The sequence below is a fragment of the Cyprinus carpio genome, chromosome B5, assembly GCF_018340385.1.
Source record: "Cyprinus carpio isolate SPL01 chromosome B5, ASM1834038v1, whole genome shotgun sequence".
Classification (NCBI taxonomy): domain Eukaryota; kingdom Metazoa; phylum Chordata; class Actinopteri; order Cypriniformes; family Cyprinidae; genus Cyprinus; species Cyprinus carpio.
The window spans coordinates 13,319,053-13,440,948 of NC_056601.1; the positions used below are offsets into that span (position 1 = coordinate 13,319,053).

Sequence of the window (121,896 nt, forward strand, 5' to 3'; positions counted from 1 at the left end):
AAGGGCAACATGTCTGGTTGAGAATAAATTTATGGATGACTAATACATCATTTGGACATTTATTACATTGAGTATAAAAGCTTGATGTGACTAATATGTGTACAGTGAAATAGTGGTAATTTGTAAATTGATTCATAACAGTATGTACATGTTCATTGTGTATTTACATTCACTTTTACGTCACTTGAGCTAAAAAAATTTGACAGTGTATTTATGTAACGATTAAGGGTTTTGGAGAAAATAACTTACGGGCAGAAATGTATTAAAAGGTGGAGTTCAGCAATGTCAATAATTCAAGGCATGTAGGAGGAAATTTGTGTTTGAGTATTTGCTCATTCTTTTGCATGTGACTGTTCATTACATGCAATTTACATTACAAGCAGCAAATACAAATACCACTAAAACTAACTAAAAATATTTAGGGGAAAAAAATCCTCATGTCTCATTTATTTCTTCAGTGGAACAAAGAGGTTTTATAGAAGCTGTTCTTTTACATGCAATACAAATGTGGAAAGGGATGGAAAACTTCAAGCCCCAACATTATGCACAATTAAAGTAGCCTATCATAAAAGTAATTGAGTGCCACTCATGCACTATATTTTATTATTCAGATGTCATATGATAGCCTTTGTGAAGAACAGACCTAAATTTAAAGTGTTATTTGCTAAAAATTAGGTTAAACTCTTTATTTAATTTAAAGAAAATTGTAAATCTTAAAACAACTGAATTTGCACATCTAGACTGTGATGATGGCCAGTTATGTCCACCATCTTGACATGACCATCTTTTTTTTTTTTTTTTGTCAAATGCAATGTTGAACTGAACCGCATTCACTGTTCCATTTTGTACATTAGTAGCTGCCTCACGGTGGCGCTTGTCCACTGATCTTAATCTATATGCATAAAGAGACACGAGCTGTACATTATTCAACACAAAATGATGGTACTTTTTAAGCAACCATGTAATCCTACTATCTTAGAATATAGTAATGAACAAAGAGTCATAAGGTTCCTCAGTGTCACAGCAAACCTTTTAGCTTTAATACCAAAATGATTGTTATTTTTGCATGTCTGGAGTGTGTGTGCTGTACTTTTAGTATTACACGCAGTCTGCTGAATCAATATTTGTTCATCATAAACTAAGTAAATACTATGCACAAACATTGGCTCTCTGTAGAAAACTAGGACAGCACAGAACAAGCTTTTGTCTTTACACAACAGCAGGGCACAGTCAAGTCTATCCAGTTAAACTAAAAAAATATATACATGCTGCATGGCCACTGAAACAGGTGTCTCATCAGCAAACTGTTTGTGTCTGATGACTTTACCAGTGAAGACATGAACTAAAGCCACAAATCCTGGTGCAACAGAAGAGTTGTATTGAGCCCATCACCACAAAGATAAAATGTCAATGCCCCCTATACTGAGTTTATATCTAAACTGAGATGACTGATTATTGAAAGAAAAGCAGAAACCTGTAAATAAGGCTAGTTGGGTTCTGAGTTCTGTAGGGGTGTTAAAATAAAGCTGCATAATGATTAGTAGAAATTATCAGATCCCAAATGATTTACCTAAACATTTCAAAGGTGTTTTAAGTAACCACAAATATTTACAAAAATGATGCTCATCACTGTGTAAAGACGTAATATTAGCTAGATCTGCCTGGCATTGTTGTTTACTGCTGATGGAAATATTTAAAGGCTTCAAAATCTCAGTGATCAATAGGCAACACTACAGGGGAGGACTTGCCATCTGGACGTTCTGGAGAAGTCGGCCTGGCTGGTTCTTCATTAAAGAAAAAGTGTCAGATAAAGTGACGTTGACAGCCGACAAAAGGGGGCGCAAATGCAATCTATTTTTGCTTATAACTAACTGAAACTGGCGTACACGGTCCTCAGTGTCTTTTACTATGGCCCGCTGGATCATTTTAGCCACGAATGATCAATTTTAAAATATTTGAAAAGTCACATAAAGATTGCTTTCGGTTTAATACTATCTCCAACCAGGAGAGTTGGAGATAGTAGTTTTATAGTTTATAAAATCTTTAAAAACAAATTACATTAATTATACTTTAACTTCCTTCAATAAAAAGGAAATTGAGTAAGAAGATGTAAAAGGTGTGTGAACATGGATTAGTAATCTGGCCCCTTGGTATAAAGGAGAAAAAAATGCTGGCCCTCGTCACTATCAAAGTTGCCCATCCCTGCTATAAAGCATGTCTAAACGTCCTATTTATTACTTTGCATTTTCTGACATGAATGTTCCATTCATTCATAAAGAGACAGCAGCGATTCTACAATGGGTTACATTTGAGAGATAGGCATATTGAGTTAGAAAATAGAGTTAAAAAATAGGTTTATGCTTATTATTGTCATATTATACATTTTGCATTCTGCTCTTTTTCTATAGATTTCAAGTATTTTAGTTCATACAATAATGCATTTATTTAAATCCCCTACTGAAAAAAAAACCCAGAAACAATCCATAATTTGTAATGGTTTTTACTGGTTATAATGAAATTGTATTGGTTTTAATGGAAACTGTAATGGTGAGTGTTGGTCTCTACTGTTAATTGGTCACCTTCTGTTGGTGGCATTTGTTAAAACCATTAAATCCTAATGTAATATGTCCCAATAAACACACTACATGATACCATTATCTAATGGTTTTAATGATTAAAAGTTGATGGTTTGTAGTGGTATTTGTAGTGGAAATCATAAAACTTTCCGTGATGGTTTCTATTGGCTTTGTCAGCAGGTTCACCATGGGTTTTGTGATGTTATTTGCCATAAATGCAACAGAATTGCTGTAATATTGTGAGATAGTAGCGACTGTTTGTAGTTTTGGTGGGCCTATTTGGGAGAAAATCCAGGGTCGTTTTTCACTTCCAGTCCGTCCCTGGGCAACAGCCTTATCATTTGTCATACAAAAATGCATATTAGATAACACAGCAGTGTATGCTAGACGTCCAACTTAATGGTGAAGTGAAATCCTTTAATAACTATAGTAAAACTATAAATGTGATAAACTACACACACACATACAAAAAATAAAAAACAAAAAACAACCCTTCTATGGGGTGGGTAAGGTGCTATAGCAACACCGCCATACAAAGAACCTGTTAAGCCCCTGTATAGTTCTTTAAAGGTACTATAACTCTCTCTTAGTCTCTTAGTTTAGTTGGGGAAAAAATAAAAAAATACATTAAAATACAGTGTATTTACTGAAGATAGCATAGTTCTTCACCTTTTAGCCCCCAAGACCCCCCTATAAGGAAATATTCCAGGGACACCACATGAGACTTTTTGACCTCAGAAAAGCAAAAGTTTTTAGAGTGTATTCTCTTGGACCTACCAAAGTTTGAAACATCTTACCACAAAACCACATCCCCTAAAGCAGCCGACTAGCTTTAGTTAGTTTTCAGTATTAACAATAGTTGACACAACTAACTTGCTTTATGCTTTTATTTTCTTTGTCTCTTTATATAGATTTATAATCTTTTCTTTTCATTTTTACATTATTCCAATTGTAAATGATAACTATATGTAGCAAAGGTCTAGCAGTTTCAAAAATGTTATTTAACCTTAGCTAGTCAGTATAGAAGTGCCTCTAACATTAATTCAGAAATCTAGCTTACTTATAAGCCCTTGGGACACCAGAGGTTAGCAAGTAAGGACTTTACGTGCAAATAATAATAAAAAAACTTAGTACCTTTCACACACTGCAAGCTGCAGCTATTGCAGTTTGAGCTTAAACGGAAGTAAAATGATACCTCCCCGAAATATTGATTTCTTAGTTTACTTGTTTGTAAAGAGCATGGCACAAACACTGTTGCTGATCTTCGGAAAAATGGCATGCGTGAAAACTGACCTTATTTTCTGGATGATGAGGATGCTTATTCTTGATGTTACATGTACATATGGTAAGATGAATCATTTATTTCAGTATATGTTTTATCATCAGTTTTTCAGTAGATTTTGTTACCTTAATAATCATTCAAATGATAATAAAATAATTAAACACATTTCAAACAGTGTATTGTAACTTCTTGGTCATTCTTTTGTCATTTTTCAGTATTGATGGTACTGAGAAGTAATGTTTTTATTTTTTTTTTTTTTTTTTTTTTTTTTGACAGGTTTGAATGCATGTCGGAAAGATCAAATCAGCAATCTCAGTTTACCTACTGAGCTTCAGTCTGAAGTCATGCTGCCCTGTTTCTTTGAATCAGACTTCTTGAATTCAAACCAGACAAATGAATCTTGCGTGGTGTGGACTCACCTCAGTTCAACAAACAATGAAATTGTGGAGATCAGTCTGGATGGTGAGGCTAAATTCTGGAATAACCGACATGGACGGATTAAGACATTCCCAAAATTAGTAGAGTCTGAACTGCTGGACTTCTCCATCAAGATCCATAATGTGCAGCAGTCTGATTTAGGTGTCTACCACTGCTCACTGTTCAGAGAGACTGGCTGTCTCCTAGCCTATAAGAGGATTGAACTACAAAACGGTAAATGAGAATACTGTAATATGCATCTACTGCTTGAAATGCTGCCTTAAAAGTTTTATTTTCACTGTCAAGCAAGACAAATCACCATGAAAGCTGATGAGTCTGTCTAAATATATGTGCATGTGCACAGTGCTTGTACTTTATTTCTCAAGATCAAAAGATTAGGTTTGCAAAACCATGCTACAGTTGGTGGCAATAGGGTAAAATATGTACAGTTGCAATCAAAATTATTCAGAAACGGTAGGACTTTACAAATACAAGCTTTTCTGAAGATTCAGAATTTAAAAATTATAAAAATTGCATCCGTAACAGCTTACTGGTATATTGAAAGTGGACCTGTCAATATATAGCTAATGTAATATTTTATAGGATTTTTTGATAACACAGTTATGTCAAAATTATTCAACCCCTATTCAGCATTGCTGTTTTTAAGTCATTTATTTGTATGGTTGGGACCAAAAGAAAACAGAATTAACTTGAGCTGTTATAGATACATAAACTTAGCCCATGCATGTGCTGAAGTTAAGTAGCAAAAATGGCAAAGTCAACAGAGCTCTCATAAAGGCTGTAGAGAAGAAATATTACATTAGAAGTCTTAAGCCCAATTCGGACGGTAATTGTTTCTCATGTGGACGTCTGTAAAAATAAATTTACATATCACCTCAGTGATAAAACCCATGTATTCGGATGGCGATCTATTCACAGAGGAGGAGTGAGTTCTGTGATCCTAAAACCTGGGAACGCGCTGCTCATGTGACCAGTCACATAATTGTCTTCTGTAAATAAAATGAATTTTATTTAAAAAATGGATTCTTATTATTGTGTAAAATCCATTTAAAAATACTTATTATTATGTAAAATGTATTCTTATTATTCCAAGCATATTTTATAATATATAATCCTTTTTATTATTTGATTATTTAAATCTCCTGTTTAAAAAGACGCGCTATAGAGGTATATAATTGTACGTGATATAGTTATGTAGCTTATATATCCGTTTATAATACACATTTTAAAACTGTATTGCATAGCCTACCTGCTGCTGCCATAATAAAGACCCATTTCGAATGTTTGCGTGCTTTTCTTCTCTTTCTGCCCCAGTCGCTGTGAGCAGTTATGAAGTAGGCTATTGTTCTTTTAAATATTTTCCTGCATTTCAGAAATAAATATGTATGCAAATTACACCGAAGTACAACAGTTAATGTGCCTTACGGTGTTCGGGAGTGCCTCAAAAAGGGTTTAAGCACTGAATTTTGAATCGATTTGTTCTTGTAAACTGTTGATTCGGACGGCAATTAAATTACCACACGACCTCGGTTTTTGTCAAAAAACAGTGGGTAATTTGTCCGGGGATTTTTACCCCTTTTAAATGATTAAAAATCACTTACGTCCCCCTGAGAAACGAATAGGGCTTTAAGTGCTTTTAAGTACTTTCAGTGGAAAGTATTTAAAAGAACAATACTTCATATAACTGCTCACAGCGACTGGGAGCAGAAAGAGAAAAAAAGCACGCAAACATTCGAAATGTCTTTATTATGGCAGCAGCAGGTATGCAATACAGTTTTAAAATGTGTATTATAAACGGATATATAGGCCTAGGCTGCATAACTATATCGCGTATAATTATATAGCCGACAACTAAAGCACGTCTTTTTAAACAGGAAATTTAAATAATCAAATAATACATAGGATTATATATTATAAAATATGCTTGGAATAATAAGAATACATTTTACATAATAAGTATTTTTAAATGCATTTTACACAAAAATAAGAATACATTTTGTAAAAAAATTCATTTTATTTACAGCAGACAATTATGTGACTGTTCACATGAGCAGCGCGTTCCCAGGTTTTTAGTAATCAAATAATACATAGGATTATGTGTTTAGAGTTTTATCACTGAGGTGATATGTAGCCTACATTTATTTTTACAGATGTCCACATGAGAAACAATTACCGTCCGAATCGGGCTTTAGGCTACATGAAGATTTCCAAGACATGAAATGTTCCTACACGCCTGGCAGCCTCATTCCTAAGCATAAAATATGTATTAGCTACTATAAAAACCCTCAAGGGTCTTGAAGAAAAAAAGCACAATTTCATAAAATGTTTGATCAGAGCAACTGAGAAAAACCTGTAAGAAGAACATCATCTCCATGGTCAAACATGAAGGTGGACCAATACTGTTATAGGAATTTTTGCTGTTGCATGAAGTGGAAATGTTGACCGTATGAATGACATGGGTTCTTTGTAGTATCGGGCCATTTTGGCAAGAATTGTGATGCCTTTGGTGCATGCTTGATAATCAGTGGACAGCCATCCCATATATCCAAATCTACTCAAGCTTGGTTCGGGGATTGGTCATAGAATGTTCTGGAGTGGCCTATTAAGTCTCCAGATTTAAATCTCCAAAAAATATTTGGTTGAATTTGAATAGAGCTGTGGCAATGTGAAAACCAAAAATCATCAGTGATCTGTAAGCTTTTTCAGGCGAGGAATGGGCTAAGATTGCAGTAGAGAGGTGACAGAAGCTTCTAAGCACTTACAGGCCGTGTTTATTAGAGGTTATAAAGAATAAAATATTTTAACTTTACATTCTCAGAATCACTCAAATGTGTATTAATAAACTTTCTCTAATATAGTTTACCAATGGCTTTATTAAATTGTTTTCATAAAATTTTGTTCTCGGCAGGTCAAGGGGGTTGGATAAATTTGATTGCAACTGCATAATTACAGTATGTATAATCCAATTAACATTGTTTCAGTGGACTTCTGGTGGCCTTGGATGATCATAGCTGGAGCAGCAGTTGGAGGAGCAGTGCTACTTGCGCTCATCATTATCGCAATGAAAGTTTTTAAACGTAAGTATTAGCAGTCAGTAGCCTATGCTTTACTTCTGTTTCATGCGATCAGCTTCAAAGTTAATGAAGTTTCACATTAAGTTAAAACACAGTATATGGATTTTATTGTAAAGGCAGCTTATTTAGGAGCTTTAACGGAATTTAAAAGATTTATGACAGCAAAGGATCGATTATGTACAAATAATAACTTCACATATTCCTTTGTACTTGATGTGTATTTTTGTAAATAAACTAGGGCTGTCAAATGATTAATCACGATTAATCACATCCAAAATAAAAGTTTTGTTTACATAATATATGTATGTGTACAGGGTATATTTATTATGTATATATAAATACACACACATAAATTATATATTTAGAAAATATTTACATGTATATACATTTATATATTTATATTCTTATATTTTATATTATATATAAATATATTTAATATATAAACAACATATTCTTCTTAAATATATACATGCATGTGTGTGTATTTATATATACATAATAAATATACACAGTATACACACATATATTATGTAAACAAAACTTTTATTTTGGATGTGATTAATCGTGATTAATCATTTGACAGCCCTAAAATAAACTAATTATGAAATAAAGATATAGCACAACAAGAAAAAATACACATTTGTATAAAAACAATTTAATTCAAATTAACATCAGGACATATTCTGTGACATCAAGAAAACAGCTTTGTCACATCACTATTTTGATTTATTTCATTAAAAAATTATAATTTATCGCATTAATTTCATAAAAGCCTTGGAATTGTTGTTGAGACATCAACTGCAGCCTCACAAAAAACATGCTTTAGATTATATAAGCTTGAATTGCGATCATGGCTATGCAGCTTAAAGTGCATTATAGTTAATACTAAATTAATATATTGAAATTGAGTGTTTTAATGATTAAGTAAGTTATTCTTAATATGGCTGTTATAATTTAAAAATATTTTTCTTTTCTTTCAGGTCAAACAGTTGATGAAGTAACCTATGCATCAGTTATCCATAGGTCACACAACTCCAATGAGAGCAATGGTAATCTTTTAAAATTACTCCAATACCCTTTGTTTCTTTTGACATGCATCTCATGTACCTTCCGTCTCTTTCACTAGATCTTGTGCATAATAACCTCATTAACTGCTCTACTGAGGACTAGGGTCGTGTCAGCTCAGATACTGTCTTATATGCAACCGTCAAAGAGAGGACATGAAAAGAACAACACAACATCACAATTATTAAAATTTCAGATAAAAGTTGAACTGAATCAGCCTGTTTTGTTCTACAGATTTCTCTATGCATTACTGTTTAATATTGCAACACCTAGATCTAAAAGGGTGAATCAAACACTGGGGCTGCACAGGGAAAGGAGAATTAAAGTTATGCAACCTATTGGCCTCAAATTACACTTTTATATACAGATTGTGGAAACATATGGAAAAACCTGACTGTAATCAGAGAGTGATCAGAGAGACTGAGAGTGCATTCTCATCAATGCTAACAGACAGGTTGCATGCAGTATCAAGATGAAGGTACAGAATTTCTGTTTTAAAGTATTGTTGGCTCAGCTGCATTGAATAGAGACTGTCTAGTATGTAGTGTCTAAGATGCAACCGCATTACTTGAATTATCACCTACACCATAAATAGACATGACCACAGATGCAGTAGAAGCAAGAGTCATATCCTGTGCTTGTCTGTATGTATTATGTTGACTCTTCTGTTCCGGTCCTGTTTCTACTCATCATTCCTATTTTGTCTTTTTAGTTCATTACCCTCTTTTGTATATATAGCCCTCAAACTTTGGCAGGTCTTGGTTTGCGAGCAGTTATGTTAGGGTTTTCAGTTGCACTCACTGTTTATAGTGTTTTAGTTCTGTTCCTTGTTTTGTAGTGTTTTGTTTGTTGTGGTTATCCTTATTAAAAGTTCATTTACATTTGGATTCTGTCTCTCATCACCTCTGACTTCACCTACATCACCTTTTTTCATTGTATATCTAGACTGAAAAATTTGTAGAACTGTAGAACATGATAGCTTTGTGAAACTACTGCATTAAAGGGTTAGTTAAGCCAAAAATGAAAATTACACCATGTTTTACTCACCCTTGTGGCATCCTAGGTGTATATGACTTTCTTCTTTCAGACGAATCCAATCTGAGTTTTATTAAAAAATTGTCCTGGTTCTTCCAAGCATTAGAATGGGGATAGGCAGGTGTTTTTGTTCAACAGTCCAAAAGTAGTTAAATAAAGCACATCCATCCATATTAAAAAGTGCCTCACATGGCTCCGGGGGATGAATAAAGGCCTCCTGTTACCAATCTATGCATTTTTGTTAGAAAATTACCCATATTTATTTTCCATAATATAAATTATCCATGTTATCTATGCACTTTATTTAACTACTTTGGGACTTTTGAACAAAAACACCCATCTACTCCTATTCTAATGCTTGGAAGAGCCAGGACAATTTTTAATATAACTCCGATAAGATTCGTCTGAAAGAAGAAAGTCATATACACTTAGGATGCCTTTAGTGTGAGCAAAACATGGAATAATTTAAATTTTTTTGGGTGAACTAACCCGTTAAATGCAAAATCCTGTTCAAACTGTCTCGAAAATATGAAAAAAATGTTCCTTTAGCAGATTTGAAGTCACACTGTAAAATCCAATAGTTTACCTTACTTAGATATAATTGGTTATCTTTACTTAGTTGTTATAATTACTAGATTTTATTAAGTTACAGCTAATTTTAAGGCAAATAAAACAACTCAATGCAATAAGTAGCTCTTACATAAAGGGATCATATGATGTTGCTAAAAAGAACATTTTGTTGAGTATTTGGTGTAATGCAATTTGTTTATGTGGTTTAAGGTTCAAAAAACACTATTTTCCACATATTGTACATTGTACATTGTTTTCCCTCTATGTCCCGCCTTTCTGAAACGTGTTGATTTTTACAAAGCTCATCGGTTTGAAAAGTGATGTGTACGCTGATTGGCCAGCTATCCAGTGCGTTGTGATTGGCTGAATACCTCAAGTGTGTGATGGAAATGTTACGCCCCTTAACAAATTGTGATGGCGTCTCCTTGCACGATGAGACAAAACCAATAAAACCCATTACAAACCAGGCATTTGTTGCATCCAGTGGGAACATAATTACTGATTATAATGACTTATACTGTGTTTTTACGCATTGCATTGCATATTGTGCTGCGTAAACATAAAACCATGTCTGCATTTATGATCGGAGAAACGTCAAACAAGCGCTACTATACATTGCTTAAAACTTGCGTTTGAATCATCAGTGGCAAATTCTTTAAATATAAAACAGGTACTTACAGGCAATGAGTCAGTAGCGCCAGACTGTCCTTGCAAAGTGCGAATTTCCTCACTTTATAGAACAGCCTTTTAGCACAGACCCATTGTAGGCTAGTCTGCAGGTTCAGGAAACACTTCTACTTAAAATGTGTCACACAGCGCCACACACTGCGGGCTTGAGTGAGGAACGGCCGGTGGGTTAGAGAACGACGCAGCCGGTGGATTCGACAAAGGACACATGTGACGACCCCGGGCTGGACTCCACTTCGATGTATTTCCTCAGCGATCAGCACGGATCAGCTCTAGACATGATGAAGCCGATATCGTCCTCTTTTGGAAGGCCAAACAAAGTAGTTTAGCTTTCAAAACGAAACACAGCGTCTCCACAACATGGCAGAAACGGCAACAATACTATAGAGAGAATAATTGGACAATTGCATGAACAATTGGGCGGTGTTATGCAAATCTTCCCACAAAGTGACGTAGACGTTGGGGTGTGTTTAAACAAGGCATTTTAGGAGGGCGTGGTTGACTCTTAACTTTTATAAAGAACATCTCTTTGGATTTGAGATTTTAGTCTTTGCAACTTTACAGATCTTCTTTATGCACCAAGAGCTTGTAACACTCCAAAGAGAAAGAAGGAAAAATTTAAATCGCATCATATGACACCTTTAAAATATTCAAGTAGCCACAACAAACCGGTGACATTAATTCACCAGTAAGAGGCTGCAGTGTGCTAATGTGTTGCTAATGTGCAACAAAACAACAGAAGAAGAAATAAGGACTGTTAGAGAGCATGCTCAACAAGCAATGTTTTGAATTTGTGCACCGATTTTGCTGAAACTAGGAGAGACTGCTTGCATTTTACCACTGGACAAAGACTGATTACTTCTACACAATAATAATAAGGCAAGATTCAAAAAATAATTGTGTGCGAATGTATCTTTCTATGTGCTGATCATTTTAACTGACTAACATTAACTCCTTGTCAGCAGCACCAGTGTTAGCAAACAGGCACCAAATATCTTTGCTATACTGCTTTTAGAACAAAACCTATATAAATACAGAACTTGTGGCGTATTTTGGAGAATTTAAGACTTTTTAAGACTTTTTTATTTCCCAAATTGAAAAATGTGTTGCTAGTTTAAAATTAAAGCATGAAAATTCCTGGGTACAATTCAAGAAAATGACAAAAGTCGCCAAGATGAGCTCACAGTAGGTTTTAAAGTAAATCTTTACTTTACTGATAGTATTAATTGTTTACAGTAATCTTTTGCAATGTTCCCTCTATAATTTTTAGAACACTGTGAGGTTTTGGCCACTTCTTAGGTTAAAGTAGTTTTTCAATTGACAATTTTATTGTAAACATTTTGAAAACATCACAATCATAGTCATTACATTATCACACATTTAAGATGTGGGGTAAGTGATTTTTCAAAAACGCTTTAGAAAACTGATTCGGCCGTGTAGCAAAACAAACTTGTAGACAATCAGCAGTAAGGGGCATGTCTACTCGTGATGTGGAGGAGAGAGCATTCAGTGCACAGGATGGACATTGTCATTAGCCGAGTCGAGCAACAGAAAGATAGAGATGGTGGACAAAAAACAAAAGAAGGCTTAAGGCAAGAAGTAGGACCTACATAAATATCAGATCAGTTTTCCAGCGCTGGAGAGAACTCGAGGAACGGAAGGCCTGCGATCGAACGCCGAGGTTGCTCTGTTTCTCCTCGAGAGGTAAGTAATACTGTGATTGCACCGCAACAGCTAATGTCTGTCTAGTACACTGGACGTGACAAAGCGACCATTGAAAGTCATTAGAAATTTGTGTCAATACTTCATAAATAGAACGCAGCAGGTGTTTTCTGTCGGGCATTTGTCGTGTCGAGTGCATCCAGTGTAGACCATAGATATGTATATATATATCTATGATGTAGACAGCATCACTGATTATAATGAGTTCTATAGTATATTGTTGGGCTACGCCACTCGCGTCCGGTGTAGACACGGTGTAACATTGGTTTTGCTTTGTTTCACAGAACTAATCGTTTCCTGGGTTGCGTACGTATGTGTGGGGCGGAGCTATCAAAATAGGGGCGAGACCCTTTTGGGGTAGGGGCGTGTTTGTTTTGGTGATTTCAAATGTCAACATTGGCTAACAGAAATTGCTTACCCCACCTTTAAACTGAATGAGCTCCTTGTCTTGCAGTAATTATTTCTTTGCTGTGTTGGAACACTTAGTACAGTAACACAGAAGAAATGCTGCTTTTGAATTGGTTTTATGACTGAGGCCTCAAGTAGATATGTATTGAAATTTTCTTTCTTTTTCTTGTCAAGCATGCAAATATAAAGGAATGAATGTGTCTGTAATCTACAATTCACAACAATAGTGGAACTTGCCTTTAACTGGAGAATTATTTGTCATATTTAGGAAAAGTGCTTGTGACAGCTGTCTTCTCTGAACAGTGGTCTTGTGAACACCGGCCTTAGTACACTGAAGGTAATGTATTTCGTTTTTAAACTGTTATACAGCAGTAGAGCAATTTTTGACTCAGTCATGTGCTACACTTTATTTACAATTTCAAATAATTTCTTGCGGATCCAGTATACCTGTAACCGTATTTCCATATTTGTAACTGTATTTCTTTTCTTCCTTTCTTTTTAAAAATCTAAGAGGACACTTCACACCCTACATCCCCTAAATGTATGTTGCTACCTTAAATGTTTTCAGTATTTTTTATTATATTTAATAATAATATTTAAAATAAACAGCGTCAATGACTTCTTTATTGACACTTTGACAAACATATTTGTACTGTAATTTTTTGAATGCTTTTTTACTTCTAGAACCCAGATTTGACAGAACAGTTTCAGAGCAGAGCAGTTTCAGTTATATTTCCACTTGAACTTGGTTAGGCATGGTCTGATTAATTGTTCTTGATCCAGAATTCTTAGCCGAACACACTGAACCGTGATGTAGAATGCCTGGAGTGACGTCGCTGCTCAGGATTGGTCGTTTGTCTTTTGCCTAGCCACCAGTTTCTCTGTTGCTGGCCAAGCCTGTTATTTGAGTGAAGTTAACAAGTTAATAGTAAAATTAAAAGAAATTGTGTCTTCTGCCATCATTGTTCAGGGTAGTACTGCAAAGAACAGTCTCCAGGGTCTACCTCGACCATTTGCTTCTGGACTGCCATGTGCTACAATTGGATTACTGCTACATTTGGATTACCCTAATACTGTGAAGAACACTTACAGTATGATGTTTGACTTGGGACAGAAAAAAACCCATTGGCAACTTGTGTGGCCAACTCAGTGCCCTTAAACTCATCGTACTGCTACCTCCACTGTTTAGCATACCCTAAATCAGATTGTTTTTGCTTTGTTTCGAAATGTTTGTAATACAAAACATAAAAAAATCTATTACCTTTAACTTTGAACTGTCACTACCTTAAATTTATGTGTAATTGTATCTGTGTGAAGAATAGAACATTGTTGTCATGAATTTGTAAGGATGTTTGAAGCACTCAAGTTACTGGAGTAATGCTTACTTGTTTTTTTAAGGCAATCGGTTTGCATGCTTTAAGTAAACTAGATTGCTATTCAAGTAAATACAACTTAGAAATTCTGAGTTGCAGGAAATGTTACACGAGTTAGTTCAACTTTAATAAATGAGTTGTTTGAAATACGCACATAGTTTTGTACTTAATTATTTTGTTGTTGAAAACAGTGATTCTGAGTTACCAGAACGTGCCTGTAAGTTTACAACACTAAATAAACCTTTGTTGTTAGTACAAATTACTATTCTTATTTCACTTTACTTTTTTTTTCAAGGCAATCAGTTTGCATGCTTTTTTTAAAGTAAGGTTTACTAATTAGAATTTACATGAAATTCTTGCCAATGTTTTAATTGCTTGTAGAATTTATACTCAAAAATAAAATAAAATATTAAATAATTTATTTTCTGTAGAATGCTTAAATATAAATTTGACATCTTTCATTGCAGCTTTATGTTCATTGCGCTGTATTTGCTCAAAATCGTGGTGTCTTTGATCTCTGGTGGCTATCATGAGAACTTTTAAACCTCAAACACAACACCCATCAATAGCTTTATAATAGGTTTGCCATTTCCAGTGTCAATGCCATTGAAAAGTGGGCAGTAAGTAGAATAGATATCATTGCATGTTAGATGACAGAATATGGGAAAATTATATTACTATTATTAGTACAGCGAATTTGGCTCTTCCTTTTTACTATCGATAGAGATACAGTATCATCCATATTACATCTGTTTGTATAGCAATAACAGTCTTTAGGAAGTCTGGCTTTTAAAAGTCACACCTGACAGTGGATGTCTAGATGTGCACTACTATCCCCATATCTGGTGGTCTTGATATGGCAACTACAGTCAAATAGTCTACAAATGGTCATTATTCCTTCTTGTATAGATATAGATATTTTGAATAAATTCAATTTAGATTCAGTGATTTTTAGATTTTTCAGTGCACATCCAAGATTTTTGTCAAATCAGTTTCTTCCATTCTTAGCCTTTTCATATAGGCTACAGTATCTAACTGGACAGTAATATTCATCATTTATCCTAAAAGCCACATTCATGCTTTCATTGTTTAGGACCTGTTCGATATAATTCCAACATAACACATTTAATAAAGGAAAATACGTACAGGAGTAGTCTATTCTGAAAGTACTTTTATCATCCTCATGTCAGTAGATGGGCCTTTTTGTTTTGCCTCAGACCTATAAAGGCCACAATACACTACAAAAGTATACTACAAGTTGTAACAAGTTGTAATTTAACTTTGGCTTTCATTTTATTTTTGTTTTCAGATGTTCATTGTAACTTACATCACACAATAATTTCATGTAACCTTGGTTCCCTGAATAGGGAACAAGACGCTGCATCCCTTTCATAGAAGTGAACCTATAAAGGGAACAGAAGAATATAACCATCACGGATCGCTTGTCAATATAACACTCCCACCTTGTGGCTTGTTACCTTAGTGCCACTAATAAACCTGCATTGACACTGAAGGCACGATCTTCATGTCATTACTTGTAATCTTTATAAAAATGACTGGGTCTGACATATAAAGCATTAAACATTTCCGTCATGTTTATTTGCACTATTAAACTGATGTATAATTCAGGTTCCTTTGGGATACTCATTTCAACGTACTGTGATTTGGGACACATTAGTGATTGTGTGAATGGAGTCGATCCCAGTACAATACTGACATCCAGCGACCACACAGTGGAGCCCCATCCTCGTTCTGACGAGACACCTGTGGGTATTGGTGAGATACTTCTAAAACAAAGTATGGCATGCCACACTGCAGGACATTACATTATAAAATAGTTTTTAAAAATAACTATAATAATGTTTTAATAGACCACATTTGCTGAAAATATTCCATTGGCAAGAAGTTTGGGGAAGGAGAATGCAGCTCCATCTTTGAAGGGACCTGCAGTGAGGACCACCTTCAGGTGGCTGTAAAATTCACAGCAGAATTGGAAAACAAGCCGTACATGAGCCTTGTGAGAAGACTGCTCTCTCTGTCTCTAGACTGTCATCTCCTCTCAGTCACAGTTTGCAGTTTTTACCACTTTTAATGTAAATTAAAGAGTACAAATAGAGTACAAATATTTTAATAGACAAACAGACTGGGCTAAATCCTTTTTTGAGAAACCACTCCTATCTAACTTTTCTTCTATCCTGACCATCCACACCAGGCCCCAGCTGTCACCACTGGACAAGCAGGACAATCCCGACCAATACATCATGGTCTTAGAGCAGCCCTTGCCCTCCATTTTTGGCAGCATTATGACAGGCTCTTCAGTGAGGGGATGACGTGTCATTTCATGCGGCAGGTGACTGATACTGATGCCATGTGCTGTTCCAGGGGCATCTTCCATCAGGAGATCAATTGCAGAATCTCCTTGTCAACATAAACACACTGGAGGTCATATTGACTGATTTCGGATGTGGGGAAACGCTCGTCCTACAACTCCTATAGTAGTATGTATTGTCTTGTGAAAGTGTAGTTTCAGACTTAAACTGTACACCATGACCTAATTAGATTGGACACAGCGAGATATTAGAAATGCACAACATTTTTAGAAGAAAAGCCAATCATGATATTATTTTTGTTGACTAAAACTAATGGAAATTCAGTCAGACTAAAGTACGAAAACAGTGGTAAAACAAAGTTTCATATGTGACAAACTATTTCCTCCAGGGACAACAAGCTACTGCCCTGGTGAACACATCGAGAAGGGGAAGCAGGCAACAGTGTAGTCGCTGGTGGTGTTGCTTTTTCACATGATCACTGGCCTTTAAACAGACAGCAGCGACACCAATCTGATGCATGTCGATGTCTGGTTCAAGCCGGGCTTCTCAGATGGTGAGAATTTCATTACAACAAAGAAGGACAATTGCAATTCCTAATCATGCAAAACAGAGAAAACAGTGGCATTATAAAATATGTTCTTATGGATGAAGCAGTAATCTTTCTCAGTTTTTCAGCTTAGAGAGCAGATGTAAAGTTAAAGATTATATTCAGACATCTCTACATCTCTCTGCACAGAATGCTGCCATTTGATTTGGGGTTGCCTAAGAGGGACCCAGAGCAAAGGCTTCATGCTCATCCATGACTGGTTCAAGGTATTAAGTCTAAGACAAGCTAAAATTATTTTGAATACATATTGTTGGTTTGATTTGATTATCTGAATAAAGACATGAGCTTCAGGCCCCCTTGCAGTGTCTTGTGGGCTAACGTGGATTGCCCCTCCATCCCTCCAGTCTTAGCGTCTTGTGGGGCTGGCAGGTAGGGGTTGCATCTGGTGCCTTGGCTTGAGGCAGAAGTTTTAGAGTCTTGCAGAAGTACTTGCCTAGGGATGTGTATTGTAAATAGAGCTCCCTTTCTTAGCCGCCTTGGGTCCAGAGATCCTTTCAGTGCCGTTTCAGAAATCCCAGCCACCAAATGTTCCTGTCACTGTTGCCCATTTCACAGCTTTACTGCACAGCTTTACCCAGAGGTTCTTCACTTCAAAAGGTTCTCATCACAGACATCCACATCATAGAGATCATGTCAGTGCTGCTCCAGAAATCAGTGAATGCTGCCCTAAAGATTCCTGATGCTGCTGTTCCAGAACCTCCTGAACTCAGAGAGGTCAGAGTCCAGGGTGTCCGCGGGGTTTTAAAAAGTATTAAAAAGTGATAAATCAAAATTGTCAAATTTAAGGCCATTAAAAGTGTTAAATGTGGTCTCAGAGGTATTATTTTTTTCCAAATTAGGTATTATTTTTTCAGACTATCAGGTGTCCTATTCTGATTGAAATTCTATCTGCGTTCGCGTTAGTTCGTTTAAATATGGGCTTTAGCATATCTGGGCACATAATCAAAGATCTTTCGTCTCCGTCTCAACGTATGTTTGATGCTGACGTCATATTCAGTGGTCGTTCGGCATCATCTCAGAACACTGCGCGCTCAACAGAAGTGGCTGGCTTACGTTTTATTTTAGACTTGCTTCAAGGCATATCTTCAAGGCATATCTTCAACGACTGGACAACTATCGACGTCTTCATGGGCAAATGCAAGTTTTCTAATAGCTGGGTTAACGACCCAGCGTTTAAGGACTGGCTCAGGCCTGTAGTAGGGAATAACAGGCAGGCTTATTGTTCGGTGTATAAAAAAAAATTTATGTCAACTGGATGGGAGCTAACGCACTTCGGTCGCATATGCAATCCACTAAACATAAAAATGGAATGCGTGCTCGGAGAGAGCAGTTAATTCTACCAATCTCAGCTGTCTGTGCGACTGCACCTCCACCACCACCGCCGCAAATTAGTGCCACTGAAGGCCTACTGGCCAACGCTACGGCTCCAGCAACGTCTGACCTCCGGGTGGTCATGGGCGCCACACCAACACTGCGCGCGGAGGCTCTGTGGTGTCTGAACATTGCAGTTAATCACCACTCATTGAACTCCAATGAAGGAATTTCGGAGCTGTTTAAAGAAATGTTTTACATCGCGAAGTCATTCACGTGTGGTAAAGACAAAACCGGGTACATCATCAGATTTGGATTAGCATCGTTCTTCAAAAAACAGTTTGTGGGTGGCATCAACAAGGCTGGGCCATTCGTGTTGATGTTTGATGAGAGCCTCAATCAGGCCTCAAAGAAAAAACAACTTGACATCCATGTTCGATACTGGGAGGATGACCGTGTCCAATCCAGATACTTTGGATATCAGTTTTTGGGACATGGAAGGGCCGAATATTTGTTGCATCACATAAAGGTTAGTTCTTTTTTAATATAACCCTCATTTGAAGAGTTATTTATTCACAAAGATTTTGTATATTATAGGATGATGTTGGCTAATTTACTGTTGGTTACACAAAATAATAAAATTGGCCAAAGTCCTGCAGTTACTTGAATGAAACCTGTAGGCCCACCTGCATTTATTGACCTGTGGGGTATATCTCCAAGGTACAAGAAAATTGTTTTAGTATTTTGTTAAATTCAACAACTTATCACAGTTATAGAAATGTAATATTTGGCTCAGGTTTTGTTGTTGGAAAAAAACACTAAATAATTTAATTGCTGAATTACCAATTATTAATTGAAATCAAATGTGTATGCAGTAATGCTTCTCCTTAACCAACCTTTGTGAATGTTGAGATCTATTTTACTGTGTCTGAATGATAACTTATAACAGATTTCCTCCTGGTGTCGATTCACAGGAATGTCACACAATTGAATATGAGGCAACTGCTATCAGTTGGAATGGATGGCCCCAATGTGAATTTCAAGTTGGTGGATCTACTCCAGAAAGAACATGCAGAGCTCTATGGAGGTGCCCAGGTTGTCACTGTTGGAAGCTGTGGACTTATAGCACAAGTGCAAACAATAGTTCACCAGTTCATAGAAGATGCCAGTTTGTGAATCCGCAACAGTTCATAGAAGATGCCAGTTTGTGAATCCGCAACAGTTCATAGAAGATGCCCGTTTGTAATGCATCAACTTGCAATGAATGCCAGCCAGTGTGCTGGAACTATCCATTCTCTCCATTGCACATTTTATGTAGTTTGTTTTATTTTTATTTACTAAGTGAAATAAATGTGCAGTATGTTGTCAACATCAGTCTCTAAATCTATTATTTTTTGTATGTTATATATATGTCAAAATCTGTGTAAATAATAGAAAGGTCGCTGATTAACACTTGCAATTCAGTGTCGTGATGGTTTTAAAAAATATTCTGAAGGTAGTAAAAAAGGTATTAAAAAGTAGTAAATTTAACTTAAGGATTGCTGTATATACCCTGGAGTCATAGGCACCACAGAGTTTAAATGGTTTGAATGGTTTAGCTTCTCAGTACTTGAGTAACCTCTAATTGCATTATAGGCCTTGACATCCACTACGATCTCAAAAATCTATTGTAATAGATTTAATAATTTAATATTTAAATTTAATTTAATAATACCTAGATAGAATATCAAAATCAACTGTGGGCGGTAGTGCACAGTCCCTGTGGCAGCTTCAGCCCCAGACAATGGCATGATATATCCCAGTCATCAAGGTAAAGGAACTGGTTGAATATTCTGAATAATAAATCCACTATCTGACTTGTGTTGCAGCCTGAAATTAAACCACACCACGCTGGTGGTTCATCAGGCCAGAGGACAACTACTGGATGAGAACTGAACTGAGCTGGATGATGACATCACTGTTTTCTCCAGAGCTGCTTTATAGATTAATTGAACTCATTATAATATTGATAAACTTTACACAGTTTTTAAACTGAGCAGAATCAACAATGCACTGACTTCAACTGAAAAAAATTATATTTTCCTCTTTTTAGAGCTGCTTTGACGCAATCTGTGTTTATACTCCCCATGGTGCTTAGTTTTCACAGTGAAAAACAAAGTATAAAAAAAGAATATGGGTGATGTACTCTGATTTCGTGGCTGCCAAGCTTCAGCTATCCACCTTTTTCTTGCCGTAAAAATGGGTCTGGCCATTTGTAAATTCTATGGGTCTAGCTTCCAATCTCATCCACGTCCAGCTATTTTTAGTTGTACGAAACATTTTGTTTTGCTGTCTGATATTGAAAATTGGTGTGTCTTACTATATTATTTTAATGTATTATCTTAATTATGTACACAGTGGTTTGTAGTGCAAACAGTTTTACTGTTTACTGCACATTGTTATTCTTCTTGTTATATAGCGGCTAATGAACCGGAAGTCTCGCCCATAGGCTTACTTCCACGTTGAAGAAAAAGGTGGATAGAAGCACGCAACATCCGGTAGGTGACGCTTGCTCACTCTCATTGGCTTTCACAGGTATCACGTCAGAGGCAGCCCGATCAAGAGTCATAAATATCAAACATGCACCATCTTGATCAGGACCATCTTGATCAGGAGCAGTTAAATAATCATAATGACACCACAGAGGATTTATTGGACAAAAATAAAGTTGCAAAGACTAAAGTCTCAAATCCAAAAAGATATTCTTTATAAAAGTTAAGACTCGTCCACACCCCCTGAAACGGCTCGTTCACACAAAGAAAGACCTTTTATTCTCACTGTTGTCGCTTGCTCCATTTCATCGACAAGCTGTGTGTTTCATTGTGAAAGTGAAACTACTTACTTTGGCCTTCTAAAAGAGCATGATATCCGCTTCGTCATGCCTAGAGCTGATCTGTGCTGGTCGCTGGGAGGAAATACATCAACTTCACTCTGTGGATCGCCAAATCGGCTTTCACCGTGTACGAAGCGGAGCCAGCCCGGGGTCATCACATGTGGTTGCCGCAACCCCCGGCCATTCCTCGTTATAGCCGCTGGCTGCCGCTCACTCAAGCCACTGGCCGTTCCTCAATCTTTGCAAGAACAGTCTGGCACTTCTGACTCACAGTATGGAAGTAGGTTTACATATGTAAAGTAGGTGTGCATGATAAATATCGGCCGATAATTAATGCGCATCTCGTCAGTAAAGCGGGTTCTCTAATCAGCGGTAAATTCCATCAGGTGCATGATTTTACATAGGCCCCATTTACACTGCATGGTTCAAGTGACCCAATTCCGATTTTTTCCTCTCATGTGGCACAGATCGGATATGACCGGTGAACGTGTAAGCAGGAAAAAAACGCATGGATTCTGATTTTCTCAGATCAGATTCAGGCCTCATTCATATGTGGTAATCGGATATGAATCGTATACGTACATTTGCGTGTGCCATGTAAGCAGACAAATAGGATATTCCCCAGTAAATGCGAGTCGTACGTCATTAGAAAAGTGACGTCAACTCAGGTGGACACCACCAACTGAGATCACATGACTTATTATAGGCGCGATGGAGGACGAAGGATACACACAGTGGTTCAATGCGGAGGTTTCATGTCTTTTAAGTCCTCTTTTTTTCTCCGCCGTACGAGACCAATGTTTTGCTGATTTTTTTGTTGACTTTTCAATATATTGTGGAAAGCAAAACACTGTATAATTTTATTTGCATCTGCATCCATAGTATTTAGTGCTGTTTTACTTCCTTTTCCGGGTTAGAACGTCTACGTTTGGTAGTTTCAGCAGTGTATAGTGTAAATGCAAAAATCGGATACGGGTCACTTTTAAAAGATGATGTAAGCGGGTCGTCAAAAAAATCGGATATAGTCAGAAAATCGGATTTGGGCATCAAGACCTGCAGTGTAAATGCAGCCATAGAGCAGCTGTTAATACACAGCCGTTGTTAACTGACAAGGTGCACAAATCCACGCTGATAATGAACTTGGATTTGCGCAGCTTGTCTGTTAACAACGGCTCTGTGTAGTAAATATTGATACATCGGCCAATATTCTTTGTATATATTATAGTACAGTACCAGTCAAAAGTTTGGACACTTTCCCATTCATGTATCCAAACGTACTATATATAGAATACAGTATATACATAAACAGAATATATATACATAAACACATTTTTTACAATGATCACTCAAATGTGGTGATCAAACACATAAAATGACGTGACAGAGATATGTAATGGAGGCAGGGCATTTAACAATTTAACAATAAACTTTATTATTCAAAATTAGTCTAATATCAGTGCACTGAACAGTAAAGCTGAAGTTTATTCAACTTTAATTCAATTCAATTCCATCAACTTTATTCTGTTGAAGTTTATTTCATTCATTCACGGATTTGCACTACTGTCTTCACACACAGATGAAACTTACTAAAGAAGTGCGAAGTGTGACATACCGCTGTTAATAAATACAATTTAAATTTACATCTCACGCACTTTAATGTTACGTGTACGTTCCCTTGGAACTGGAATCATGACAAAAATTTCATGTGAAGCCCACTTCGCAGGACACTTACGGTCAAATAAGACAACGCTTGAATGCTGCTGCCTGAACAAGAGACCTCCTTACTGAAGTGAAGGTGTTGACTGGTGTCACTATCTCGTGAACGCGTCGGCGGCTCTTCACCAAATCGGGGGATCCCTTCAGCTCGAGAAGCCCTCATGAACACTGCCTTCCGCACAACGGTAGACCCCCAGGATAGCTAGATCAAATGACGTTAGACCGCAAATTTAACCACCTTTAACTCCTGAACCCCGGGGGCTCATTTGAAAGAGGGCCTCTAGACGTACACTCGATTCACGTTTGAGAGGGTTCCTCTAGACTTAAGCTTTTAAGCATTTCATCCAGGTCGCCAGTAGCAAACAATGGTGCGTGCTCTGCTGAACAAACTAAGTAATTACACCATTTCAAGCATTTTATCTGCGTTATATGTTCTGTAAAAAAAAAAAAGTGCATATCGGTGGCATATTCACCGATACTGATATATATCGGCTACAGGCTCATATCGGCTGATAATATTGGCAAAACGATATATCAGTCGGGCTCTAAACATAATGTCTGGAAATGTCATTAAATTATAATCAAGGAATACCTTTTCTGTTGTCTTCTTTTTAAAAAAACTTTTGCATGAAAAATGACAAAAACATGCTTCCGCTTGTGAGCAGCTTGTTACAGTACCGAGTTCTGATTGGCCAATCACCGCTGTTTAGTTTGTGAATGATCATAAGTAGAGAATTTTAACATTTCATTTGCATAAGTTTTACATAATACACATTATTAATCTAAAGGGGATTTTAAGGGGGGATGGTGGTTTTACCAAGGGGATACTTTTTGTCATTTTTTTCAACCAGGGGGATGCCATCCCCCCACATCACCCCTCAATTTGAGCCAGACTATCGCCCTCTGAAGTGTACTTCGGAGTGAAAACCATGCATGGCCGGCATATTGAAGGGTCGTTCCAAACCAAAGTGCTCAAAAGTGGTTACTTCAAAGGGCTCTTCAGAATTAAGGATTTCAAAGGGTACAACTGATTGACACTTCGGGCCCCCATGATCCATTGCACGTCTGTGGCAGGCAGCAACAGCGTAGGCGTGGAAAGTGGCAGCTGAGCATAGCAAATAACTGTATAATGTTTTTGAAATGTAGCTTTTACAGTTCAAACATTAACCTGAGATATATATAGACAGATTTTCGTGGCTGGTGTTTATGAATAAAGCATTAGCCTATGTTAATAATGTTTATTGAGTTTGGTCTTTAAAAAGGTTTTAATGCATTAAGCCACAAAACATTTTCCTTGGGAGGAAAACGCTTAACGCGTAATTAAACATGCTGCTTTCTAATTATGGACTCGCCTGTTTGTCTGTACATGCACTGCATTTATTAATAATATGTTTACTGAATTTGGTCCTTTAAAAACACAGAGTTGCTGCATTAAGCCACGTTAACCATTTTAAAATGTCCCCCGGTGGTTGTGTGTGTGTGTGTATGATAGTTTCATATGGGAGGAAATCGCTTCACGTGAAACTTGCGCTTTATAATTCTGGGCTCTTCTCGTGTGTAAATAGTAGGCTATGCTTTATTAAAAAGGTGTATGCTTTACTTTTTTTTAATCACTGTCTTAATGCATTAAACCATATTAAGCATTTTCAAGTAATGGTTTTCAAAGGGAGGAAAACTCTTAACTTTGCGTGTCGCGTTCATATTCCAGTCACATCTGCTTCCCAGTAGGCAAGGCAAAGTTTGCAACATTAATAAGGTGTATACCGAATTTAGCTGAACTTTTACACCGTCTTCTAAGCCTATGGGAGGATAACAGTTTAGCATGTAGCGTTCATATTCATCTGCTTTCCTGTACCTATACTTTATAAATACATTGTATTAAGAAATATACAGAGTTTGGGCTTTTAATTTATACCATTGTCATGTCTTCGTTCATTGAGCCACGTATTTTCTTTAGGTTTTTAGTGGGGCACAAAACACTCACAATTTAGCACAATTTGCTTTCATGTTCTGGGCTATTCTGCTTTTCTGTAAATAGTAGTCTACATGTTTATTATTAATAAGGTGTGTCCTCCAGTGTCACTGTTTTAGTAGGATACATTAAGCCATGTTAAGCGTTTGTGAAACAGTCTGCGGCACACCCCTGCCCTAATGGTACAGCCCACAGCGCAAATTGTATGAAAAAAAAAAATGGAAAAATAGAAAATTGTTTAGATTTTATTTATTCAAATGATAATTTGAATAAAAAAGTCACAATTTCGCAAAAGTAAATTTGAAAAAAAAAAAGAAATAAAATGGAAATTGTTCATTTATGAAGCAGTTGAAAAAATGAATGTTTGGTTTAATTTTTTAATTTTTGCATTTGCTCCATGTGGTCTGAAAATTTAATTGTGAAGGGTTACATGGACCGTGTGTAAACATCCACCCAGTGGTTGGTTTTTTTTAATCCCCTTTCTCAAATCAGGCGTTTCTGAGATTCCTGTCAGAATGATGTAGTTCTGCACAGGCCCCTCCCACGACAGTTGATTGACAAGGCCGTCTTACCTTAGACCTGCCCTGAGTGAGCTGTCTTCAGACCGCCATTGTGTCGACTCCAGTGCAGGGAAGACAAGAATGTCTCCGATTAAACGATTGAGCTGTTTTGTTGTTGGATGTAATAATGAACATAGCAGTCGTCATTTACTCCCGACATCTGAGCCGCTGAAGATGCAGAGGATTAACGTTACTTTCGTTTTGAAGGGAATGCGCTGATCCCTGATCGGCCTAAATTCATCTATGTTCGCGCGAATCTTTCGTGATTGACCTTCATCTACACAAGAAGTGAGTAGGCTATAAGGTTTTTTATGAATCTTTGCAAATCGCCTTTCCTAATATGTGCTAGTGAGCAAGTTTCGCGACAAAAGTAAACTCTCTCCGAGCATGGCTGGTCATCCCACAGGAGAGAGGGGCGGCATTTAGCATTTAAAGAAACACGGACTAGAATTGCTTGCTAAAAACAGAGCTCATTTTGATGGTAAAAAAAAGTGTTTTTAACACTGCCATCAAGAAATTTTAACCAAAGTATGCTATAGACTTTACATTAAGACCCTAAATAATCATATCAACTTATATCAAATGGGCATCCGATGACCCCTTTAAGGCTGATGTCTCTATTAATTTTCACAGAAGCAAAGCAGCAGATGTTATTAAAAAAAATTCAATAAAAACCGTTAACAATGTTATTGAATAGAATATATTAAAACCGTTACTGCACGACAAAACAGTCGAAGATGTTGCTCCCGCGCCACTCCTCGCTCACTGATATCAGAAACACCGCTCTGGCTTCACTCCATGTCTAATTTATTTCAGTATGTTTGAAAAAGCACAGTTCTGTTCATAACGTATATTAAACAATAAAATAACAAGTGGCTTATTGGAACACTATAGTGTGCAAAATGTTTCCTACCACATGACAAGTTAATAACATGGTTGTCAGCATTAAAAGGTATAATTGCTGCTTTTGCGGTGCGAATTTGTTTGATATGAAAATAACAGTACGTTTTCGTCCAGAGGCGTCATGCCCATTCAAACCGAAGGCTGATTTATACTTCTGCGTCGGACCTATGCCTTAGCCTATAGACGCACGTTCAGATGAGTCATTGCTGAAGCGCCACTGTTTTGTTCACCGCGCGCGCTCGCTGACTGAATTTTCTCATCAGAAACAACAACGTGCAGATGTACGAATGTAAGTACTAAAGTAAGATATTAATTTTACACTGTAAACAGCTTAATTGATTACAATGGGAGTAATAGTGCTTGAACTCTGTGACTGAAGGCAATGAAATGTTCTTTGATAATGTAAATGTTCTTTGCTGTTGTTGTGTTGTTCGACTCAATATTCAGACTTTATTGATGCTTTTTTACATAAATCAACAGCTATCAGCTACATGCTCACTTACGTCTCTGCCGATCTCATCAGTGGCGTGCACAGACCTCCCGAGGGGCGGGGCGAAATGGAATTACGAGGGCACAATTGCGGGCGGGGGTTTGGAGTCTAGAAATATCATGATTTTGGGCATGGGTAAAGATAGAAATCTTTGTCATTATTTTATCTTTGTTATTAAAAAAAAATGAGAACAAAGATACACATTACAAATACAGATATTATACAAATGAAATAAAGTGTTTTATTTTCAGGTACAATAGGTGTATTTAGCAGGAGCATTAAAAAAAATTGACTGAACAATTATAAAAATAAAACACTATATACATTGATTCCTATTAACTGTATTAAAGTTTTTCAGTCAAGAGTAATGAGTGATTTTTCTCTGTGTGTTTGGTGTTTTATTAACATTAAAGGAATAATTAAAAGAGTTGCACGATAACATGCGTCATCACTACAACACACCCTTTACGTCATTGATTCTGGCTTTTGTTCACACAGCGCTCATTCTGGGACTGAACCTGGCAATGTTACTAGAGTCCCTTTCACACTGCGATTCCGGAAAATACACGGGTAATGTGTTCCGGCAATTGTTCCCAGGTCGCTAGATTTTGCACTTTCACACTGCCAGTGATTACCCGGAATATGTGCGTGTGTTCACACACAACCCGTAAAGGTCCCGGTAGACACGTGATATCAGGTAGTGACGTGTAATGTACAAGTCGAAAACGCGAGGCACGTTAACTTTCACTTAAGCTGGTGAACGATCTCAGCTTTAGCGCGGATTAGTGAGGAACTAACTGATCTCTGCTTCATTACAGTTTGCACATACTTGTTTCGTCGCGAACGTTGATCTGCCTTCAAAACACGCTAAAAGAGTCGCACGATAACGTGCGTCATCACTACGACATGGCATTAGTTCTGGCTTTTGTTCACACAGCGCTCGTTCCGGGACTGAACCCGGCAATGTTACTAGGTCCCCCCGACCCAGGATCAGTCCCGGAATAAATCCCGGGACATGTTTGCGTTCACACAGAAGGCGACCCGGCAATGTTCCGGCAATTTTCTGGGTCTAACGTGCAGTGTGAAAGGGGCTTAGGTCCCCAACTGGGATCGATCCCAGAATCAATCCCGGGATGTGTTTGCATTCACACAGAAGGCGACCCGGCAATTTTCCGGGACCAAAGTGCAGTGTGAAAGGAGCTTAGAAGGAACAAACAAATTCCTTGAGGACTATAATTTCCCGCTCATGTCCATTGCCGTCATCATACCTTCACATTCTTTCTGATTTGAGTGATCCTTCTCGATCATGCTAAATATGTTTAACGTGAATTCTTGCTAAATATGCACTTATATTATGGGCTGTTGGCGGTGGTGGAGCGCTCTTGGAGCGAGTGAAAACCACAACACTCTCCTTGCTCCAGTCAAAATCACACCGCTCCACTCCTTGCTAGGCTCCCACTCCACTCCGTTCACGTACTCTGTTGCGCGTACAACGTTTTTATTATTATTGCAGCTTAATGTTCAAATAGCTGCAGTACTTCGACTTTGCCACAAGGAAAAGTGTGTATGCCTGCTCAGACGTTGACACAGTAAGTAGCTACTTTTCCACGTCAAAGACCGTTTTTATAAATATGAACGTTGCCGTGGATTTTAGCATACATACACTCTAAGATCAAATCTGTGCATAAGCATATTTTATAAATGAGACCCCAGTATTCTGAATCGCTGACAGGTCCAGATAGGCTATTTAGCATGCCAAATATTTCACAGGCCTCGGCGAGGCATCAGTGATTCTCTCAGATCGCGTCTTTGATAATTGTGTGAACAAGCACCAATTTGCCTCTGATTTTGCGAACTTGTCCGCTGTTTCGCAAAACCTGTCCGCGAGTGAAAATCAGGGTTCAATCGTGCAGTGTGAACACGGCATAAACTGTAAACAATCAGTGAAATGTTCACTTTATGAATATGTACAAATAAATAATACATAATAATATGTAAAAAATAAAAAGTGTAAAAGAATAAACATACTTTCAACAGACCATGAATAACCCAGAAAACGATAAGATTATTTTCACAGCAATAATGGATAGGCTATGTGAAATATCACTGTAGGAATCTGTATTATACTACAGACGTTGCCTTTATCAAAAATTTTCAGTAAAGGGTTACTCCACCCCAAAATGAAAATTTTGTCATCATTCACTTACCCCCATGTCGTTCCAAACCTGTAACAGCTTTGTTCGTCTTTGGAACACAATTTAAGATATTTTGGATGAAAACTGGGCCTGTTAATATCCCATAGACTGCTAAGTAAGTTACACTATCAAGGTCCAGAAAAGTATTTTCGGACGCATCCTACTTCTTTTCTTACCCTTCTCACCCTTATAGAAACAAAATTCATCACCAAATTCATCATTATTAAATATATCCAAAATACATAATGTATTAGTCAAATCACAATCTTGAATTGGATTTTTGATTAGGCAAAACTTAAGAGATGTCTGGAAGTGGAATTCATCTTTGTCGAATCTCATTTAAAGATATCTGTAATTTAAATATGGATATATCAATCAGATTTTTGACTAGGAAGATCTTTCTTTGGAGATTTCTGCATTTAGCTTTGTGACTGGGAGGAATTTCAATCTAAAAATTAACATTCTTACTAGTCAAAATTACTTTATAGATATCTGAAACGTACATGCAAATACACCTTTGCAAAACCCACCTAAAAGGCACAGTTTATCCAAAAATGAAATCTGAATTAGGGAAATAAAATCCATTACAGGTTACCCTTTCTTTGATGATTCTTTGAACAGTTTGACACACTGTTTACACACAGAACCTTACAGATAAATGTACATCAGATGTTACCAAGAAACACATGAAATTATGAATAATGATGTTTACGTTTTTTTTTCTGTCACAGGAAGATGTTGGGGTAAAAGTGCATGAGCTGTAACCAGCAGTAGGCCTACACTGCTCTCTGTTCTGCAGTTTCATATGTTCCAATGCTACTTTCAACCATTTCATCAACTAAAAATTAAAACAGCACATTTGAGACTCAGTAATTTATTTTATTAGTGAGGTAAATGCTCAAACAGCACATTTGAGTAACTAATAGCGTTGAGCGATTTGAACCTCCCTGATCTTTTAAACTATTTTTTAAATCTTACCTCAAAACCACATCCTGTAAGCGCCTGACTGTTAAATACCTCAGGCAACTTCTACATTCAGTCTGATTAATAATCTCACATATAAAACTTTCAATACAATTGCAGTTTTGTTTGTTTTTCTAGACTGTCTAATAGTCTGATATAGAGGCATTTACTGTTGAGGTTGTGAACTGCAGCATCGGTTAACACACAGGGAGCTCTATGAAGTGACTCTTACAGTTACTATGCCCAAAAGCATATATATCATGCTTGTCACTAGTTATTAATACTTCTCCAATGTGAATCAGGATCACAGAAGTGATTTTTCAATTCAATTCAAGTTTATTTGTATAGCGCTTTTTACAATACAAATCATTGCAAAGCAACTTTACAGAAAATTAAGTTTCTACAAATATTTTCAAAATATTATGAACCAATAAACTGACATCAGTTGAAGCAGTTCTCCATAAAACTATATACTTTAGCTGTAGTACCATTCACAGCCTGTAAGCAGCAAAAAACACAAGAATGGTTTCAAGAAAGAGAGGGGGGAGGGGGGGACCATAGTGGTGGTATATGCAAAGTCGACAACACAAACTACACCTGCTCTTCTGAAACATGCCGTGTGTGAACAGTTACTTTATCTTCTGGATTTTAGGACTGCTTATTTTTGATGTTCAATTTATACATGGTAAGATACAAACATTATTTTGTTTTGTTTTTTTAAAGTATATGTGCTAAGGAAGCACATATAATTAATTGTAAGTTTAGTTAATCCATTAAAAATATCAAATTTAAAGTTTGATCTATGAACATAGAAATATATCCTATTTGTTACATGGTAAAATAACAGTTTTGTTGTTCGTTAATTCAAGTTTTTAGTAATCGGTCATCTGATCTGGATTCTAAGCAATGACTCAACAGCTTAAGCTTTGAATTGTTCAGTGAAATTATATAGATAGCTAGATAGATAGATAGACAAAGATACAATTGTAAATTCATTTATGAGAAACCTGATAACCCACACAGTAGGCACGAATGACATTAGACAAGATGTTGGTTGTATAAGATGTTGTGGTTTTTACAGGTTTGAATGCATGTCGGAAAGATCAAATCAGCAATGTCAGTTTAACTACTGCGCTTCAGTCTGAAGTCATGCTGCCCTGTTTCTTTGAATCAGACTTCTTGAATTCAAACCAGACAAATGAATCTTGCGTGGTGTGGACTCATCTCAGTTCAACAAACAATGAAATTGTGGAGATCAGTCTGGATGGTGAGGCTAAATTCTGGAATAACCGACATGGACGGATTAAGACATTCCCAAAATTAGTAGAGTCTGAACTTCTGGACTTCTCCATCAAGATCCGTAATGTGCAGCAGTCTGATTTAGGTGTTTACCACTGCTCACTGTTCAGAGAGACTAGCTGTCTCCTAGCCTATAAGAGGATTGAACTACAAAACGGTAAATGAAGCTTGCATTCTGCAAGTGAATGGTGAATTTGTCAACCCAAAGAGGCAAAAAATCACTTTCACTGACTTTTATTCCTTATCTGTTCCCTGCTGGTTGAATGATCTGCCCAACTGGATCTGAGCAGCTGAGTTTTTAGCCGTCTCTTCCATCTGCACTTGACACTCTAACACTTCCACTCTCTATTTGATTTCTATTCTATCTACCTGTTTTCTTTTATTTATTTGAAAAAACTTGACCCTCTAACACACTCTATTTGATTTCTATTCTATCTACTTTTTTATTTATCTGAACTAAAAACTTGACCCTCTAACTGCTTGTCAAATTTTACTTCATTACAAGTGAAAGTTGTAAAGACAGATTTTCAGGTAAAAATACAGAATTACTTACTTTTAAAAGTACTTAAGTACCAAAAGTAAATGTTCTTTTTAATGTCAATGCCCTGTTTTATTATTGTTGTATGTAGGGGTGGGCGATATGACCAAAATCTTATACCACGATATTAGAAATTTTATATCTCTATATCTTGATATAGTTATTTTTCTTTTAATAAGGTTTTTTTATGATATTAAGATTTGATACCATATCATTTTCATAATCCTTGTTACCAATGTCAATATCAAACTAATACAAAAAAAAAAATAATAAAAAAAAAAAATTAAAAAAACTCAAGTTTACTGGAGATACATAAACAGTCAGTGATGAAATAAGAACAAGAAACTAATTACAAGCAATAGGAAAAAAACTACAATAAATAAGAAATACATTGTGTAAATGAATTAGTCTTCACCGTGTAAGTTATATCCATCTATCTACACCAAGTTCGGTTGGTATTAAGTATTCATTAAATTTTTCACTGTTTGTTATATTGAAGCCATTTTGTGTAATGATTTTCAAAGGGTCTGAATACTTTTGACCATGTTATATTTCAGTTTTTCTTTTTTAATAAATGTGCAAAAATGTCAACAATTCTGTGTTTTTCTGTCAATATGGGGTGCTGTGTGTACACTAATGAGGAAAAAAAAATGAACTTAAATGATTTTAGCAAATGACTGCAGAGTGAAAAATTTAAGGGGGTCTGAATACTTTCCGTACCCACTGTGTATATATATATATACACACACACACACACACACAAATACATTACATACATTTTATCTATATATCCAAATAAAAAAAGACTATAGATATTCAGTATATGACCCAAAATAACTAGTAACTTACTACTTGAGTAGTTTTTTTATCTGATACTTTTTTACTCTTACTCAAGTAACTATTCAGAGTAGTACTTTTACTTTTACTTGAGTAGATATTTCTATAAGTATTTTTACTTTTACTTGAGTAGATATTTATATAAGTACTTTTACTTTTACTTTTACTTGAGTACAGTTTTTGGGTACTCTACCCACCTCTGGATGTCATACTCAGAACAGCCTTTGCAGTGCTGTTTCAAGTCAAACACCTACTGTGTTTTGTTAGGAGATGCACAACAGTTGTTCTGTGGCTTTAGATAATATTTTCATTTACACAATTTAGCAAAATCAGACAATATGGTGTCTAATATATATCACAATATTAACTTATTATTATTGAATTGTTGTAGATAAATATCACATTCGCAGCTGGTCAGTGTTAAAGAAATGCTGGGAAATCACTTCATGTAACCCTACAAGAGTGATTACTTATAGGCTGTCTAAAAAAAGTCACCCATGGACTTTTCAAATCTGCTACATAGTAACGACTTTCTGCTTCGAGGACTTTAACAGACATATAGTGGAGTGAAAAGTACAATATTTGTCTTTTGTAGCGAAGTTAAAGTCATAAGTTTCCCCAAAAAATTCTACTCAGTACAGATAGGCCTACTCAAAAAGTGTACTTAAGTAATCAAGTAAATGTACATTACTGTCCTCCTCTGTCTATATATCCTTTTTATTATTTTTCTTTATTATAATAAATAAATAAATAAACCTTGTGTACTGCATTAGACTATCTGGGACTTGTCACAGCATTTACATATTATTGCTCTTTTGCTGGTTTCATTGCTTCTATTTTCCTCATAAAGTCGCTTTGGATAAGTGTCTGCTTAATGAGAATATTGCTGGTTAAAGTCTTAATGTGCATCTACTGCTTGAAATGTGTCTTAAAATCTGACATAAAATCATTCTTCAGAACCAGCTGTTGTTTCAGTGGATTCTCTGACTTGGCTGATCCCAACTGGAGTGGCAGGAGGAGCAGCACTGCTAGTAGTGCTACTTGTGCTTCTTGTTGTTGCATGTAAATTCTTCAAACGTAAGTACCATTTTAGAATTTCATGTAAACAGCTCTTCTTTGAAATCTTTAACACTATATATTGATGTTAATAATTTGTAAATATACATACATAATTATTGACACAGAAATTTAACCGATATAAAGATTTATGGCATGACGTATTATTAACTTGTTTTTTTATGCTGCTTTCAACTGCTTTCTGAATCATTTAACTATGGAGTTACAGGTCAAGAAAATAACATCACTGAGCCTGTCTATGGTAGGTTTTCAGCTCATTATAACTATAATTTAGTTTGAAAGCTCTACAATTTGACTTAATTGTACACTAAACTTTGTAGTCAAATATGTTTCTATTAAATTTGTGCAGAGAACACCTCTCAAGTAAAGTTCACTAACAGAGCAAAGTTCACTAATGAAAACGGTAAGTATGATCTTACATTTGTGACTATAGATGAAATCATATTAGGAGTGCGCATTGTCACATGTCCTTCTTGTGTAATTTCACTATGAAAAATATGTAGATTTTTGTTGATAACTTAGAAACTAACTTTGATGAAAACATATTAGTTTGTACTTATATAAAGGGGAAATTGTATCATCTATCAAACTGATTAATGTTATTTAGTGATTTTTTTACGCATTTAGGCTATTTGTTTAACAGTCAGAAGAAGGGGAAGTTAAAATATAAGATAAAAGAAGTTTTATTAAAGCTTTCTTTTTCTTTTTTTTCTATAGGAGTGTCACTCAGCAATCCAACCTATAGTTAAAATTCACAACTGCAATAATGTGGAACATCAATAAATATGTGGAATTCATTATACATTACATCAAGAGAACTGAGAATGATTGTGATGGATCAGACTTTTTGCCTGGGTTTTACATCTACAAATGTATAAATCAAAGCCAACCATATTCAGAACATACACAGTTCAGATGATTATTTCTGGTGGAGGGGTGAGGTTACTGCTCACAGAGAAATAAGAAATGTCTCCATTTGGGATCACTTTATAGTATCTTCATCTGTGATGCCACTAGAGGGCAGTGAGACTTTTTTTTAAATTCCACCAATCACAACTAAAGACAGAAACAAATATGTAGCTACCTCCATAGCTCAAGTACTCTTTAATCATCTCCATCAGAACTGTGGCCCTTTAACTTATATTAACTTACATGATTTAACATTGTCATTAATAACTTGTCATATAAAAAATCTAATCATTTATTGTTAATAAAGAGCAGATTTATTGAGTGCATTCCACCTCAGTTTTTTTTTTTTCTCATTGGCAATTGTTTTAATGGCACAGAAACTATTGGATGAGAACTGAACCAAGCTTGACACTGAACAACGATGAACTGACGTTAACTGAAAAATTGACTGTTTATTATTGTCCTCTTTTTTTTTTACAGCAGAATTTATTTTTTTGTTTGCATTACTGAAGCATTATTTTCCTGTATAACACTGTAAAGCTGTGTAGCGGTGGCGGGCGCTAAGAAATTTTCCTATCAGATTAAGGAGATAATATTAACTATATATATATAAAAAAAAAATGAAACAAATTAACAATCTGATCGGATTAGTTCGGGCACCAGACAAGCTCAGTCTTGTCAAATATAATAGCTCTTTAAGCCACCGGTTACAAAATTAATTTGAATGAAATGTCCACACAAAATAAGTTCAGGTTCATAGTTTCAAAGTTGTATTTAAGAAAAAAAAAAAAGAGAGAAAAACTTTCCAGTTCAAATGCAACCTCAGTTTCACAGAGATATTTTCAACAATCAATATGGAACCAAACAGAAAACTAAGTACTTTGGTTCACATTCATATTTTAACAATCCACCAAAGTTAAAAATTGGAAAAAAAAAACAAAAGAAAAAAACAAGCTTTGTGGTTAAGTTCCAATATAGTCTTTCCACCGATTTTGTAGTCCAACAATGACAAGGAAATAAAACTTGAAAGAAAAAAGGGAAGGTGCCTCTAAGGTAGCAGTTTCATTGATGCATGTAAACCTCAGCAGATTCAACCCTCCTTGAGATCCCGCTCACACTTGTCAGCATAAGAGACTTGCTTCGCTCTGCAGCAGGTGCCCGGAGGTGCAGCACGCACACTCAAATGATCGCCCGGCAACTCGTAGCCATCCACCCTGCCCAAACACAGCGAGGTCTCCACAATGCAGCAACAGCATCTGACTCGATTCAGGTGACCTGCATCTCTCTGCTAATTACTGCTGTGCCCTCCTGCAGCTCCACCTTAAATACACATTTCATCAATTCCGGACAATTGATTTCCCTCTACTTGGCCATAGCACATTAAAAATCCTCGTACGTTTTTTTTTTTTCATATTGCTACACTCTCCCCGTCTTGAGTAAACAACCCAAGGTTGTAAAATAGTTTTGACCTGAATAATTAAAATCCCAAGAATTCTTCATCCTCTTCAGGGGAATCTTGGAGTATTCCCCAGTGGACTCCAATGCCACCTGATAATTCAGTGGTCCCAACTGCTTTATTACACAGTAAGGACCTTTCCATCTTTGTGCAAGTTTTGCACTGAAGTGGTATTGTGCCCTGGATTGGGGAAAATTCTTTAGCCAGACACGGTCTTTTTCATTAAATGAAGCTTCACGTCGGTTTTTATTGTAGCTCCGAAGTTGTCTTTTCTGAGCTTTTTTACAGCACTCCTTTGCTTTTGATTGAAGTTGAGATAAATGATTTACAACATCATAAGGGGGTAAATCAGGAGTGAGATCCTTGCCTCGCAACAGTTTGTCCATTGGACCTTGCAATTTCCTCCCTAGATGGAGTTCTGCTGGTGTCATGCCAATGGTTTCCTGGACAGCTGAACTGACTGTAAATCGTAGCTCTGGTAAGTAGTGATCCCATTTTTTATGATTGTCTTCTACATAAGCAGCAATCATATACTTTAGGGTGCGATTCACTCTTTCTGTCATATTTGTTTGCGAATGGTAGGCGGTCATCAGTTTTTGTGTGACACACCATTTACCACATACCTCCTTAAATATGGCAGACAGAAACTGGGTGCCTCTGTCGGACAGGATAAAGTCAGGGACACCCCATCGTGTCAGAATCTCTCTCTGAAAAATCACTGCAATGGTTTGTGCATTGGCATTCCGCATGGGAAATAGCTCCACCCAGCGAGAAAAATAGTCCACAAAGACAAGCAGGTACTCGTTCTGGTGGGTACTTCGGGGCATTGGTCCCATGATGTCAACGCCTAGCATTTTGTTGTGACGTGATGTACTAACTTGTTGTATTTTTGTTATTATTTGTTATTATTGTTTCAGATTTTCTCCTTTGAGCGTTTGACATTTGATACACCTTTTAACGTGATTCTTCACATCTGCCCACATCCCAGGCCAAAATGCAACATCATGCAGCCTCTGGTAAGTCTTGTAAATACCCATGTGACCACTCAAAGAATTAGAATGATAGTGTTGGAGGAGGGGCGAAACCAGAGTGCTGGGAATGTACACCCAATAATGGCGGTGGCCAGTCTTCAGCTGAGCCGTGTGATACAATTTATCTTCAACTACCTCATACTGATTCCTTAGTTGATCTTCGTTTTCTGCCAATGTTTGGAATATCTTTATGATTGCAGGGTCCTTGTGTTGTTCCTCCCATATAGCAGCAGCAGTGATTGGAAGGTCTAATTCCTCCGTGCGACTGGCATATACACTGCAACTGGGCTGGGCATGGATCCGGGAGAGCTCACCAGTTGCGACATTCAACCTTCCTTTACGATATTCAATTAAAAAAATCAAACTTTTGCAACCAAAGAACCTATCTAATGAGTCGGCTGGTGGTTCTTGTAGAGCTTATTACCCACTGCAGAGCTGAGTGATCTGTCACAACCGTGAACAACTTGAGCTCTAGATAATGCTGCCACCTTTCCAGAGCCCATACGACGGCAAGGCATTCCTTCTCAGTCGCGGAGTAATCTGCTTCGGCCTTGTTTAAGGTTCGGCTAGCATAGGCAATCATCTGCTCTGAGCCCTGGTCCCTCTGCTGAGTCAACACAGCACCTAGTCCAGTGTTGCTTGCATCCGTATATACAATAAATGGGAGGTCAAGGTTGGGATGTCCAAGAATGGAAGGTAAGTTGAGGCATGCTTTTAGTTGTTCAAAAGATTGTTGACATTGAGAAGACCAATGAAATGCACAACCCTTTTTCTTCAAGGCATTAAGGGGCTATGCGATCCTTGAGAAGTTTGGTACAAACCGATGGTACCACCCATACCACACAAGGAAGTGCTGAACCTCTTTGAGGTTACGAGGTACAGGGTATTCCTGTACAGCTTCAACCTTGCTGGGGTCTGCTGAAATACCATGAATGTTCACTACATGTCCAAGGAATGTCAACTATTGAAGACAAAACTCGCTCTTTTTCAGGTTGATAGTCAAGCCTGCAGTTTGCTAACGATGGAGAATGGTTTGGAGATCGAGGAAGTGCTGGTCCATAGATGGTGAGTAAACTATAATGTCATCAATATAGACGAAGCATATGTTACCTCATAGTTCTCCTAGAACTGTCTCCATCAGTCTTTGGAAAGTCGCTGGGGCATTTTTTAACCCAAACGGCATGACTTTAAACTGATATAGTCCCCCTGATGGAGTGATAAAGGCAGTCATAGGTTTGCTAGCTGGATCCATTGTCACCTGCCAGTAGCCACTGTTAAGGTCAATGGTAGAAAAGATAGCCGCACCAGAGAGGAATTCAATAATTTCAAGGATTGTAGGAAGAGGGTATGCATCACTTTCTGTTATAGCATTGACTTTACGGCAATCAACACAGAATAACATTTTACCATCTTTTTTTGGTACTAGAATAACAGGGGATGACCAGGCCGAGTGAGATGGTTTCACGATACCTGCCTTTAACATCTGCTCTAGCTGTTCTCTCAAAAACAGCTTGTTTAGAAGGACTCATACGATAAGGTTGCTGTTTAATGGGAACTGGATGTGTGATATAAAGGCAGTGTTGGAGAACATCAGTCCGTCCAGGACGGAGGGCACACACTTGAGAGTGGGACTCCCAAGATTTGCCTTAGTTGCTGTTTTCCATCAACTGGTAAGTGAGCATCATCCACAGCAATATCAATCAACCCTTGTTCATCAAAGCTGTCAAGACGTTGTGATAGCCGGGGGAGTTGTGGTGGAGGAATGGAACTGAGTAGAGAGAGGCTCTTATTAGCACTCTTCAAATGTTGTTTCTTTTTTCTGGTGTGGTGACTTCACCACAGGTATACTCTAAACCCAGAATCACTGCATAGGCAAGGACTTTGGAAGTAAGAACAGCAACCCATACTGTGAAAGTCTTACTGTGGATTACAATCTGCAGATTTATCCATCTTAATGGTACTTCTGCTTCACTATTAGCTAAATAAAGAGGACCAAGGGTCCAAGGTTGAAGGTTGTCTTGCGGTTGGAGTTCTGTCCATAGGCTCTCATGGATGAGGGTGTAACTTGCGCCTGTATCAATAATAGCGATCCTAATGGGTAAAACCAATTGTTTCGGTACAGTAATTAGCTGATTTGGGGTATAAAAACCAGTGGTGGTGTTCTCTTTCAAGATCGAAGATGACTCTGTTGCAGACACAGTGTTGCTGGAAGGTGTGGTTGTCTGGTGTGGTGGACCACCAGACTTCAAAGGTTGGAAAGACCGCTTGTTACTAGGGGGTCGATGCTGTACAGAAGACTGGTTGGATGGAGCAGGATTAAAGTGAGGACAATTCCCAGGTGAACGATAACCTTTGCACCGACAGCATTGTACTTGAGGCATCTCTACAGATTGGCCAGAGTTAGGTCTTGGTGGCATTGCAGGTCTCATATTTACATCCCTCATATTGTAGTTGTTGTGCATAATCTTTCTCCAGCTGATGACCCAGCTTCACTAACTCCTCAACAGTACTTACTTGACCATGTAGCTGGCTGGCAGGGTTTGATGTTTTTAAGAATCATTTTTACCATCTCACTTTCTGTTAGGGCAGGCTTCCACCTCTTGCAGAGAGCTCGATACGAGAATGCAAAATCCCTAATGGATACTTTCTCTCCCTGAATTCTAGTTCTGACTCGATCAGCCAGCTCATCCTCATAATCCTCAGAAAGGAAGGCGGAGAGAAAAGCGGATTCAAACTCATCCCATGTGGTAATAGAAGATCTGGCAACCTCCCACCAGTCTCAAGCTGTTCCATAAAGTACAGTTCGGAAAGTGGCCTGCAGGTCAGTATTAATCAGGGGATGTAATGCTAAAAAATCTTGACAGCGGGTCAAATATAGCAAAGGGTCAGGGTCGTCTGATGGACGTCCAAAGGTGGGAAACGTTAGCTTCAGATGGTCGCTTTTTACTATTGCAGTAGCGTGAAGAGGGGCGGCAGGTGCTGTCACGGAGGTAGTGGGAGGTAATAAAGAGAGGGAAGTAGTGTCAGATGGTGTGTTTTTCTCAAGCAGATCCACTAATTTACATCAGTCTGGAACTTTTTAAAGACTGGCCATGTGGACGTAACATTGATGGTGTTCTTTTGTTAGCTGATCATGGCTTTTTTCAAAGTTCTGTTGTATGGTTTTGAGGTCTTGTTGAACTTCCAGCTCCAGCTGATCCACCATGAAGCGCACCTCAGCGACAAAGGTAGATTCCACTCTTTGAAGTTGATCAGTCTCAGCCTCATCCTGCTTTTTGTTTGTAGCCAAAAGTGTGAGAACTTGCTGCTGGTTGTCCTTCAGGTTGGTAGCAAGGTGGGAAACTTGGTGACAGTGCTGGGAAGAAGTTGCTTTCACCTCCTGGGTAAGTTCACACACTGCTTCCTCTTGTTTTTTAATGAAATCCATCAAAGTTTCCCAGTTACCCTGAACTTGTGACGTAAGTTGATGTATTTCTCTCCCAGGAGTTGGAAGTATACAGGGCAAATCCTGCTGTGTCGCAGAAGAGGGAGAGTTCAGGTGATGGGGCCTGGCCCCTGTTCCCAAGTAAGGGTTTGCACTGGAGTGCTGCTGCTAGCAAGTGCTTAAGCAAACTGCACCCAGCCTCCTGGATATATGGTGCTGGATGGCATATGAGTGTATGGCATATTGGAAACATGAGGTGGAGAAGGTCCAAGGGTAAATTGGGGACGTGATGCAATTGGCCAAGTTGGAGTTACTTTGTCTGGGGGGGAGGGTTCAATTTCCACAGACGTCGAAGGTGAAGGAAGGGTAGTGGCCATGTTTGTAGTGTGTTGCAAGTTCAATGTGTAAGGTGTGTAATTGTTATGTAAATGTAGTGTATAACAGTAGCTATGGGAAAACAAATAAAAACAACAAAGATACAATGTTGTACTAGTGTTCAATTTCACCAATTCACAATTTCTGTCCCCACAAGTATTCAAATACCAAGGCACACCTCAATTATCTTAATTGTTACCTGGCAGGTTCCCACACAGTACAAATGACAGGTTACCATATACACTTCAACACTTCCCCAACAAAACAAAAAAAACTGACATCACAGTTTGATCACAATTATTTTGTTTTACAAGCTTCAAAGTTCACCAGTTAACAATTTCAACCACACAAAAGTTACAAATGTACCTATTGGGAAAGAAATAACTTTTTTTTAACGGGTTGAAGACCCTGTTCAGGCGCCACTTATGTAGGGTGACGGATGCTAAGAAATTTTTTTATCAGATTAAGGAGATAATATTAACTATAAAAAAACAAATTAAACAAATTAACAATCTGATCGGATTAGTTCGGGCGCCAGACAAGCTCAGTCTTGTCAAATATAATAGCTCTTTAAGCCACCGGTTATGAAATAAATTTGAATGAAATGTCCACACAAAATAAGTTCAGGTTCATAGTTTCAAAGCTGTATTTAAAAAAATAAAAAATAAAAAACAGAGAAACACTTTCCAGTTCAAATGCAACCTCAGTTTCACAGAGATATTTTCAACAATCAATATGGAATCAAACAGAAAACGTAGTACTTTGGTTCACATTCATATTTTAACAATCCACCACAGTTCAAAAATTGGAAAAAACAAAAGAAACAAAACAAGCTTTGTGGTTAAGTTCCAATATAGTCTTTCCACTGATTTTGTAGTCCAACAATGACAAGAAAATAAAACTCGAAAGACAAATGGAAGGGGCCACTAAGGTAGCAGTTTCACTTATGCATGTAAACCTCAACAGATTCAACCCTCCTTGAGATCCCGCTCACACTTGTCAGCATAAGAGACCTGCTTCGCTCTGCAGCTGGTGTCCGGAGGTGCAGCACGCACACTCAAACGATCGCCCGGCAACTCGTAGCAGTCCACCCTGCCAAAACACAGCGAGGTCTCCACAATGCAGCGACAGTGTCTGACTTGATTCAGGTGACCTGCATCTCTCTGCTAATTACTGCTGCGCCCTCCTGCAGCTCCACCTTAAATACACATTTCATCAATTCCGGATAATTGATTTCCCTCCTCCACTTGGCCATAACAAATTAAAAATCCTTCTACATTTTTTTTTTCATATTGCCACAGCTGTTTTGACACAATCTGTATTGTATAAAGCGCTATATAAACAAAGGTGACTTGACTTAAAAATATTTATTCCTAAAGATAGTAAATGGTTAAAGCAAAATAGCGGAGTAAGAAGTAAATTATATTAACAATACCTTATTTCTTTCAGTCTAGTAAAAAAACGAAAATCTTTAAGTTTAATTCAAAAAGCCACCTTAATACAAATTAGATCGTAAAGTTCATACAAACACACACCTGAGCACAATAACTGTCTTCTGGACACTGGCCAAGTAGGTAGAGCTAGCAGGAAATGACAGCAGAAGACGCTTGTCCAACAGCCTCTTTAACCTGCCTAAACAAAGCAGAGTGAATTGTTTCAAAGCTTACAGCATATGCTCCTGATGTTTGTCTAAAAACAAATTATCCATTCTTTCTTTTTGTGTTAAACTGTGGGTATTTTTACTCTGCGTGTTTCATCTTTAAATGGTAAGGTTTATTTTTGGTTATTTATATGGTTTTAATCAGTCATTTTGAGTTAACTCTTAACTTTAATGCTGCAAGCAAGCAGAATGTAACAGTGTGTTGTGGTTTCCGTTAACAATCATTTTGAGAATTTACTAATTAAATATAAAATTCTATAAAAAGTCGTTATATTCCCAGCCTGAGCAGCATATAAAGTTTGCTTATAAAATTGTAAAACAGCAGGAAGCTCAGCATACATCACCACAGTGCAACATTTGACCAACCTGTGAAGTGCAGACGGAAACTTGTGAATATCGTGTGTTTACTGTTGTGGTTTCCCAGGTCTGAGCAAAGAGATGCTCTCTTGATTCTTTGAAATGGCTCTTTTCAGACCACAGGGCACAGCAGAGATGTCACACCAGTGCAGCTGTGTCTAATTTTAGAAAACAGACTAAAAGGTTAAGTTAAGGTTTAGGATAACAGAAGAAGACCTTCTCCAAATTATATGACTTTAAACTGCTCTATCCTTCTCTATAATGTGTAGCAGTGGCATATGGGCCTGTACCACTGTGAACTGTTGAAGACATTAACTACAGCATTAACCATTCAGGACACTGGAATTCACACGTGAGTAAAAAAAAATAAAAAATGCCCACATTTTCAAAGACATATACTGTAGTTTTGTATATTTTACACTTAATCTTTTTAAATACTTAAACACTATTTAATTACAAAATTACACCAGATCTCCCATTAAAATTAGACATACTGTCTGTTTTTCTTTTTACACGTTATAATGGTTCTGGCTGAAAGGCAGAAGAATTTGTACAAGGTGAATCAGAAAGCTCATAGGACACAGTGATGTATTTCTGGCCCTTCGTAGCAGGAGGAGCAACTATTATTATTTTTCTTATTGTGCTCACGGTGTGTTGCATTGTTCATAAACGAAATAGTAAGTATATCAAATCAATTATGAATAAATTATAAATATGCAAAATTTGCATACTCAGTAAAGTAACTTAATCTCTTTTATTTATTTTTTTCAGAAACATCTGATCAACCATATTATGCAAACAGCCAGCAGGGTAAGCACTTTATTTATATTCACAGCAATCGCACAGCTTTGATGCATATGACCATTTTCAAGAACACACGGTCTCACGAATAAAGTCTGTTTCAAGTTTGAAAAGATCCTGTTTCAAACATTTTCTTTCTTTCATTGTAATGACAGTTCGAGATGCCAACAAAGATCAAATCATCTATGGTAGGTTTAATGAGTGTTTCTTGTTTTACAGGTTATAATACTAATATATGATGTACAGACCAAATTAATGTATAAGAATCCTATTAGTAAAACATTAAGACATTGTAGTTATTCCCTTTCTGCTACAGAGAATGATCATGAGTTCAGAAAAAATGTCTCCAAAGGAAAAAGTGAGTAGGCTATATAATTAAAAAATAAACATATTTAAGTAATAAATTATTATTATTCTATAACTATTTATTAATTTTTTTCAGGACCGTTTTCTTCAGTTTACATCAATAGGCCTGAAAATAAGTTTGCAATTTATATGAACAGTGCAGCACAAGCAGACGAGACGTATTCAGACTGCACTGACAATGATTATGAAAATGTGGAGTAGTCTGCTAAGAAGACATGATTGAAGTTCTTTATTCCTCATTCTCTGTTTTTCATTCATTGTCTTTTTTTGCACAGTACTAACCTAAGTGGATTAATTAAATTAATACATTTAACCATTTCAGCCTTATTCGGGTAACACACATGAACTGAAAATAATCTGTTATAATGGAATGATCTGTGACCATTTAGAATGACAAAACCTTTAGGATGACAAGGTCTTTGTAGTCCTCCAGTATATCTGACTAACATTTTTGTCAAAAATTATGTCTTCTTCTCGACAGTGAATAAAATTTTTATACTTTTGAAATAGTCGTCTTTGCAAAGTCTGTTTAGTAGTGATGAGTGTCCACAGTTCTGAATAGTTATCACAATTTGGTAACTGTCACGTTTAATAATTAACGAATAATGTACCTCAATTTACTGTAGCTATTCTTGTTCTTACCCTGAAATGTTACGTTAAAACATCTGTGTGATCTTAAAACGTGCTTGTTTGGGCTCGGTATTTACCGTCGCAGGCAGCATGATGTTTGTTTACATGGTTTTCACTTTGTACAATGTAACCATAGAAAATTAAAGGACCGTATATCACGTGTTTGACATCGGTAGTGACGTGGACGTACATTTCCGGAGGTGTTCCACCCGCGCGAATGCTGGAAATAAAACAAAATTGGGACAGAATTTGAACCTTAAGCTATGTGGTGTGAGCGATTTATCACATATAAACGCAATTGAGGTAAGAGACCGTACTGAATGTTTTCCCAAAGTTTCAGCAAGATCTGGGCTGTGCTGCCGCTTTTCACTTTTACTAAAACCCACCAAAACATTGGTGACCATAGTGCACTTCTCATGGTTTGCTGTCAACTATATTTCGCTGTAAAGATGTGCATGATATGTAGATGTGGGCACCGTACCTGTTTATGTTTAATTAGTTAATATAAACTGTTAATTGTGGCTCAGTGAAGTTGACATTTAAAAGTGCTTTAGAAAATAGAACCAGGCAGTCTGAAAAGTGAGTTCTTTGTTTTGTCTTACAGGTGTATAATAGATGGATAGGTTTGTAACTCGGCACAGAAAAAGATCTGCTGTTGAGGCAGATGAATCAGAGGAACCGTTCAAGAGATACAAAGAGGAATGTGAGGTGGAAGAGGAGTTTTCTCAGCCCATCCCCTGGCAGAAGATTGAGGCAGAGGGACTGGACTGTGACTACAGTTTGCTGTTTGACAAAGAGGAGGCTGATCACCTTTTTAACCAGCTAGAAGAGGAGGTGGAGTATTTTACAGGTATTGAAGGCACCTTTGTATCATGTACACTGCTGTTTTGGAAAAGAAATGTCTTATGGTCACCAAAGTTGCTTTTATTTGATAAAAATACAATAAAACAGTAATATTGTGAATCATTTCAATTAAAAAAAAATATTGTAGTCTATTTTAATTTTAAAATGTTACTTATTCCTGTGTTTTGACAGGGCGACATTTCAGTGTCATGTGATCTTTCATAAATCATTCTAATTTGATTATTTGGTGATCTGGAAACATTTATTATCATCAAAGATGAAAACAGCTGCTAATAGTTTTGTGCAAATGATGCATTTTTTTTTAGGATTCTCTGATAAAGCATTTATTTGAAATAGAAATACTTTGTAACACTATAAGTCTGTGTTCACTTAATCAATTAATGTGTCCTTGCTGAGAAAAAGTATAAATGTATTTAGTTTTTTTTTTTTTTTAACTTACTGACAACGAACTTTAGAATATGAATACTGGTTTTACAGGTACAGGAAACATACATAATGTATTATCTCCTTAAACAATCCATCTTCATTATTATACTTGTATAATATGCTGTGAGCCATATTAATACAGCGCTGTATCCTGTTGTTGTTTGGATGGTGATTTAAATGTTTTGTGTTTCCATTCCATTTTCCCGGTTACAAAGGTGACAAAGCTAAACTACAAGTGTATGGAAAGTCATACAGTGTTCCAAGGAAGCAAGCAACATATGGCGATGAAGGACTGATGTACTCTTTCTCTGGAGTCCATCTCCTGGCTAAACCATGGACTCCCACTTTGGAACGCATTCGAGATGCTGTTACCAGGGCAACTGGCCATACGTTCAACTTTGTTTTGATAAACAGGTAATTAAATTGTCAGCTATTGACATGCAAACATCACTGTCCTGTTTCTTTTGAAAGAAATTATGTTCTTTCAAAGTGAGGAAAGTGTGTTTTTGGTTTGTGTTTTCACCATCAGATATAATGATGGTCATGATCACATTGGAGAGCATCGGGATGATGAACGGGAACTCGATCCTGCCTGCCCTATTGCCTCTGTATCTCTAGGGGCTGCCCGTGACTTCATTTTCCGTCATAAGGATGCACGGACTGGTTCTAGCAAACGTCAGATTGAGCCAGTGAAGCTGGAGCTGGCTCATGGGAGTCTACTGCTCATGAATTATCCCACAAACACATACTGGTATCACAGTCTTCCAGTCAGAAAAAAGGTCAAAATGCCACGCATCAACCTCACTTTCAGACGCATAGTGAAAAACAGACACAAACTGGCATTAAAATAGAGTGATGGTTCACTTAGCATCTTAGGTACTGATGTAGGTCATGTTAGTTTTTCTTCACGACATGTGAAAGCGGTGGAAAAAGCTAGTGAGCATATCTCACATTATCACATCTGCAGTGAATCCATGTTGGGTTTTAAAATACTCAGACATCTCTTGCACACTCAGTTTCATTTCTTTTCACATCTTTATGATTTAGTCTACATGTTTTATGATTCATTTGTCATTAATCTTGTGTCCAGTAAAATATTTACTGTGATCTCAGAAAATCAAGCTTCAAGCTAGGGCTGGGCGATATATCTAACGAAATGATCATGCGCATCTAGTCAGTAAATCTGGTTCCTTGATTACCGCTAAATCGCCATCACCTGCTTTCAAATGGAGCGGCATTTAATAGACCGCCGTAGATCACTGACAAGCTACGCAATATCGCGTTCATTATCCCAGATGAATCGCCTTCGATAATCAACGCGATATTGCGTAGCTTCTCCAATTGTCAGTGATCTACGGCTGTCTATTAAATGCCGCTCCATTTGAAAGCAGGTGATGGCGATTTAGCGGTAATCAAGGAACCAGATTTACTGACTAGATGCGCATGATCATATCGTTAGATATATCGCCCAGCCCTACTTCAAGCTCATCTTTGCTTTTTTAGAGCAAATTCAGGTTTGATATTTGGCAACAAATTGCACTTTCAAGGGCATTCAAAGGAAATATTTGCTTTTATTTGTTTTTTTAGAAAACCAATAAACTACATGTGGAATAAATAGGTTAGACACAACCATACTTCTGTACAAGACATTTCTATTATAGACTGGGAAAGAAAGAAAAAACAATATGTTCCCAATGAATACACTTTGCTAAAGTTTTCAAAGATTGAACTACAGAAGGCAATAGTTTGGTGAAATACTGTGGCAAAAACATAAGGGTAGCAAAAACTTAATCGTATAAATATATACATTTTATTTTTCAAGCATACGTAACAGAGTAATTTCGAGAAAGTCATACTTAGTGTTTACATTCCAGCACTGCTGGACTGAGTATGAGGTATTCGCACAGCTGTCTACCCATTACCTGCCTTTGTTACAATCTAATCAATGTCATGTTTTTCCTTGGACGACGACGCATGCGGTCAGTACAGTTGCTGCTGAAAGAAACAGTAATTTGTGAATTTCATGTATCAAAGTGATGCTATTATTGTATCCCTTGTGTACGTTGGAAGGTTGTAGTGCTGTTGAAATGGCAACCAGCATTTCAAAGCTTGGTTTGAACACCACAGTTTAACTTTAACATTAGTGAAAATGAACAGTTGTGGGTTACTTGACTTAAAAAAAAAAAAAAAAAAATAAAAAAAAAAAAAGCGAGACCACAATGTGGGCACTTGGAGAACTGTGTAGACAGGAAAGACAAAAAAAAATTCCTTTTCGCAGTTACACAAATGTACTCAACCAAGCAGGGCCTATGCTACAAGCTATGGTCTTCACAGGAGAAGCTGGATAACTTGTGACTAGTACCATTTGCATTTTTTTATATTTAGCTACTTATGGTGAAATCCCACTAAACTACAGCAGCAGAAATCAGTTACTTTCAGCGTGATTTAAAAAACAGTGTGTTGACCTTCCTGAGTGAACAAGAAAAGGTGAATGATACTAATTTTTTGAAATAGCAAATGGCAGTTGATATCAATGCCAATTTGGAAAAACTATGGCAGTTCCAGTGCCGTTTCAATAGACAATAATGATCTTAGCAAAAGAAATAGCACGTAGTGATTGTAGGGCAGCATGAACTGTTTTAGGATCAGTACAGTATCTCACAGCTTGATTCATTACCCTTACTCATACAATGATGATCCCGACATGCCCTCCACACTAAAAATGACCACAAGAGATGGGTTTTCTGGATTAAAGTGAATAGATGGTAGTAGGGAAGAGTGTAGAACTGAAGAAAACCTCCTATGTTGTGATGTCTGACAGCTGGCAGAAGATAGTTAACTTTCTTCAGAGGAAGAATCGATTTTCCCTTTTTTGCTTGGGGGAGCACCATCTTCCAAATCCCAAAAGAAACCACTGAATTAGTTATAAAGCAGAAAACACAGCTGGTGTATATATATATATATATATATATATATATATATATATATATATATATATATATATATATATATATATATATATATAAACTTTTTTTTTTTCTTTTTTACTTTGATGCAAGTGATGCTGTAAGCATGTACCTCGGCTGATTTGGAAGAGTCTAAAAAGTGTTCTGAATCCCCTTGTGACTTGCTCTCCCTTTTGGCTGTTATAGATTCTGATGAGCAGTGGTTTTGTTCTGAAAGTAAAGAAGTGCTATTAGAGATCCCGTAAAATCCAACAGCACAGATAGAGAAAAGAGGATAATGAGCTCCTCGAGGCCTCATTGCAGTCACTAACCACTCTTATTATCTTGAACAGATGAAGGCTGTTTGGAAGGATATTGGTCACTTTTCAAGTCATTGCTGTCATTCTGAGAAGCTGCCATGGGTTCAGGTGCAGGACTAGTGTTGTTGCTGGTCTCTTGCTTCAGTGGGGAGGAGTCTGCAATGGAGCTCTGGTTACTGTTATCATCTGTATGTAGAAAAGAGAAACATGATTCACAGGGAGTTAATATATAGTTATAAAATAGAAAAACATCAACATCAATTCATGTGTAGTAAAACTGTTTCAACAGCCCCCTCTACTGGTTAAGAAGGATAATGGCCCATTGAAAGCCATTAATAATAATAATTAGTGCTGTCAAACGATTAATTGCATTGAAGTTTGTTTACATAATATATGCATGTATACTGTGTATATTTATTCTGTACATATAAAGACACACATATACAGCATATATTTTGAAAATATTTACATGTGCATGTATATATTTATATACATATAAATTATATATAAATATATTTAATATATAAATGTAAAATTTTTCTTTAATATATACATGCGTGTGTGTATTTATATATACACATTATGTAAACAAAAACTTATTTTGGATGCGATTGATCGTTTTACAGCACTAATAATAATATTTCAAAGTGCATAATTGATGTGAATTTACAGCTAATTTCTGACATACTTAAATATTTCAGGAATCCCTAATAGAGCAACTGTTTAGGAATCACAAAGATCACAATTTGGTTTAAAAACCACTACAATTTACAATAATTGCCAAGTAACATAGCCTAAAATGGACTGAGGATTATTGTGTGATTGGCGCCTGATAAGTGTCAGGCCTGCAGCATTACCATGCATATCCATCATTCCAGGAGAAGAGCTGTTCTCAGGGGTCGTGACCTCAGAGCCATATTTGTCATCTTTGCCTTTCTTCTTTTTCTTGCTTTCTGTGTGACAAAAGTGCATAATCAAATGCAGATCACTTTTTTTTGCAACTAAACCATATGGAGACTGATGAACCAATTAACTTCTCAAAGATGCAGTGTAGAAAATATTGCCTTGTATGTGTAATGCTACAACTAAAACATTTAATGATCTGGGCCACCAGCAAATTAATAAATGGCACTAGTAACATCAATGACAGTATGAATTTACCTTTACTAATTGAAAATAAAGTGAAAAAAGATAAAACATTACATCATGATATTTAACATCACAATATTGTATCAGTATATTAAAGCCAATAATCGCTATTTTAGTATTGATGTATTCATTTTTGGGAAGAAGAGCTTGAAAAAGATTTATCTGTTATATTGGCCATAACATGAAAATAATTATTGGGTAACTTGTATCAACCAGAATTGCAATAACAGTGCGTTATGGCGATTAAAGATGACTTACATCATCTGACTTGGGCTCTGTCACTGGTACCCACTTGTAGATTCGTAGTGACGTGTCTCCAACAGTCACCCATTTCTTCTCCCTGGAGATGCATGTCATTGTTAGATATCAAAGACAAAGGAGACCGAGAACAGATGAGTTTAACAGAGGATAAATTATTTAAACATTTAAATTTATAAGCATCTCTATTTATTGTGTAAAAAAAAAAAATATTTCCAGAATATACACTGTCGCTGATATCAACAAGACATCTATACTCTATAAATATACACATTTTAAAGCGATGTCAAGTCTTTAGTGGAGACTAAATGGTTGTGTAGAACAATACTAGCAACCATAATTAAATTTAAACTGATACAATGTTAAAATCATTTTAGTATTTCAAAGTTTGGAAAGATACTATTGTTGTGGTTAAAGTTCCTCTAATGACATTTTTTGTAAAATGCATTGTGATTTAAGTTGCACTCAAGTTTAAGCAAAATGTTTCGGAGTGTGAAAGTGGAGGCGAAGCTTGAGCTCCGCGCCGAGTTTAAAGCCCCGCGCGTGGATAAAACTCTTCTCACGCGCCGTCGCTCAGGAGCGCGAGTCACTCGCTCTCAGATGAGATGAACGAGTCAAACATCCGTGCAGCGGCACTTTTTGTTCGGTACGGATGCATGACTCGAGTTCCTCATGTCAGCCCGTTCGGTTACTATTCAGCCGGCATTACAGGCTCAAACAGCAAAGCCTTCATGTGACTGCAACGAAATGGCTTCTAGGTTCAACCCACATAAAAATTTAATGGAAGAAAAAATGCGATCTACATTTTTCCTAACTAATTTTTAAAAAGCCGACAAAAAGAGCAGGCGCGCGAACAAACGCAGAAACAGCACATCTGAATGAAATCGGAGTGGAATAAACGCTCTCTTTCCTTTCATTTCATTGTTTCTCGTTGTCTCTCCTCCCCCACAAGCTGTCTGTGCTGTTCGTTAACGGCTAGACGCTCTCTCTTACCATCTCCGCACTTTTTCAATTGCAGCCATAACCCGCTTGATGTCATCTTTCGCCCTGCTCCGCGTCTCCGCTCGAACCGACCTGCCCGACATTACTGCTGTTGGTAAAATATCTTTTTGCTCGCTGCCTGTTTAGACACAATGCGAATGCACACAGCACAGGAGAGAGGCGGGGTTTGTGCGCCTGCGCTGAAGCCAAATGCCCTGGAAGCATGAGAGACACGGTCAATGCGGCTACGCGTTTCGCTCCTTTGTCTAGCGAACAGAGCACAGAAAACGATATTTAACAGTTTGTTTAGTGAGACGATCAAATCGAAACGATGACTACGACATCCACACACCTTTTACACACGTATATGGAAAAAATGGAGACCGACAATCGACAGTATGTCGTCAAACAACAACGTTTATTTCCGTTTGATTTTATCTCCATCTGCGTTCCAGAAAAGTAAAAACACGCTAATACGAAAATACACCAAAGCAACAGCCTAGTAACCACAAGAATACTGTTATGCATTCAAAGACATATTTGTTTCAGAAAGCCTCCGATGTTACAGATCATGCCCATGTTCTTGAGGAAGTTCCTGGGTGGCTGCAGAAAACCCCAAAATATCTGTGGCAAATGTCTCCATGCTGATTTCAGGAGGCAGCATGCTCTCAAATACAGATTCTGTACGGGACACACACAGCAGTCAAGATTGGTACATTTTGAAATTAACTGAATCTTTTTAGCCAAACAGTCCTTGACCTTAAGAAGGTGATGTTCAGTGCAGATGCCAGTATGACATCTACAAAGACAAGCTACACTATTATGCACATTTATTTGAACACTCAAAACACAAAACCAACCTGAAATCAGGTTGTTTCACTGTTTCTAGGTACAAGTCGCTACTCCTTTCCAAGTGAGAATACTAAGTCAACAGAGCACTTTTTATGGTACATCTTTAATCTAAGATTTAAAAATGGTGTACAATACAGCATTATGTCTAATGGCATCCTGGGCATCAAGATTCAGAATGAATCACTGTCTGGTCGACTGAGATTTCAGTATGGAGATAAAGGCTGGATCATGTTTTTCCAGTTGTTCTACAGTACACTGTGAGTGTATATTAGCACTGTTTGCTTTTGGGACCTTGAAACGCTGACATGTGATGTCAGACTTAACATTCAGGCAGTAAGCCATCAAATTTAGTCTTAAGTCGCACAGGTATATTTGTAGCAATAGCCAACAATACATTGGGTCAAAATTATCGATTTTTCTTTTATGCCAAAAATCATTAGGATATTAAGTAACGATCATGTTCCATTAAGATATTTTAAAATTTCCTACCATAAATATATGAAAACGTAATATGCATTGCTAAGAACTTCATTTGAACAACTTTAAAGGTGATTTTGTCAATATTTAGATTTTTTTTTTGAACCCTCAGGTTCCAGATTTTCAAATAGTTTTATCTCAGCCAAAAATTGTCCTATCCTAACAAAACATACATCAATGTGAAACATAAAAAAATGACCGTTATGACTGATTTTGTGGTCCAAGATCACATTTGTCCATGAGTATGGTGGTTCGCAGGAGTTCTGCATACCTGTGCAACTGGCTCCCACTCCACTAATACCCACAAGAGTTGTGAAGCATTCAGCCAAGTCATCCTCAGTCATATGTTCACCTGAAATGAATTACAAGTAATTACTATTCTAGTCTTTCCCTGTTGATTATAATTTCTCTGGTATCTCATATTGCAAGATACCAAATGAAAAGTACTGGTAAAGCTCATAAAAATGTATTACCTCTAGCCTGCAGTAACTCCAGCAGTTCGTCTCTGTCAATTGTATATATGCCCCTTTCGTCTGGCTTTCCAAGCACCTGGAAGGCATTGCACAGCTCCTGTCTGGCAATGCCAGAGGCAGGTCTGTGGTTGACATACAATTTAATGAACTCCTCCAAATCGATGTCCGTCACGTAATTTCTGGTCTCAGCATAGCGGCTGAACTTCACCTCATTTTGCATGTCTTCCAGTTCAACAAAACAAAACAACCATGTGTTGACAAAAGATTGAGTGGTAGTCGACCCATCAATGACAGATCTGTATGGTATAGTCAAATGTGATTGCAACAACCCTTGTACCTCTTGCTCTGTTGGATAGAAGCCAAGCGCTCTCATTAAGAAGGGCACATCAGCAAGAGGTATGCGTGTGGACACAAGCCGTGTTTCCATGGTGTCAAGGTCCTGATTTTGTAGTTGACAGTAGTAAAAATATTCCTCCATTTCCTAAAGGACAAATCATAAGATTTGCTGTCTATTGGTAGGCCTGGTAACATGTTAAGAGAGCATTATGAAGCTAATTATTAGGATGAAATGAGGTAAATGCTGAAAAACCGCAAAAAAAAAAAAAAAAAAAAAAAAAAAAAAACATAAAGGAAAATGAGAAAAAAGAAAGCATTAGAACAGAGATCTCAAACCCTGAAGAGTGGTCCATCTCTCCCTCCCTCCAGAAGATTGTAGAAGGGCAACATGTCTTTCCCTCCTAGAGCAGCTGATGCCTCCAATGATCTGCATATATGCAAATGTAACAATAGAATTGTGAGGTGGCAAACATTTTAAATTCATTATTATACTACTATTAAACTGTACTATAATTATACACATATATTTCATGACCTTATATTAATTAAGCGACAACTGCATTATATATTATGACTTAGTTGATTAGTTAGCTGCAAAAAACACTGGACTTCTGCATGGGAGGCATGTTCTCCAAACTTACGACAAATTGAGCTCCCATGAAAAGACGGTGCAGTCTTGTCCTCCAGCAGTAAAAGCATATCTACCATCATATGAGCAAGCCAGAGTTGACACGCCTGTTGAATGACAGATCATTGCAAAAGACTTGTGAGGGTTTCCATCCAGAGGCAGAATTTGAATGCCAACCTACATCAAAGAGAGAAAACAGGAATGAAAAGGAGATATAAAACATTAAATCTAAATAGTAAAGGCAATAAAACTGGCATGATGACTCATGCTGATACAAAGTATCAGTACAGAAGAGTAATTATTACCAAATGCATGGTTTATTTATAAGGCCTTAAAAACACTTAATACCTTATCTTGTGTTATATATGCCATGTAACGAGAATTAGGGTCGCCATCCTTAGATGCAGGTAGGATGGCCATCTTTTTCACTGGAGAACCATAAGAGGGCCCGAAGACTGTTTTTCTGTGCAAAGCACAATATCAAGAACAGATATGCAAAATCCGAAAAAAAAAAAAAAAATTTTTTAAATGAGTTAATTCATTTTGAATCAATGTTTTTTTTTTTCAAGAGATTAAAAAAGGAAACCCTTGTAGTAGACTGTGAAAATATTTCATTAAATTCAGTAGACTGAAAAAATATTTCATTAAAGTCAGTGCTGTTTATAATAGCACAAGATAACAACTGAAAAATAAACAACATTCCCTTAATTTCTCACTCAGTAGGCCAGTTGGTGGCGAGTGAGTCACTGAATCATTCGCTCTAATCGGTTTGTTCAAACATACTGTTCATTCAGGAACAAAATTGAATCTTTCACTGACTAAACGATTCATTGAAAACTCACATTCATTTAGGAACAAAACACTGCTGTGGCTTTATTTGAATATATTTGCATAGAAACAGCAAAAAGAGACGGTAACTAACAATATTATATCTAAAATTTTATTTACTCAATGTTAAAGGGGTCATATGACGCGATTTCAGTTTTTTCTTTCTCTTTGGAGTGTTACAAGCTCTTGGTGAATAAAGAAGATTTCTAAAGTTGCAAAGACTAAAGTCTCAAATCCAAAGAGATATTCTTTATAAAAGTTAAGACTCGTCCATGCCCCCCTGAAACGGCTCATTCTAACACGCCCCCACATATCTACGTCAGTATGTGGGAAGATTTGCATAACACCGCCCAGATGTCCACACAAAGAAAGAAGGCGTACCTTTTATTATCGTTGTAGTATTGTTTTTGCTGACGCCGCCATGTCGTACAGACGCTGTGTGTTTCATTGTGAAAGGAAACTACTTTGTTTGGCCTTCCAAAAGAGGACGATATAGGCTTCGTCATGCCTGGAGCTGATCCGTGCTGGTCACTGAGGAAATGCATCAACTTTGCACTGTGGATTGCCGAATCGGCTTTCACCGTGGACGAAGCGGAGTCCAGCCCGGGGTCGTCACATGTGATTGCCACAAGACCAAGGTACGCTCCTTCATAGAATCCGCCTGCTGCGAGGCTCACTCAAGGCCTCTGCTCACTCAAGGCCGCGGTGTGTGACGCTATTTCGTTGAGAAAGCAAAACTACTTTTGTTTTTGCCTTCCAAAAGAAGACATGACTAGAAATCATGTTTATATCACGTTTATAATGCCTTTTATGTTTATGTCTTGTCGCTCCGGCCGGACAAGGCATCACAATATGTTAAGAGGCGTAACATTTCCGTCACACATTTGAGGCATTCGGCCAATCACAATGCGCTGGATAGCTGACCAATCACAGCACACCTCGCTTTTCAGAGCGATGATCTTTGTTTTAATAGAAGGTTTTTTGATTTCGGGGCATAGAGGAGAAACAATAATATACAGTATGTGGAAAATAATGTGTTTTTTAACCTTAATCCACATAAACACATTTCTTTACACCAAATACACAAAATAATGTTCTTTTTAGCAGCATCATATGACCCCTTTAACTTTTTGTTTATTGAACTGTTGTATGAAAGAAATATTCATGCTACTTTTAGTGTTGTGATTATTTTTGGCACTCGGTCTGTGGCTTTGCTGATATATTTGGAAATATAACATTAGAGCATCATATAGCATATATAGATATAAATATAGCATTCCTGCTTCAATTTTTATAATCCCAACTAGAGCATAAACTAATTTACAGATTTTTTATCCTAACCCAATTCAATAAATAATAATACTTAATCTATTAAGGTTTAGAATGTTAAAGAGGGCCATTCTATTTCTTATTACCTTGTTTATATTGTTATATTTTTAGCTATGCATAAAAATTTGATAAATATTATTCAATGTTTTACTTCAAAAATCCAAGCGATAGAACCAGATTGTTTTTTCCTATTGGGTCCTCTTTAATTATTTTGGGCTTCAGGAAACCTGTACTGTACATCCATAGACCTTTACATTAGTATTATGTTACTTAACATGAAGTCATTTCCCTTCACTTATGATGACAAATGTACTTAGGATGAATCTTCTGTTCCTTTGTCCGTAGTTATAACAGAATTACTAACTTATTTCCCTTTCGGATCAGAAGAATGCCATATTAAAAAAAATATCCTTGAAACTCCTTTCTATTATCCAATTTGAGGTAGGTATAATATTTTTTTCCATTTTAATTTCTCTACAAATCATATTGAGACAGAATGGTTTGACTTTTGGTTCATTTGAAATTCTACAAACAAATCAACCAGATTGCCGTTTGTTGTTTCAGTGATATTTCTATTTGTTCTGCCTAAAGGGAAACTGCAAACCTGCACATTTTGGAGGTAGCATTGAAGAGCTTCATCTTATACAGGTTGGAAGCTGTAAGGAGGAAGTGTTCAGGTGTCAGAGGAGGATACCACACCATGCAGGTGGGCACAGCACTCTGCTCGATACGTTCAGAACTCAAAATCAACAATCCGTCTTCACCAGTATTCTGCAGATCATACTCCACCTGTTCAGAACAGACAGGATAGATGTAATATGTTTAACACAGTTCAACAAGTTAAACGCATACCAAGGGTGCAAGATCATACAGGAACACAGGGACTCACCAGCCAGCGATCCATGCCAAGAGAGAGGAGGCGAGGCTGACTGCTGTCTAAATCCACTCCAAACAGCAGGTCCTGAATGGGTTTATAATGCGAGTGGTGCCTGCCCTGGTATTTCCAAACCTCCTGGGTCCCCTCTTTACATTGACGGAGCAACGTCACAGCTTTTCCAGTGTCCTGAAATAAGAAAAATTCATGTAGGAAATATAGCTCTACTTAACAAAAATGCCCTCATAAAATCTGGAACATTGATGTTACAGTCGAAGTTTAATAGTAAAAAGTAAACAGTAATATTTTTTATCCTTGAGGTCCACTTAAACTCTTAGCAAAGTTTTTGTGCCAAAAACAGACAAAATAGTCTGTGCTGAAATGGGGAGTAAAAAAATTAACTAAAAGAAAAATGCAACTCCTACTAACTGCGGCGGCCAGGTAGCGTGAGTCCTGGGAAAAAGTTAGATGGGTAATGCTGTCCTGACTGTAGTGGAAACACTCTTTATCATCACTCTGAAGTGTACAGGCATCAACAATCTGCAAAGCCCCACTGGCAAATCCCACTGCCAGGTAAAAACCTAGAACATGACAAATTCATACACATGCAAACTCAGATAGTACATGTATAATATATTACCACATCATCCATACAAACATTTGCTATTGTAAAAAATGTTTTTAGTATGTGGTATAAATTGAATAAAAGCAGTCTTAAACTCTTAAATTAGACAATGTGCCATTATACAACATGAAATGTAAAATGTTTTTACATATATGAACTGTATTATAATATGAGTGAGGTCTTGTTTTCTAGTTCACCTTGTGGATCGTAGGTAATACACTGGATCTGTTTGTGGGGCAGGAAGACCCTGCTGCAGACTGCTTCTTTATGCTCATAATCCCAAACTTTAATGGTGCCACTGTGGCTGCCCATAGCTACTAGTGGCTGTTTAGGATGGCAGGCAACTGCTTCTAGAGGTTCTACATGTTCCTTTAGAAGGGTCTGTGGAACATTTCTCTGTGCATTTACATGTACTGCAGTTGCATGAGTTGTGGAGAGAACAAAATTTCTGTAAATGGAGGGAGAGAAATATTTGATTGCATTACAGAGTTTACAAGTGACCATACTTTAAAGAGACAGTTTACCCCCCAAAAAATGTAAAATCCTGACATCATGTACTGATCCTCAAGTTGTTCCAAACCTTTACAAATTATCTATATATGACGATATATTGAGAAGCCTCAATATTTTGTCCATATAAATGGAAGTCAGTGGTTACCAACATTTTTCAAAATATCTCTTTTTATGTTCAGCAGAAAAAAAAAGAAAGTCATACAGGTTTGGAAAGACATTAAGGCGAATAAATGATAAGCTGAACAGAATTTAAATTTTTCCCTCTTTAAGCATAAATTTACGATCTAAATGTACTTTGTTACATGGATTGGTGTCTTGTTACCACCCTTGTTAGCAGTTTTTGCTTTTAACTGAGGACTTGAAATCTTTGTAATAAATGCCAATTCAGTGAAGGCAAGATTCTTTCTAAAAAGTAAAAAAAATTCACATAAATTGTAAAATTTTTAAAGCATTATTTTGTATGGCACATTTATGATTATAAATTATGATTATATAAGTCCCCCACCTTATGACAAATGGCTTGGCATCCAGTGTGCAGTCTTTTGAATATCCCAGGTCGCTAATGGAGGGCTTTTCTTTGGAAAAGGAGATGGATTTGATAGGATCCAAGCTAAACTCATTGTACACGTTGATGAGCTTGAGATTTCCATCATAGAATTTGATGTGGCCATTCACATCACCTGTTACTATAAAATGACAGTATACACATATTTTCATAAAATAGTGTCAGACAGACAAAAAAAAAAAAAAAACATCAAATGCATAGCAAAGTGTAACATACAGCAAGTGAAAATGTAAAAGGCTTTAGGATTACTGGAATTTATTTGAAAAATCCTAATGCACTCTTTTGCCATATACTGTATCTATGTGTCATATATACCTGTCAATCAAAGTCAGTACAGTGATTGCTTCCTCCTGGAGAGGCACAAGTTTTACGGCTTTCCTCACTACTGGTTGACGAGAGACAGATTGAGTCTGCTTGTCCCAGAGAACTATATTCCCAGCTGAGGTGGCTGTAAAAGCCAGCACACCATCATAGTAGAAGATGGACTGGCTCAGGGAACCTAGGACCATATTGAAGGTCTGAATGGTGACAGATTTGCAAGAGGTCAATGCCAATGCCAGAGAAGAATAACATCACAACAGCACAAAAATTTAATCTGATGAAAGATTCTTCTGCCAACCTTGTCAGTAATTTCAGGAGCTGAGTATTCCAGATGTCCCCTTTCCTGAGCAGCAGAATGTATTATTATATACAAAGAAAAACTAAAACAGTAAATCAGTTATATAAATAACAAATTAATTCCTACCCAGTTGTAGAAGAGAACTTGAGTGCTGCTGTTGCTGACCAGCTGTGTGTTGTCAAAGGGATTGAAAAGTAGTTGATTCTGGGAAAACATGGAAAAGGTTCATTTGATATTTGATGTGTCAACCAGTATTCATAAAGAAACAATAAATGTGTTATTAAGACATTGTTGCTTTTCAACCCTCTATGTGTTACCTCTGTGTAATAACCACATCAGTGCACACTTCTGCACCTACCTGGCAACCATATTTTGGGCTGAGGTCAACTTGACATTCTGGGCTTTCACTTTCATCTGTCCAGTTCCAAATACACACTCGCTGATGCACAGAAAAAAAGTATATAGATCAGTGTATTTGTAGCCAGTGATAATATTCTGTGGTTTCATTTGATATTTTTACTGCAATCATCTTTATTAAACACATAATAGATGCTGGGAATACATCGCTCCTCACAGGTGCATCTAAGATGACATAAGATATCTACAGTGAGTCTATGTAAAAATATGATAGACAACATAAAACGTTAGGTTTCAGACCTGTACTGCTCCAGCTCCAACAGTCACTAGGTATTTTGAATCCTTTGATAGGGCCATGGCAGAAACTCCACCCTCTGGATGACAGTCAAACAATGTCCGCACAGGAATCCTGCAACATGTTATGGATCGGAAAGAAAAGAAAATTCACCCTGTCTATTTTGTAAATTCATGTTATAAATCTTATTGTGAATGATCCATAATTTTGACCTCATAATTCTTAATCAAAATGTCATAACTTGATTTTACAGTGTAACAACAGACTTCTCTCTGGTGATGTATGCCGGACTTATCCAATCGTTTAGTCTGCCTTAACCTCACCCCTTTCTTACAATCGACTGCAAGCTCACATTCAGCTGATTTGCCTCCACCCAATCAACAGCCCAACATTTATTTATTTTCGATAATCCATTGGATGTACGTCACAAAACAATGACTTTAACAGGACCATCAAACACATTTACACAAATAGTATTAATGGAATGTACAATATTTGGGTCAGTGTTACCCTGTATAAGCATCCCATATGATAACTAGACTCTCCTGGCCCATGTCAGCTGTCACAAGCCAGCGTCTGTTTTCACTAGCACACAAACATGTGATTGGACTGCAGTGGCCCTGTAGACACCAAACAGCACATAAGCAACATTTTTACAATAAGATTTTACGCTTTAGATCATATTTAACTTCATCATCATTTACTTTCTTAGTCTGTAGCAGTATGAGCCTCTTACTTGTAAAAGATGCTGAGCATTGGATGTGTGATCATACATGACAGCAACATGGGCACAAATGTACAAGATGACAAGTCTGTCTTCATCCTGCAGACTGAGAACAGGTAGAGTTGGGTTCATCCCATAAGCCCAATCAAGGACCTGCAAGTACAAAAAACAAAGATTTAGATACAGGTGTGGAAAAAAAACAAACAAACTGAGGAAAAGTGGGTATAGCATTAACAATTTTTTTGCTTTTTGACAATAAAATAATTGTAAATTTACAAGATCATTATTGTTTCTTGCTCAATATTGTTAGCTCCTAAAGCATTTTGTCATTGCATAAAATAGCCATGCATAATATATGAATTGTTGTCATTGTTTAATAAAATATTTTTAGTTTTAGAAGACACTGTGACATAACATTGTAGTTGCATTGTAGTTATTTGGACGAACTAATTAACGTTAAAGATAATTAGAAGTATTTTATCGAATCATTACCAGTGGGTGAGTTTTGGTTCTGGTCTCCTTGGGGATGACAGACAGTGATGTGGCTGTGTACACTTGTGAACCTGCCATATCCTCTTGCACACTGTATAGTTCACTTCTTCCTTCTTCATCATCATCGAGTACTTCTTTCTCTGTCTGGTCATCCTCTGTGTTTATCTGCTCACCTGCGTCTTCAGTTTCCGCATCTATCCTGTCAGATGCAGTAGATGTCGCGTTTGTCGTTGACATTGTTCTGTGTGACTTGCTAGAGGAAAAGCTGGAGAATTTGTCCGGGCCACAACCAGATTGACGATGTAACAGATGCAAACACCAGAACTTCTCCGCGTGGCGGTTAGCCAGGCTAATTTAGTCTCTGTGCAGTCGAAAAAATGTACTATGCCAAAGGTTCGTTTTAAAAAAAACTTTGAGTTGAATAATACGCGAACAAAGTGCAGTAGTGCTTGTAATCTTGCCAATGCGTATGTCTAGTTTTTCTTTACCTATTCACTCTAATTACCCACGCTTACCGTTGCTAAGATACGGTCACGTGAGAGAGCAACGCACAGCTTTGCTCAAGAAAATCCTTCATAAAAAGTAGTGACGTACTGAATTTTTATTAAATGAAAATACAGGTTTTTTGTTGAATAAAAAGTAAGAAAAAAAAAAAACAACAACAACAAACAAAAAAACGGCCCTTTTGTAAATTTTGCATTTTAATGCATCCTTTATGAATAAAGTAGCCTATTCATTTGAACGGTGTTTTGTGTTTTTTAATTTTTAGACTTTAATTTTTAGACAGTAAGAAAGTAAATGAGTAAGTGAGTAAATAAACAAACGAACAAACAAATAAATGGTAACAACACAGCTCATACTACAGCTCAACTATTCACTTAAAAGATCCTACCTGCACACTAACTAAAATTCACCTTTATGTATGCCAGTGTGGTTTTATTTCATTTTCATGCTTACCAAACAGGTATTCAAATTATTACAGTGTATGGCAGTTTTGAGCCACATACTAAAAACAACAACATATGAAACCATTGCTAGAGTTTCACTGCTAGTAAACAAGTACTTGTATAATTGCACTTTTTTAATTTGAAACATTTTTTGAGATGTATTATTTTATATTAATATTTTAAAAAGCTGATAAAGTAGCCCTGGTTTCCATACCTTGTAATATCCAGTTTATTATGAGTGTGCTTCTTCCCTATCAAATGTATTACAATTTGTTTATTTTTTTATTTGTGTGGTTCTTCACAAAATGTTCAAAAGTGAACTCAACTCAGTTTGCCCAACTGCTACCAACCAGTGAGGAATGTATAACCACATATTAAAATGAGTGAATAAATATATTTCTCAAGACTTTATTTTACTACAAGCTTAGAGAAAAGAAACAATTAAAAACTTTATCTGGAGAACCATACGGATTGGGTTCCATAAGGATAACAATGTATTTTAACCACTGCTTAGACCTCTAAAGACCAACAAAATGCAGATTTAAACAAACAATCAAAGAAATACAATGATCAGAGTAACTGCGCATAGTGCTTGAGGAATTTAACAAAATACATTACACCAGTCACTGGCCTAGTAGCGTCAGAGCACAAACGTTCAAAGTGACCCGTGCATTTGCTGAAAATAGTGCGCTCCACATAAGAGCACTGTTCACCAAAACCGACATTTATTAATTTACATTATCAACTAAATGACGTATCACGTTCGAGGCATATTTACAGTAAGTACTGATAATTATTTCTCCGTAGAACAAATAAAACCGTCAAAAGGAGTACACACATTCCTGGGATGTGTATATATATCCTTCCGCCACTTTTTGTGGCTTTTCAGACTGTTTAGGTCTATCGGTCAGTGCTGAAGCCCCGCGTGAACTGTGTATATCACTGAAAATATCGCACTTAAAATAACAAAAAAGCGAAATTACCGGCTTGGTTTTTTTGTTGACATCTAAACCATATGGATAGTCCGCGCTCTGGTTTTAAAACGGGCTAAATTGTATCTGTTTAGCAGGAATTAAATCAGCAGCAGAGCTAGCTGAAGTAACGTTAGCAGGCAGCGTTAGTGGAGACTTGAATAACTGGAGGAGTAGCTTTACACGTTGACTGTCACTAGATCAACTGTCCGCTAACGCGTCAAATACCATATTCTGCTCTCGTCCGCGGTGTAAAACGTTTTCTCAAACAGTCAGAAAACTCTGCTCAAGCTGTCGTTTATGGGATCACCATGTCCATGAAGCCGCAGGCCGGTGGTAATCGCAAACCCGGCGGAAGCAACAGCGGAGCCGCTGCGGCCTCCGGTACCGGGGGAGCAGGAGGAGGCGTCGGACGCCAGAACATAGGAAGGTGAGAGCCGAATCTGCAACACGACGGGGTTTTAATCTGGAGGACGGGCGAGCGTGAATCTAGCGGGGGATGCGGCATGCCTGCATTTATGTCGTAGTTTAAAAACGCAGGTTGTGAAGTTGCAGTGGTCGGGATTGAGCGCAAGTAGGCCGATATAGGCCAAGTTCACAAAACAGAGGTTCACACGTTAATGGGCACAAATCCATCGCGGTTATAAAATAACAGCTGATAGCGGACAATATGTTCGTGAATATTTGAGAGGGGCGGGTTGTCTGCTGTGATGAACACGTTCAGGGTGAATACCTTGTTAGTGTCTTTTTGCCGGTGAAATATGACTGATACCCCACAAGACATATGCATTTTTATCGTTTCAGACTGTATAATGGGATTGAATGGGTTTCACATTTGAGCAACTTTAAAAGAAATGATTTGCGAGCCATAAAATGAGAGTATCAGCTAGCATTGACACAATTCGTCGTAGTGTTATTAGCTAGCTAAATAGCCAGCGTTTATTTGCTTACACCGTTACTATCTGTCGCTCTTATCCGCATGACAGTCTAGTTTGTTGATAAATGCAATTTAGGAATAGCTGAAAATACAGTCAGGAGCTCCTTAGAAGATAATCACATTATGTCTGCATCGTTTCATCGTTTGCCTTTGACTTGTGTCAGGCCCAACAAAATGCACAGATCTTCTTTCTTTTTCATCTAACGTTTAAGAACTGTCAGCTGATGTTTAAACCGCTCTGAGGGCCTGTGAATCGGCATTATGGGAATTCATCATCCCACAGGAGAAGTCACGTGTTAGTTCTCTGTGTCACTTGTAAATGGTATTAACCCAGCTTCCGTTTTTGGTTTTCTTGATTTTGGTTAACTCGAGGACACAGGTCAGAATTGCGTCTTTCCCGTCCATTTGGGAAACGAACGCTTCACGGCTGGAACTATTTGTCAGTCGCGTGCGTTTCCGATGAGAGGCGTTGCGCGCTCACATGGGAAAGTCAGACCACTGTATCAACCTTGACGTTTCCAAGAGGTTGCGTGTATTAAGTCCGTCCTTGCTGGATGACATTTTTGTAAGTGTGTTCCTTTAGAGCACGTTGTGACACACGAATAATATTGATGGGATTTTTTATGTGCTTTAAACGTACGTGGAAATGTCTTTATTGGCCTGCATGGTGAAAAAAAATGTCATTCAATGTCATTGTTTACACGGAACACAAGAGTATTATGACTTGTAGAAACTGGGGGAATCATGAGTGGTGCAGTGAAGCCTTACACCGCCTGTAATGCAGCATTTGATTTGTACTTTGGCTGCTGAAAAGGGGCTGTCATTCACAGCTTTTATTCTCTAATTTATTTTAATGGACTTGAAGCACTTGATAGTTTGTACCCAGATCATGTGCACTGAACTCATTCTTGTTACACATTAGAGACCTAATTGATATTTCATCCAACATGTGTAGATGAACACTTTATAATTTAGGAGCTCTCATTCTCTCATGTTTGAGGTATAATGTCGTCATTGGCTATGAATCACGTCCTTTCAGCGAAATGCTGATTTTTCCTAAGCCTGTTGTTTGGGAACTTCACAAGCGCTTCTTTACACAATGAAATGCATGAAGCATATGATTATCTGTCACTCCCTTGTCATTGCAGCTCTGGGTGTATTCCAGTGCATGTGCAATTGACAGTTCCATCGGTAGCACATGAATTATTGTTCCTGGTAACAATCATTTTTAGCTCTGCAGCTTATCAAACATTTCCATGTATCCATTTGATTATAAATTATCTCTTATCAAGCTTATCAATTGTTCTGTTTCCTCTCTTCCCAGAGGACGCAACAATGCCAAAGGACCCTCCACTGCTGTGAGTATCATTTCTTTCAGTTTGTCTTATTTATTCATAATATCGATTTTCTAAATTGACTCGCTTTTAAAATTTCTCCATTTCAAGCCGACTGAGAAAACATGAAAAAGTCCCCTGTTGAACTGTATATCATTGTACACTGCTGAACCAATTAAATTGAATACAGTATAAATATTATTATATAATGCTTTACCGCAGATCAAAATAAAGTTCTTTCTTTTTTTCAATTATCTTTTAGTGGCCCTGAGTGGAGTTTATGCAAACATGAGGATGGTTCATGTTTTGACCTCAGTTGTGGTGAGTCCAAATGCACAAGACTGAAAATAAATGTTTGTTTGTTCATATTGCGGCTATTATATTTTTTGTTTTTATGTTATCATTCTCTTTACCAAAATAAAACCAATACAATTTGGTTTTGTGCCCCACTACTCAACAGGGTACCAAATGTGACCTTAAGGTTAAAAACGGTCTGATCTATGAAGGAGTTTTTAAGACCTATGGCCCAGAGGTGAGGAGAGGAATTTCTTTAATCTCAAACATTTAAATCACTAGGCAGCAAAAAAAATTGTGTTAAACACTTTTATTCTACATCTATGCACATATGACATTTTTTCCCTGTATGGTTTTGTTCTGTGCATCTGCAGTGTGATATTGTCCTGGATGCTGCACACAGGAAGAGTGTAGAACCTAATGTGGGCCCTCGCCGTGAGGATATTGTGGAGAGCATCATCTTCAAGTCCTCAGATGTTGTGGTAGTTCATTTCAAAGATGTAGACCTCAACTATGCCAAGAAAGGTGAGACATTTGTTAAAGAAATGTTTGTCATTGCTTCTTTATTGGTTCCTTTACAGCTACAGTATAGGCTCTGATAAGATGTAGTATAGATGCTGTGTAGGTATGAAATGCCAAAGCAATTAATCTATGAACACAAATAGCAGGAAAACTGATCCATTTACTGACATCACAACAAATATCTGTAAGGTCTTGTACATAATTCTACACATTTCAAAGTAATGATGCTTTGAGTTGGCATCAACCATCAGAACAGATTTTTCAAGATGTAAAGTCAACATGTTTTTTTTGTTGCTGTAACTACAGAAACTAGGTTATATTTTGTGGCAGATGGGGTGATGTATATTTAGAGGACTGCAGTATATGTATTTTATAGAAGACCAATATGATTAGACTGTGGTCGGCAATTAAAAAGCAAACATTTTACTTGCACCGTGTATTGTATTAGCCAGTAGATAAGTACAAAGAACAGAACAAATATGCAATTATTTCTCTATGAGCTCCTGACTATTATATGGTAATTTGGATGAAATAATCCTGTATTGAACCTGTTTCTCATGGTTGACAACAGTTCAGTACCAGTTCAGTGGCATTGTTCAATTCTACATATTTGTTTTAGTTTAACGCCTCTTATTTGTTTTAATCTGTGATGGGCTTTATGATATAATTCATGCACATTGTCTTATCTTGTTTTGTTTTTAACGCGCACTTCAGGTTAAGTTAGTTGTTAGAGTTGAGTTAAAGACTGTCACTAATAAGAGGGTGTGGTGTTTTGCTTTTTGTTTGTAAGCATGAGCCAAATGGCTCTTATATCCAATGCAACCCTTTTACAGTAAATAGGAAGCAACCATGTCTGTATTTACACTGTTTTTTTTTCTGTGGTGTCAGCTGCAGATCAGATTTTGTTAAATGTGTGTAAACATTAGATTTTTTTTTTTAATGACTTAGGCCGTTTTTGGTTCTTAATCTGATACATATTGAGTATCTGGACATTTTATCCAATTCTTCTTATTTCTCGATTTTATGTTATTAATGTTTACAGAAATGACATATTCTGTTAAATTTGTAAATGTCTTGCTGCCAAACCCATATTATTATAGCAAGGAGATGTTTTCTCTCCTTTTTTTAATTTAAACCTTCAAATGAATATGTACACAAGTCAGTACACATAGTTGAAGTCATCATAATATCTTGCTGCCTCATACAGGGTTTCCACATGTCTTCGAACTCTCCTGATTTTAGTGCCATTAAAATGTCTTAAATATGTATTTTTCTGCTAAGCATTACACTTTGAGAATTCTTAAATTTTACTTAAAAATATGACAATATAGTTCAATGTAAGGTTGTTAGATTTGTTTAGATGTGACATTTTGCATGCTTCACCAGAGGTGAGTGAGTAGTATGGTGTGTTTGATTAAAATGTTCTGTGAAATATTATATGTTGAAATTGTGTGAACTTGTTCTTTGTGCGTAGGGGTGTGCAATTATATATGATCTATGATGATATCAGAATTATTGCTTTAACATTGTGCAAGCTGACATTATGGAGTATGTCACTCGCCCAAAAAACAAACAAACAAAAACATGGCTTGAGAGTATACGTTTTAACTGTGTGATGTAAGCATTTATATGCTCAAAAATTAAAGTTATGCATGGCCATTTATATCCCCATAAGTTTTTGTTATATTTTTATCATATGATGTGTGTCTAGTATAACACAAGCAAGAGTGCTTTTCCCAAATATCAGCAGGATTGCTTGTGTAATTGCTTGTGATTTTATATAATGGTTCAATAAATTAAATAAATTAAAGTTAAAGGGATAGTACACCCAAAAATGAATATTCTGTCACTAATTACTCATGTTGTTCCAAACCCGATAGACTTCCGTTCATCTTCAGAACACAAATTAAGATGTTTTTGATGAAATCTGAGAGCTCTCAGACCCTCCATCCGCTTGGCGCAGCTGACACAGAACCGCATACACCGTTTACGTTCAGAGGATACTCTCCAAAATGGTGCTAGGGTGATGCAGAGGAGACCAGTTGTTGAATAAAGTTGCTTTTTTTTTTTTTTTTAGTGCACAAAAAGTATTATTGTAGCTTCATAAAATTACGATTGAACCCCTGATGTCACATGGATTATTTTACCGATGAACGGAAGTCTTACAGGTTTGGAACGACATAAGGGTGAGTAATTAATGACAGAATTTGTACTAACAGAAATTGAACTAACCCTTTAAAATTTAAATTTTTAGGCATGTTATTGTAATAATCTGCATTTTGATCAAATCTGTTTAATTTGATTACCCATTCATAAAAACAGTCACTTGCTTCATGTTGAATAAATTAGCCAAACAAATCCTGAGTGAGTGAATGACTCATTAACTCATTAAGACAGTAACTTGCCGCCACCTACATGTACCTAAAGTACTATGATTAAAAATGCATTCAGTGTAAATGCTTGCAAAAAACACTCAGCAAAATATTGTCTAATTATCATTGTCAACAAAATCTCTGAAAATACAATTTTTTTCCTGTAGTATGCCCTTAGTGTGAGGTGCTCCTTTTTATTTATTTCGATCTTAAAAACTAAACAAAAAAGAAAAGCCCTACATTTGACTAAAAAATGTAGAGGAGCCCTGTGCAAGATTTTTGATGCATGGAATAAAAGCTTAACCAAAACCATAAACTTAATCTGTGATGTGCATGTAAATGTGGTCAGTGTTATGCAATCAGATCTGTGAGCTTTGCAGTGTCAGTGCAGACCATGAAAAACATCATTATGGACTGTGCCTGCTGTAGTCCTGCAATTATGTTTTCTTTACTGCTGAATAAGATGCTTATTTGATAAAAGTTCAAAGTGTGGTGTTAGGAGAGGGGATGACATTTTGATGGATCAAAGACATTGCAAATCACTCATAAAATATTTAGAATGCTACTACATTAGGAAAGCAAAATACACTTAGGAAATGATCCTTCCAGACATACTCCTGTGTGGCAGCTTTTTATCCTTTTGTTGAAAAATTCATTTGTTAAAAGCAGCTTTTTTATGACATTTGCAACTTGCATTAAATTTGAAGTGTGTGTGTATGTTTTTTCCTTACAATCTACAATCCAACCCTGTCTGCCTGTCTCTATAACTGTAGGTGCAAAAAATGCATTAGTTGAACCTGGTCAATGACTTTTATAAAACTGACCCTTTTTTTATTCTGTCTCTTTTCTCTTAAATGGGTGTAGTCTCATCAGATGCAGGTAATGCAACTCCTCCTCTTCTTTTACCAGTATATTTTCTTATGCAAAATCTTTTCAGTTGCTTGCGGCATTCTTTGAGTAGGTGAATAGTGCATGACTTGCAGGCATTTTGACACAGAGATGCTTTTGTTATTGTCACACCGATGCAGCCTTTAAGTCAGAGGATGTTGTTTTTTTCATTATCCTCACAAAAGAAGCATACGGTATCAGCTTCTTAAATTCTCTTTGTGTTCTACATAGATTAGCCAGTTATATGAATGTTTGATATGACTACATTGATGATATTTCTAAGTTCCAAGAAGGTTTGTGTTGTACAGTACTTCACCTCAGGAAAGACTTTAGCTACTAGATTTAAATTTTTTTGCACCTGAGAATGCAGGGTGTTTACAGAAATGGGACAGATACAAGAATGATCAGCTAGTTCATATAAAGATGAAATGGCATTTGCCATCATCATACCAAAAGCCAAACAAGCAACACACAAGTGTCAAACCCACTCAAAGCTGGCTGCAAGTAGCTACTGTAACATTTTGATTGTCATTACATAATTATCCTGATAATGTTATATTAGAGGGCCGTTTCATTTCATGAGTGTCACAGTATGCTTAATCTAAATGAATCCTGGTGGGAGATCATAATTCTTTAGGTTGTGATTTAATTTTAATTTGTTTGCATGTTTTTCTCCTTCAAAATCTAATTTAATGAAAACAACATGAACTGTAAAATAACTGTTGAAAACTCTTATCTAGTGCTGTCAAACGATCGATCACGTCCAAAATAAGTTTTTGCTTTCATAATGTGTGAACTGTTTATATATTAATACACATGTATGGTATATATTTTGAAAATATTTTCATGTATATATTTATATTAATATAATTGATATTATATATAAATATTTTAAATGTATAAACAATTTTTTCCCTTAATTCTGTACGATGCATGTGTGTGTATTTATGTTTACATAATGAATATATATCACACACGTAAACAAAATTATTTTGGATGTGATTAATCGTTTGACAGAACTACTTTTATCTAATTGGCATTGTTTTTCATACAACAGCATTTGAAATCAGTGAAATGAAATGAGTTATTTTCATTTATCAGTTCTTCAAAACTTCTGATTGAAATGCATGGCGTCATGGGAGTTTAACATACCCACATGGATTGATTCTTTCCTAATTCTTGTAATACTGTGTTTCCTCTTGAGTTCTTTGTGACCCTTAACCTCTGATAGACACTGTTGAAGGTCATGTTCTCAGGAATCTCACTTTCCAGTTAGTGTTTCTGTTCAATTTACATTTTATTTTGTAGTGTTAAGGTGCAGTAGCATTAGTAAAATTCAGTAAAATTTTGCAGACATAAAGGTTTATTGTGTATTGTTAGTAATGTAGCAATTTATGAAGCACAGCGAACACAGAAAATTCTTTCAAACCAAGCATGGGGAAGCCACAGGAAAGTCTTTTGCCCTCACGCAAAATTCTGAATTGTGTAGATTCCTATTAAAATTAATGGGTTTTGCCTATGAAAATTCAGAAAATGTGATTGCATCTTAAGTTTAAGCTTTAGGATTTAATTAACTGTTTGCAATGACTTTAAAGGGAGCAGTGTTTTCTATCTGCTTTGAGAGAGGAATCACTCATTTGTTTTTTGGTCATTGTACAAGAGCTTAATTCTTCAATGAGAAAATAAACAGGATGTCAGAAAAAAAATACAGGTCCACCTTTTTTCTGAAAACATGGCCTTTGAAATGTGTTTGTAATGCAGTGAGCTCAGAATCAAGATTGCTGTCTTTTGACTAAATGTGAGATCCTTGCCCCTGCACCACCATTTGTGTCCTTTTGAGAAATCATCACCCGTTTTCCATTTCATTATTTTCCCCATATCATAAATTTGTTTTCATTTCCGTTTTATGTTCCTTCCATAAGCATTTGTGTGCTTTTGCATCACCATGATGCAAGTGATATGAATCCTGTTGTTTGTCTTGTGTGTTGGTGTGCGGTAAAGACAACTTCACAGACAGTGCAGTAAGTGCCCGTCTGAATGGAGAGCACAAAGAGAAGGATCTGGAACCCTGGGATGGAGGGGAGCAGCATATCTCCGGCAGCATGGAGTCTCTTGACACTGATCTGGTGAGACAACAGTCGACAAATCAGGCTGGACATATAATGTTGGATTATTTTAGAAGGATCATAAGCAGTAACAATGTTTAGATGATTAAAGCTCTTACAAGAGGTATGAGGTGAAACCGTAATCCCATTTTTGAAACTTTCTCTCCCTCAGTCAAATGGTTGGGATCCTGATGAGATGTTTAAATACAATGAGGAGACATACGGTGTGAAGTCCACCTATGACAGCAGCTTGTCCTCGTACACGTAAGTCCTCTCATTTGTGCTATAAATCACATCTGATGAGTATGTATATTTGTATAAATCCTAGGTATGTGTTGTCTCTTAAGTTGTCTTTTTTGCTTTTGTTTCCAGGGTTCCTTTGGAGCGAGACAATTCTGAGGAGTTCCTCAAGCGGGAGGCTCGTGCATCCCAGCTGGCGGAGGAGATCGAAGCCAGTGCCACCTATAAGGCCCGCGTGGCTCTGGAAAATGACGACCGCTCTGAGGAAGAGAAATACACTGCTGTGGTTCGTGGAGAGAGGGAGCTTCACAGCCTCAACAGGTGAAGGCGATTTTATTGCTGATTTAAAATGTTACTTAAATGTGAGTTTGGTAAGCAGTTTCAGAGTTGTCTGTAGTTCCCTATTCAAGTAGATAGGAGTTGGCCTGCATGCCTAAAATAGCTGCTTGGAGGCATGTGGCTGCCATGTATACTTCGATTCATGTAATCCCTTTGATTAACTTCAAAGGCTATGCTCAGATTGAAATATATTTACATATCCCTGAAGAATACAAAAACGTGCTGGTTTTAAATGGCAGCTTGTTGCATGTTATTTCATCTGCTCAAATTTTGTGCAACAGTTATATTTCCTTCCTTGGTCTGGATCAACGCAGGCAATAGCAACAAATGTCTGCAAATTTATTGTTGTTCTGCAAAGTTTTGCAGGCAAAATTGAGTCATTTCAATAGGAAACCACACAAATGGGAACTTTGCTTCAGGGCAAAAGATATCCCCTTGGGGAAAAATGTTGCCCCATGTTGACCAACAGAAGGCTGCTTAGTGTGAAAGTGACTTCTGTGTGAGCTGTGCTTCAGTCACTGTTGACAATGAAAAAAATGACCTTTGCTAATGTGACTGCGCCTTCACAACAGTTTTTAGTTGTTATTAGTTGGTGCTAGAATGTAATTATTTTTCAGTTTGAAGAGTATTGATCAGTCAGTTTAATTTCAATGCCAAGTTTGCCTCTTAATTCTGTTTAATTCAACAGGGAGAACAAATACATTCCCCCTAGTCAGAGGAACAGAGAACCAGGGATGTCATGGGGAGCTGGTCGTCAAAACTCACCCAGACTGGTGCAGTGCAGCCCTGGGCCACCCGCACCCAGATCTGGACCTCATGACTACAACGCAATGGATCAGCGCGTGGTTAATGGAGGTATAAGATGATTTTTTTTAACTCTTTGTTTGTACCTTGACTTATTTCGGGTCATGTTGGGTATCCAAAACAACTAGTGACTAGTGTTGTGGTACCTTTATTACACCATCAATTTTAGTAATGTATGCAAACAAACTTTATGTTGAAATATTATCGGTGGTGGTTACCAGCACAGCTAGACAAGCAATGTGCTGATATTTTTTGATAGATGTCTCAAAGTTTTCCCTGGTGTCACTTTTATTGGAATCAATTCTTATCAGTTGATGAAACAGAGCTCAAAATTTCACTTAAAATGCTAGAAATTAGAACGAGAAATATAAAAAAAGGAGAATCTATTCCCTTGGCTTATGTTATCTATTAATCTATTGTTCTCTCCTTCACTAACAATCGATCTACCAGATCATCTCTCTGGCTTTCAGTCCTTTCATGATAGAAGGATTTGGACAAGGGAGTACTACAGGCCAAGACTGCCGCTGTTCCAAGAGAATCTGATTGATCTTTCCAAATGTTCTTTCTTTGAAGTCCTGTTTCCCAGTGTTTTATGTTTCACTGCCTGAGAATTAACCAAAGAAATCTCAATATGTGATTTGTTGCATTTCATCCTTGTTCTTTAGTGTCTGCTCATTCCTTCTCAACTCATTTCTTCCCGATACTCTTCCATTACTTCTCTCTGGACCTTTTCTCCTCACTAGTGTCAGTGTTCTCATCTAAGCTGCTCATTCTATAATGCCTTCAAACATTTCTCTTCTCTTTTTCTTTTCAATTTACATGATCATTTGTTCCTTCCTTCACTCTCTTGCTCAAATGTAGTTTTTCTTTCCTCTCATTTCGACTCATTTCATCTCTATCAGGTGCACACCCTTGGCCCTCGCGCTGCCCATCTCCCTCCTCCCGCCCTCCATCCCGTTACCAGTCAGGCCCCACCAACTCTCTCCCGCCCCGGGCGGCCACGCCCACCCGGCCTCCTTCCAGACCCCCATCCAGGCCCTCTCGGCCCCTGTCTCTCCCCTCTGCTCATGGCTCTACAGGGCCCCTGTCCACCATGCCCAAACGCCTGTCCTCAGAAGGTATCAGAAATTCCAGACCGAGCAGCTATTTTGTTGTGGTACCACTGCTCAGGTTCAAGTTTTGCAATCCAAATGCCTGAATTAAGGCTGCCACTAACAGCTGTGGGACTTTCCTGGTGTTTAATAAAATTACTCACTTCTCTTCTTGTTCCATTTTTCTATTGCTATCCCTGTTTTTATGCATGATTGAAGTGAATTTGGGGCACGCTTCACTCACTCATTTTCTGCGGTGTGTGTGTAAGTGTTGGCGTTGTGTTTTGGCCATGGGGACACCACTTGCAATGCTCAAGTGTTTCTTTCCATGTCTGACGTTGGCTTGACATTATGTTCTCACACATTAATTGAGAAACTGTCACAGCCTCTTCAGTTCAAATGTATTTCAGGTAGACTGATTAGAATTAACATTCTTATCCATTAACATTTCATGAATATGGAGAAAGGCACATGACATGCTGAGGAAAAACTGTGGCAACAAACTGAGAATTTGTTTCCACGACTTATTAATTTGTGGCTACAGTGTACTAATTTTTGCTTCATTTTAGTAAACATGTGGCCACGTTGTACAAATTCATTCTCTCATGTTAATTTAGTTAAAGCATGGCCGCATTTTGCTAATTAGTTTCCTAATTTTAATTTGGTTAAATCATGACCGCTTTGTATTAATTAGTTTAGTTTCAGTTAAATTGTGGCCATGCTATATTAGTTTGTTCAATTGTTTTTAGTTCAATCAAGGCAAAACAAATCATGACCACAATTTAACTTAAACAAAGGAATGAATTAGTAGAAAGGCAACCATTAATAAAATGTGAGAACAAAGTCTTACTTTATGGTCACAGCATTTTTTCTTTTAATCTTTTTCTTCTGCATGTGATGTTTGGTACTCCGTACATGACAGTTACTGAAATTAATGACTTGCTCAAATTTGGTTAAAACTACATTTTCTGGTATGTGTCATGGTGTGTCCAAGATGTATTTAAACCACAAAGTGCTGTTATACATAGCTATGAGTGTGTTTGTTTGTTTTTTCTAGTCTTTTTCCCCGGTTTTTCCCAGGTTTTGCTTCATATTTGGTATTTTGAATGTCACATACACAGCAACTGTAGCTACACACTACACATTGACGAGAGATGCTCTAAAGCGTGTGTGTTTCTTCCTTCAAAGCTCACTCATCCCTGTGTTTGTGAAAGCAGGTCCTCCAAGAATGTCTCCCAAGTCACAGCGTACTCCTAGACCTCATAGAGTGGCCTCTTGTCGGGGCGGTGGCCCTCCTCCACCTGATTATATGTCCCAAGGTGCATCAGTGGAGGTTTCCGCTCCCCCTCCTACTCGCAACAGTTCTTCTGGGGGAACCTGGTCATCTGTTGTCAGTGGTGGTATGTCTAGATTATAAATCTGTGCCCAGATTTCAGTTTCATTCAGAATGACTTGCTGACTAATTTTTTCCACTTCTTGTTTAGCACACAGACCTCGATCCCCTCGACAAAATAGCATTGGCGGAGGTGCTCCAAGCCCCTCCTGCCTGTCTTCCCCTCAGGCTGGTACAGTGCCAGTAGACTCTGCGACAGCTTCCACAACAGCGACGTCACCCACAGCAGCCAATCCGGCCACCAACCTGGAAGCATCTCCAATTGAAGAGGGTAAGGACGTCCCTTACACAATATCTGCCATTTTAAGGCCGTTTAATAATATATGTTATTAATTTCCTCTGTACCAGATCTCACAACAGACCTATTTTTTGTTAATTTTTTTTAACTAGCCAAAGAATCAAGAGTACTAGAGATGAGACAAAATTCTCCCAATGCCAACAAGGAGAATGTGAAACCTATTGAAGCTTCTGCAAGCGTCGCTCGATCCATCGGAAAGGGTGTGTACCTGTGGAGATGTTATGTATAACCAGACATTTTTAACCTGAAATTTGGAGCTTTTGCTAAAGCTGTTTTTTGCCCCATGCGATTTTACTGTGTTGATAAAAAAGCAAGAAAGCAGAAATTGCCAGTTCTAAGAATTCATTTTTTTTTTCTGCAGAATTGCTGACACTATAAATATAGATAGAGCAGGAAATGACTTTTTTTTTTTTTTTTAGTTCATCTTTCAAATCATACACAAACTGCCGTACAAATGTATGTACAGCATATGCATCAAAGTAGGGCTTATACAATATCTGATTTTCATTCTTTGAATTCCCAATATTTTTTCCTGTATCTATAGAAGTTTGAAATAAACTTGTTGTCTCTTGTTTTTCCAATGATTACACTCAAAATAAAAGTTTAGGGAGGTTAGAGAGTTTGTAACCATAATTCTACAAAAGCATACAAAAAAGAACTTGCTGTTGATTGTAACTTGCTTGTTTAACACTGGAGGGTCTCACTTTCGCCTGTCATTTCTCCAGCATTATTTTGCGTGACAGTAGCAATGTAGCTAATGTGTGCTGGATAAGTTTTAGCATAATATCAGTATTTAATTTTTTTAAATATCACGTTTCGCCTCTATGGTATATTTCGAAAACGCTGTATCAAAACTGAAAAATCAAATGCAATTATGTAATTTGTTTTTAATAAATGTGCTTTTTTAAATCTTCCTAGGACCTCCAAGCATGGCCCCAGACCACAGGAAACAAATAGATAATTTAAAGAAATTCAGTGTAGAGTTTAGGGTAAGTTTAATTTCTCTTCCATTATGTGTGTTTCGTAACTGTATTTCCATTTATTGAAGCCCTGCATCATTTGTAGTTGCAGTCTTGCTCAAATCCAGATCCACTTTTTGAGCCCATGGTGAACAAGACTCCACGGGACCTTGTAGAAAAGCCAAAGGATCAAGCAGCTGAGAAGAGCACTGTAGATTCAACAGGACCTAAAGTCCCCATGGAGTCCACCATTAGTGAAGAAACCTCCACTGCTGTGAGCATCACCCCAACAGGAAGTAAATCTGCTACCCCTTCGCTTTCTCCTTCCTCTGCTGTACCTGAGCAGAAACGAGGGCCTGATGTGACGTCTCAGGTCTTTCAGACCACCTCGTCTCTGGCCAATGCTGCTGCGAAAGACAAGGATGAGAAGGAGGAGAAGAATGACCCTGTAGCAGAGTGAGTCAGCTGAAGAAAATGGAAAAGCTGTAGCATTACCAGTGTGAATCACTTACAGAACTTATTGTCAAAATGATAAATTAATTTTCTTAAGATAAAGTTGCTTAAAAGAGTCTTTCTCAGTAAAATGAATCATATCAGATATGTGATTCAAAACCGTATTGTATTGTCAGGAATGTGTTCAGGAATATTCTTGTCATATTGTGAATAAAACAACATTGATTTATTGTTTATGCACGTTTTAGGAGTGTTAGAAAATCTACTCTCAATCCCAATGCCAAGGAGTTCAACCCAAGGGTGTTTTGTTCCCCCGTAAGTAAATTAGTGGTTCATTTTGAGACGATTTTTAAACTGAAATCAAAATGTCAAAATATGTTGTACCTTAAAGGGATAGTTCACCCAAAAGTAAATTTTTAAAAAAAAAAAGTTAATCCAAACCTGTATGAATTTCTTTCTTCTGTTGAACATAGAAGATATTTTGAATAATATGGGCAACAAAACAGTTGCTGGTCCCCCATTGATAGTATTTTTATTTCCATACTATGGAAGTCAATGGGGACCACCACTATTTGGTTAAATTTTTCAGAATATCATGCTCAACAGAAGAAATCAACTCACACAAGTTTTGAACCACTTGAGGGTGAGAAAATGCCAGTTTTCACTTTTAGGTGAACTATCCATTTAAGGTACAATATATTTTGTTGTCTCAAGTTGTTTTGTTTTTCCATTGGGTTCTCTGGAAGAGGGCAAACAAATATAGGACAGAAATGTACATGTTTATATATTTATCTTCCTTTTATTTTATATGAACTCTTTCCTCAGCCTAAACCAGCAACAACCCCCACTCAAACCCGGCCCCAGGGTCAACCCAGCCCTTCCATAGTAGTGCAGCAGCCCCCTGCCGTCTATGGGCAGACCATGTTCCAGATGTACCCTCTGACGCCTGTCAGTCCTGGCGTTCAGGTGAGCTCCATTACATGAACCTTTCTGTTAGTGTAATCTCATTCATTCTGTGCATGGAAGCCCACATCTATCCCAAAACATTTGTTCTTATTTTCATTCATGTGCCAAGATCCTTGATGTCCTGATTGCATTCATGCTTCAGCCATCCCTCCTACATTTTCATTTGTCAGCTGCATTTCATCGGCTTGTATATCCAGCACATGTTTGCTTTGGTTCAGTGAGAAGGGCCAGTAGAAGCTAAGTGTGGTTTAAATAAAATGGCACAAATTCTGAATTGTGTAAAAAAAATTATAATAGTAATAATAATCATAGGTGTGCACTAGTTTGTTGTGCAAAAATGTGGACTTGGTGTGAACACACCTTAAGGTCAAGAACATGATCGTGTAAGAATAATTTGACTGGTAGCATGCTACCAAAATTTGGAAGGAGTTCATGGTTTGTCATCAGCCTGAGAAGTTACACCTCACTGATGTTTGATACTGTATTTGCTAATTTACTTTGTACTGACCAAAATAAAAGCTTTACTGTTACATATTGTGGTATAGAGTGGAAAGATGCATTTCAGCAGTTGCAAAACTCAAAAGCGATAATTAGTCTCTTTTTTTTTTCCTCTACAGCATCATTTAAAAAGCTTTTGTTTCATCTTTAATCACTCGCACATTTTCTAGAAAATTCATCTTATACTTAAAAAAGCAAATGATTATTACACTAAAGACTCGTCTTTTTGTTTCTTTTTTCTCTTTCCTCTCTCTCCATTAGAAAAGCATTATCTGGAAGGTTTGTGCAATTCTAAGCTTCTTTTTTTCTATTGAAAACATGTATGAGTTTTTTTTATCTGCATTACTGACCAGCAGTTGTTGATTTGTCCATTTCTTACTGCGGCTGATCAGTTTTATTATTATTATATTTTAATGCTGTTGTCAATAAATTCATTTTTATACGTTTTTCTTGTCAACAATTTATCAGTACATTTTTTTTTTTTAATTAGTCATCAATTTTTGTTTTAACATTTGTACTTTTTTTGTTTTGTTACAAGTATTGAAGCTTTGTTTGCATGAACACTTGACCAGAAAAGGAAAAAGTCAGAACGTTCTGTGTCTTTGTTTCAGTCAGAAGCATTAATGTGTGTATTCTCGCAGTAGAGGACAGAAGTTTGTTGGCACATCTTAAAATTCATGTCTTTAAGAAACAGAACATGGGGTTGAACATATTAATCCACAAACATTGAAATGTTTACAAATAGCCTTTTGCCACGAGCACTGTGGGCTAAAAGAGAAAGGGCCACAAGTGCATTACAGTGGTAATCAACAGAATATAATACACAGTAGTTTTAAGATGCGTTCAGCAAGTGTTCTTCAAGACTGTGAAAAACTCGGAATATAGATGTAGTTCTGCATCTCAAGTTCTGCTCCTCATCCTTTAGCCTCCAGCCATGTACCATGTTCAGGTTCCTCACATGACCATGAGCCAGACCAAGCCCTACAGACCAGGTAAAGGTGAGAATGCTTCACTCTCAGAGTGCATGTTGGTTTTTTTTTTTTATAGAGCAGCTTAAGGCTGTTTTGTTTTTTCTCTTGTCATGAGCTTTTTCATTGTGAGGGAGTTAGGCTATATGTTTTTGTGTATTGATTTTGTATAATATTTGCAGGGCTGTGCAGTTAAGAAATAAGATCTGTGCAAAACGAAACAAAAATTTCTCTGAAACAACATCATGCCCATTTCATTCTCTCTTCTTTTGCTGTATCTGATTGCAGTTCCAAACATGCCACAGCAAAGACCAGACCAGCATCACCCACCTGGCACGTCTACAATGATGCATCCAGCTACAGCTGCTGGGCCGCCTATTGTGGGACCGAGCCCAGCCTACTCCACCCAATACTTCACTTGTAGCCCCCAGCAGTTTGCTAGCCAACCTCTGGTACAACAGATGCCCCACTACCAGTCACAGGTACAGTGACTTTAGAGGTCTCATTTCTAATGAAGAATTACTAAAAAAAAAAATTTCCTGGCATCCAAATGCACTTTCCTCCCTACTTTAAAGTGGACAAAAAAAAAACAGTATGGTATGTCTAAATTTATAGTATAAAACAGTAGGCAAGTACTTCGCGAATGACTTTATACTTCTGTTGTAAATCCGAAGTGAACATTCAGTGGACATTTTTTACTATATCATGAGGAAAAGGAGTCCACAGGAGAGGAATTGTGAATGGCAGTGAAGTGACACAGCTGATGCCATAGATCACATGACAAAGCCAACATGGCAGATGAAGTACACCTGGATTTAAAAAAAATTACATTGTACTTTTTTCAAGGTCATGAAGTTTGAAGTCAAGCAGTACCTACTCAGATGGTAAACGGTTTTGGACAGAACTTGAGCATTAATAAATGTGGTGCCTGACAATCTTCTATTTGTGAACATTATATTCCTATTCTTAGAACAGTGTTAAAATGCCAGTCATGGAAAAGACACCAATATCAAATGACAGATGGAACTTTTTATGAGATCCATTAGGAATCTTTGATTCTTTTGCAAATAACTTTATGGCTTGGTTTGATACTTGCTTGGATTTTTTTTTTTCAATAATAGAAGAATGTTAGAATTGTATCAGTATAATATGTATATAATTATAATATGACTAAATTATTATTAAATATCTATCCCATTAATCCTGGAAACAGTTCTTAAAATTTCCAAATGGTTTGCCTTGTTTTTTTTGTTTTTATTTAAACAGCAGCTGTATACAATGTAACATGAACATAAATATTAACAATACCTTTTAAGTCTTAAAGGAATTGCCATTCACCATATACCATTCATAAAAAATTTGATCATGTGGATTTAATGTATTTAGTCCATTTTCTTAAATTCATTGTCTTAAAATGTGTTTTGGACAGATAATATTTATGTATGAAGTCTTTCACTCCTCTTGTTTAAGTCATTAATATAATCTCGAGTTCCTGTGTTTCAGGCCCAGCATGTGTTCAGTCCGATGATTCAGGGCAGTGCGAGGATGATCACCCCTCCTGGCCATGCTCAGCCCAGCCTGGTTTCTTCCTCCACCACTCAGTATGGTGAGCAGACGCATACTATGTATGGTAAGAACTCCTAAACCTTGCCAGCCCATTTAACCTCTTTACTATCATACAGTGCATCTGTGCTAATTTTACGATTACTTTTTATATCTTCTGAGTAGCTCAATGCTACAGCAATTAATGATGGTCTTTGTAATGAGTCACATATTAATGACTCAATGAAATAGCATCTAATTTTCAGTTGATGTTTCTGTTGCATTTTTTATTAGATTTTTAATTGTTTTTATATTTATATTTTTTATATTAATATATAAAAGTGTACATGTCAGTTACAAAACTCATTCTAAAAAAATAGACTGGAGTATGTCGTTTGTTTTTGTTTTTATTTGGTTACACTTATATTCATTGGATTATAATGGCGCCTTTCCATTACCAGTACCAGCTCGACTCGACTCGACTCACCTCGGCTCGGCTCGCTTTTCACTCAGTTTTCCATTGCAGATAGTACCTCCACAATAGTACATGGTCGTCATAGCGACGCCGCTGGAAACTGCCGTGACGTAATCTTCTACGCGACACACAGCCGCTACCCACACACACAGGACAATGGAGGAAATTGAGCATATGCTGTTTTTGATCCTCGTGATTTGGCTGTTTCTCACAGCAAGAAAACAAACATCGTTTCTGGAGAGGCTGAGGGCAGCAAAACGAAACACTGCTGGCGGGGTTATTCAGGATACTCCGTCTGGTGCGTGCAGTGATGACGCAGTGAATAGTGACGATTCTCTCTGACTTTTAAGATGTCTGCCATGTTTTCACGTCACGTTTTAGTATCGCCTCAGCTCGCTCAGAACCTCGCCGGAGGTGATACGAAAAAAAGTACCTGGAAGCCGGTACAGGTACAACTTTTACACAGTGGAAAACCAAACAAAGGCGAGTCGAGTCAAGTCGAGCTGGTACTGTGTAGTGGAAAAGCGCCATAAGTGTATTGGATTCATTGGAGTCAATGCAGTGATACCATATATTATAACTGCTTGTGTTTGTCTGTTTCTGTGTTTCAGTGTCACCTACCCCCATTCCTCAGCAGTTTCCCCACCCAAGCTCTACCCTTCACCCTCATCCACAGCACCCTCAGCCCTCTGCCACCCCGACAGGACAGCCGCAGCAGGGTACTCAGCATGGAGGCAGCCATCCGGCCCCCAGCCCGGTTCAGCATCCTCAGCACCAAGCGGCAGCACAGGCCATCCATCTGGGAAACCCACCACAGCAGCAGATGTACTCAGCCCTGGCACCCACCCCGCCTTCCATGACCCCCGGCCCCAACCCTCAGTCTCCTCAAGCCAGTTTCCCCTCCGCTCAACAGGCTGTCTACATCCACCCCCAGCAGATGCAGCATGGGTATAACCCTAACCATATGGCTCATGTGCAGCAGGTTAGTGTTAACGAGTTAGACACCAGGATTATAGAAAGGCTAAGAAATTCTTAATATTGATTCATTTTGTCTCTTAAGGCCCACATGCAGTCAGGGATGGTGCCTCCACATCATGGCACTCCTTCCCACCCCCCCACTATGATGTTGATGGCCACACAGGCTCCTGCTGGCCCCCAGCCTGGTACTCTCAACCCCATCCCTGTGTCCTCAGCCACACACTACTCCTACACTCTCACCCCTGGTAAGGGCCTGTCTCAGATCAACTCAACACACATCAGAAAGAGATTTATTACCAAGTATGCTTACACACACAAGGAATTTGTGTGAATTTCTGTGACAGAAGAACTTCCGATGAACGGGGACAACAGCAACACAGATAATAAAATAAAAAATAAAGATAAGATGCATATATCTGTGAATATAGTATGCAAATATACAGTGGTGGCCAAAATGATTAGAACACTGGTATTTTCACCAGCTAAAAATGGTTTTAAGTCAGTTATTTCTCTTTTGCTGTAGTGTGCGAGTAGGAAATATCACTTTACATTTCCAAACATTCATTTTGCCATTAATTGTAATAATCCAGTGAGATTTTTGTCTGACAACAGCCAGTGCTCCACACAGAGATCTGATCTCATCGTCATCAGTCTGTCTGAGATTACATGAAGAAACAGAACAAACTGAACCAGACTCAATCCAGAAGAACTGTGGCAACGTCTCCAAGATGCTTCAGGAAGCCTACCTGAAAAGCTCCAGTACTGTTATAAGTTTTAGGCACTTGTGTAAAAATGCTGTAAAATGAGGATGCTGTCAAAAATAATGTCATAAATAGATTTCCTTTATTAACTAACTTCTATTAACTAAATTAAATCAACATTTGGTGTGACCATCCTTTGCGTTTAAAGCAGCTTTTGCTCTCGGTGCACTTGTGCATAGCTTTTTAGGTAGGTTTCTTGAAGCATCTTGGACACGTTGCCACAGTTCCTTTGGGTTTGTAGTTGCCTGTATCTCACATATTCCTCTGTTTGGGAATAAGGCGACTCCTCCCACTTGAGTTAAATGTGTTTTAACAAGTGATTCTTAGAGACTTGTGTACTTCCATGTAATCTCAAAACCAACTTTTTATTGTCTTCTTTTGTATGAAAATATAGTGATTGGCCAGTTCTGTTTTGCCTGTTATGTTTGTTCCATACTGACTAGGGTTGTTAATTGTAAATGTTTTTTTTTTTTTTTTTGTTTCTCTTTTCATTTTGCTATGGAGGTCATAATATAAATCTTTGTGTTTTTGTTCAGTGCAAGGTCACCATCAGCAGCAGCTGTAGAGGATGAAGATCAGAGAACAGCAGTCGATTTGAGTGGCTCCTGATCTTCGCAGAGCCATCTGGCCCCACCTACCACTTACTGGCCAACAAAACTTTACCTGTCTCTAAACTTCCCTTAATGGCCACGAGAACCTCAATCATGCTGCTCTACTGCTAACCACCACCAGTGATTAAGAAACGCGTACAGGCAAAGATGTGGTGAACTCTGGCTTTTAAAAAAAAAAAAAGAAAAAGAAAGACGAGAGTTTTAACGAGGAATCATTTTTCACGTTTCAGTGACACTAGAACTCTTACAGTGGGTCCTAAAAATAACAAAACAGCCCAGATGAGTGAGAAAACTGTGCATAAATAACTGGAACATTTCGTCTGCACCTAAGTTAAAGATAATACTTCCGTATATTGACAGTATTAACGTTACTGTTAAATGCTGCTGCTATAGCTGTGCTCAAGACCTTGGGGTAAATCAACACCAACAAAGTGAAATGGTTCTAACCAAACTAAACACAAGAAACTTCCATTAATGAAGATGTTCGGCAAAAACAAGCAGATAAATTATTTATTAATTTAATCTGATGGCAAAACCCCATTAGACTTGACCGTTATAAAACTGTTAAGTTAAAATAACTTTTACTTTGTAGATAATATAAATGAATTTAAAAAAAATGAAAAACATTAAAAAAGGTTGTAAAAACTTTACACGTCTTGACTGTGTTTTTTACTTTAATTTTGTTACTTCACTTGACAACAAAGAAGAGACTACTTCAGTTTTAAATGTTGATTTGCTGATTTTTGTGGTTATGGTGTAAGAATATCAGAAGACCCTTCCACTCCAGGCCGCCAGGAGAAGCACTGAGCCGTCAACTTCAGGGATGTAACGTCAGAATACTGCGCTCTTCCGGTTTGAACATGTGGAGAGGCTGGTTGAACAAATCACGCATTACAAAAAAAAAAAATTTAGAAATCTTGTGAAATTTAGGAAGCAACTTGTTTGCCACCATGGGCAAATTAAACGTCGTTATCTTGAGGTATCTGTCCAGGGATGATTTTAGAGTCCTCACAGCGGTATGTATCATTTTAAAGAGGTCATATCTGTTTACGTTACATCAACTTTTCTTCCAGCTTTATTTTTAACAGCTAACGTTATATGGCGAGCTAAAGACGTATGTGTCTTAATCCACCTTTAGCTAAATGCATATTGAGCTGTCTGTTGAGTGTGTATAATTGTATCATGGTATATAATGTAGTTCACGTCCTGTTTATGAAACTTGATCCATTAGATGTCAGAACAGTTTAAAAGTTCCAGTTATTTTCAGTAGTCGTGTTTTGTTTTTATAACTGTCTCTCCGGGATACACAGGTGGAAATGGGCATGAAGAACCACGAGATCGTCCCAGTAAGTCTGATTGCGTCTATTGCCAGTCTCAAACATGGAGGATGCAACAAGGTTTTGCGGGAGCTGGACAAACACAAGCTGCTGGCCTATGAACGCAGCAAAAGTAAATGCGTCAGTCTTTCATTCTTTCAATTTTCATTCTCATTCTGTAATGTTGTTGTGAATGAGTGCAGCTCTTGACCGCGTTTTCTTTCTGTAGCCGTGCAGGGGTATCGGCTGAATTACGGTGGCTATGATTACCTGGCACTGAAGACACTCTCTTCCAGGGATGTTATTTTGTCAGTTGGAAACCAGATGGGAGTCGGCAAAGAGTCAGGTCTGGGTCATTTTTATTAGAATTAATTTGCTCTCATTAAAAAGTCTGACACATTTTGAATGAATCTTTTCCCCCTCAATGCCTCAAATATTTTCACATATCATAAGGGAAAATTTTCAAGAAATATAAATCCTTTTTCATTTTTCAGATATTTACATTGTTGCAAATGCTGAGGGGGAGCAGTTTGCTCTGAAACTTCACAGACTGGGTCGGACATCCTTCAGGAACTTGAAGAACAAGAGGGATTACCACAAGCACAGAAACAAGATGTCATGGCTGTACCTGTCCCGGCTCTCTGCCATGAAAGAGTTTGCATACATGAAGGTGATATCCAAATACTCCAAGAGGATATAATTTGTGTACTCTGTGAACAGAGACACATGTTGTTATGTTGTTTTTGGGACAAGCCAGTGTCGAAGTGCGGATTTCCAAGTATTAAAATAATTACATTTGTTGTTGAATCCATGCTTCTAAAAATGAAAAAAATACATTTTTGTTACAATCCATTACATTTATTCATATAGCACAGTGAGTATTAATATTTTGGACTCCGATGCCTCCCTTTGCCCCCTTTCTGTCTAAGCTTATATGTACATCTGGTACGTCTGTTGAAATACAAATAGATAAACTCATAAATATAATGTAATTATATATATATATATTGTTTGCATAATATATGTGTGTGTTCTGTGTATATTTATGTATATATAAATACACACAATATATATTTTGAAAATTCCGACATGTATCTACATGTCTGTATTTATATTCATAATTTATATTATAAATACATGTCTGTATTTATATTCATAATTTATAATATAAATGTTTTTAATGTGTGTATTTTTATATATATATATATATATATATATATATATATATATATATATATATATATATACATAATAAATATACACAACACACATACATGTACGTACTATGTAAACAAAAACTTTTATTTTTGATGTGATGAATCATTTGACAGCACTAATATAATATATACAATTTTTCTGAGGTCCCCTAGTGGACCCCGACCCATGTTTATTTAAAAAAATCGTTGATGTTGCTGTTGTTTTTATTTAAAGTTCTAAGACTTTTTTTTTTTGATTATTGTTTTATTTGATGATATGGCAATAAAAATAAATGACTACTGCTATTTAGAGTCCCCTGTTATATAATTCCCCAATAACTAATAACCACAAAGTCTGGATTCTAAGTATTCTGATGCACGGAGTCTATTTGGTTGCCAGGCCCAACAACTATATAATTCCCTGTTGACCCTTGCAACAGATCTACTACATTGTGCTTGATACAAATCTTCTCTGAAATCATTTTGAACAAATTATTGTATATTTATGATATATTATAAAGTAAAATTTTATAGAAACAGCTAGTTCTTTGACAGGTTAATGTTTATATGGATTTATTGTAAGAGTCCTTGTTTTTCTACAGGCATTATATGATCAAGGGTTTCCTGTTCCAAAGCCAGTAGACTACAACAGACATGCAGTGGTTATGGAGCTCATTAATGGTTACCCACTGTGAGTTTACCTGCACTTTGCTTAAGATGAACAGACTTTCACACACTGCTTTATTTTCTTGCATTAAATATTTACTTGTATAGAAAGGTCATTGACAGCTGCCAAACTGTGCAGTGGTGTGCTGTATTAATAGGTCTTATTCAACTCTTTAATAGAAAGGACATAGAAATATCACTTAAGTTTTTAGTTGATTTATTTAACACAATGTGAGTACTTACATTGCTGTATTTTTCATGTAGGTGTCAGGTTCGAGAAATTCAAGACCCTGCTGCGTTATACAGTGAAATCATGGAGCTAATAGTCAAACTTGCCAATCATGGGCTGATCCATGGTGACTTCAATGAATTTAACCTCATGCTTGATGACAACGACCACGTCACAATGATTGACTTCCCTCAGATGGTCTCCACCTCACATACAAATGCAGAATGGTGACTATCCAACCGCATGTCAAACTGATAATGGTAATCATTCAATAACAAGCCTTGGCACTAAAATTACGTTTTTAACTATTCTGCGAAAGGTACTTTGATCGAGATGTCAAGTGTGTTCGAGATTTTTTCATAAAAAGATTCCACTATGAAAGTGAACTCTATCCAACATTCAAAGACATCAGGTAATTTTTCTAATAGCTTGCTTTGTTATAGTCAGACTTTAGACAGTCTAGACTTTAGAGACTTAACTAAGTGACATATTCCTCTGTACAGAAGAGCTTGCTCGCTCGATGTGGAGATCTCAGCTAGTGGCTACACTAAGAAGCTGCAGCAGGATGACTGTTTGCTCCACCCTGAAGGTCCAGAGGGTGAAGGACTCAGTGGAGATGAAGATGATGACGACATCTCAGAGTCTGCTGATGATACACATGAGGCTGCCTTGGAGGACGTTATCAACATAGAGGAGTATAAACAAGCCATGCTTGAGCTGGAAGGGCTAAATATTAGAAAGGTTACTCCAACAGAAGAGAACGCCACAGAGGAACATGAGGGAGCTCAATGTGAAGAGGAGATCCCTTCAGAGGACATTCAGAAAGAAACTGTTCCTGACATTTCCAAAGACTTGGAGGGGGAAGAGGAGAATGAGGTAGAGGATGAGTGTCCTGATTTGGTTGACCTGTCTGCATCCAACAAAGAGTTTAGGCCTTTCAGGTAAGGAATCCTTTGTATGTCATTTGGTATGGGTTGACTCCTGTCTAATATCGTGACTTGCTTACAGAATAAACAGAAAAGCCTAATTTAAGTATTCTTCATGCGGACGTAACCAGTTATACTATGGCATATTTGGTTTGAGAGCTGCACTGGAAACAAAGATTGTCCAGATTGTGTATTTTGTCCTTTTTAAAGCATTACAGCCTGTTTAATGTTACCTTAATGATGAATGTTAATTGTCATATAAAAAAACCCTTGTTCTTACATTTAATGATGTGATCCCACAGAGACCAATTGAGCCTTGAGAATGAGCACAGGAGGAGAACAACCAGCGAGATGAGCAATGGAAGTGTTGGCAGTTGTTCTACTATACCACCAGTGAGTACAGCCCATCAGTATATTAATTATTGGTTTAAAAGTTTACCCCTGCTGTCGGTGACGATAACCTCATTGGCAGCGATCCTTTCCCCCTCTCTGTCTCCCACTTTGTTTCCTGTCCTCTCTACACTGTCCTATCAAATTAAAGGTGGTCCTGTAATGCTTTTTCACTTTTTGAATTTTAGTCAGTGTGTATGTTTGGGCATAAAAAAAGTTCTACAAAGTTACAGAAGTCCACTCCAAAGGGAGATATTTCATTTTTAAAAAATCCCTTTTCAAGAACTACAACGAACGGCTCGTTTGGACTACAGAGTTGTTTTCCGGGTTTTGTGATGTCACAAAGCGGCTCATTGGAATATCATTAAAGGTGTCATATGATGCGATTTCAATTTCTCCTTTCTCTTTGGAGTGTTACAAGCTCTTGGTGCATAAAGAAGATCTGTGAAGTTGCAAAGACTAAAGTCTCAAATCCAAAGAGAGATTCTTTATAAAAGTTAAGAGTCAACCACGCCCTCCTAAAATGCCTCGTTTAAACACGCCTCCACATGTCTATGTCACTGTGTGGGAAAATTAGCATAATGCCGCCCAAATGCAAAGAATAACTTTTATTTTGGATGCGATTAACAGCACTAGTGACAGCACTAGTTATAATGTTAGAATTAAAGAACAGTAAACGTAATACACATTACCATCTGTACATAGTAAATGCAGTTATTTTATAACGGTTGTTGACATCGTATCTAAAACGTGATTTAGCTCCAAAAAAACAAAACAAATATCTGTGTGTGCAAAGGTTTCTGCGTGATCACCTTGTTCAATATTCTCGTGGTTTGAATCTGGCTCAAATTTATATGGCATTATTGATTCCATCCTTATCTATACCAGAGCAGACAGAACTTGCTGCTTTGGCAAGGGGCGGGGCAGTACTGAAACACGTCTGAGCTGTTCGCCAATCACAACGCACTGGGACAGCTAACCAATCACAACACATTTCGTTTATCGGAAGGCAGGCCTTCATCAAGCCCTAAACTAATCGTGCCGTTTGTGCCAGGCTAGGGAGAAAGGTGTTGTAATGTAAATTATGTGGAAAAATAACGCATTTTTCGAACCACCAAGCATGAGAGCATGTTCTAGTACACCCCCAAAACAAAATCAAGACCTTGTAAAAGAGCATAATAAATAAAAACAAACACAACAAAAAAATGAACCCTGCTGTCACAAAAGCATAATGAAACTAATCCTTTTGGTTTGTGTAAATAAATAGAAAAAAATAAACGTAATTTTGCTTTCCTGATGCAAGTTTTGAAATTTGTTGTTGCATTAAAATAAAAGTGAAAGAAAGAAAGTGACGTGACATACAGCCAATATGGTGACCCATACTCAGAGTTCATGCTCTACATTTAACCCATCCAAAGTGCACACACACAGCAGTGAACACACACACATTGTGAACAGTCATTTATGCTGCGGCGCCCGGGGAGCTGTTGGTGGTTCGGTGCCTTGCTCAAGGGCACCTCACCCGGCCCGAGACTCGAACCCACAACCTTAGGGTTAGGAGTCAAACACTCTAACCATTAGGCCACGACTTCCCCATAAATTGTTGGTTGTCCCCCAATGCAGGAGGTCATCAAGCAGAAAGTGAAGAGACAGCTCACAAAACAGCAGAAGGCTGCTCAGAGAAGACGTCTACAGAAAGGTGAAGCCAACCTGGTGACCAAGGAGAGGAGAGAAAATCAGAGCAACATCAAGAGCAGTTTGGAGGGGGCTTACTTCTGGGGCTGAGGATGCCCTGAAATCTATTGAAGATGTGACTTTAGGACTTCTAACATTTTTCAGGAGTTGCTTCTGTATCTATGGAATTAATAATAAAAAAATCCTTAATCCTGTGAGATGAGTTGTCTTTAGCTTTATTTATGGTTTGACCTGGTTTATTTAAAATAATACAGAATTGTAGTCAATTACATGTTATGCATTGCATGTACACTACTTTGCAAAAAGTCTTAAGCCAATAGTATTTCCACTAAAAACAAAGTGGCTTGAAGCCAGTATATATTTCTTATCTTTAGACATCATAAAGATAAGATACATATATGTGTGAATATATGCAAATATACAGTGGTGGCCAAAATTATTAGAACACTAGTATTTTCACCAGCTAAAAACGGTTTTAAGTCAGTTATTTCTGTCTTTTGCTGTAGTGTGCGAGTAGGAAATATCACTTTACCTTTCCAAACATTCATTTTGCTATTAATTGTAATAATCCAGTGAGATTTTTGTCTGACAAGAGCCAGTGCTCCACACAGAGATCTGATCTCATCATCATCAGTCTGTCTGAGATTACATGAAGAAACAGAACAAACTGAGACAGAATCAATCCAGAAAAACTGTGGCAACGTCTCCAAGATGCTTCAGGAAGCCTACCTGAAAAGCTCCAGTACTGTTAAAAGTTTTAGGCACTTGTGTAAAAATGCTATAGAATGAGGATGCTGTCAAAAATAATGTCATAGATTTTATCAATGAACTTCTATTAACTAAATCATATAAACTTTTGGTGTTATATTTGCTTAGTCCAGAAGTATAAATTAAATCAAATATATACGCACCAATTTATTTGACCCTTGAAAGCTAGCATGGTATTGTTATTAATGTAACATTTTATTAAATGTTATTATTAAACCACACAAAAAAAAAAAAAATCCTCAAATGTTGACGTTTTCAGAACCTGCCGTTTCACAAATCTATGAGTAAGCAGGACTGTAAAATGTATACATTTTTACACAGTGCCCCACAACGTCTTCGCGTTTTGTCCCTTCCTGCACGCCATTGAAGGGTGGAGGGGCACGTGACCTGTATTGGGATAGCGTCCAGGAACAAAACAAACCCTCAAGAACTGACAGCGCCGTTAAAGCTTTATGACTGACTGACAGCTGCTGTTTTAAAGACTAATATCACGTAATATCATTTAGGTGAGTTATACTAATCTTCCTTTCACACGGGGTGATTCTGAGATGATTTTGTTGTTTTGGAGAGCGAATCACCCATGTTAGCAGGGGTTATGTTGGTTGATCCGCTCCTCCCTACAATCTTATGAGGTAGCTATGTTGGTTTACTTTTTGCTTGAAATAGCAGCTTCTTTTACGGAAATAGCAACTCATTTATTCACTGTTAAGAATAGAAACAGAGTTAAAACAGCTGGATATGAGCTACTGTAGGGCTCTTCAATGTTTTGTTGCTGTCAGTAGACTTCAGTTGTTTACATGTTGATATAAATGGTGGAAGCTCGTACCTCCATATATGTGTATATGCATATCTATATGTATACATATCTATGCTTACCTCAAGAATTTCCGCTGTGTGTTTACCTTTTCGGTTTTGTTTTCTGTTGCCATATGAATATTATTGTTTTATGTGATAATTTACTCATCCCCATGTTGTTACAAACTTATGTGACTTTATTGAGCGAAACACCAAAGACACACATCTATCTATCTGTCTGTCTGTCTGTTTTAGGTGATTGTCGTGCCATAGAAAGCTGTTACAAACCCATATGACATTATTTTTTAAGCAAAACACAAAAAGGGATGTTGCTGAATGTTTAGCAATGAAAGCCTTAGGTACCCTTCACTTTCATTGCATCGTCTTTCCATATGAAAGTGAAAAGTAACTGCAAAGCACCTCATTTTGTGTTTCACAGCAGAAACGGTCCCATTAAATGGCATCTATCCTTTAAAACTTCAAGACTTGTGTGTTCTAGGGTTCTGTGTGGATCTAGAGAAATGGAGTAATTTTATAACAATAATGTGGATACTTCTTTGGAGATGGAGGCTGTGAGACCCAAAAAGTCAAAGTCCAAATCCAGTGGGAAGCCACAGGTAAAACTCAGCCATATACTTCTTTTACAACACTTTAAATTTGAGAGTTTAGATCTCGTTTTTATTAAAGATGCAAATTTCTCATAATCCTGAATAAAGTTGTGCTTTATTAACAGGTCAAAAAGGAGAGACAGGCAGAGAGTGTTAGACAGCCTTCAGGACCTTCATCAGCAGTTAATGAGCCGGCGCCAGCTTCTGAGTTCACTGATGTCCCCCTTAGCCTTTCTCATGTGCCTCCAGCTCCTGATCTGAAACCACCCACCACTCAGACCTCACTAGAGCATGATGACAAATCTGAAAAGGATCAAGACCAAGTTCTCTTGTCAGATACGACTGAAATAGTGAAGAAACAATCTTGCAATGATGAGCATAAAATGCCATCACAAGACACGGCACCTCGGGTGGACCAAGCTTTGGCACCCGTTCAGTCCTGTCAAAGTGATCCCAAACCTCTTAGTGCTAAACTTGAGCCATTTTGTGTCCCTTCTATATATCCATCTATCCCATCTTCCTGCTCTGAGCCACAGCTTTCCGAGGACTCGTACTCTATCACCTATGGACTGTTAGATGCTTCTTGTATGACAGTGGCTTCTGAGGGACAAGTAGCTCCAGCTGTTCTTTCTCTGGCTAACCAGGAGTCCTCCCCTCCCAGCTTGGTCCCTGTGGAGGTCGCTGACGTGGAGAGACCCAGGGAGAGGCTTTACCCAGAGCTGCCCAGGACCTGCCAGTCTGTGAAGCCCTTCACTAGCGAGCAGCTACGTACATGGGAGCCCGGTTCCTGGTTGGAAAACGTGGAGATTCATGAAGCGGAGTTCCAGAGTCTGGCCCACCAAGAAGGACATGAGCTGTATGAGCTGCTGCTGAGCTACTGGAGGTGCCGTAAGCAGCTGACACAGGCCCAGACCGAACTGCAGGCTGCTAATTCAGACTGCAAAAATGTGCAGAATCGCCTGTGGAGCTTCAAGGATGAAAGGCTTTCATTGCAGGTTTGTCATATCTGTTTATGTGTCTATCTGTCTTTCTGTTCTTTTTTTATGTTTGGCTTTGTCAGTTATGCTTTTTTATCTGTGCTTTTATCTGTTGCCCTTGCTTTTCTATCCGTCTATCCGTCTTTGTATCATTCTATCTATTGTTTTATTTCTATCTTTATATCTTTAAATTTCTAATTTATATCTATCTATCCTTCCATCCATCCATCTAAAGTCAACCTTTCCTGAGGATGGTACTCCCCTAGTTATGCTTGGAGACTTCAACATCCACCTAGATAAACCTCAGGCTGCAGACTTCCACACTCTGCTTGCCTCTTTTGATCTCGAGAGTGTTAACTACTGCTACTCACAAATCAGGCGACCAACTGGACCTTATTTACACACGACACTGCTCCACTGATCATGTACTGGTTACTCCACTGCACACCTCGGATCACTTCCTCCTCACTCTTAACCTCAACATGGTCCCTGACATATCTCTTACCCCTCCACATGTCATCTTTCGACGTAACCTACGCTCATTCTCACCCTCCTGGCTACATGCTATGGTTTCATCTTCGCTTCCTTCCCCTAAACTGTTAGCATCTTTTGATGATAACAGTGCTACTGATACTTTCTGCTCCCCTTGTCTTCCAGGCCAGCCCGTACCACCCCTTCTGCCCCTTGGTTATCTGATGTTCTACTCGAACATCGTTCTAAGCTTAGAGCTGCTGAAAGGGTGTGGCGCAAATCCAAAAATACTACTGACCTTAATGTGTATCAGCCACTCCTCTCTTCCTTCTCTGCTAATGTCTCCACTGCTAAAAGGAGATATTACCATAACAAAAATTAACAATTCGTCTAACTCTCGCCTGCTTTTTAAAACATTTTCCTCGCTCCTTTGTCCTCCTCCTCCCCTCCTGCATCAACTCTAATAGCTGACGACTTTGCCATGTTTTTCATTAAAAAAATTAAAAACATCAGTGCACAATTTTCCACACTACAATCCGTCAAATACATCTTACCAGCAAACATACTCTTTCACATCATTCTCTTCACTCTTTGAGACAGAAGTCTCCAAACTCATCCTTTCTAATCATCTAATCATCCCTCAACATTTAGACTGGCTCGTATAACTCCACTACATAAGAAACCCACCCTCAACCCAGTTTCCCTTCTTCCTTTCATTGCAAAAACACTTGGTGTTCAACCAAGTCCCTGCCTTTCTCACACAGAAAAACCTCCTTGACAGCAACCAATCTGGCTTCAGAAGTGGACATTCAACTGAGACTGCCTTGCTCTCAGTTGTTGAAGTCCTAAGACTGGCAAGAGTGGAATCCAAATCTTCAACACTTATCTTGCTTGATTTATCCTCTGCTTTTGACACGGTTAACCACCAGATCCTCCTGTCAACCCTACTGGCAAAGGGCATGTCAGGAATTGCACTCCAGTGGTTTGAGTCTTACCTATCAGATAGGTCGTTCAAAGTATCTTGGAGAGGTGAGGTGTCCAAGTCACAACATCTGACTACTGGGGTGCCTCAGGGCTCAGTTCTTGGACCACTTATCTTCTCTGTCTACATGGCATCACTAGGTTCTGTCAAAACAAAAACATGGCCTTTCATACCACTCGCGTCTCAGCTTGTCTAACAGACATTTCTTGCTGGATGAAGGACCATCAACTCAACCTTGCCAAGACAGAACTGCTTGTGGGTTCAGCAAACCCATCGTTTCATTACAATTTCACCATCCAGTTAGGCACATCAACCATAACTCCTTCAAAAACAGCCAGAAACCTTGGAGTTATGATTGATGATCAGCTGACTTTCTCAGACCACATTGCTAAAACTGTCCGGTCCTGCAGATTTGCTTTATTCAACATCAAGAAGATCAGGCCCTTTCTTTCGGAACATGCTGCACAACTCCTTGTTCAAGCTCTTGTTCTGTCTAGGCTGGAATATTCAATGCTCTCTTGGCAGGTCTTCCAGCCAATTCTAACAAACTTTTACAATTAATCCAGAACGCGGCAGCAAGATTAATTTTTAATGAGCCGAAAAGAATGCACATCACACCTCTGTTTATCAATTTGCACTGGCTACCAATAGCTGCTCGCATAAAATTCAAGGCATTGATGTTTGCCTACAAAACCACCACTGGCTCTGCACCCCTTTACCTAAATTCATTACTTCAGACTTATATGCCCTCTAGAAGCTTGCGTTCTGCAAGTGAACGTCGCTTGATTGTGCCATCCCAAAGAAGCACAAAGTCACTTTTAAATTAAATGTTCCCTCCTGTTGGAATGACCTGCACAACTCAATCCGAGCAGCTGAGTCCTTAGCCATCTTCAAGAATCGGCTAAAAATACATCTCTTCCATCTTTATTTGACCCTCTAACTTTAGCACTCACTATTCTAATTCTATTTAAAAAAAAAAAAAAAATTCTAACTAGCTTTCTAATCTTTTTGTATTCTATCTGTTTTCTTTTCATTTATTATACAATCAACAAAAGCAGAAAGTCCTCCAACACTAGTTTGCTCTATTATTTTTGTTTTCTTTTTATTTATTATATTATTTAAATGCAGTACCTTGCTACGTGTACTGCATTAAGCTAACTGAGACTTGTTATAGCACTTATATATCATTGCTCTTTTTTTTTATTTTGATTGCTTCCATTGTCCTCATTTGTAAGTCGCTTTGGATAAAAGCGTCTGCTAAATGACTAAATGTAAATGTATAAACTTTCAGATGTCAAGACATACCTGTCTGTTTGTCTTTCTGTCTATTGTTCTGTCTGTCTGTCAGTGTAACTGTCTGTGACTGTGTCTGTCTGTCTATCATTCTAAATATACAGTTGATGTCAAAAGTTTACATTCAGAATCTGCAAGATGTTAATTATTTTACCAAAATAAGAGGGATCATACAAAATGCATGTTATTGTTTATTTAGTACTGTCTCGAATAAAATAATAGTTAAATTTATAAAAATGAATGATAAAAACCGGAATTATCCACAGCTGGTTTTTTTTAGTGATAGTTGTCCTGAACAGTTCAACTGCCATCTTATCTTAAGAAAAATCCTTCAGGTCCCACAAATTCTTTGATTTTCCAGCATTTTTGTGTGTTTTAACCCTTTCCAACAATGACTGTATTATTTTGAGATCCATCATTTCACATTGAGAAATGGGGTCATTTTTATAAATTCAACTTGTATTTCTGTTGTGGAATATATGTAAACATTTTTAATGTGAAATATCTTATTCAGGTCAGTATTAAATAAACAATAACATGCATTTTGTATGATCCCTCTTATTTTGGTAAAATAATTAACCTTTGCAGATTTTGAAAGGGGGATGTAAACTTTTGACCTCAGCTGTAATTCTATTAAAACCTATAAACTATAAAAATGTCTTTAAAAAAACTTTGCTTCTTTGTCTCTCTTCAGTAGTTAAAGCAATATGAATTTCTTTGAAATTCATTAGAAACTGGTGAATAATGTACAACCCTGATCAACTGGAAGGTTTTTTTTTTTTTTTGCTGACTTTTAGTAGCGTGATCTCTAGTCTAATAAAGTTTTATAGTACGTCCTTGTCGAAACTGTAAACCCAGCTGTCACACCATGTCTTTACCATAAAAATGCATTGCATTGGTCTATTTTATTTATCACAAACACACCTGTTTGCTCTACAGGGTGTATGTGCAGACCAGACCAAGGTGTTTGGCTACCACTGCTACCAGCAGGTGACAATGAACGAGGCTGCATTAACTGAGCTGAAGCATCTGTTTTCTGCGAAAGCAGATATTCTCCATCAGACAGTGGCCCTGCACTCATACACCTCCATCTTGTCCCGTCTACAAGTGGAGTCTTATCTCTACTGCATGCTCAGCAGTAACCCCACCACCAAGAGTGTGGCTGTGCAAGATACAAGCACAGGCAAGTTCAAACTGATGAGTCTAGACTGTACGTAAAACATAAATAATTGCTTAGTTTACACTGTTGCTAATGAGAACAATGAGTGTCAGAAATACTTTCATATATTGAACTGGTTGTTTGGTCTGACAAAACACCAAACTCTAGCAAATGTAAAAAATTTTAATTTTGAGGAAAATTAAATGAATAAATAATGAAACATAAAATTAAATACTCCCTGGATTTAGCTTGTTCTGTGTTTGTGTATTCAGCAAACACTTTTACCAAAGACTGGACCAAAACTGATAACTGTATTACATCTATGTTATTTGGTCTGGTCATACTGATCATTGAAAACGGATAGGATTACTGCTAAAAGTAATTCTGTCGTGTGATTTTGAATGTCATGCTGTCTATTGATTTTTGTGTGGTTTGTTTTGTATTGAATTTCTCAGTGAGTCCAAAGTCTCAGCCCTCTTCTTTGCAACCGCTAAAGGAGAGCATCAGTGTGCTGTTCATCTTCACCCGAAGGGTCCTTGATGATTCTCAGTTTCAGGCTGACATACATCTGTGGCTTCAGAGGCTGGTAAAGACCCCCAAATAACCAGCTAATGAATGGAGAAATTGCAGTTTTAAAGATCAAAATATAAGAAAATATGAATTAATTATTTTATATATAAAAACAGAAAACAGCTATTTTAAAATGTATTAATATTTAACAATAGTAGTGTTTTTACTGTATTTTTGATCAAATGAATAAACACAGCCTGAGTTAAGCATAAGAGACTTTCAAAAACATTTTTAAAAATCGTACTTTTTTACAAAAGTGCATTTGTAATTGTTCATTTATATAAAATATTAGTAGCTGTAAATAGCCTGGAAATTCTGTAAAAATTATATTCTGATGTTCTTTAATTATTTAATGCAAGCTAAGTTTGCAATATTAATACATTACTATAGAGATAAAAGGAGCTTTTCTCCATCCAGGTGTCTGTGCTGCATCAGGTCGGCTCTACAGGAGATCACCTGTTCATCCTAAATCACCTGCTTTGCTGCCCGGCAGGTGTGGGCAAATGGGCTGTGCCATTCCTTCAGGTACTGAAGCAGTGCTTGAATATGTGTCTCACATGAGCTGAAACAATAGTAAATGTTAACAGGGTTTTTTTTTTTTTTTTTTTTTTTTTTTTATGTAAATCTCAGATATCTGCTTGTCTTATAATGGTCATTGAAACTGCATTCCTTCCATAGATCAAAGTATTGGATAACCCATCTGGAGTGTATCATTTCATGCAGGCCCTGGCTATCCTCATGTCTCCAGCGAGGTAAAGATTAGCTTTACTGGAAACTGAGCTCATGATTTATTGAATTTTGTCTGTATAATTGTTTATATTATCACAGTTGAGTCTAACTTGAAAATCTATTGCTTGGGTTTAAATCGTTTATAACTAAAAGCACGAACTGGAGACAATGACATTTTGACTTTCATTCAATATGGAGTTGTGTGTGTGACATGCAGGCATCGTGCAGACTTCCTGGGACACATGAAGCCCAGTGAAGCAAAGGGCAACAACAGTCTTACAGGGACTGCATCTGGTAACTGGACTCTAGTGGATGAGGGGGGAGAGGAGGTGAGGGTTATTCAGATTAAATCATGAAAATGAAAAACAGAAGCATTTTTTTAAAAATTCTTATGGCCTCAGACCTCAATGCAGGAATCAGTTATATTATTGCGTTAGCTGCTGATTAGACTTCACAGCCTGCTGTTTTGAGGCGTTGTTATCTTTTAGGTTTGACTTGTGAATTCTGTCAGCAGACTGAAAGTGTCAATATTTTGTGTCTTATGTAACCACCAACAAAACCTTTGTTGTGGTTGTTATGACTGTACTTCATACTCCCATGTGAATGCCTACTGTAACACTCTTGTGAACTTTCTCAGGATGAAGACCCAGAAACAAGCTGGATGCTGCTGTCTGAAGATGATCTGGTTTCTCTGTTCTCTCAGTTTCCCTTTGATGAGCTCTTCAAACACTTACTGGGTATCTGCTCTAAAGGTGAGACTGTCATTATGCCCCATAAATGAGCTGAGACAGCCATGCAATGTTCAGTGTACATCTGGTTCTCCTCATTTACTGGTCAGTAGATTGTATAGTATTCACCTGTTATTAAAGGGATAGTTCACCCAGAAAGACAGGTTCTGTCATCATTTACTCACCCAAATAACAAAACATTTATTTGTATATTAAAGTTGACATTTAATAATGTTTCTAATTAGTTGACTTGTTAAATGTCACTCTTACCAATAGGCGACTATCAGCCTCAAGCCACCACCAGTCAAAAGATGATGAAGATATTTGCATTTGCTTCTTCACTGGTCGAACTGCTTGCTGTCGGTTTGCAGACTTACAACAGAGCACGTTATCGCCAATTTGTGAAGAGAATTGGTTACATGATCAGGTTTGTAAGCTTATTAAGCTTATTAATTTAAGTCTTTTTCGTACTATGAAATATCCATCTTAAGTAATCCTGACATATTACAGAAGTATTTTTTTCTTACATTATTAGAAGCATTTAATTAGGTTTTCAGCCATATTGAACTGACCAATAATTTAGACCTTTGAGTTTTTTTTTCTCTCCTTATTCTAGGATGACGCTCTGTTATGTTAGTGACCACTGGGCGCAGTACATCAGCCTGACAGGTGTGAGCAGAACCACAATGCAGGAACAGTCATTTTCAATGGAGAAGCTGCAGGTGGAGTTTGACCATCTCTTCCTGAGAGCAGTGCTTCATGTGCTCAAGGCCAAGAGGTATAGAGTAATTCCAAAGCTGGGGACTAACTATTAGTGAACATGGTTCAGACATTAAAGGGATAATCCACCCGAAAATGAAAATTTTGTCATTAATCACTTACCCCCATGTCGTTCCAAACCTATAAAAGGTTTGTTCGTCTTCAGAACACAATTTAAGATATTTTGGATGAAAACCGGGAGGCTTGTGACTGTCCCATAGACTGCTAAGTAAAATACACTGTCAAGGTCCAGAAAAGTATGAAAGACATCGTCAGAATAGTCCATCTGCCATCAGTGATTCAACTGTAACATTATGAAGTGACGACAATACTTTTTGTACACAAAGAAAACAAAAATAACGACTTTATTCAACAATTCCTCTCCTCTGTGTCTCTCCACATCAGCGTAGCACCATTTTGTAGAATATGAGCTGAACACAACCTGCATACGCTCTTCTGTGTCAGCTGTGCCACAAGGATACGTTTTCTGCATGTATTTACACTTTGATTTGAAAGAAAACAGTGCATAAGAACAGCATGGCTGACACAGAAGAGCATGCGCTGCCTGAGTTCAGCGGATATTCTCCAAAATGCCGCTACCATGATGTGGAGAGACACAGAGGAGACGAATTGTTGAATAAAGTCATTATTTTTGTTTTCTTCGTGTACAAAAAGTATTCTTGTCGCTGCTTAATGTTACGGTTGAATGACTGATGGCAGATGGACTATTCTGACGATGCTTTTCATACTTTCCTGGTTATTTATTTGGCAGTCTATGGGACAGTCACAAGCCTCCCGGTTTTCATCCAAAATATCTTAAATTGTGTTCCGAAGATGAACAAAGCTTTTATGGGTTTGGAACGACATGGGGGTAAGTGAATAATGACAAAATTTTCATTTTCGGGTGGAGTATCCAGCTTTGGTGCATACAAGGGAGAAGTAGGTTCACACCTGGCCTAAATTGTGCCCTGATCCCATTCCGCCATCTCTCACCATATTTTTTTCTGTCTCCTCTCTATGTTTGCTGTCAATAAAAGATTTACTTTACTATACACATCTCTTTCTGAAGCTGTGTCTTTTTAACTAACCCTTTATTGATTCACAGATTGGGCATATGGCTGTTCATGTCTGAGATGCCGTATGGCACATTATCCAGCTCCATGCTGTGGAAGATCTTCTACATTATGCAATGTGCAGAGATGGACGGTCTGGAGAAGCTAAGCTGTAGCCTGAGTGCTGAGGACTGTATCCAGGGGCTCAGAGGTGAGACACCAAGCACATCTAATGCTGGTTAACACAAAAAGAATAGTTTAGAGTGCCCGTTCTCAACCTTTCTGACTTTATGCATGTCCAGAACCAAGTCATCAGGAGAAGTTTCAGTGCTGGCTGTCAGAGATAAACAGCTCCGATGGAATCTGCCTGTTGACAACATTTGCACATATGGCCCAGCCCAGACGTACCGATGTAGACCCTGAATTTGTCAGGAACATAGTGCTAGAGATTTATGAGGTGACTGAACATTTTTTCTGAACTTTTACTGAAGACCTTTATGATGAATCTGTCATCTAATCATAACATCATCCAGATGTTTTAGGTGCTATAGATATTTGATTACTCTTTCCTTTAGTGTCCTATGTTAGTATCACCACGCGTGAAATCTTTTCTAAAGTTGGCCGTGAGTTGCTTGCTGCTATAGCGACTGCCCACCCTCACATCATCTTTGTGCTGTTGGAGAGACTGAGAAAGACCATAGAGAAAGTGGGCATGGTGAGTGAACTACAGCATCCATCAGTCCACCAAATACATAAGAACTGAGCAGAGATTGATGAAGAACAACAATTAAGCAAGCTACACTAAATATGCATTCAGTACAGCTGTTGTAGATAAAGCAAAACAGAATGCAGGGTCTCAGGATACAATTTATTACAACTGCTTAATCTTTTTAAAATTGTGTCAATCGTCTCACGAGATGCAGAAATGTAATTGTAGATAAGACTTCTATGAACTATAAGCCGGTGATGGGCCTATTTTCAATGATAGGGAAATAAAACAAACAATATATTGACTTCTAAAGCCACTTTTTTTGAATTGTCTGTTCAACTCATCTGCCACAAACATGTCTTTGAATGATCTGGGGATTTTCTCAGCAAATACTGATACGTAACCTAATTATAATTATCTCTCCAGGTATCACTGTACCTTTTCAAGGAGTTGCCCCTGCACTTGTGGACGCCAGCTCGAGCTGAGGTGGGGTTGATCCGAGATTGGCTGTTAAACTTCAGTCTCACTGCTGTGGAGAACAGATTAGCCTGCATCATACTAGAGGGCCTCAACTGGGGATTTCAGCCTGTGAGTCTTAGTCATAAAAATAGAAAGATAAGCGCTGATTTATTATTTAATAGATGTGTCCATGGATAGTGTACTTTTGTACTAAATCGTGATATTCCCTGTTGAGTTGTTGATAGGCCTGATACAAACTCATTCCTTGTGTGGTTAATCTGACTATTAAATTAGCTTTTTTAAGTGTTGTATGTAATAAGTATAACTTTTTCTCTCACCAACAGAATGGTTGCCTCAATTTACCAGCATCTTTGCATAATGAAGTCGCGCTTTTGGTGATTGAAGCATATCAAAAATATCTCACAGACAAACCATATGGTGGAATCCTCTCAGAAGGCATCAAACAAGTATGTTTTTACAGAGTGAAATAAGGCTCTTAATCAACATTGATTATCATCAGCATTGATAAGGCTTTGTTTTTGTGTGTGCGGTGGTATTATGGTTAATGCAGAATGAAGCTAATACATACTATATTAATATATGTAAAAGGCCTAGTTTGCAGTGGTTCACCCCCATTCATCAGCAGAAATAATAGCCAAAAGTTTGATCAGCCCCTTAATATTTAACAAGTTTCCTCAAAGAATGAACATTTTCTTCCTAGTGCCATTTGTACAGTTATCAGCTCACATTTTCTGCATGATAACTCTCTGCAGGTGTCTTACCTGGCTAACGTGGTGCGGCTCGGCCAGACTCCAGAATCCTCCTTTAACCAGTGGGCCTGGGATCTGGTTCTTAGGCTAAAGCTCCATGCCAATGAAATATGTCCTCAGGATGCCTGGTGCCCCCTTCCCTCCTCCGGTGCTCCCAGTGTGCCTGAGATCACAGATGCTCCCACCATGCACCCAGTGTTCAAAGCAGTCAAAGCCGGCATCCCCATCGGCTGTTTTCTGGCTATTGACATGACCACCATCGGGCACAGGTTTGGAAGGAATATACTCTTTTGATGCTTATAGATGAAGTGTACTGACCATAGACTGACTGATTCATCAACAGTAATGTTCCAAACTGGATGAAAATCCAAATCTAGTTACTTGAATTCATTTTCAGTGTTTTGCATTTGACAGTTTGGAGAAGTTCTGCAGTGAAGGAATATCTCTTCTGAAGACTCTGGTTCAGTCCCGTCATCTCAAAGCTGTAGTGCACATACTGGAAAACATTCTTCCTCTGGTCTACCACTGCCAGTTCTACCTGCTCAAAAATGAACAGTTAAGAACATTTATTTTTATATTGTCATATATTTATCACTTTCTGTTTGACATTACATCATCCTTAAAAAGTGTTTTTTTTATTACTATTATTTATTTACTGTATAAATAATGAATTACTATGTTGTAGGTATATAAGCAATACTAATGCTTTTCCCCAAATGTTAATCAGGTTTCTGAGCTGTATCCAGCTCTTCTTGCAGCTGGATAGTGGGACACAGGGTGTGACCCAGCAGGTTACACAGAAGGTGACCCAGCATCTGATTGGCACTTCTACATGTGAGAACATCAAACTCCTTAACAGTGTGATCCAGGTGGGTGTTGATTGAGATTAAATAAGCTTTCCATTGATGTATGGTTTGTTAGGATAGGACAGTATTTGGCCAAGATACAACTATTTGAAAATCTGGAATCTGAGGGTACCAAAAAATCAAAATATTTAGAAAATCACATTTAAAGTTGTCCAAATGAAGTTCTCACCAATGCAAATTACTAATCAAAAATATTTATGGTATGAAAAATATCTTCATGGAACATGATCTTTAGTTAATATCCTAATGATTTTTGGCATAAAAGAAAAATCGTCAATTTTGACCCAGTGTATTGTTGGCTATCGCTAGAAATATACCCGTGCTACTTACGACTGATTTTGTGGTCCAGGGTCACATATATACTGGGCATTTGCTACTATTTTTCTTTATTATCTGATCAAACACATCCATTAAAAAATATACACTACTGTTTAAATGTTTATTTTAGAGAATTTTTAGAGAGTCTCGTATACTCACCAAGGCTGCATTTATTTGATCAAAAATACTGTGAAATCAGTAATATTGAAATATATTATGATAACTGAATGTCATGTTCCTTTAGAAATCATTCTAATATGCTAATGTGCTTTTAAAAATTTAACAGAAAGTTTAAAAGAACAGCATTTGTTTGAATTTGTAATTTTTTTTTTCCTACGGTCATTTTGATCATTTTAATGTATCCTTGCTGAAAAAGAGTAACAATCAAAAATCACAAATAAATATTTCTTACTTCATACTTGTATACATTAAATAAAAAAAAAATAAAACCCATTTAATACAAAACCTTTAAACTAAAACCTGAACTGAAGAAAAACATGAAGGTTTTTAAGATCATGGGAAGATCTTCCTGTCGTTTAGGCTCATATTCTGGAGAGCTCCAGGCCTGGGCGCGTTGGTGCAGTAGCTGTTCTTGAGTTCTGGCTTCAGGTTTTGACAGAACAGAACCTCTGGTATCGAGACAAAGCTGTTCTCTACCTTCTGGACCACCTGTGCTGTGCTGCATTTCTTCACCAACAAGAGGAATGTCTCCAGAAACTTCTCTACCAACAACATAAGGTTTTCTACTCTTGGATTTTTTACTTCTTTTAACAAATGGTTACAAGTAGCACGACTACTTAGAAATGTTTTTTTATTGTGTTTTTGGATTTGCCTTTTAGAGTGCTTTAGGTTTCCATGGAGACAAAGGTTTGCTGTCATCTCTTATGGGCTGGATAGTGGCAGGAAATATCACTCCATCCTTCATTGAGGGCAGTTCTCTCACAGGGGAGGTATGTGCAAGTTATTGCTTAAACAGCTCATCTAGATCTGATTACTTTCAGTCATAATTTCCCTCTCTGTGTTTTTATTTTGTCTTAGTGTGGTTTGCTTGGTTGGTCCTCAACATGGAGACGATGTTCGAGGAAGACTCTCAGCTGCGACGCTGTGTGGAGCATGAGCTCCTCTCGAACCCTGCTTACACGCCTGATCAGGCTCTGAAGGTTCACTTTCATTCTGCTCATACTCCAGTACAATAATCATGTGTAGTCACATCAAAGAGAACATTCTGAGCACACCTGAAATTATCAGGGAATGTTCAAATTGTTTTAGATTGTCTAGATTTTTCACTTTGTGGGTGGTTCTTTTGAGTAAAACCTGATACATCAGTCTTTTCGTTATGAAGCCCCTAAGGGGACATGCTGATGAAATAAACATGAGATGTGAGGATTTTTTCTCTTCCTTTTTTTGTGAATGCAAAGTTTCTTGGGGCAATGCAAAACTTTTTGTGAGCCAATGAACTTTTTCCATTCATGTACCATGTTACCTTAGAGCAGGGGTCTCCAACACGAGGCTGATTGGAGGTAGCTCGAGAAGACATATTGACATATCGGCCGTGAGGTTAATTGTCATTAAAACCATATTTGATTATTGCTATTTGAAAAACTTGCAGTAAATACAGTTCAGCTTTAATAAAAGTTATTAAGAGTTTCTGGTTGATGGAAAATAGCCTACAGTACCTTGTTATCAGAAGTGTTGAGATTTTTAGAATGCACATTAGCTTATGTAGAACTGTTTATGGAGCAGATAAAATTTAATTTATCATCCTTTTATTAAAAAAAAAAAAAGATTTAAAGACATATGTTGTAATTTTATTTTTAAAAATGGTCAAAACTTTATTTGAACATGTAGTACATGTCAGTAGATAACATGTTATGAATATTTTTTGTTCGTTTAAATCATCTGGCCATGATTTTTTATGTTTTGTTTCACTGTTTATGCAAACAAAAAGTGCATTGTGCTGCTAATTTTATTTCTTGGCTTTTGTCACAAAACTTGGTCTAATTATTTCAGTGTGTGTATCAGTACTTTTTTAATATTTCCAGCACATTTTAACAGCAGTGTATAACAGTTTGGATTGATACATATTTAAGAGATTTAAGTACTGTATAACATTGGTAGCTCTCAGCTGCTTTCATTTTTAAAAAGTAGCTCCCGAATGAAATAAGGTTAGAGACCCCTGTCTTAGAGGCTATGTATTTTGTCTTATTGGTGATATTTTTAATTATATAAGTATAAGTATTAACCATGAAAAGATAATAGAAAATAATTGGTCAAAAGGTTTGAGTACCTGTACATGTTTTCAAACATTCGTAGTACAATAAACGTACCTGTGTTTTTGGTTTGTCAGAAAGCCCAGGTGCGCCTCAAGCTTCAGGTCGTCCCGTCCCTACAGAGACTGATGATTTATCGCTGGGCTCAACAAGCTTTAGCTACCCCTGCAGATCATCCACTCCTGCCTTTGGTGTGGCAGAAATTTTTCCAACTTTACCTCCGTCAACCTGGACCAGAGTTTGGGTGCGTTAAACAAAAACATTCAGTCTTTATTTGGCTTGTTATTGTGATTTTTATCTGGCTTCTTAAAGATTTACAAACTTTTTAGATATATTATCATGCTATTTTAACTCACTAAAATGCAGTTGTTACATAATGCATGTTGGTTTCAAAGTACATTTTGTACGTGCTATATTCCAGTCAAAATGTTCACCCTGTTCCTCTTTCTTCTTTTTTCTCCCTCCCCCTCATTTCCATATTTGTACTCCTTTCTTATTGATGCTTTCACTCATTTCATGTTTCACCAGATTTTACTCTAAGCTTTATGTAGCAGTACTGATGACTCACAGGATGTTCCAGCTCTTTGACTTACACAACTTCAGTGTTCTGTTCTCTGATATGTGTTCAACATAATCTCAGATGCATTTCATGTCCTGTGTTTGTCAGTATATTATTATTTTTGTATCTGCACAATATCAGTTTTTATTATATGACTCTTTTTTGGATAATGTTGTGTTTCAGGGTCCTGATGACCCACTCAAGGTTAATTTTGCCTCATATATTACGTAAAGTATAATATTTGTGATTTGTGAACTGCATGAGTGGTACTGTGGTTTGTTTGATTATGTGTATTTCTATACCCTTGTGTCTGATTTTTTTATTTTTTTCGCACCATCAGGCTGGAGATGAAAGGTTGTATCGGAAGGCGTTACTTCCATAGTGCGGCCCATCTATCCTTGTTAAACAGCCTCAGACAGCGGCTTGTTGAAGTGTCTGACTTCCACCACGCTGCGAGCAAGGCTTTGAAAGTGCCCTGCTCAAGCGCTGAATCCAGTGATGGTCTGCTCACCCCAGGGACCCCCATCACCCAGTGCATGACCTCTCCTGAGCTGCACACTGAGCTTGTGCGGTAATGTTTCAACATCCATTGTTCTATTTACTATTGCATACAATTGAGTATTAAGCATCTGAAAGAAACTTTAGTTATTATTGTTTTCAAGATGTGGGTACTTACGTGTTCTTAATTTGTATTACACTCAAATTTAACACAAGATAAAGTGTGACCATTTTTGGTTAATTTGTAAATAGAAGCCTTATCATTCAGCCATATTGCTCGTACAGAAAATAAATTTTTTTAAATGTCTAACTCTTGTTTTTCAGGCTCTTCACTGTGTTTGCTTTGTGGTTGGATGATGAAAACCTGCAGAAGCAAGAAATTTACTTGCCTTCTTTGCCAAAGCAGTATGACACCCATCGCCTAGCCAAAATCATGCAGCGCCAGCAGGTGAGGTTTGTTTGAGTCCAGCGGAGTGCATTCTTCTTATCTTTTTATCTTTAAGAGGTCTGAGCCATCAAAGGATTTAGTAGATTGTTTTGAAGGAAAGTATGATTTAAAACAATCCCTTACAATTTAAAAATAAAATGTCAAGCTGTCTATTTAACAGATTTATATGCTAAAAAGTTTGGGGTTGGTTAGATTTTTTAAAATGTTTTTGAAAGTAGTTTCATATCCTCACCAAGGCTGCATTTGATCAAAAATATAGTAAAAGCGGTAATATTGTAAAATATTATTATAATTTAAAAACTGTAATAATTGAATGTAGTTTATTCCGGTAATGGCAAAGTTGAATTTTTCGCAACCACTACTTCAGTGGTTCAGTGTCACATGATGCGTCATTCAAGTATACTTCATTTAAATAAAAATGTGTAATATAATTTTAATATACAAACATTTCTTATTATTATCAGTGTTGCAAAAAGTTGCTTAATGTTTTGTGGAAACTTAATACAATTTTCCAGAATAGAAAGTTCAAAGGAATTTTAAAATATAATTATTTTGTAACAATGAAGAAGTCTTTATTTTCATTTTTAATCAGTTTAATGCATTCATACGAAATCTAAGTATTAATTTATTAAAAAAATATATATACTGATCTCAAACATTTGAACTTTTAAACAGTAGTATTATTGTTTAAATATATATTTTACACATGCTTTCTTTGGACATTTGGAAAATATTCAGCCACATTTTTCATAACTTCAACAGACATGGTGGAGAAAGTTGTTAAAATTTTACATACTGTATGTAATCAGATATAAGAGCTAGAAAAGTTACATTTGTCATTTGCATAAAACCCTTAGTAATGTATGGAAAAATGCATCAAACATTTTCTAATAAAAGTCATGTATATAGATGAGCCTTTGTTTAAATTATGGTCATTATTTTATTTTTTGTTCAGATGCGTATTTTCAGATGATACTGATGACGTCTTTGACACAAAACATTATCAGATATGAATTAATGCCATGTCTGTGTGTCACTTCATCTTTAGGAGGTGTGGATGGAGCATGTGGACATTGAGAGAGTCCAGCATGAGCTGCAGGAAGTGCTCAGTCTGTGGTCAAAGGCCAAGAGTGAACCTGCACTCTCCCAAAACACCAGCTCCTCCATCTTCACTGACTTCATCAATCCTCTGGCTGGTACTGAGCCCACTTTCAACTGATAATCATACTCTGATGTCTGGATTCTCTGGATTTATAACATTACTGGATTAATAGCATTACTCTTAAGGAATGTTAGTTGTTTGCTTCAGGCACATTTATTAAAAGCTTGCATGACTTTCTAAATCAGAGACTGCATTTATGTAAAAAAATAAAACCCTTTTGAGCATGTTCAAGTTATAGTTTTATATAATAAAAAAGACTTTACTTTTTACACTAAATAATGTTCCTCATCTATTTATTTACAGCAAGGGAGCGTATTCTCACTCAGCTGAGAAAGCATGATGCCCCCCAGGGGGCGCTGTTACTTGTGCCTATGAAGGCTCCAGTGCCTGATATTCCCACTGAGAGTCTGTCTGAGGAGAAAATCTCCACTGCCTTAATTCAGGAAGACCTTGCTAAGCTCCAGCATCAAGCCAAGTAAGTCTTGTAGTAAGCATGTATTGATTGATAAACTGATGTCAGAACTCACTTACAGCCCATAAGTGCATGTTACGTAAGTCTTCTGTGCCGTGATTAATAACCAATGCCTCTCAAATTACTCCGTGATAAGCTGTAGTGCTGTATTTGCATCTCCGTATGTGCTAAATGATGTTGTAAATCTCAACTGTGTCCTCTTCTCAGGTTGGCAACGGTCCGGGAAACACAGCAGGTCGCTCTAGACAATGAACTGCTGGAGGTGTTGCCGCAGCTCTACATAAACCGGGAAGACCAACTCTCAATGCAGTTAGAGTGCCGTGGCAAAGGTGGACAGCCCTGCCAGGGTCCCGCACATGTCACTGTAAAGGTGAGCTGCCTGGCGCTTCATTAAAAATTAAGTGAATCTAATAAAGTTTATCATTTGGTCTCTGCGTAGACCTGTGATTGCTGCTCTTGTCATTTACCTACTATGTGCATGAATCAGTGGGCGGGGCTAAACAGGCAGTGTTGTAGAAGCAGGCGTTGATCATCTTCTGCGGAGGCGGCATTTGGCCACACTATTACGTCATAAAGTGTCACATCCCACAAGCTGTCGTTTTGGCAGACTGGCTTCAATATAAGCTGTGTTTAGACTAACAAGAAAGTTTTGAGTTCTGAAACTTACAGAATGTTTTTATAGCACAATGTCTTCTTATACATCGAAATATCAAGGGAATTTTGATATCTCAGTTCATGACCCCTTTAATAATATAAACAATTTTGGCAACCCCTCAGAAAATCCTACATTTTCATGAGCTCTCTCTCTTTCTCCCTTGTTGTGTGCTGCAGTACTCAAGACTACACAAACTGGATCCAGTGCAGAATCAGATCCAATGCCTGAAGAGTGATATTAAACAGCTACAGGCTGATGGAATCAAAGCTCCTCCTCAAAGTCTGGCTGAGGCGGCCGTGCACACAGAGAACTTCATCACGTCAGTACCCACTCAAATCAATTTCTAAACTTTCTGTATTTGTGTCACTAAATGTGAGCATCATGTTTTCTTGTTTAGGGCCTTGGTTAATGTTTACAAACTAAATCCTTCCCCTGGCATACTGAAGGTGGGCATCACTGCTTTCTATCAGATTGTGTCATTTGTGTGTGAGGATACACAGAGACATCCACCCACCCGGCAATTTTTCACATCCTGTATAGAGATCCTTGGTCAGGTAATGTTTTCAACCCATTGAGCTATATTATGTTACATTATTTCAGCACTAATTTCAAAATGCAATGATGTTTTCTCAAATTTGTTTTCATTTAAATTTTTTTTTAAATGTCTGTGGTTTTATATTTACAACTCAAGTCTTAACTGTTAAAATTATATAAAGTGTATCTTTGACTGTAGGTCTTCATCCGGGATGTCCAATCAGAATGTAAACAAATGCTGAAGACCATCCTTCTCAACAGACACCTCTGTAACCTTCTCTCACCCTACTTCACCCCAAACGCCTCTCCTGCAGAGCTGGTCTCTCTGTACGAGGAAGTGGTCAACACCCTCCACATAGACAGTGGTGATGTCATATTCATGCTCCTCACAAAAGTAAATCGCCTTCATTGAATAATGCTATAAATGTTTATCATACAGGTTGAAATTGAAAGCATTATGGGTTAAAAAGAATTAGCTTTTTCCATGAGGAAAAGGCTTAACTGTTTTGTTCATATTCATAAGAAGCTGTGCTGTCATATCTTATTAGCATATTGCCATATCAAAACCCTCAGAGAAGTTTATAAAATTATTTTTTTGCAGAAATAGTAGGAACAAAAACAATTTAAATGTACAAGACAATCTGCACTCTCCAACCACCTCACGCTGGATCCTTCACGTGGCCCTCTGAGACTTTGATTGCTCTACTTTTTGCTTTTGAATGTGTAGCTCATGTTGTTCAACTTTTTAAAAAAAAACAATCTGCTCTGTTTCTAGTTTGACTTGACTCATTGGCTGTCGGTGACGCAGCCTCAGTTCTCTGAGCGTAGCCGATTGATGGAAATAATTCATCAGGCTCTGTGCACCTGTGGGCTGGAACCTGAGCCAGAAGTCCTCATGCCCTTCAACATCTTCTGCAAGCATTGGACAGAACTGCTGCTTTACCAATTTCCAGACCACTACAGTGACTTCCTTCGTCTGCTCATGCAGAGTATGTATTTTCTTCTCTCTGACTTAGACTCATCCATTGTCAGGGTTTTTTTTCCAGATTTGATTGGTTCCATGTCAAATTGTCACCTCAGAATAATGGTTAATTTATTTTCATTTACTTGCAAGCCTCAGATTTTGGGTCACAATCTATGTTTTTAAAAAGACATATCTAGGTGTTATATATTAGATACTATGTCCAATGTCTGCTAAATTATATTTATAAAAGTGTAGTATCTAAATCAGTCCAGATCTGCTTTTGTAGATTTGACTATATATGGATTTTTGTCATATAGTAATTTTTAATGCTTTTAAGCATATTTATTTTGCCCTGTTGTGGTAGTTTAGCATGACGTTTGTAATCATCATTTATAAACATTAAATGTAAATTCCAAAAACTACATATGAATGGTTTGCCGTAAGTGAAAATGTACTTGGAAAAATATTTTCAAAAAGCTATTTGTGCTTAGAAAAATTGACCCTTAATTTTCCTGCAGGCTCTTCTGAGCAGCTTCTCAGTCCAGACTGTTGGAGAACATCACTAAGAGGGCTGGGCTGTTCTCCTCATCCCATGACAAATACAAACAAAACCCGCTCCATCCTGCTCTCCCCTCAACAGGTAGCAAAAAACCCTCCTTATTTATTTGACATGCTCTAATTAGTGTTAAATACTTCAAACGGAGCCAGATAATTAAAATTGCACTTTGTTTTTCTAGGTGGATGAAACACTTGAATGGCTCTCAAAGTACTTCCTGAAGCTCCGTCTGTCTAACGGGGACTTCAGGAGCTTTGGTCTCCTCTCAAAATGGGTGCCGTACATTGAGGAAGTCAAGAAGTTTTGGGAAGATTTGATTACCTACTTCATTGATCTGGAGCTAAACAATTGTAGCAAAGAACCAGTAGGAAGTCCAAGACTGGTCAAAGGTAAAAAACTGTATTTCTCTGTTGTGCGTAGCAAACTAATACAAAAGTTTGGGGTCAGTAAGATGTTCAGTAAAAATGTATCAGTTTCCAAAACCACTTTACTATCACAGCAATAAATTAAATTTTTAATTGTTTTCAAATAGAAATTATTTTAAAACAATATTACTGTTTTACTGTATTTTTGATTAAAATAAATGCAGTCTTGGTGAGAATAAGAGACTTATTTAAAAAAAAAAAATAAGAAAAATAAAAATAAATCTTAGACTCCAAACTTTTGAACAATAGTGTATATATCTGCATAGCAACTATTTGTATAATTAAATTAATTGTGAAATTCTCCTTGATGTAGCTCTTGAGAGCCTGCATGCAAAAATGGCCAAACTGTTTGAACCGTGGATTCTGGTCCTTGACACCGACAACACTAGGTATGCTTTGATGTGGCTCAGCAGTTTGGTTGTTATAACACTGATGACAGAAATGATGAGTAACGACTCTCTTGTGTATGTCACTCACAGTCATCCTCGCTGTTCTCCATGGCTTGAATCAGATGCTGCAGCTGCAGCAAGCTTAGTGAGCTTATATGCACGCTTGATGGAGACTATGCATGAGAAATTCAAAGGTGAACATCTTTGGAGAACAGAACAACGCACAAATGTCATGATTCATTCAACAATTTTTTTTCCACTGTTTAAATTCATATTCAGTTCAAAATCCATTTAATCAGTATGCAATTTTGAATCCATAATGTTTTTGGTGCAGATCGCTTGTTGCCAGGACAAAGAGGAGCTCTGTGGTTTCATCTCATGCATTACTGTGAGACCTGCACCTCTCCCAAGATGCCAGAGTACCTGCTTTACACGTACCACACTGAGTACAGCCGTTTGCCATGGAAGGACCTGCATCCAGATCAGACACTAATGAACCAGTTTTTCAATGTGAGAGATTTACAGAACTCCTAAATCACATATATTACCTGTGTTTGGTTGAGGATCTCTAGAATGTTTCAAAACCAGATTTAGACCTATATAGACCACCATCCAGACATCTGGGGACAGTAAAATAACTGTTTTCTATTTTATTACAGTTTAAAATGCAATTTATTCCTGTGATGACAAAACTGAATGTTCTGCAGCCATTACTCCAGTCTTCAGTGTCACATGATCTTTTTGAAATCATTCCAATATGCCGTTTTGGTGCTAAAAAAAACATACATTATTATTATTAATGTTGAAAACAGTTGTACTGCTTAATATTTTTTTATGGAAACAGTGAGATTTTTTTTTAGGATTCTTTGACAAATAGAAAGCTCAAAAGAACAGCATTTATTTAAAATAGACATTTTGTAACAGAAGCCTTACTGTCACTTTTGATCAATGTAATGCAACCTTTAAAAAATCTTACAGACACCATACTTTTGAACAGTTGCAATGCATACATATATTTAATCACTTCCAAGGTAGTCTGACAAATAATTTGGTGAAGATTGTGGGTTTTAATCCTTCTGTCTTACTTGTACTAACTATAAGAAAATACCAATACTTAAATAAATGGTTGTCGGTAAATTGATTGAATTCTGTGCTGTTCAGGTGGAGAGGGGTAGCCCAAAGAGTTGTTTCCTGTTTATGGGAGAGCTGCTTTGTGAGGTGAACTGGGTCAGTGTACTGAGTGACTCTCTCAGCCCCCAGCTGAGCCCCTCAGCTCAGACGATGGTGGTCTCTGTCCTATATCTGATGGTGTTTCTGGCCAAAGAGGATCTCAGCAAACCTGTGAGTGGTCACCTGTTTACACTAACCATCTTCAAGGGCTTATTAGAGGTTAATTTACCATGATTCACTTCAACAGGAGTCTTCTGTTCTCAGTCTCCTGGAACAATCAGCTTCTCTGCCTTGGCACCTAGTCGATTTTGATTCTTATCAAAATGTTACACGCTATGTCAATACACATTACCCAGCATCCCTTGTTCTCAGTCATGATACCTCTTCACAACACGTCATCAAATTGCTTAGAATGGCTGCTGGATTTGGGACGACCACACAAATGTTACATCACAAGGTTAGATGACACACTGTTGTCAAATACTGTAAATTACTGTAAACTACATTTTTACAGCATTGTGATTTGTATCTGTTGTGTGATTTGTGACTGTTAGGACATGACTTTAAAGTGCCAAGCCTTCCTTCACTTAATGGTGCAGTTCCTGACTTCTCTGGATCAAAGTGGGAACATCAGTCTGGCATCTCTGGAGACAGAAATGGAGAAATTACTGGAGTACATAGTCATTTTCAACCCTCCTGGTGAGGAGAATGTTTCATTTCTCTTTCATATTCATTTTCTTGTCACAGCCCTCAGCAGGCCCTTCAAGATTATTGCATAACATTAATTTTTAGTTCTGTTTAACACTGGATTTTATAAGAATGAAAGCAGTTGTTTGTTTCAGTAGCACTTAGGCTGTGTTCACACTGCACACAGTTCCGGTTTGTTTTTTAGATTCAATCTTTCGGATTGACTCTTTGTATTGTCATTGAGAATGTGACAAAGTCATATCAGATTGTTCAGTTAGTACCCAGTATATTGGTTGCAGTAGTAATGTAAAAGGCATCAGCACAATGCCAAAAGTGGAGATAGAAAAAGAAATGAGTTAAGATACAGAGACAGACACTGTAACAAATTAATGTATGATTGTACATATGCATTTATTCCCAAAAACATTTGAAATACCATATACTGATTTGCATTCTTGAGTATTCCGATGAACTTGCCTTGGCATTTTAAGGAATGCTAAATATTTATTTTTACAACATATATATGTGCATAGAGCAGCTTGGATCTTGCACTTGGTTCCATTTACATGTATCACCATTTTAAGTCAATAATAGAATCCATCAATGATTTTAACATGCACTGAGCACTTTTTTGCACTTTATAAGAATAAAGAAGATTGCTAGAATCTCGGCATGTTATCCTTTTATTTGGATACACGGCAAACGAATTTCAAGAATTGAGTTTATTGCTCTTCGGTGGATTCTATCATAGAGCAGCCTGTGCAGTAATTTCTGAATTAAATGCAGGAGCAGATGAGGAACATGTCTATTTACTATCCATTCTCCACCTGAATCTGATTTTAATCAGTTTTCAAACCAAATACAAATGTAGTTTGTAATAGCATTCATTCATTCATTTATGCACGATTTTTTATATTTTCGAAAGATGTCCTTAATAGTATTATTGTAATAGTAATAGGATTAGTAAAATCTTAAAGGGTTAGTTCACACAAAAAATGAAAATTCTGTCATTAGTTACTTACTCTCATGATGTTCTAAACCCGTAAGATCTTCGTTCATTTTCAGTACTCAAATTAGGATAATTTTGATGAAATCCAAGACATTTCTGATCCTGCATAGACAGCAACACAACTACCACGTTTAATGCCCAGAAAGGTAGTAGTGAGGACATTGTTAAAATAGTCCATGTGTCATCAGTGGTTTAATCATAATTCTATGAAGGTACGAGAATATCTTGTGAGCAACGAAAACAAAAATAATGACTTTATTCAACAAATCTTCTCTTCTGTGTCAGTCTTTCACGACTATTCATGCATTCACAAGAGTACCACTGAAGGTTATCCACTGATGTCACATGGACTATTTTAATGATGTCCTTACTAAGTTTCTGTTGCTGTTTATCCAGGGTCATAAAGCGCTCAGATTTCATCAAATATATCAATTTGTGTTCCGAACAACAGGGTTGGAATGACATGAGGGTGAGTAATTAATGACAGAATTTTCATTTTTGTGTGAACAATCCCTTTAACACAAAACAAAACAGCCAGTAACAGTATCTTTCTTTATGTTGAATGAACTTAATGTGTGATCTTAATGTATCTCATTTTCACATTCAGAGACAGACCTCCAGCAGCGGCACATGGCCACCTGCAGTCTGTTTGCGGAGATGCTTACTCTGCTGAATGAAGCTGGCATGTCTACAGCAGAGGGACTCGGGACTAAACTCCACTCCTGGGTGGAAAAGCGAGCTCGGGGTCCTTTGGTTCTTCCCCTGCTAACAGCTGCGTGCAGATGCCTGGCCTCAGTGCGTCATATGACACGAACCACTGAGGCCTGTATTCTCTCCTACTTCACTGATGGTAATAATAGCTCATACTTGTTTGGGCTTAGTCACAGATTTTAAATGGTCTGTCTGCATAAGCCTTTAGGAATTATTCCTCTCCGTAATCACACTATAAGGACCATAAAAGCAAACATCTGGGCTGAATCAAAACATTTGCATGGAGCCATTATAGAGTACAGTGAGTTTTAGTATCTTATAAATCTGTCCACAACTTCTAGTAATATGTTGTGTGCTTCTTTCAGGTGGATGTGCTGATCAGTACTCTGGTTGGGGGCCCATCCTTGTTTCTCTTCAGGTTCCTGAACTGACTGTTGAGGACTTCATTCAGGAAAGCCTGAACCTGGGCAGTTATCTCACCCTATACGTCTACATCCTCCAGAGGCTGAACCTCGAGCAAACCCTCCTGAGTGAGAAGAAGACCTTAGTGCTGCTCAGCACATGGATCAGCCAGGTCTTCCCTAGGTAACATACACTTTATCACATATATACTCTGCCGTTCAAAAGTTTGGGATCAGTAAGATTTGTAATGTTTTTAATGGAGTCTTTTATGCTCATCAAGGCTGTATTTATTTGATCAGAAATACAGAAAAATAATTAATATTGTGAGATATTATTTCAATTTCTAATACTTTAAAATTTAATTTATTTTTGTGATCAAAGCTGAATTTTCAGCATCATTATTCCAGTCTTCAGTGTCATATGACCCTTCAGAAATCATTATAATATGCTGATTTATTATCAGTGCTGGAAACATTTGTGCTGCTTCATGATTTGTTTTTTTTTTTGGGGGAAACTGTGATACTTTTTTCTGGATTCTTTTGTGAATAGAAAAGAACAACATTTATTTAAAATGAAAATCTTTTCTAACAATATGAGTCTTTACTCTCACTTTTTATCCATTTAACACATCCTTGCTGAATAAAATTAATTACAAAAAAATTTTACTGACTCCAAACTTTTGAACGGTAGTGTGTATGTAACACAAGATTTTTCTATTTTGAATAATGCTGTTTTTTTTTATTTCTTTTATATTGATAAAAGTATCCTGAAAAAAGTTCCAAAAAAACATGAAGCAGCACAACTGTTTCCAACATTGATAATAAATCAGAATATTAGAAAGATTTCTGAAGGATCATGTGACACTGAAGACTGGAGTAATGATGCTGAAAATTCAGCTTTGAATCACAGGAATAAATTATATTTTAAAATATATTAAAATAGAACCTGTTATTTTAAATTGCAATAATATTTCACAAAATAAAGTTTTTTTTTCTGTATTTTGATCAAATAAAAACATCCTTGATGAGCACAAGAAACATTGGTAAAAAAATGTAAAAATGAAAAATCTTACTGATCCCAAACTTTTGAACGGTAGTGTAAATGCTGAAGGATGCACACAGAAACCCAGACTGGAAGTAGTGTAGGATTGCAGAGTTAGTAAATAACATTCCTTTATTTTTAGAGCTAATTGTCTGAGTATTTGTGGCCTAATGGAGTGTGTCATCTCTTCCTGCAGTGGTCCAGCTGATGAGGCAAAGTTGTTTTTATGGTGGCATAAATTCTTGGAGCTTCTGCAGATCCAAGTGGATCAAGAGGACACCTGCGCACTTGATACTCTGATTCTCACCTCAATGGCTTTCCAGAACCGTCTAGCCCAGCTCAGTGAGGAAAGACTGAACTCAGGCATCTTGGGAGCCATAGGCCTTGGGAGGAAATCCCCTCTTTCTAGCAGGTGAGAGAAGATGTTTTGCTGTCCAGATCAGAACTGAAAGGGAAATGAAAGATAAATTTTGTAAATCGCATGCCTCACAATTTCTGTTCTTCCCGTGTTTCAGGTTTCGGGTTGTGGCACGCAGCATGTCCGCATTTTTTCTGGTCCAGGTGCCCTCAGAGAATCAGCTGCGTCTTCATCCAGGCACAGAGCTTCAGCTCTCAGCTAAAGCCCAACAGGTACAATTTTCAGTTTTTTAGGAATTTTTCTGTTGAATTTGAAAAATTGAATTGAAATTTAAAAAAAAATAGATGATTAGATGTGGTTATGTTTTAGATATTTGATGATAATTTGTTATAGTACAAAAAAATTTCTGGTAAATCGTGCTGTACCTTGAATGACTGCTCTCTTTTTTCAGGCCTTATTGGTACTGGAGCAAATGCCGAGTAATAAGCAGTATTCAGAGCTGCATGTGTTTGTGAACCAGGCCATTCAGTTCATCAAGTACCCAGGTCACAGCCTGCGTGACAGCAACCGTCTTTTGACCCTGCTAGTCAATGCACTCTACACTGACCTTAATTACCTAGACATCATCCGTTAGCTATAACTTAGCTAAAACAAGAGTCAACTCCTGCTGTCAAGCACCAAAAACTCCCGGAGAATGGATCTAACTCCAGGTGAGATGAAGGTGTTTTCTGGGAATTGGGAGGAATGCATTAAATCATGGGTTTAGGAACTGAAGCAGTGGTCATTTTTTAAACTGTGCATAAGATTATAAAACACGCCCGGTTAAACTAATTTTCTTTTCTCACAATAATATCACAGTTTCCCCTCTCTTTTTTTCTTAAAATGTATCCTTTAAAGTATCCAAATTCTTCTGTGTTTCAGACCAGAAATAACACACAAACAATCATGTCCACACAGTTCATGGTCTCATTACAATATTATATTCATTCACATAATTTATTTTAGAGTGGTGAGGATTTTATGATATATGTATGAGGATGTTTTTAGACCTCCCATTTTGCGGGGAGTTGCGGTGATGTCTGATAATTCAGTCGCAGTGTAAATATACCACATAGCATGATTTTGATTGATTTGCACAACAAATATTCTGGTGAATTTACAAAATATTTTTGATTTCAGTTTTATTTTCTTAACGATAGATGTTTTTGCAATGTGCTTTCTTACAAAGTACATTCTTTATGAGCTCATGCAAGTAAACCGATAATGGCTGGACATCTTCATTTCAATGTGAAGAAGTGAATGTTTTAGAGACTAATATCTTTCTCACTGCGTTTATTATTTGTATGGAGGACAGCAATGTCCAAACAAGATGAAAAGCTCCAGCATGTGATCTGCCTGACAAGTGCACTTAGTTTCTTTCTTTTTTTTTTGTCTCCCTTAAATAATGTTCACAGTTGACATCAAACATTCCTTTGCTCTTTTTAAATTTTTCTGTTGCTCCACAGCAAGATGGATGGTATTATATTCTATAGGCATATGAAATTGTATGCTGTATTTACTTAGATTCATAGAGCTAATTTCAGAACTAATATTAATTTGAATTCGAGAAAATCTGTTTCTGTGCTGCACTATTGCCAGCATGGTATGTCTATATTTGGTTGTAGTTTTATTGAAATAGGTCAGCCCTTCTGGGGATTCACTGCATGCTTTTATAATACAGTCAGAGGTCATTTTCTATACCTTCTCATACCACAGCATTCACTGGTTTCCATAATACTGCAAAATAAACATTGTGCATTGAATTTGTGATAATTATAACTGTTTAGATGCTCCCCAAGCAAACCGATGTGCTTAAACATGAACCGTAATCAAATCCCAAAATAAAATTAACATGATGTGCATATTGTTAATGACTGTCACGCTGTTGAAAAAACACTGAACCATTGAAATAACCTGGACATTTATAGAAATGTACAGTGGAAAGTAGTCTAATGTTGTATAGAACACGACTTGCCATAAGTTGTTTTCAATGTAATATTTTTTCCTCTTGTGCCATAATTGATGTTCTGTCATCCGTTACAAAATACAGTGTCAAATTATATGTTGTGTACATGAAAGTGTAAATGATAATCAAAGTCAATAATACCTGAAATCAAAGGAAAAGTGTGTATGTGGTTTCCTCATGTGAAAAGTTTCTTGCTTAGTATTGGCCAAAAAACATTTATCTGCACAGTGTTGCCTTCCAAAACTCTTAGAAGTCCTATAAGTAAAGGCCATGTTAATATGACAAAACAGTATCGGTCAGTCTTACCCTTCTTAGGCTGTGACAAGTGCAAGACAGATTTCACATCCCAGGATATGGCAGTTGCCATGGCGATCTCTTCCACTTTAATAGATGGTACAGAGGGAGTGTTATCAGGGTACCCAGACAGCAGATGGGAGACTGAGATGTGGCATGCCAGTGTCTTTTCTTATGTTTAGCTGTTTATATATTCTGTCACATCTGAGCCAGAAGGACACGCTGGAGTATCTGTGAATAGTAGCTTTGCAGCAGCATGCATGCACATATT

General features: G+C 37.3%; 7 protein-coding genes and 2 long non-coding RNA genes across 18 annotated transcripts; 7 read left to right on the forward strand and 2 right to left on the reverse strand.

Moving 5' to 3' along the window:
* Positions 1–7,271: 7,271 nt before the first annotated feature.
* On the forward strand, positions 7,272–9,322 carry LOC122137368. Its single transcript, XR_006154798.1, has 3 exons — positions 7,272–7,373; positions 8,351–8,419; positions 8,497–9,322. It is a non-coding gene; the product is annotated as an uncharacterized LOC122137368 (long non-coding RNA).
* A 6,187-nt stretch (positions 9,323–15,509) lies between these two features.
* Positions 15,510–16,636, forward strand: LOC122137369. The gene is made up of 2 exons (XR_006154799.1): positions 15,510–16,247; positions 16,443–16,636. It is a non-coding gene; the product is annotated as an uncharacterized LOC122137369 (long non-coding RNA).
* Positions 16,637–27,848: 11,212 nt separating this feature from the next.
* On the forward strand, positions 27,849–39,189 carry LOC109045818. The gene is made up of 6 exons (XM_042724480.1): positions 27,849–30,834; positions 31,231–31,605; positions 33,781–33,900; positions 34,109–34,141; positions 34,250–34,303; positions 34,618–39,189. Exons 1-6 carry the CDS (start codon positions 30,762–30,764, stop codon positions 34,647–34,649), a joined length of 687 nt encoding a protein of 228 aa, XP_042580414.1. The 5' UTR covers positions 27,849–30,761; the 3' UTR covers positions 34,650–39,189.
* A 5,797-nt stretch (positions 39,190–44,986) lies between these two features.
* alkbh2 (alkB homolog 2, alpha-ketoglutarate dependent dioxygenase) lies at positions 44,987–47,214 on the forward strand. The gene is made up of 4 exons (XM_042724478.1): positions 44,987–45,212; positions 45,514–45,759; positions 46,415–46,613; positions 46,729–47,214. The coding sequence occupies exons 2-4, from the start codon at positions 45,525–45,527 to the stop codon at positions 47,048–47,050; spliced, it is 756 nt and encodes a 251-aa protein (XP_042580412.1). The 5' UTR covers positions 44,987–45,212; positions 45,514–45,524; the 3' UTR covers positions 47,051–47,214.
* Positions 47,215–47,750: 536 nt separating this feature from the next.
* On the reverse strand, positions 47,751–52,147 carry bcl7a (BAF chromatin remodeling complex subunit BCL7A). The gene is made up of 6 exons (XM_042724494.1): positions 51,865–52,147; positions 50,872–50,953; positions 50,322–50,415; positions 49,477–49,650; positions 49,278–49,375; positions 47,751–49,100 (listed from the first exon to the last, which is right to left on the reverse strand). The coding sequence occupies exons 1-6, from the start codon at positions 51,954–51,956 to the stop codon at positions 49,035–49,037; spliced, it is 606 nt and encodes a 201-aa protein (XP_042580428.1). The 5' UTR covers positions 51,957–52,147; the 3' UTR covers positions 47,751–49,034.
* Positions 52,148–52,253: 106 nt separating this feature from the next.
* cfap251 (cilia and flagella associated protein 251) lies at positions 52,254–62,495 on the reverse strand. The gene is made up of 20 exons (XM_019063618.2): positions 61,840–62,495; positions 61,360–61,500; positions 61,134–61,243; positions 60,629–60,737; positions 60,330–60,410; positions 60,098–60,175; positions 59,972–60,016; positions 59,668–59,870; positions 59,293–59,481; positions 58,472–58,722; positions 58,079–58,230; positions 57,665–57,838; positions 57,380–57,564; positions 54,967–55,081; positions 54,632–54,795; positions 54,327–54,417; positions 53,992–54,135; positions 53,655–53,883; positions 53,453–53,533; positions 52,254–52,533 (listed from the first exon to the last, which is right to left on the reverse strand). Exons 1-20 carry the CDS (start codon positions 62,074–62,076, stop codon positions 52,415–52,417), a joined length of 2,898 nt encoding a protein of 965 aa, XP_018919163.2. The 5' UTR covers positions 62,077–62,495; the 3' UTR covers positions 52,254–52,414.
* Positions 62,496–63,661: 1,166 nt separating this feature from the next.
* On the forward strand, positions 63,662–85,235 carry atxn2 (ataxin 2). 10 transcript variants are annotated; one of them, XM_042724487.1, is made up of 25 exons: positions 63,662–64,187; positions 66,019–66,052; positions 66,290–66,349; positions 66,489–66,560; positions 66,697–66,847; positions 70,081–70,095; positions 72,106–72,230; positions 72,382–72,473; positions 72,582–72,770; positions 73,477–73,643; positions 74,495–74,710; positions 75,901–76,083; positions 76,168–76,347; positions 76,467–76,574; positions 77,293–77,363; positions 77,440–77,789; positions 78,035–78,101; positions 78,612–78,752; positions 79,512–79,529; positions 80,176–80,248; positions 80,507–80,700; positions 81,722–81,824; positions 82,847–83,217; positions 83,296–83,458; positions 84,511–85,235. In XM_042724487.1, the coding sequence occupies exons 1-25, from the start codon at positions 64,069–64,071 to the stop codon at positions 84,537–84,539; spliced, it is 3,291 nt and encodes a 1,096-aa protein (XP_042580421.1). In that variant the 5' UTR covers positions 63,662–64,068; the 3' UTR covers positions 84,540–85,235. The 10 variants fall into 10 exon arrangements, with proteins under 10 accessions (XP_042580421.1, XP_042580418.1, XP_042580425.1 ...); XM_042724482.1 differs by having other exon boundaries at positions 63,663–64,187; positions 81,722–81,848; XM_042724483.1 differs by having other exon boundaries at positions 63,663–64,187; positions 80,176–80,242; positions 81,722–81,848.
* Positions 85,236–85,406: 171 nt separating this feature from the next.
* Positions 85,407–91,197, forward strand: riok2 (RIO kinase 2 (yeast)). The gene is made up of 10 exons (XM_042724493.1): positions 85,407–85,601; positions 85,896–86,034; positions 86,131–86,247; positions 86,396–86,571; positions 87,700–87,788; positions 88,028–88,219; positions 88,312–88,404; positions 88,496–88,933; positions 89,221–89,311; positions 90,932–91,197. Exons 1-10 carry the CDS (start codon positions 85,536–85,538, stop codon positions 91,091–91,093), a joined length of 1,563 nt encoding a protein of 520 aa, XP_042580427.1. The 5' UTR covers positions 85,407–85,535; the 3' UTR covers positions 91,094–91,197.
* A 924-nt stretch (positions 91,198–92,121) lies between these two features.
* Positions 92,122–121,489, forward strand: epg5 (ectopic P-granules autophagy protein 5 homolog (C. elegans)). The gene is made up of 45 exons (XM_042724481.1): positions 92,122–92,277; positions 93,066–93,183; positions 93,300–94,169; positions 97,837–98,080; positions 98,512–98,642; positions 99,044–99,151; positions 99,305–99,378; positions 99,573–99,684; positions 99,993–100,107; positions 100,360–100,510; positions 100,700–100,861; positions 101,948–102,105; positions 102,197–102,351; positions 102,469–102,609; positions 103,030–103,191; positions 103,407–103,529; positions 103,836–104,101; positions 104,247–104,387; positions 104,560–104,701; positions 105,557–105,754; positions 105,856–105,966; positions 106,054–106,176; positions 107,364–107,530; positions 108,186–108,416; positions 108,668–108,791; positions 109,840–109,987; positions 110,257–110,428; positions 110,633–110,795; positions 111,257–111,399; positions 111,478–111,634; positions 111,814–112,008; positions 112,390–112,603; positions 113,097–113,218; positions 113,316–113,523; positions 113,873–113,948; positions 114,039–114,142; positions 114,283–114,458; positions 115,110–115,289; positions 115,366–115,575; positions 115,673–115,817; positions 117,422–117,664; positions 117,891–118,110; positions 119,165–119,380; positions 119,484–119,598; positions 119,778–121,489. Exons 2-45 carry the CDS (start codon positions 93,130–93,132, stop codon positions 119,958–119,960), a joined length of 7,653 nt encoding a protein of 2,550 aa, XP_042580415.1. The 5' UTR covers positions 92,122–92,277; positions 93,066–93,129; the 3' UTR covers positions 119,961–121,489.
* The last annotated feature ends 407 nt before the right edge of the window (positions 121,490–121,896 follow it).

What these genes read in the sequence shown, in the direction of transcription:
- LOC109045818 (XM_042724480.1), top strand. Translation starts at nt 30,762, where the DNA reads ATGCCGTGTGTGAACAGTTACTTTATCTTCTGGATTTTAGGACTGCTT. An exon ending in TGATGTTCAATTTATACATG is followed by an intron (nt 30,835 to 31,230) that starts GTAAGATACAAA and finishes TGGTTTTTACAG; the next exon opens with GTTTGAATGCATGTCGGAAA. An exon ending in CATCACTGAGCCTGTCTATG is followed by an intron (nt 34,142 to 34,249) that starts GTAGGTTTTCAG and finishes AAATTTGTGCAG; the next exon opens with AGAACACCTCTCAAGTAAAG.
- alkbh2 (XM_042724478.1), top strand. Translation starts at nt 45,525, where the DNA reads ATGGATAGGTTTGTAACTCGGCACAGAAAAAGATCTGCTGTTGAGGCA. An exon ending in GGAGGTGGAGTATTTTACAG is followed by an intron (nt 45,760 to 46,414) that starts GTATTGAAGGCA and finishes CCGGTTACAAAG; the next exon opens with GTGACAAAGCTAAACTACAA. An exon ending in AACTTTGTTTTGATAAACAG is followed by an intron (nt 46,614 to 46,728) that starts GTAATTAAATTG and finishes TTTCACCATCAG; the next exon opens with ATATAATGATGGTCATGATC.
- bcl7a (XM_042724494.1), bottom strand. Translation starts at nt 51,956, where the DNA reads ATGTCGGGCAGGTCGGTTCGAGCGGAGACGCGGAGCAGGGCGAAAGAT. An exon ending in TGGAATGATGGATATGCATG is followed by an intron (nt 49,651 to 50,321) that starts GTAATGCTGCAG and finishes TTCTACATACAG; the next exon opens with ATGATAACAGTAACCAGAGC. An exon ending in TGTTCAAGATAATAAGAGTG is followed by an intron (nt 49,376 to 49,476) that starts GTTAGTGACTGC and finishes CTTTACTTTCAG; the next exon opens with AACAAAACCACTGCTCATCA.
- cfap251 (XM_019063618.2), bottom strand. Translation starts at nt 62,076, where the DNA reads ATGTCAACGACAAACGCGACATCTACTGCATCTGACAGGATAGATGCG. An exon ending in CACGCTACCTGGCCGCCGCA is followed by an intron (nt 57,839 to 58,078) that starts GTTAGTAGGAGT and finishes TTCTTATTTCAG; the next exon opens with GACACTGGAAAAGCTGTGAC. An exon ending in TCTATCCAACAGAGCAAGAG is followed by an intron (nt 53,884 to 53,991) that starts GTACAAGGGTTG and finishes TGTTTTGTTGAA; the next exon opens with CTGGAAGACATGCAAAATGA.
- atxn2 (XM_042724482.1), top strand. Translation starts at nt 64,069, where the DNA reads ATGTCCATGAAGCCGCAGGCCGGTGGTAATCGCAAACCCGGCGGAAGC. An exon ending in CCAAAGGACCCTCCACTGCT is followed by an intron (nt 66,053 to 66,289) that starts GTGAGTATCATT and finishes AATTATCTTTTA; the next exon opens with GTGGCCCTGAGTGGAGTTTA. An exon ending in AATTCAGTGTAGAGTTTAGG is followed by an intron (nt 77,364 to 77,439) that starts GTAAGTTTAATT and finishes CATCATTTGTAG; the next exon opens with TTGCAGTCTTGCTCAAATCC.
- riok2 (XM_042724493.1), top strand. Translation starts at nt 85,536, where the DNA reads ATGGGCAAATTAAACGTCGTTATCTTGAGGTATCTGTCCAGGGATGAT. An exon ending in CTCATTAATGGTTACCCACT is followed by an intron (nt 87,789 to 88,027) that starts GTGAGTTTACCT and finishes TTTTTCATGTAG; the next exon opens with GTGTCAGGTTCGAGAAATTC. An exon ending in TCACATACAAATGCAGAATG is followed by an intron (nt 88,220 to 88,311) that starts GTGACTATCCAA and finishes ATTCTGCGAAAG; the next exon opens with GTACTTTGATCGAGATGTCA.
- epg5 (XM_042724481.1), top strand. Translation starts at nt 93,130, where the DNA reads ATGGAGGCTGTGAGACCCAAAAAGTCAAAGTCCAAATCCAGTGGGAAG. An exon ending in TAGTGCTAGAGATTTATGAG is followed by an intron (nt 102,352 to 102,468) that starts GTGACTGAACAT and finishes CTCTTTCCTTTA; the next exon opens with GTGTCCTATGTTAGTATCAC. An exon ending in TCTCTCCTACTTCACTGATG is followed by an intron (nt 117,665 to 117,890) that starts GTAATAATAGCT and finishes TGCTTCTTTCAG; the next exon opens with GTGGATGTGCTGATCAGTAC.